Source organism: Peromyscus maniculatus, chromosome 5 (genome assembly GCF_049852395.1).
Source record: "Peromyscus maniculatus bairdii isolate BWxNUB_F1_BW_parent chromosome 5, HU_Pman_BW_mat_3.1, whole genome shotgun sequence".
NCBI lineage: Eukaryota > Metazoa > Chordata > Mammalia > Rodentia > Cricetidae > Peromyscus > Peromyscus maniculatus.
Window position 1 is genome coordinate 54,794,623 of NC_134856.1, and position 144,179 is coordinate 54,938,801.

The following is a 144,179-nucleotide window of genomic DNA, read 5'->3' on the forward strand; positions in this document are numbered from 1 at the left end:
TTGGGCTCACAGTTCCAGAGGGATTGCAGTCCATCGCACTGGGAAGACAAGGTAGCACTATCAGCCGGTTTCCATGGCAGCAGAGAGAGAGAGCTGGATCTGAACCAGGTGATGGGTACCTCTGTCAAAGGCACACTTCTAGGTAGGGACCTGCTTCCACCAGCCAGGGGCCATTTCCTAAAGGTACTGCAACCTTGAAGATGGTACCTCAAGCTGGAACCAAGTATTCAAAAGATGAGCCTGTGCGGGAACAGCATGAGGCTGTGTTGAACATTCCAGAAATCAAGCCATAGCCTCTTCCCAAACCCCTTCACAGGGAGCTGTGTTTGTTTATTTGGATTCTGACTGACAGAACTTGGGAGGATGGGGTCCACGCCAGGAGAATCTTCATTTTGCTTTTGATCTAGATGAAGGCAGAGGCCCAGAGGGAGAGCTTTCCGAAGGATGCCTCCATTGCTCCAGGGCAGAAGCAACAGGGCACTCAATGCACTGTCTGGAACCACCCCACAGGCAGAAGCAGTCCCACCTGGTACTCGCTGACCATCTGGGCGTTGCCATGACGATCAGCCAGGGGTAATTAGCTTGGCAAACATGTTCCCCAAGCTTACAAGAAAATTGACACTGGAGAAAAAAAAAAATGAGCTTTCTGGTAGACTGGATTGGAGTCACCTCAGCAGCCTCCCACCCCTTTCTTCCCGCTCCTCAAGCCAGAGTGCTGTCAAATACCAGCACATTATGTGCAGCTTGGGAAAGAAATCCTGCTGCAGAGAAGGAACGGCCAGGGCTTAGCATCCTTGAATTGGCTCTCACGGAGATGGCTGTCCCACCCCTTACCCTGGATGACTACAGATTGCGGTAGGGGCACCAGGCACTCAGCCTGCACTCAACTGATGGAATTGGAGTCTGAAGGCCAAGCCGGCTCTTCTCCAACAGTCCCCTGGGGATTCAGGTGTGAGATGGCTGGATGTGAGCCCACCCTGAGCATCCACCTCTCTCCCTGCTGTAGCGTATACCCTGGGAACAGGCTCCCCTTCCCCTTCACCCCAGAAGTGTCCTCACTGGGGAGCTTATCTCTCCACTAAGCCAATCTCCGCCATCACCCCCACACCTGTGACCTCCGGACTGAAACCTGTAAGGTGACAGAGCATGGTAGGGACTGTCACTGGAGTGTACATCCTCATGCAAGAACGTGGCTGCCGCCCTCCCCTAGGCAACTGCTGGCCTGTGCGATGCCCAACTTCAGCCGGATCTCTTGATAGACCAAGAAAAGCTGGTAAACCAGGTTTTAAAATAAAATACACACTCTTAAGTGTGGAAAGGCCATTAAAAAAACATGTCCGGAGGCTGATCCAGCTCCCAAGCCACGGCTGACGCTGTCTGTGTTGGAACGTGGACTTCCCAGGCAGCAGTGCCTTTGAACTGCAGGCCTGAGCCCCCAAGGCCAAAGATAAAGAAGCCACCCTCTGGCCGAAGTGACAGGTGACATCTTTTTGTTTAAACTCCATGCATCTTGATAACCACTCACCCGTTTTCATGCAAGCAGTAGGCCCCATTCTCAGCAGCTGGGCTTCAAGGCATGATGGGACAGCCGGCAGGGGCCTGCACAATGTCACTCTTCCGGTCCCGTTACCAGTGAGAGCCGGTTTACATAAGCTCCCAGGGCAATGAGCGCGTCTGAGGACCGTCACTGTAAATGCTCTGGCGAAGACACTATTTATTGGGCGGCCAGGTCTAGCCCATTCATCATGGATTATTAGAGTTTTCAAGCTGTTTTTAGACCCTTCTTTGAACTCCATCAGCCTCGAACTTCACACAGGTAACATCAGTAAGGAAGGGAGCTGAGGGTCACTTGATAGCTGATATTGATGGTTTTTTTACATGACGTTAACAAGGCTGGGGGACAGGGGAGGTTGGGAGCCCTGGTGAACGTACTCCATCCAACCTCCAGCCAGGTGAGGTTCCTGGGAGAACTCAGGTGTCTGCAAGCTGCAGAGCCATGTGCTGTAAGACAGAACACCAAGGTGGGGCTCCCAAGATATCTACCAGGTGGGGGCACTCGCGACTCCATGGGACTTTCCTGGTTTTCTCATGAAAATTCCCTGTCCCCCGCCTGCGCGGGGCCTGTTGTCCCAGTCCTCAGAGGCTGAGGTATGGAAACTTTAAGACCTGCTTGGGCTACAGAGTGAGTTCAAGAACAGCCTGGGAAATTCAGGCAGACTTTGTCTCAAAATGAAAGAGGGCCGTGGTGTGGGTCATTGCTAGAGTGTCTGCACCAGGCCCTGAGTTCAAGTCCCAGCACTATATTAACAAACAAACAAGCCCCTTGGTGGCAGGTCAGCAAGACCATTCAGCCGTCCTGCTTCCTGCCTGGGTTTTACTTGATTTTTACTATTTTTTCAATTATAAAAATGTATGTGGCACCATGGAATAACTCAGCACATGCTCTCGGCACCGAGCTGTCCAAGCCAGGGTGACTTAGGAGTGTAAATCTCTACCTCAGTCTCGTGCCTGGAGCCTCTGCGTTCCTCACTTTTGCTCCTCATCCAGTGTGTAACTGGCACCATCCAAGATCCACAAAGACAGAGCACGGAGACGGTGTGGACATGTCAGGTGGGGCCAGATCACGTGAGCACTGATGCGGTCTGCCCCATCTGTGGAGAACCTTCCAGATCAGAAAGAGCACTGGGTTGAGCCAGGGTTCATTATGGAGTCTTTTCACAAGGGAAGGCCAACAGACAGTGGCCTCTGCACAGTGATTAAAAACCTAAGCTGTGAAGTGGTGTAGGCAGTAGGGCAATGTGCAGTCAGCAAAGGTCTGGCCTGGCACCAGAACCTGGGTTTGATCCCCCAAAACTCACACACACATTCACACACACACACACACACACACACACACACACACACACACACACACACACAAAGATGAGCATTACAGCATTCGACTGGAATCTCAGTGCTGGGAAGGCAGAGACAGGAAGACTCCCGGGGCTCTCGGGCCAGGCAGGACAGCCTAATTGCTGAGTTCCAGGCCAGTGGGAGACCCTGTCTCAAAAAACAAGATGGATAGCACCTGAGGAATGGCACTCAATTACACACGTGTGTGTGTGTGCATGCACATACATAGGGAAGAGGAAGGAGGAGGAGAAGAGGGAGGGAGGGAGAGAGGGAGAGGAGGAAGGGAGAAAGGGAGAGCCATAACAGTCATTTTATAAGAAAAAAAACACCCACACAGAGGCTGGAAAGAAGACAGGTCGTCCTCCTTACAGGCCTACGGCGGAAGCGACAGGTGACATCTTTTGATGGTGGATTGAGTTCCCGGTCTTTATGTTTCATCTTGTATAAGCCTGTCAGACACCCAGGCCAGCTCTGCTGTCAGAATCCTGAGTTCAGATCCCAGCTCCTACACAGACTTGTGCTGGGGCCCAAGACGGATTCCAAGCCTGGGAGTGTTCCAGTTGTGCCAGCTGTCCGCCCAGGGTGAGAGGGATAAAGTCAGCAGTGTGCTCAGACCGTATCAAGAGCCTGATGAGGAGGAGCTGGGGGGCTTCACATATACCAGCCCTTGCCCCTGATCCAGCATGCATAAGCTCCTTTCTTTCCTTCGCCTCGGTGGCCTCCTGACTCTCCTGAGAGGTCCTAGGATGTCTTTTTGTTTTCTTTCTTGCCCGTTACCTGCTGAGAGAGTGAACTGGCACATGGGTCAGAAATTCCTTCTCGGGGCACTTGTGCCCTGGAGCAGGCTCCAAGTCACCCACTTGCTCTTGGAGGACCAGACTCAGAGTCCACAGAAAGGCGATGGCCACAGAAACACAGCCAGCTGGGGCTGGAAGGGATTGGCACCCCTGACTCCCCATGGATCTGGCCTAAGCCTCTCCTAAGCTTTACTCTGGGTAGTCTCGGGGTTGGGGGTGTGCTGGACCACAACCTCACACCAAGCTGCTGTACAAAACAGACGAGGGACGGGCAGAAGGCTTGGTATGTGCATGTACGCACGGGTCGAGGCTTTCTAAGCCACAGCACCTGTTAATGGCCGGGTTAGGTATGACCTATTAAACATTTACCGCCCATTTCCTGTACATGTCTGGTGAGGCCTGCAGGAAATTCAGAACAAATTAAACAGCAGCTGTGATCCCTCATGCTCCAGCGGTCCCTCCCCAGGCCCCGAGTGGGACTGTAAAATATGAGGGGCAGTTCTATTAGGGACAGGCCCGTTTCATCAAGGAAGCTCCCCCCCCCATCTCCTGCCAACCAGACCCCATAAAGTTAAATTGGCCAGTGTGTATCTCCCTCCCTGCTTCCACCCACACGGCCAGCTTCTTGAGGGAGACTTTTTCAGTCCCACACCCAGCTCACCCCTCAGCCCTGCCCCCTCCACTGTTCCCACACAATCTCACATGTGGTGGGAGAGGGGGCACTTCCTGCCGTTATAAAATGCAAAACCGAGACCCCAGCAAAAACAGCCTGCGTGCAGAACACCCAAGTTGACAGTGTGAGAGAGGAGGCCTAATCCGTTCCATATGACAAGCAGCAGTGGCCCGCAGGGGCAGGCCAGACCCCAAGGAGGGTTCAGAGCAGCTCCTCGGCCCCCTCCCTGCCCTGCCTTCCCGACCTCCCCCTCTCTCAAGTGGATCCTTCAAACCAGGAGAAAAATACTGGGAGGACCGTGGCCCCAAGTTAAACCAGCCTTGTTTGGGTTTGACAGCCTGCAAGGCATTGTTCTTCTTACACTTTGAAAATAAACTCTAGGAAGCATTAATGCAGATGCGGGATAAACGCGCTCCTCGCAGCCTCCACTCCCCCTGGGGTGCTGGTGTTCATGTCTCCAGGTTACGGCTTAGGCTGATGGAAGGACCAGATGGGTCTTTAAATGGGGAACTCTGCAGCCCTCACTGTGTAAACAGACAGCTGTCCAGATGATGGGGGTGAAGGAGCCCCAAGAAAGCAGCCTGTGGTAACCGTTCTCACCGTGGTTCTTGGAACATGGAATAAACTTCTCTCTGATTGCTCTGCGGCAAGAGGCCAGGCGTCACCTCAGTGAGAGGAAAAGACCCCATTGCCAAGGGTCAGACGCTGAGAATTAAGGGAAAGGAGACCCTTCTGTGGTGACCATACATTGTGCGACTTTTTCCAACTTCTGTGGCTAAACTTTGATGTTGAATGACCATTTACAATGACAAATGTCCTTTTGTGTGTTCCACCCCTACTGGTGGCCACTGACTAGAACAATCTCCTTTCCACAGATTCTCACCAAGGATACCAGCTTTATCGCGACCAAATCCAAAATAGAACCTTCCCACTTCCTGTTTCCTACTTCCTGTTTCCTGTTCCCTAGTTCCATAAACCATTCTCCTTGAGAGGTGCTAAAAATGGAAAGGAGAAGATGAAAGTCTGGTCAGAAGATTTATCCCAGCCCATAAAAGTCTCTCCGGCGCTCTGCAGACAGGATTGTCACTGCTGCTTCGACTTAACCTTTCCCTAAGCCAGCAATCTGAATTTTGTCCATAACTCCACTAAAACCAACTGGGATCACCACTGGTGGCTGGGCTGTTCTGGACGACTTGACAAATTAGTACAGTAAATTTCAAGTGTCTTAAGCACTAAATTAGGTCATTTGTTTAATGAGCCAATCCACTGCCCAGAGTTTGACCCCAGCCCACTAGGGTGAGTTCACATGGAGTTCCACAGCAGGGGTCTGGGCTCCCTCATCTGTCTTTTGCTTCTAGTAAAAAATGCCCTGAAGTCAGGACTGGAAATCTGATTGCAACCTGAGCGCTGGCTTGTTAGTGAACAAAGTCAACTCAATTGTCTCAGTTTCCTAACATCACCATCAGCACCTCTACCACCATCACCACTGTCACCATCACCATTACCATCATCACCACAATCATCACCATCCCTATCACAATCATCACCATCCCCACCATCATCATCACCATCCCCACCATCATCATCACCACTGTCACCATCATCATCACCACTGTCACCATCATCATCACCATCACTATCACAATCATCACCACCCCCACCATCATCATCACCATCCCCACCATCATCATCACTATCCCCACCACCATCATCACCATCCCCACCACCACCATCACCATCACCACCATCATCATCCCCACCATCATCATCACCATCATCACCATCACTATCACAATCATCACCATCACTGTCACCATCATAATAATCACCATCACCATCCCCACCATCGTCATCACCATCCCCACCATCACCATCATCATCACCATCCCCACCATCATCATCACCATTCCCACATCATCATCCCCACCATCACCATCACCATCCCCACCATCATCATCACCATCCCCACATCATCATCTCCACCATCACCATCATCATCACCATCCCCACCATCATCATCACTGCTATCATCACTATCATCACCATCACCATCATCACCCCCACCATCATCATCCAAACCATTCCTGAGCACCCACTGTGTGTCCCAGGAAGGTGCTTTTTGCTTCACTTGTGGCGTCTCATCTGGCCTCCACAGTAGCCCCATGTTCCAGATGAGGAAACAGATCCTTAGAATGCTGGTCTCCCTGAGAGCACACCCAGTCGTTCACACTCGCTCGCTCACTCGCTCTTTGTTAAGTCTTGCAACAAATCTTCACTAAGTGTCCATCAGGTGCCAGGTGCAGGAGATGCAAAGCCGTTCCAAAGGCGTTAGCCAGGTGCACAGGTCATACATATTAATAAGCGTAACAAAATTCCAGGATTGCCATAACCCAACAAAAGGACACCTGGGGCACAAAGGAATAAGAAATCAATTTCGCCTTTAAAACATTCCCTGAATTATGCATATGAATTCCAGCCTTCTCAAATGATCCTGGGCACTAAGAGTTTCCACTTGAGCCTGTGTGTGTGTGTGCATATGCGTGTGCATGTGCGTGTGCGTGTGCGTGTGCGTGTGCGTGTGCGTGTGCGTGTGCGTGTGCGTGTGCGTGTGTGTGTGTGTGTGTGTGTGTGTGTGTGTGAATGCTGCCTTCTAGCAAATACTGCCGAGTGCTCATGGCTCTTCTAGCAGCCACACAAAGAATGGAAGCTCATAGTCTCAAACTCAAAAGGGCCACCAAGTCCAGGCTGCTCTATGAGGAGTCTCCACTTCCACCTCTGTCGGGAGCATGATGTAATTAAAATAGAACAGGGTGAGTTCCTGACAGACACAACTGTCATCTTCACCCATGGCCAACAGTGCAAAGCACAAAGCCAGGGGCATGGCAGTTTCTCAGTAGATGCTTGTGGCTCTATTTGCTTTGACTTGGGTTCTTTGAAAACCATTCTCCATATTGGTTCTCCATGAGAAGGATAGATGAGCTCAGGGTAGACTCTTGAATAAAGACAGTCTTCAATTCAGAATTAGTCTTGGACAGAGGGAGACTCAGAACCTGGACATGAGTGGATATTTTATCAGCTATCTTGGCATCTCGTAGCTGTTACATCTTGTCTGCCTTGCTCTGAAAGATCATTTCGCCTCTGATGAGCAACCACTTCCCAGCTCACCCTGCTGCTGATGGCATTTCCTTCTGTCATTGCCCAAATGACTCTTGAGACCCAAGCTTCTTGAGGTGGCAGTCCTGGGAACCTGGGTTCTGGGCCCCTCCGAAGGCTCTCTCTGCATATCTATGTGGCCATTAACAGTTCTAATGTCAAAGTTGACGCCATCCTCAGCTGCGTTCCCAGGCTCCTGCCATGTGTTGGAGAGGCTCACCTTCCTGTACTCTTGTCTAAATTTGTGCAACATAGTCAGAGACCTAATAAGGACCTCGGTGCTTAGGAAAGACAGATGCCACTGGACAAAGCAACCTGGGGACTAAGACTTAATGGTACCAGTGAAATTCCTGTTCAACCCTTTTGTGTTAGGTGCCTGGATATAAAGCCTGAAATCCCACAGAGATGAGGGGGAAGACAGAGGGGCGTAGAATTGCTTGGTTGAAGCTTCAGTGGCACCTTCCTGCCATCTCCATCTCAACCGAAGTGACCCTCCCCTGAGCTCCCCAGAGTGTGTCCGACCCTTCGTGCGAGCTCCTGACTTAGGTGACAGTGACACCTGTATCGTGCTGTTTCCCTGACTTGAACTGGAAGATTGTAAATACACAGCAAAATGCATAGCTGCTAAGCAATCGGCTGAAATAATCCTTACCTATGTGTGCACAGGGGCTCTCGAGGACCAGAGAAGATTCCCTGATACTTCTTCCTTTCCACATCTCACCTCTTAGAGCAACCCCTTCCCCGTACCCCATCATTCTCCAACAGCATTCCCTGTTCTGGAACATCACGCAGACAGAAGCTTGCGCTGCACCCCGCTTCCTCGCTCATCGTCGTCGTCACTGTTGGGTATAACGGCACACATCTGCATTGGTTGATTTGTTGGTCATTTTGCTCCAAGGGGCCCAAGGTATTTTCCAGTCTGGTTTTATTATGAATAAAGCGTTCTTGTTCCCAATGTGCAGTCGCTGGATATATTCTTCTCTCATAGAACAGACAGGTGTTCGGCCTTCCACGGACACCACCACAAAGATTTCTGACCTGTGTCAACTTACATTTCTGCATTGCTGGGCAAGAGCTCCAATCCCTCTTCACCTTGCAGACCCTCAGTGACATTTGTCTGTCTCCGTTTCTTTGTTCTGACAAAATTGGCATTATTTGGAATCTTTGACTTCAACATCTGTTTTCCTAGTAGTGAATGCCCGTGCTCGGCCCCTTTTCCCCCACTGGCTACATGTGTCCTTATGCAGAGACCTTGCTCAAGCCTCGGACGTCCTGCAGATTGCCCACTGCTCTCTTGCCTCTGTTCCCTGTTGACAGTCTTTTGCAGGCATCACTCTGCTGAGTGTTGGAGGACCCCGCCTTGCCTCTGTGCTCTCTCTGTGGCTCTAAAAGCCCTGACATCTATGAGCACTGAGTAGTCAGAGCTACTTTCCCGTTAGAGTTCAGATCTGAAATGTCCCCATCCAGCCTCACTGGGAAGCAGGCTCCTGGGGGCAGGTCTTCGATGGTTGTGCCCTGGTTCCAGCCTGCTCTCCCTGCTTCCCAGCTGGCCATCATATGAAACAAGCCTCAGTTACAATTCCTACCATAGACTGAGCCCCAACATGCCTTCCCCACAATGATGGGCCAAAGCCCTCAAACTGTGAACCCTAATGACATCCTCACCTAAGTTGTCCCTGATAAGTGTTTTGTAACAGTGACACAAAAGTAGCTGATACTATATAAGAACAACTTGGCCCTTCCAAATGACAAGCCATGTCATTTGTGTGTGTGTGATGGTTACCTCCATGTGTCTGTTGGCCAGGACAAGGACCCCAGTTGTCCAGTCACATTCTCGTCCACACTGCTGTGAGAGGACCTCCTTGACTTTCAATGAAGGAGACTGTCCCAGAAAGCTCGGTGGCTTCATTCACGCCTGGGAAAGCCTTCTGAGCAGACCAGAGGCTTTTTGAGGGGGGCACGGGTATGTTCCATTTGTAGCAGCAGCTTCTAGCAACTTCCCCAGACCTGAACTCCAGCCTAGCTTCTTGTGATCGCTCAAGGACTCTGGGCTTCCCCAGTCCTCCATGCTAGGCCGACATCATGTGGTGACCCTGTGCCCCACACCTTATCCACGGTGTACTGATAAACCGCCAGATACAGCCTGAGCCAGGCCCAGGGGGCAGCAAGAAGTAAAACAGAAGGAAAAATGTGCTTCATCTTGGCTCTGGTATCTTAGTCCTTTAGCCCAGCGGGGAGAAGTCCAGAGGCTTCTCAGTGTCCATCGGCCAATCCAGCCAGCACCCCAGTGAGTGCCACATGAAGTGGCCTCCCCAAGATGCTGCCCCTGGTCCCCTTCCTCATAGTGTGGCATCTCTCCCATCTGTAAGAAGCTTCTTCTGTGACCCTGCTGACTCCAAACTTTCTTCCACATGGTGGGATGAAGTCATCCACATCCAGTGCCTCCTTTGGTACCCACTCACTCAACACATCAGCTTCAACCGGCTTTGCTACAGACTGCCCGTGAGGTGCCCAGGTCATGTCCCCAGTCATGGGATGGTGTATCACTGAGCCATCATTGTCACGGCCGATCATTTGCTTGCGAGGTCCCAAGGAACAATACGCCCTCCCGTGTTTCAAGAGCAGTCCCCTCAGTGGAAGAGAACGAGAGAAGGCTGGTGAGGGGCCTACGCCCTGGCCAGAGTGCCTGTCTGCTAACTGGAGCCCTCCGGGACTCTTCTTTTTCCTGGGTTTTGTGGGGGAAGCCCCGTCCCAGCCACCTCTTTCCACCCTCAAACAAAACTACCATTCTCCATGCTGAACTCTGCCCCGACACAGGGGAGGCCGGCTTCCTCCATGCCGGCAGCCTGTCGGGTTTCGATTAGGCCAGGGAAACACCACAGGAAATGAGTCCTGGAGAGGAAGGCTGCGATTTCTTTTTTAATTTTAAACACCAGATTTATTATTATTATTTTTAATGACAGTGTCGCGGCCGTGCCAGGCCAAGGAGGAACGTGAAGAATGCGCAGCTCCAAGCACAGAGGGCCAGCCAGGCCCTCCCATGATGTCTAATGAAAACCTGTGGGACGTTCCTCACTGTCCCCTTGGAAGATGAGGTGCAGCTGGTGCAGGACCAAAGGCATGGCACATTGAACGAGCTGTAGAATCCAGGGACCCTGAAGTCAAATTGTGCCACCTCGGCTGTGACTGGCGACCCCGGTATGCCCTACAGGAACTAACCACGCCCATCCCCAACTGATGGCATGGGCAGGATATAAGCCCCACTTACAGGGCAGGAAACTGAGGCCAGGTCATCCAGCTGTGTGCGCTGTGTCTACTCTGGGCTGAAAATCTGGTGGAAATACATAGCAACAGATTCATGGCTAGGGACTGGCCCCCATCTGCCAGGGTGCCAAGCAAGTCTGAATAGGCAAAGCAGCCCTTGAGGAGATGCAGCTACCGTCATGAGCAGGTTCCTCCTGCCTCAAAAGACTCAGCCCTGTTTCAAAGCTCCTGATTGATTAAATCCAGCCCACCCAGGTGAGTTACAGCCATCTCCCTCACCCAAAAGCAGCCAACCATGGATTCCTATCACATCTGCACAACCCTTCCACAGCCCCACCCAGGTAATGCCCTGAAGTAGTCAGGGACAGTCACCTCCAAGTTGATACAGAACTGGCCAGAACCAGCAGGATTTGACCTTGGGCAGCGTGGCTGCAGGGTCCAGCTTCTTTGTGTGAACAGTTTTATCTTTATCATTGAATGAATGGCTTTTGGGGAGCAGATTTTAGGCTTACTGGGAAGGTGAGAGGAAAGCACACTCAGGGCACACATTCCCCTTTCTCCCTTCTGAGCACACTCTGCCATTAGTGACAAACTTCGTGTGACACATGACGCTTACTGAGCCAGCTCTGACACCGTGCCCTGGCAGACTCCACTCCACAACCTCTCTGGATTCTATTCCTTCGGTGGCTTTGGATAGAGTAGCTTCTATGGTTTCCCTCCACAGTAGCCACGCACAACCCCTGACCTTCTTGACCCCACGGTTTTGTACTTTCCAGAATGTCCTAGAACTCAAATCACAAGTCACGTGACCCTTTCAGGCTGCCAGTCCAGGACCCCACATCTTCAGGCTGGCAGTGCCTCCCTTTTCAGGGCTGAATAATATCCCACCGCCGGGACAGGCCATAGCCCATGCACTGAAGTGACCGTGAACAGCTGGGCAGGTGACCATGTGAACACAAGTTGCTGCCCCCTCTGCGTGAACACCAGGACCGTGACTGTTGGCCCAATGGTGAGAGTGTTTATGTCTGTGAGAATTCATCAGACCGTCCTCTAAAGCAGTTGTCGCGTTTTGATTTCCTGTGCTCGTACTGCCGTTTAAAAACACCTCCTAATCCATCTGTGGCGTTAAATGGTATGAAACAATGCATGGAGCAGGTATACAGGTGGTGCTAAATGCAGGTGAGTGGGGATACAGTAGGTGCCTGGTGTGTTAGTCTCCCACACACCTTTCTCATCTTGAGGACCAGTGTGGGTGACGTCAACCAATCTGGTCTCTCTCTCTCTCTCTCTCTCTCTCTCTCTCTCTCTCTCTCTCTCTCACTCACTCCTCCCCTCCCCCCCCCAGGGTCTAATGTAGCCCAGTCTGGCCTCCTGCCTCCACCTCCCAAATGTTGGCTTTTCAAGCGTGTGCCACCATACCTGGCCCCACTCTCCCTGGGTTGGAGGCTTCACCAAGAAGCCTCCTGTGACCAGAACCATGCAGCATGCCCCTTCCTTTAAGTCCAGTCACAGCCAGTCCAGCTATTTGAACTCTGGCAGGCATCTGTGTGCCCCTGGCCACACCATGAGGTTGGGGGACACTGGAGACGAGACCACGCCGGGCACTCGCAGTCAGTATTCCTCATTTGTAAGTAAATATATTCGGTCATCCACGGTCAATAAACAGTGGAATGCAAGGAGCTGCCCCTCCCCCTGCTTAGATGCAATCTGCTGACCATGAACACTGGGTGTAAGCCACGCCATAGGCCCAGCTGTGAGGAGCATGTGCCATGCTCAGAGAGCAAGGGGGTGCTGCCCTCCAACTCACAGGGCACTTGGGTACTTGGGTTTCTCCAGGTGGTGTTTTGGGGAGGGGACAGAAATTTCCTTAGGGTCCTTCCTCCTCTGTTCCTCTCCACTGGGGTGCACTTGTATTATGCACTTACTGTATGCCTTTCCAAGCATGTCACCTGCAGCATCTTTATAGTCTTCCTAGCAGCCCAGGGCTGGGACATGGTGCACTTGGTATCTCATCCCTGGGCTCTGAGGCCTTGCCGAAGGCCATTTCCACGGCTAAGTGCCGGGAGGGGGCTCAGAGACTAGCTCTTTGGATTGGCTGGTGATGAACAGGAATCCCTGAACATCCAGTCGGCACCCACTGCATACTGAGCTCATACGCTGCTGGCTCTCAATGGAGAAGGTCACCGAGTTGGGTTTGTTGGCACATGTCGAGTGGAGAAGGTGCCAATGGCTGTGGAGACGGACTTGCTGATGAGCAGCCTAGGTTTCCACTGGGGGGCTCAGGATGTACATAGGTGTGCCCCCACCCTGGTCTTGCCCCATGAGGGTCTGGTCAGCAAAACCTGGCACAGCAGCAGCTTCAGATGCTTTGGAAACACTTGGCCCTGCAACATCAGGGGCTGTTGCTGCCTTCAGCCACCCCAGGCCCAGTCACCCTGGTCTCCTCGAACAGCAACTGGGATGATTCTCTAGCCTAGACCCTTCTCAACAGAAAGTGCCCTTTGGGGGAGTCACCTACCAGCCCCCTCTTCAGGCTTCATGTGCCTCTGGGTTTCAACATCCTGGAGCAGGTTCTCAGGCTGAGGAGGGGCAGAACTTGCCCACCAAACACACACACACACACACACACACACACACACACACACACACACACACACAAATGCTATTATTTTAAAACAATGCATGGGGTGTTCACACAAGTGTGGCCTGAGACAGGACTCACAGCACCATAAAAGAACTTCCAGTTGACTGGTAGGGACCCTTTGCTGGACCTCAGAGCTGGCCCAGCATCCTGGCCATAGCCAGCCATACCTCACAGCCTCCCTGGAAGCTTCCAGAACAGGCCAACCTCTCCTTTTAAGAGGTTCCAAATGGTCCCCATATTGTGTCTTTCTTTCCTGAGATGAAGGCAATTTGGGTGTCATGGGGTCTTTGTAGAGTTGTCAAAAGAACAGTTCACGGGGAGGAAAAAACCCTCCATTTATACCTCGATGCGGCTTCCACCACGGAGATAAAAGAGGCAGGAGGAGGGAGACTACAAGACAGATAATTCGCAAACTGTCAGAGCTGCTTGAATTTCATCCCCACGGGCAGAGCTGGGGTGAGCCCAGGGTCTTTCTCCAGGAGAGCTGCCCGTGTGCCCCCAAGTGCTGAAGCGATAATCCCGCTGTGGGGGCCCCCGGACAGGGTTGGACATTTTGTCCCCCACTGTCAGCGTCACAAGCTCTGGAGCAGATGGAGTGGTGTTGGCAGTCAGTCGTAAACCGCTCCCGCCCCACCGGGGACAAATAGGTTAGTGGGAGGAATTGGCGCCGCGCATGTCATAAAACCCTCCAGGCCTGTCATGTTCCGATAAATCTTGATTTTTCTAACGGAGCGGCGGAGAGGTTCCCAGCCTTGGGTTTCACAGGTGAGCCATGGACTGATGGATCGTTTGGGAGCCAAAGGGAGGGAATGCAGGGGGGGCAGTGAGGAGGACAGAGGAAACTTTACACGCCTCCCTGCCCCCACCAGGCTCCCTAGGCCCCCGGCGGAAACCCAGTCTGCAAGAGGATCCCAGGCATTCATGCCCTTTCTCTTATCTGTGTGGCAGGACGACCAGCCTCATCCCCAATCCCTGGACCCTCTCCAAAGCTGATAAACAGTAAGAGCTTAATAAATGCCAGCAGGATAGGGATTCTGGAAAGGGAGTGTGTCAACTGTCAGCCCAGGAAGCCCTGTGTACCTGCAGACAATTCACCTGGCCAGAGGGGGCGCCTTTGAGCCACTTGTTCGCCTGCATGGGTGCCCTTATCTCCCACAGGTGCCGTCTTGCTGGCAAGCCTGTGATAGACCACTAGAAATAAAGACACAAACTCACTCAGAGGTCCCCCAGGGGACATGAGAGCAGAAGCTACAGATGGCAGAAAGTGACCCTGACCACAGGAGAATGAACGCAGAGAGCCTGGAGACAAGTCAGGGAGAACACAGGCCAGGAGGGACTTGGGACCTGATGTGGTCAAGTCTCCGGGTGTCTAGAAGGATGAATGAGTGTGGGCGTGAGAAGTGGATTCTGTGCGGAAGTGAGCACCGAGAACATCCAGGGTCAGACAGAGAGCCAGCTAGCACGCCACCAGAGACCGCAGAGGGAGCAGCTGGTGTCCACAGGCCTGCTGCAGGTGGTGGATGGGATGGCAGCTTCTTCTCCACAGAAAGAGTAGAGTGTGGTTAGCCTGGCCTAGCCAGACCCCCACAAGGGGTAGAACGTGACTCCCTGTACCTCACTGTGGGTCCATTGTGCACACTTGGGCAGTCATTTTGAAATGTGTGGGGGGGGGGGTAAACGTATTCTCACAGAGAATGCCTTGGAGTCTCTGATATAGACACAAAACCCAAGTGGTGGCTTCTAAACTTTGGACTTTCTCTTGATGAAGCAGTAATGGCAGATGTCCTGTTTGCCCTTCACACCCATGAGCAGTTCCAATGGGCTGAGACTCCGAGGCTCAGAACCATGTGGTTTAGGGGTAGGGGAGAGGTCTCCCCAGTGTTCCATGTAGGGGAGTTCCAGGTAACTGTCTACCACCTGCCTAATCTCTGTGTCACCGTCTCCTCCTCCTCACTGCTCTCCCATGCTCCCAACCACTTATAAGTGAGGAGTACCAGCCAGTCATGGTGATATCCCAATACTCAGAAGGCTGAAGCAGGGGGATGGAGAGTTTGAAGCCAACCTAGGTGACTTCCCAAGGATTATGCTCACAATAGAAAGAGAGAAGTGAGGGTCTGTGGTTGATGTAGATCAGCAGGGAGAGCCACTTACCATGAGCCTGGGACCTAATTTCAATCCCTTGGAACCCACATGGTAGAAAGAGAAAACTGATGTTTGCAAGTTGTCCTCTGACCTCCACACATGAACCATGCCCTCCCTACACACATCCACCAATGAGCAAATGAGTGAGCAGCCTGGAGAAGGGGACCCCACCCCTGTCACAGACGACTGTGGAAGGCAGGTGCAGCCGGGCTCAGCTCTGACAGGAGCTTGCTGACCATGTGGTCTAGATCCTTCCGGCCTCCGTGCCACATTTCCTTTCCTGTAAAAGATTGACAAGCCATATGTGTCCCTTGAAGGTGTTGAGATGACTCACCGAGATGTAGAAGTCCATTTTCAATAACTACTGAGGAAGAATGGAGAAAGCATCGATCGCCGTGACTCCAGCGGGACGTGGGTACTCACTGCCCACTGGCACACTGCCATGTGCCCTTCCTGGAGGGGTCTGGGCATGTGCAGGCCCAGGGCTCTCAGGCAAGCTGGGGGTCCCCACATAGATAAGCAAAGGCCCCCATTCACTGTTAGTCCATGCTGCTGGAACTCAGACAGGCTCAGGTGCTCCAGCCTGTTAGAAGGAAGGAAGCCAGATTAATGAAGAAGGAAGTCCAAGCCCGTCTGTGTCTGTGAATCTGAGCAGCATAAATCTCCCTGGTTATCACGCAGAGACTGGAACGGGCCAGGGCATCTGAGACCTCCACAGAGCACACACCTAGGTTCACCCTCAGACAGGAACTAGGCATGGCTGCTACTCCTTTTAGGCTCAAAGGCAGGGCAAGGTGTCCTGTGTTGGGGGTCTGCTGGCTCTGTGGGGAAGCGACAGGCTGTGGGTGAGCTTCTTGGTTCCTTGCTGAGCAAGTGGGGGTGAGGGGTTTCCTGGCACAGCATGGCAGGATTTCCAGAGCTACTGTGGCCAATATCCTGGAAGCATGATGGCCAGGGACGTGGCCTCTCTTACAGCTGCCCTGTGTCCCCTCACACCACTGCAACTGCTCAGGCAGGGCGAACTCCCATTTCCCAGATGGGCCTGCAGAGGCCTGCATTTTGCCTGGCTCTCGTGGGCAGTCAGTCCACCTAGAGACATGCCTATTCCTCCTCCTGCTGGTCTGAACTGGAAGCTGGAGATCACCCAGACTGAATTTTGTTCCTGGGCCCCCACAGGACACATGTGTCGCCATTTGCTGGCATCGCCAGCATCCTTGGCGTCAAGAACAAATGTCACTTCCCACCTGCACGCCATCTGGGTGGCACCCCATGTCGGTGGTTCAGATCTCACCCTGATCAGAGAGGCCCTTTGTACTTGCCCTGGCTGTCTCTCCAGCCACTGTCCAGCTCATTGTGAAAAGCTCTTTAAGGCCCGTGTCTGCAGAGATACCAGCAGCTCAGAGGTTAGAAACCCGAGCTGGGTGCTAAAGAGACGCCAACCCTCCTGGGAGGAGAGGGGGCCCCTTAATGGCTTCAGCAGATGTGCAGACCAAGGAGCCCCCTGCCCACCTGCAGATAACCCCTGACCCTACCCCTCCCACTGGACAAGCCAGAGAGTCCAAGCCATGGGGAGGCCACTAAGTGCATGGTGCGCCCCCCTCCCAGGCCTCCCACTGTCAAACTTCTTAAAAAAAAAAACAAAAAAAAAAACCCTTAGCCTCACCAGGCAGAATGGTGCCTCTGCTCAGTGCTGACCAAGGCCATCCATCTCTGCCTGGGGCTTGGGAGTCTCTGTGCTGCAACCCCTCTGGACTGGTCTCTGTGGCCTGAGCAGCTCCCCCATGACAGGCATGTATGTTCTGTCCCCAGATCTGCCTATAAATGGGCCCCCAGGCCCCTCTGAGACACCCAGGAAAGTGCAGGAACAGAGGTCCGTTGTTATAAAACAGTAGGCTCCGGGGAACATATAAGCATGTGCACACACGTGCAGGATGCATGCATCCTGCCTAGGGGAGTTATCCATTTTTACCATTTCCTACTGCTCTCTTTTGACAATGACTTCATGTTGTCTATGAAGAGTACGGTATACTGTCCTTTTTCATGGCTGGATACTATCCCCAACATGGCTAGTTAATCATTTGGCTATCCTACTGTTCCACAAACCCATCCTTTACATGACTTTCTCTGTGGATTTGGATGGCAAGAAGCATCCCTTGTTGTGGTCATACAGGACTGGAGTCTGGTCCCTTTCCTGGAGTCTAATCCCAGCCGGGAGGACCTCAGGCTGCCTCTGCTGCCTGTCGTGTTCACGGACACACTCTCGTGTCTGTGGAGAGTGCTTGGCAGGTGTCCAGCGGTCCTCAGTGAATGCCAGAACAGCAAGGCAAGGGGCGGGCAGGAGAGGCCAGCGGTGAACACGGTGTCTGGAAGTGACCTGGCGTCTCCACCCGCTCTCTCTCAGCTGTGTAGCCATGAACTTTCTGCAGCCTGACAGAGCAGGTGCCGTGGCTTCAAGACACAGCGTCATTCAGAACGGTGGGGTTCGGCGAGTGACCCTGAGCTCTGAGGTCAGCCCCACCTCAGGTCCTGATGCTAACCCAGCTCTTTTTTTTTTTTTTTTTTTTTTTTGGTTTTTCGAGACAGGGTTTCTCTGCGTAGCTTTGCGCCTTTCCTGGAGCTCACTTGGTAGCCCAGGCTGGCCTCGAACTCACAGAGATCCGCCTGGCTCTGCCTCCCGAGTGCTGGGATTAAAGGCGTGCGCCACCACCGCCCGGCGCTAACCCAGCTCTTTACAGACAAGGCTCCTCGGGAGATGCTTTTCACTGAGCCCCAGGTCAGGGGTAACTCCAATAGGCCTGCACGGGGCCAGAGGGGAATTTAAAATTGTGTGTGTACACACACAAAGGGGTACGTGTGTGCACATATGGGCATCTGCATGTGCATACATGTGTGCACCTGTGGGTATGTGTATGTGTGTGTGTATATGTTTGTATGAATGCATGTGTGCATGTGTGTGCGTGTGTGTGGTATGCATGCATATGTGTGCATGTGGGTATTCATGTGGGTGGGTGGGTACATGTGCACGCATATGTGTGCATGTGTGTGTGTGTGTGTGTGTGTGTGTGTGTGTGCGTGTGTGTGTGTATGGATGTGGAGGAAGTTGCTACTCAAGGGACTTTTTTTTCTTATGTTGAGACAGGGCCTCTCACTGGCCTGGAACTCACCAAGTAGTCCAGTGAGCCTCAGGAACTGGTACGTCACCCTGAGCCATCTCCCCAGCCAGGTTATAGGTTTCTATCTATGATTAAATAATGTCTATGTAGCTATGGACATGGACACCTGGTGCTAGTACTCAGTTCCTCTTTACTCTGTCCTCTCACTGGCTGTGAAGATGGGACTCTCTGGACACCTTGTCCCTTCCTATGGGAACGTCCCCACCAAGCCACGGTCCTGCACACACCATCAGGTTTCAGAGACTGAAGGCAGCTGGCTGGTAGAGATACCAGCCAGTCTTCTCCTCTGGTCTCCAGCTGAGTCCTCAGCTGCTGGGTCACACACAGCTCCTGTATGCTGTGGGGCTTTTAACCCGGAGGCAGGAGGCTGGACCAAATAACCTTTCGACCCCTTTCCCAACTCCAGTTCCAAGATTCAGGATCAGCCAGCATGCCCATGGGCCAATGAAACTAGCTGCTCCAGAAACATAAGGCTGTACAGAGTCCCACAAGCCCGAGGCTGTCACAGATAAGGCTTGCTCGCTCTGGCTTTTTCCCGCAGGACTTGTGAAAATAGCTACGTCTGTTTGACATCAACTGGGTCCTCCCAGCGCCCCCCACCAGTGGCCTTCCAGTGACCTTTGGCTATGGCAGGGAACAAACGTCACTTTTCCCTAACCCATTAGACTCTCCGAAATGACAGTGACAGGGCCCAGTGTGACCTTCTCACAAAGGCCTCTGCGATTTAGGAAAGGACCCACACCCAGCTGAGGCCAAGAGCCCCCCCAGCAGCCGCTCCTCAGATAATGGCAAGGCCTCCCTGAGACTCCCAGGGAGTGAGGCGGTGGGCAAGCAGGAAGGCAGGGTGAGGCCCACAGGACACACGGAAGAGGAGGAAATGGCCAGCAGAGTCTAGACACGTTATCTCGGCCCTCGGGCACTGGCCCACACTCGTCCATCGGCCGGGAATGGACTTCCTGCCTCAGATTTACGCCAGTGACTTCACCCTCTTGCTATCTCGACAGCCTGCTGCCCGCTCAGCTCTCAGGAATTAGGGGCCTGATAACAAGTCTAGACAGCTTCGAGGTTGCAGATGGATCGCTCTCCAGAGCAGGGGGACAGCCAGCAGCAGGCTCTGCGGACTCGAAGGCCAAAGAGCTGGCCGGCACTCAAGGCTGGTGGGAGTCTGGGTGCTCTTTTCTTCCTTGGCCCCTCCACCCTGGGGTGGAAAGGAGGCACAAGGCACCAGTCCAGTGGGTGGGACACACTCCATCTCCTTACCACATGGTAAGGTGACACCTCGTTGCCTAGGCATGCAGAGGCCACAGCCTGTAAATGGAGGGGTGTCCAAGCTACTATAACCCACAGTCAGGGGACAGAGCTTAGGGCAGATGCACATGTCCACCTTGCCAAAGCCCTTCTGCCAATACCAAGTGTCACTGGAGACACTTTTCACTGGTGCCCTGTCTAGGGACCTTGCATTCACCCACCAGTCTGCCCTGGCTCTCATCCAGCCATCTCCTGGGTGACATGCCAGCCCCTCTGCCCCTTCCCATCCTGCTAGGGGATGAATTGTGTCCTCCAAATTCACGCTGCTGCTCCGCCTGCTAGGACCTCAGCCGTGACATCATTTGAAAACGGTCCTTAGGGAGGTAAATTGTTAAGCAGGGGTCCTGCTCGAGCAGGCAGCCAGCTACCAAGATAATGGGGCCCTGTGAGAAGCTCCACTCACAGAAGCACCCTAGGTGTCTCCAGTGGTTCAGACAGGACAGAGACAGTGAAGGGTGTAGCCCAGTGCCCCATGCTGTAAGCTGGAAAACTGTAGAGGGCACTGCGCAGCCTCCTTGGAAACTGCAGGGGCAGTGTGCAGTCTCACAGTGCTGCCCACCACGGCCATCTCAACGACAAGCCCTACACTGATGTCCTCGGTGACCTTTCCACCTGCTCCTCCATCTGACACCTCCTGAGCCACCCGCCTGTCCACAAACCCTGAATCTATCTGCATGTGTGTATGGGGCTGGGCGGGTGGGTTCCAAACTAGATTACATAGGGAGAAAAATGGGAGCTGCCCTGACTGTGCCGAATGAGGCCGACACACTCCGACCTCAGAGTGGTGGTGGGTGCCACACACCAACACTAGCCCTCAAGGCAAGCCCACTCACCCTGTCTGGGTGCACAAGTGCAGTCTGGGTGTGATTGTGAGGTCAGGGTAGAATGAATGATGTCTGAGGCAGTGTGATTACCACTCAGGGTGAGTGTGATGGGCTGTGTGAGATGTGGGTGCAAGAGGCATGGGTGTGAATGGGAAGAATGGTGGCTGGAATAAACATGGCCCCTACAAGTCCATAGGGGGGTGGCACTCTTAGGAGGTGTGGCACTGTTGGAGTGGGTGTGGCCTTGTTGGAGGAAGTGTGTCACTGGGGGTGGGCTCTGAGGGCTCAGATGCTCCAGCCAGGCCTGGTGTGGCAGTCTCTTCCTGCTGCCTGTGGTTCCGGATGTGGAACTCTCAGCTCCTTCTCCAGCACCATGTCTGCCTGCACGTTACCATGCTTCCTGCCATGAGGACAATGGACTGAACCTCTGAGCTGTAAGCCAGCCCAATTAAGTGTTTTCTTTTATAAGAGTTGCTGTGGTCATGGTGTCTCTTCACAGCAGTAGAAACCCTGAGGAAGACAGGAGACATGAGTGTGTGTGGATGGCATGGGCGTGTGACACTGTTAGAACCTCCCTGGACAGGAAACCAGAAGCAGTAAATTAAGTAGAAATAATTGAAAGAAAATAAAAATCAAAGTTTTCATAGATGATTTAGAAACTATACACTATTATTTCAGCTGCTGTGCTAGCTTGCTATCACTGCAACAAAATGCTTGAAACAATCAGATTACAAAGAGAAAAAGGTTATTTTGTCTCCAGTCAGTGACCAACATCCCACTGGTGGATCTAAGACACTAGCCTCACAACCAGGAAGCCCAACAGAGGGAATAAAAGGCCAGGACTGGAGAACCAGTTTCCCACCGACCCTCCATGGGAATGTAGCCAGTGACCTAGAGACCGCTCCTGGGCCCCAAGTGTCACCTCTAGGCAGAAAAGATGAAAAAAAGTAGGAAAGCAGAGTGGGTGTGGCCTTGGCTGAATGTCCATGATTTAAATAGACGAGGCTGAACATGGATCCACATACATGATGTAGTGTCCACTATCACTGGTTATCAGGAAAACGCAAATTATTAATGCCGCATCACCTCCTATTGGCTGCAGTGAGGAGCACCTACCAAGTGTGACTGAGGTGGGGAGATGGGGCCTCATGTGCCATTGTCAAGTATCTATTGGTGCTACCTACCACTTGGAAGAGTGGCTGGGGCATCTCAGCGGCACGTGCTCAGGGTCCCAGTCGGTGGCACCCAGCCCTTCACATACCCCACAGAGACCACAGAGACACCCCTAGACTGGTCAGGGCATGCCTTCGAAGGGGTCCGCAGCTGCACTTTGCATAATGACTGAACTTGGAATGCACTTGAGGCCCTGGGCAGCAGATCATATACGGGAGTGGGCATAGCCCCACAGCAAGGTCGAAAGACAGCATGATAAAGAGAGCATGTCCATAGGAAGCAGGGTGGATCCCTCTGCAGGGCAGGCTCAGAGGTCTCCTGCTGCCCACCCCTTCCTGGAGGGACCATGCCTTGGTCAAAAGATCTGAGAGAGGTCAGTGGTCACTTAGAGAGGCCTGGGCACCAGGGGTGACAGGGAAGTCAATGCTTTTTCTTCCTCTGGAACTGGGCTCTGGCGACCTGTTTATGCACTTTGGAGTTCTTCAAAGAGTGTCATTTTGCGGAGTTTCTTAAATATTAGTAAAACATTTACTTATAAAAATAAGAGTTTAGGTGGGTGTGGTGGTGTATGCCTTTAATTTCAGCACTTGAGAGGCAGAGGCAGGAGGGTCACTGTGAGTTCAAGGCCAGCCTGGTCTAAAGAGTGAGTTCCAGGCTGGTAAGGGCTAAGTAGAGAGAGACCCTGTCTCAACAACAACAACAACAACAAGAAGAAGAAAAAAAACAAAGAGTTTAAAAGTCTTGATGATGGGAAAGCGGCCTTCAGATTTGTCAGGGAGCTTGTTCTGTTTTATAATGCAAAGACTCAACTATGTCCCTCTAAGACACGCGTATTCAAGGCACAGGATGCAAAAGGACCAGCCTTTGTGCTGTGCACTCCTTGGGGTCAGCTCACAGAGCCCTCTTGCCCCAGCTCCTCCAACAGCATAGATCAAAGTCCTGCAGCCTGAGATGGAGCAAGGATCTGCCCTGTCACAGAGCTGGGCACATGGAGTCTGTGTGCAGAGCTCTGCCCTGGCTGGGAGGTGGGTGGTGGTCAGACCCAGGGCTCTGTCTGGGAAAGAGGAAGCTAGAAGAAAGCTGCTTCCAACTCCAGTGTGGGGGGAAGGGCGGGGGGAGTTCACAGGTCAGAGAGTGAGTTTGACCCAGAAGCCTGGGTCACAGTACAAGGACTCGGGGAAGTTCTGGTAGCTATCACGGGCTGATTTGTGTCACCAGGCTATCAGGCAGTGTCTAAAGTGAGGTGAGGAGGAAGTGGTGGCTTGAAGGGAACCTTGAAACAGAGATAGGAGAGGAAGCCCCTCAGCCCCATGAGGGTCTCAGTATCTGCACCAAGCCCACCCATTCCACTCCTGGACACTGGGCAAGACATCAGAGGGCATATCTAGTCCATCCACTCACACCCATTGCCCAGACGTGAGCCAATAAGAGAGGCAGGTACTGCCAGTCCCACGCTACCCAAGTGCCCCAGCTCCAGGGAGTCCCCTGCACCCCTCCACCCACAGAAAGGATTAAGGGTTGGCTCAGAAGTCAAGGAAGGCAATTGCCCAGCACTAAAATCGCAGGAAGTCACACGGAGCAGGACTTCCCCTTGGGCCTCCCTCCCCTCCCCTGTTTCAATCCTTTTTCCTGGTTCGTCATCCACACGCCACTCGACTCCCTTTCTCAGTACAGCTCAAGGATTTTCTTCTTTCTGTAGTCTGGCAGCCCTCACGGAGTATGGAAACACCAGTCCATGAAGGTTTCCACATCTGAAAGAAATCCGGCCTCCCCCAGTCCTCACCCTCCTCTGTCCTCTCAGACTTGTCTGCGTTGGATGTTTCACATAAACAGACTCAATGACACTGGGTTTTCTGGGTCTGGTCTCTCTCACTGGGCTCATCCATGTGGCACATGCATAGGTGTTTTGTTCCTTTTTATGACTGACTAATATTCCACAGTAAGGATAGACCCCACCCCTTCTGTTTATCACTGTCTGTGGATGGGTATCTGGACTTTTCCACTTGGGGCTGATGTGAGTTACTCTAGCACGTGGGCATGTTTGCTTTTCTCTTGTGTATTTGGCCTCGGCCGTGCACAGTGTGTGGCCCTCAGTGGAAGCCACCAAACCACACTGCAGCAGACCAGGAAATGGGCTGTCTTCTTACACAATCCCCAGTGTGTGCCATGCCCAAGGACCTTTAGGTGCTCGTGGCCATGTCAGATGCTTCCATTGTCTCAGAGGGATGGAGTCAGCTTGTGGAAATTCCCTGGGCTCCTGAGAGGAGCCCCGTGTGGGTCCAGACAGCCACATGCCCAAATCTGGAGCGTGTCTTATAGCCCATTTACAAAGGGCTTGCAGCAGGGAGGTGTGAGTAGAAGACTCCCCTCCCAGGTGGGCAGGTACCTGTGTGCTCAGAGCAGTCCCTGGGCCCTCACACGTGGTGGATTCCCCAGCTCCAGTGTACTCGAGGATGAACACATCACTGGCCTCCCCTCCGGGGGCAGCTCCCACTCCGCACAGTGGGCTATTGGTGCATCATCACATGTACAGCTCTTGAGACAGGCAAGCACAGTACCAGCATCTAGGTGCCAGGAGTGATGCAGGGCCAAGAGGCCCCAACGTGTGTGGAGACCTGGGCATGGTGGGCATGGGTAGACAAGCCAGGCAGTCTTCACTGCACACAGGGGATGGAGGTGATAGGGCCGCAGCTGGAACAGTGGGGATGGGCACCACCTTTCTTTAACTTTCCATAACCTCTTGGGTCTAAAGGGCTGATTGATCCAATGTATGGATACAACCTCTGGGAATTGACCTCATCCCCAGGAAAAGCCTGGAGTGCGGCAGAGCAAAGGGCACAGACTGTAGGCCAGGCTCTCTTAGGAAGCTTTACTCACACTCCATGGTGTGTGTGTGTGTGTGTGTGTGTGTGTGTGTGTGTGTGTGTGTGTGTGTGTGTGTGTTGCATGTGTGTGGAGGGGGTGGTTTGAGTGATACTGGGGAACCAGTTTGCTGGGAACCTAGAAGAGAACAGGTTGGAAATGGAACCACTGATATTTCTACATGGGGGTCTGAGCTGCCAGCAACATCAGCAGCAGACAGGGCTGCCCAACAGAGGGGTGAGGGCTAAGGCTCTGGGACTCTGGGTTGAGGAGACCACAGGGTCTTTCCCTGGAACCTGGTGGCTCCTATAAACCCAGGTGAGAGCTGTTCCCCAGCATCATAGGCGGCTGGCCAAGTCCTCACCCAGGATGCCCTGGAAGCAGAAAACAGACTGAGCTCACCTCCTTGTGCCCTTCGTGACACCCACACTGACCTTGGCCATGGCTCTCCTTCCACCAAAGCACACAGAGGCATCATGATGCACCGTGCTCCCCACCCAGAACCATCTAGGCTGATTCAGTGTGGAGGCGGAAGGCTCTGATTTCACTAATTCCCGAACACAGGTCAGGATTCCAGGAGACGCCGCCCGTCACAGCAGGCCAGGGTACGGGCAGTCGAGATCTTGTCACTTTGGGGACACGTGTAGTCGCTTATCGCTTGTGCCTTCAAAGCACCATATTTAGAGACAGATATTTTTCATAAATAAGCAAGGTCAAAGCTGATAAAACCCAGTCCATCTGAAACAACGCCGTGTTCCTGGCGCAGCATTCCAGCGGGTACCTTGTGGCCTGGCGGGCCTTTGAAATCATCACAACAACCAAAGGTTTGTTTTTCCATCCAGGGGAAGTAGAAAGACAACAGGGCAAACGCACATTCTGTCCCCAGCAGAGCCCCTCAGACAACCTGCATGGCCCCCACTCTCCAGAACGTTCTCAGCTCTGAGTGTCCACTGTCAGGAAGAAGGGCCCCAGGGATCGTGACAAGATGGGGACATTCCTGGGGCTGGAAAGGGGCCTAAGGAAGGACATGGCCGGAGAAAGAATGGTTTCTGGAGCCAGATCATCTGGGTGTAAATCTTGATTGCACCATTTGCCAGGATCCCTTTCCTCTCAGAGCCTCAGTTTGCCCATCTGCCAAATGGCGTAGTAGTTCTATTACTGGAGTAGTGAGAGACAAGGACTGGTGATGCGTGGCTCCGCACTAGCACAGCTCACTCTTGTTGCCGTTGCTACTTCCGTGTTAGAAATCAGTGGCGTGCTGGGCTGAGGAAATCAATAAGGTCTTACCATGCAAGCATGAGGGCCTGAGTTCAAATCCCCAGAATCCACATAAAAAGTCAGGTGCAGCAGTGCATACCTGTCATCCCAGTGCTGGTGAGGCAGAAAAGGATCCCAGGACTTGCTGTGCAGCCTAGACGAATCAGTGAGTGAGCTCTAGGTTCAGAGACAGCCTGCCTCAAATAAGGTGGAGTGCAATTGAGGAAGACTTCATACATTGACCTCTAGCCTGTGTGTGTATGTGTGTGTGTGTGTGTGTGTGTGTGTGTGTGTGTGTGTGTGTGTGTGTGTGTGTAAGGGTGGATTTGTGCTCAGATCCCCCCCCACACACACACACATACAATCAACAAAATAGAACCCTTGCATTAGTTTTCACTCCACTGTGGCTTCTGGCATTGTTCTCTTACCTTCATGCTGTTTGTGGTCACCTTCTGGGTGGGCAGATACTAACTGAATTAGTAGGCCCTGTGGGTGAGTCTTTTCTCTCCACCAAAGACTCCTCGGTACAGGGATGTGCCCATACGTTGTGCCCTTGAAGGAGTTTTACTCAAAGCAGCAAGTCATGCTTTCCACATCTGGCTGCCTTTCTCCTGTCCTGGGCCCTGTTCTAAGTGTTTCTCAGCCTCTCGTGTGGTCCCTAGTGTACTGTGATGGAGTCACCATAATAGCTCCATTTGCTAGATAGCACGGAGGCCAGAACGGCCAATGAAACTTCTCCACGGCTTGAAGGTGGCTGTACCGGGATCCGTCTGAGGCAGCTGGCCCTGTGTGTCCATTCCCGATGCGTTGGTAGGGGGCGGGGTCATGTGAGTCATCAGGGGAACTGAAGTCAACGTGAACTCAGAAGTGGGAGTGAGACACAAAGCAGCAGTTGTGCAAGGTACTTGGTGCTTCCTCAGAAGGTAACACCCAGAGTGGAGGTGTGACCCAGTGCCCCCACTTCCAGGTCCATACCCAAGAGGATGCAAAGCAGATATTCAACAAGGTCTACACCCACATGTTCCCAGCAGTGAAAGGGTGGCAACAACTCCAATGTCCCTAAGCAGAAGAATGAATGAGCACAGGATGTAGCCTATCTTTACAATGGAATATTACTCAATCATAAAAAGAAACGAAGCCTTTGAGATGGCTCAGCGGGCAAAGGCACTGGCTGCCAACTCTGATGACCTGAGTTTCCCCCCCAGGACTTGCATGGTGGGAGGACAGAACTGACTCCTGCAAATTGTCCTCTGACCTGCACATGTGTGTGCACACACAAGCACACACATCTAAAAATCCAAATAAATGTAATAAAAATTTAATTAAAAGAAATGAAGCTTTGATATGCTATGGAGAACCATATTGCAGTAGAAAGGCAAAGTTGTAGGTCATATATCGTATGCTTCTGTTTCTGTAAAATGTTCAGAACAGGTAAATCCACAGAAACAGAAAAATAGCTTGGTGGTTTCCAGGGGAGAGCAGAATAAGAGAATCTTGAGAGTATAGTGCTTCATTTTGGGCTGATGGAGATAATGTGTAACTAGATAGAGATAGTTCACAACCACCAGTAATTTCACTCCAGGAGACGGCCTTCTTCTGGCTTCTGAGGGCACTGCATGCATATGCACAAACAGAGACATTCACACATATACATAATTAAAAATAAAAATAAATATTTTTTCCAAAACATCCAGTCTATGGACTAAATTTCCAGTTCCTCAAAGGCACAGACAGCAGAAAGCAAGACATGGAATACAGAAAATCAAGGAGCCATAGCCCACCAAAGCTCACTACAGTCTCCCAGCAGCCTGCTCCAAAGCAATGGAGATCTCCAGACTACCTGACAAAGAATGCAAACTATCTTAGGAACTGTCAGCAAACTTTAAGAAAATACAAAGAAAGGTCAATGAAATCAGGAAAATGATACATTGTTAAAGTGTTTAGTGTCCTATTAGATTTTCTGTCAAAAAAAAATGAAGCAGAGTGTGTGTGTGGGGGGGGAGGAGGACTGGAATCCTCTATTGTTTGTAAAAGAAAGTCTTGGGCATGCAAATAAGGAAAGTGCATTTGAAGCCGAGGTGTGGATCCAGGCAGCCAGGTCATCTCAGGAGCAAAGCACGGTGTGCTTATGCTCACCAGATATCAACCTGGGCAAGAACCATAGGACTCACCCAAAGACAAGTGCAGCCTGGATGCCTGCAAGCCTTGCCAACAGTCACATTCATTCATTCACTCATTTATTCAGCCATCGTTAACTGATAAACAAAAACATGTGCTCAGTGATAAGGATAATCCCATTCTTGCCCTTTTGGCACATCTATTCTAGAGACACACAGATAGTGAACAAAGTATGGCCCGAGGATGAAATAGAAGACGCCAGGACAAGTGTCCAGGACCCTGGCCTTGCCAGATAGTCACCAGGGTGCTCACTCACCCTCATGGCTGTTCCAAGCCCAGAGTCACGGACCTGCCTGGAATCGGACACTACGAAAGCAGAGCAGGGTTGTACTGGGAATGAGCTTCAGAGTTGCCAACCAGCACACCTTACTGTAGGACCCAGGGAAAGTCTATCCACAGAGCTGGGAAGCATACAAGGACTGTGCCTTTTGCCCAGAGACCGTGGAGAAGGTATCATGGGTGGTGGGACTTATATTTGAGGTGTGAAAAACCTACATTCAGAGGGGATATGGGAGGTCAGAGCATGAGGAAGAGGAAGTCTCCAGCTCTGAGGGACACCCCTGCAGAGATGGGAACTGTGGTGGTCCTCAAAATGACCACCAGACACAACGTCCTGAGGCTGCTTCCTGCCATTTGACTGACTTCCTCCTACTCCAAGAATAGGGACTCATCCATGGGGGCTCTGGGAAGTGCCTCCCAGCCCTAGCTGTTGTTGAAGTCTCTAGAGAAGCTCTATAAGCAAGTTCACTGGGCCCGAGAGATGGCAACATCACAAGCCTTGGGTGAGCCTCCTAAAGATGTTGAAGGGCAGCCAGAGGTGAGAGGAACCCAAGTCTTCCGCTAGGCACTGTTCCTGCCGGGAGGCCCCAGGGAGGCTCCATAGGGTTAGAGAACGGACTCTTCCCTCAACCAAAGGAATTCAAGGTCTGGGAGGAAGGTCCGGGGCCTGCAGAGCCGTGGTGAGTGTTTGGCATGGGCCCTTCTGGAAATTCTTTTCATCTTCTGTACACCCCCCCATCATTTTCTGGAGGCAAAAATAAATACTGACATCTCCACTTGTGTCAGAGTGACGGGTGTGTACAATATTAGTGTGAAAAGTTACCCCCAAAGCCACGCTAGACAGCCAAACAGAGCCTTGCTGTCCATGGGTGGATGTGTTCAACATTTCGGGCAAAGCTGTTTCAAGCTATTTCTGTAACGTGACTCTAAGTGGATAATGTGTGGCTGCGGCTGGGTCCGGGCAGTGAATGCATTTTTTGTTTGCAGCCTGAAAATCAATAGCAGACTTGGGAATCCCGGACCATTCATGAGCAATGCAGCCTGTGTCACGGAAGGGAGGCAGTAGGCAGTCCTGCACTGGAGGTGGCCCAGAGGGTGGAGGTGTGGGATCAGTGTGGGACCAAATCTCCAGAAGGCAGGGGCCGGCCTCAAAGGAAAGGGCTGACTTTCACCTACCACTATTGATCCTACTTCCACGCACAGTGTCCAGGTTCTAGCTCTTTCTGTGTCTTAGTCTGTGTGAGGACAGTTGGTTCCCATGGAATGGAGCCTTTCCTATATCTACTGGGAAGCTGGGAGGCTCTTAAACTGGCCTCTGGATCCCAGCAAATGTCCTGGATATAAACTCCCCATTTCCCCTGGACACTTTTGCAGGAGAGATGGTAATATACCTGGAGATCTGGGCAGCCAAACATCCATCTGGGAAGACCTTAAATTATATGCTCTAAATTTCTACACAATTCTTCCAAGTTCAGGGAGCCTTGCCTTGGTCCCTACATTTGAGGTTTCTGGACCCGGGCACAAATCTGGGACTGCTGTGGCTTCTCACAGGAGCCCCTCATGCTGAAAGCTCAGCGCTCACCCCTAGATGTCCACATGCCCCACGTTCCAGTTGCCCAGTCACCCGGCTCCTTTGCCTTTGAAATACAAATGGGGCTTTCCTTCCTACAACAATGTATGCATGGCCCCATTGAGGATTATCCCTCACAAAACTCAATCTTGACAGTTCTGCCTCCCAGACCAGATCCCCAAAGCTGTCCCCCAAGTCCTCACAGTCGGCCCTAGGGATGACAGTCACTGTGGCAGAGGTTCAGTCATTCTGCCTGCAACATCCAGCCTCCATCTTCGTTTAGTGGTTGGATCCCCACTGCCCCCACATTCTGAGCCTTCCCACACCCTTCCTCTTGACTTGGGTGTTGCTCTGGTGTGCTCTTTCCATAGAGCATACTCTTGAGGGTCCAGAGCACATGGCCCTGTTGGGTCATGTGATCTGGGGACACTTGAGATGACAACCCCACCCCCTAAACATCCTCCAATCTACATGGTAAGATGTGCCCTCTGTCCTCTGTACCCCAGTTCTGGCTCCCTTGGACTTCACCCTTCTCTGGGGCAAGCCGAGGTGCCTAAAATTAATCAAACCCTCTCTCTCTCTCCCTATCTATCTATATCTCATTATTTATTTGTGGAGGTGGGTATGTACATGGCATGGCATGTCTGTAGAAGTCAGAGGATAACTTGCAGGAACCAGTTCTCTCCCTCTACCATATGAGTTCCAGAGATCAAACTCAGGTCATCGGGCTTGGCAAAGGCCTCTACCCTGAGCCCTCCCACCAGCCCCCAGCCTCACTCACACAGCACCAGGCACTGGGATCAAGAACAGCTCAGGGACCGGGTGGTGGTGGCACACACCTATAATCCCAGCACTGGGGGGGGGGGTGGCAGAGGCAGGCGGATCTCTGTGAGTTCAAAGCCAGCCTGGGCTACAGTGAGTTCTAGGAAAGGCGCAAAGCTACACAGAGAAACCCTGTCTTGGGGAGAGGGGAGCAGCTCAGTGAGAGTCCCATGACCAATGGGTGTCACCAGTTTGCTCCTTCTGTTGTCTAGATCTCACCTGTCGACATAAAGATGACAATCCACAGAACAAAATCTGAGCACAGCCCTCTCTTGCTCTGCACCCAGGCTGTTTGCAGGGTAACAGTGGTGAATGTGGCCATCTGTACTTACACACGGAGATGGGGCAGGAAGCACAGGAGGGGTTGAGAAAATGAGAAAAGTAAATGAGAAAATCCACCTGCGTCCACTCTGCACCTGGGAGGCTCAGGGGGTTGACCCCACCTGCACAGGGACCAACCCACTTTCAGCCCTAGAAGGTTAAATAAAGAAGCAGGTGCTCACAGAAGGAACCCATAAATTGGTTCCAGAATCTTCCATCAAAGGTTCAGGTGATTTGGGCAGGGGGGTGTTAGGAAGTGGCCAACTCTGCTTCTTCTGTCCTCCCATGTCACCCTGGCCACACTCATGATGCATGGACTACTGCAGCAGAATCCTATTCCATGAGGTGGAGAGACTCAGGGAGGCCCAAGAGTCTGCCTGTGGCTTCTGCGGGCGCTTCAAGGAGCATGTTTCAACTCCAGATGTTTGTCTGACAATAAATCACAGCCCCGACACACTGTGGGGGTCCCCAGAAGCAAGCCCCAAGAACAGAGTCTGGGGCCACCGTGTTTGGAGCCACCAGGAAGGTGGCAGCAGCAGCCGGGAAAGGGCTGTACCACAGCACCTGAAACCCTGCTGATGGGACCCATCCCAACATTTCAGGAAAAGCAATAACAACCTCTTTGATCAAAGTCCAGATCTACACAGGCGCAGGGTCAAAAACAACAAGAGGGGAAGCCCTTGGGTTCTGGGAAAGTGGGAGAACGGATCTGCTTTTCCTGAGGCCTCTCCAAGGTTTCCTGTCACCAGGACTGCGCAAGCATCCTCAGAGACCCAGCCGCACAATGGCCTCCAAGCAGGGTGGCACCGTGGGAGTGTGGCACACCTGTCGGGAGACCTTGCACAGAAATAATCTGAAATAACGCACCTGAGGGGGAAGGTGTGCATGCAAGTTATATCCCAGTGCATGCAAGTGTTGAAGTCACAGGCAAACTGGGAGGGAGCCCTTGCCCAGTGGGTGAGCTCAGAATCAGCAGTCAAAGATCGTCACAGACAAGGCAGTTCTGAGTCTGGTCTGGATGACAGACGTGACACCAAGTCCCTGGCTATAGGAAAGAAAGACAGCGATGCAGGAAAGCTAGATGTAGAGGAAGCTCCTGCAGGGAGTCGGCTTAACCTGGGCTATCCACTCAGCCCTCAGCAGGTCCATGAAGACCCACAAGAGTCAGCCACATTCCATCATACAGACCTCTGCAGCTTTATCAGAAAAGTGGGGACAGTGGTGATCGGCCCTGGCAGCTGATACTTCCTCTCAGTGGCCCCTGGCTGGAGACTGTTCTGTGTAGACTTAAGTGCTCTGCAAGCCCTGGTTAGGACCATGCAATGCGCAAAGAACCCAGCCCAGGAAATTTTAGGAAATGTCAATATCTGAGAGGAGAGAATGGGCTGTAAGCCTTCCACAGACCCTGAACTCCTTTAAATCTATAAATACTTCCAGATTCGTCCCAAGGTGTGTGTGTGTGTGTGTGTGTGTGTGTGTGTGTGTGTGTATACATATGGAGGTCAAAGGTCAACACTGGCTGCTGATCCTCAGGCTCTGTTTACCTTGTTATTGAGAGAAGACCTCTCAATAGTCTAGGCTGGCCAGTCAGTGAGCCCTGGGGGTCCTCTTGCCTCCGCTGCCTGCTCTGGGGTCATAATTTATGTCACTACGCCTGGCTTTTTTGATGTGAGTTCTGGGGATCAGACTCAGGTTCTCAAGCACTTTCTCAACTGAGCCATCCCACAGCCCCTTTCCTAGATGTTTACCATCCCGTGCTGTGGAACCAGCACTCCATATGATCACAGTCTCTACACTGAAGGAGGAGAACTTTGGTGCCGGTCAGGTCACATAAAGCTACTGGAGCCGTAAGACCCTGTGGGACTCTGAAAAGCCATGCTGGTGGGAGGGAAAGAACATGACAGCTGGTGACCGTGGGTGTGTAGGTGGTGACACCAAAAACATGTCCCCCACACTGTCAATAGAAGTATCGTGTGGATTCTAGTGCAGTGAAATGGGGGTGCACTGAAGATAACATTAAACATGTTCTGCTTGGTTTTGGAACAGGGCCTTGTTATATAGCCCAGGCTAGCCCTGAATTCATGGTCCTCCAGCCTTAGTTTTCTGAGTGCCAGGGCAACAGGTATGTGCCACAGGTGCTCATGGAATGTTTTGACAGGCTTCATTTGGATGATCAGTGTAGCATGAATTTCTAAAAGGTCTTATTAATAAAAACAAACCCGGAGCCAGGTATTGGGGTGAACGGTCAATCATCAGAGAAACAGAACAAGCCACATCCAACCTCACCTTGCCAATTTCTCAGATGACCTTGTTTCCTCAGACTGAAAGCCTCTGAGTCCTCATCTGAATGGATCTCAGCTGAACTAAAAGCTAAAAGCTTAAAAAAGGCTATAGTTCCTGGTCCTCATGCCTTATGTACCTTTCTGCTTCCTGCCATCACTTCCTGGGATTAAAGGCATGTGTCACCATGCCTGGCTGTTTCCAGTGTGGCTTTGGACTCACAGAGATCCAAACGGATCTCTGCCCCCTGAATGCTAGGATTAAAGGCATGTGCTACCACTGCCTAAACCTATGTTGAATATAGTGACTGTTCTGTTCTCTGACCCCCAGATAAGTTTATTGGGGTGCACAATATATCAACCACAGATTAGCACTTTCAACTGCAAGGATTTCTTCAAAAACTAGCATTTGTATTCTCTTAACTGTTTTATGGAAAGGAGCCAACAGAATTAACTAGTCACCAAGCCCCATGCATGCAGAAGCGTTCCAGCCCACTCATCACAAACATGATCACTATCTGTGTGCCCTGCCTGAGCACTGGGATGCCCTAACATAAAGCCGGTTGGTTCTCTATGAAGACGAGAGAAGCAGAGGCCAGGGGCCATGGCTCAGTGGGTAAAGTCCTTACCTTTTGAATATGAGGCCCTGAATTCAAAACCCAGGACCCTGGTAAAACAGCCGGGCGGGCATGGTGGTGGCACTCACTTGGAATCCCAGCACTGGGGAGGCAGAAGGATCCCTGGGCCTTGCTGGCCAGCTGGTCTAGCAAGTTACAGGCTAGTAAGAGGCCCTGTCTCAATAATAATAATAATAATAATAATAATAATAATAATAATAATAATAAATAATGTGAGGGTGACTGAGAACACCTGAGGTTGACCTCTGGCCTCTACATGGCCAATGTGCATGCGAGCACGCACGCACACACACACACACACACACACACACACACACACACACACACACACACACACACACACACACACAAAGAGGAGGCTTCAAATTTTCCTCATGCGGTTCAGGATGGGCCTGAGCATGGGTGAAGGGCCCTGGTCAGTGCCCTCGGGGTCAGACCCACCTCCTCAAACATGCCAACCCCTCTTTCCGCTGCCTCCCTGCCTCTTCCCTTCTGCTCTGGCACCTGGCGCGGTGTGCTGCAGCCCAGCTCTCCTGCTGTGGCTGATAGGACAATGGAACCCCTTCCAGGACCTGACCTGTCCTCCACAGCTCTGGGTGTCTTAGCTCCTCGATTCTCCAGCTGGGAGAACCAGCATCAGGGGCCCTTTCTGCCCTCCGCCTATCACCAGAGCCACGCCTTCCTCCCTCCAAGCACCCACAAGCTTCTCAGGATCCTTGAAAGGGGTTCCCTCAACATCCCTTCAGTGGATTTAGCATCCCATCATCCCCCAGTCTTCCAGTGGCTGTTTCATTTGTCTGTTGACAATGAGGGTGTCTCTGTAGACCGTGCCTCTGATCGCAGTTTGGGTCCTCCAGAGGGTAGGTAGCCTGGATAGATTTGTTAGCCTTAGAAAAATTCATGAGTATCAGGCCCCTGGCCACAGAGGACCACAGGTCCAGTGGGCCCTGGCTCACCCAGGGTCTGCCATTTCTGGAGCCCATAGAATGCGCCAGGTAATGATCTACAACATTTTTTTTTCAGCTCCTGGGGTTTCTATGAAATGATATTGTTGTCCTCACATGGGGAAACTGAGTCCTGGAGGGCACAAATACCTGGATTATAGATTCTAAGTGGTAGAGACAGCTTAGCCTCCAATGTCAGGGTCCCACTTCCTCCCTTGCTCAGGGCCCAAGAAGAGCAGGTTGTAGTCATGCCCCCTGAAGACAGGTAAGTGCACGTGACTCGGGTGGCAGGGAGTGCACGTGACTCGGGTGGCAGGGAGGGCTGCTTTCTGAAGGCTGAGCCATCTGGAAGGGGTGCAATGGGCATGGAGACCCAGTCACCAACTATGGAGCCCTGCTCTGGGTCCTCGAATCATACCATGGATTTTCTTCAACAAAAGAATCTTAGAACCTGAAGATGTTCCCAAGCCACATCTCCTCTCTGCTCTGCAGATGGGGAAACTGAGGCACTGAGTATCAGGTATAGTTTCTGTCCCAGATTACAGTCCCCAGAGCTGCTTCAGCCAGGCGCCATGTTCCCAGGGGTGACCAGCTCTGACTCTCCTCAAATGCAGCCAGAAGGCAGGCTACATAGGGAAACTGTCTCCGCACTTGAGCAGGATTTCACAGGAAGATGGACACGGACACACATACGGCGCACACACACGAGCTCGCTCCTCGTCTCCAGGGAGGCAGAGGGCCAGAGCTCATGATAATATGTTTCCTGAGAACTTTCCACTCTTCTGAAACGCTTCTAATTATGTCTGGAGTCCTTCCTTCCTACCCCACAGAGCGAGCAGAGCATGCGGCTCAGGAGTGCTCTGTCTCTGCATCAGCCTGGAGTCTGTCCAGGACTGATGGAGCCAGAGCTGGGGGAGTCCTGGTTCCCCGCTGGTGACCCCTGGCATATCCTGCCATCTCCCTGCCACCATGTGCAGGTGCTCCTGATGGATGCCCTATCAGGACAAAGGAGGCTGAAATCCTACATCCCAGTGTGCAGAACCTCCAAAGTAGGTCGTGTGTGGTGGTGACCACTGCCCAGTGGGTGCTTCTTGCTCTAGTTCTGAGTGACAGGTGAAGGGCAGCCTTGCACTGGCCCTCCTCACCCTGAGGCAGCCATTGTCTTTTAGAGCATTTCAAAAGCCTCTTTTAGGAGCAGCTGCTTTTTTCCCAGAGCCAAATGTTTCGTTAAAAACACCTAAATGTGGCCAGCATGGATTCACAGCTCACTCAGGTGTCCATAACCCCTCAGAACATTTTCTGAATTCAATCCACATAGCCCATGTGTGTCCTGTTGCTGTTTCCATTACATGCAACATGAATGTTGCACAGGATGCATGCATTACGAAACACATAATATGTTATATAACACTATATACTATATAGCATTTATCATATAGTGTCATTGAGAATGATAGCTGGGCTTGGGAGCAGTAGGTGACCACACAGGAAGGAGAGAAGGGAAGGTCCTAAGACTTGAACCCAGGCTCCAGAACCCTTGAGGCATCAGGCCCTACGATGTACCCCTGTCTCTCAAGCCTCTATTTCCAGATCTGTCCTGTGGGAGACAGGGCCTCCCTGCAGAGGCAGAGATGGTATGAACCTGTTCAGCGCAGTCACAGAGGGAAGCCTTGAGCATGGGTTGCCTAGGCCTTCTGTCTGCTAGCCAGGAGGGACCCATGACAGGGGTAGACAGAAGAACTGAAATAGGCAGATGCATTTCCAAAGTCACGGGACTGAGAGAAGGTTCTGGAATCTTGGTTCCCAAGGTCCATGTCACCTACATCAGTGTAGGCTGTCCCATGTCCTAGCTGCAAAAGTGAATTCCTAGCACTTACCTGGTTATGTCTTCCTCCCTCTTTCTTGCTTGTTCTTAGCCTGAAGTGATTTCCCAGACACGCTCTACAATTGGCAGAGTGACAAGGGGAACAGAGTGCCCTCTTCTATTACAGAAATGGCCCTGCCTGTCTCCTCAAGATCCCCATGATAAAGGTGCATGCTCTCAGCTCTCACACCGGCTGACCCTGAGTCCAGCACCCTCGCAGCTTTGAAAGCTCTGTAGAAGGGACTGTTCTTTCTAAGTCTCCAATCACTGCCCTGGGATGGAGCGTTCCAGGACTCCTCCTCTGCACGTCAGTGGTGATGGGATTACCAGGGTCCACTAGCGTGATCTAAGGCCACAGGACCAAATTAACATCACCATCTTCATCATCACCATCATGTTTATAACCATGATCATACCCATCATTCTCTCCAAAATCATCGCCATCACCATCATCGTGACCACCGCTATCACTGTCCTAATTATCATAACCTTCAGCAACACCATGATCATGTCACCATCACTATTATCACCACCATCTTCCCTAACACCAACATCAACATCATCATCACCACCTCTCTCTCTCTCTCTCTCTCTCTCTCTCTCTCTCTCTCTCTCTCCTCATTCCCTAGTTTATATAATTACTGGTTCCGGCAGGCCTCCACCCAGAGCCCCACTGTCCTGCTCTGCATCTCCACTCACTTGTAAGGCCACATCCCTATATTAAATCCTTCTATGTGAAGGACTAAGAGAAGTCTGGGTATGAGGAACAGACAGATGCTCAGACATTCCTTAGCTGCCAGCTCTCAGCAGGTATGAGGACTGGAGGCGGGCAACAGGGATCACCACGGCAAGTCTATACCGCCTCTGACACCATGTGGCACATCTGATACACACCTCATATACCAACATTCAACCTCCCCTGGGATGATTTTGCAGAGGGACACTCCAGCTTGGTTGGGCTGTGCATTTTGCTTCTCTGAGGGAGAAAGGGAACAGGGTGTTGGGCTATTGCATCCCTGGTCCTCAGGCTGTCTGGCTCCTGCTGGCAACCGTACCAGAGGGCATGACATATGTGTGCCCATGTACCTGACCAAAGCCAGGCAGGCTTAAATGTGGAAAATATGGCTCCTCGCAGCATTCTAGCCCATAGGATTCTGACCTCCACGGCCACGCGATGTGGACAGGGCTGGATGCCCTCAGCCAAGAGCTGCCGAGGCAGGCCCAGATTTATGGCTTTGTTATTACTGTGTTTTGGAGTTGTTACAGCCCCATTCTCCCTGGAGAATCCCAGTGCTGCTTTCTCTAGGACATATCAGTCAGACAGGGAGGAAATATGTGAAGCTGGGAACATCCTGTGTGGTGGTGTCTCCTCAGCCCCAGGTACCGGGCCCTTTGTTTGCAGCCAGAGAGAGGCGGAAACTGATAAAGGCCAGGGGCTGGGGGAGGGCCTGCGGCACCTTGGTGCCCTGGTTGTTCTCCACCAGGACACATGTCCCCAGCTTCCTGAGCAAAACAGCCACAGGCCATGAGCCTCTGATGCTGAGCCAGCCGCCCGAGGTAGCCCCTCTTAATGAGACCCGCCGCCCGGTGGATTGCTGACTCTGCACAGAGCCACCTCTGGCTCTCCAGCCAGAGGGAACAGCAGGCTGTGCCCACCTCCAACACAGGGCCCCATTGTCCTACTGCTGCCCCTCCCCCACCACTGCTCCCAGAATCCTCCTGGTTGTGGTTCTGTTAATGCAGAGGGGTTCTGAGAAGGAGGGGTAGAAAGGCCACAGAGACCAGCAACCCGGGGCTTAGGTAGTCTGAACCTCCTTTGAAAATACACATACATGCAAGTAATGACGTAAATAAAGGTGGACACATACAAAGGTCTGGAGAGATCGATGTTAGCTCATTAGTAGGTGGGACTGTGAGATCCACTCACTTTTTTTTCTTTAGACCATTCTGCAATGTCCAAAAAATTTTAATGAGCATGTATTCCCTTTCTTTAGGGAAAAATAGATGTCTTTAATCTGATTTATGTATTTATGGTGTGTGTGTGTGTGTGTGTGTGTGTGTGTGTGTGTGTGTGTGTGTATCATGTGAATGCAATACCCTTGGAGACCAGAAGAGGGAGGCCATTCCCCTAGAGCTACAGGCAATTGTGAACTGCCCAATGTGGGTGCTAAGGACTGAATACCAGTCATCTTGAAGATGGACAAGTGCTCTTAACTGTGGAGCCGTCTCTCCAGCCCCTAAAATGTCTTTGATCTCAAGGGAATAGCACACTTTCATAGAACCAGGTCCACGGAAGCACCTAGGAGGAGCAAGCACAGGTCAGATACCTGTCCTAGAGGCTTCCTTCTCCTTCCTTCCTACAGGGATTAACTGCAGTTACGGAACCCTCTTCAGGAATGTTCCTCCCCTGGAGGGCATGGGCTCAAAATGAACCCTCAAGGAGGGACCAAGCCCCACCTCTGGGAGGAGCAAAGAAGTGAGCAACCATGGGACCAGAAACAAGGTGATGCTAAGACACAGTTACCAGGCCTCAGGGAAAGGTGTGGCCCACTATCCTTACAGCCCATGGGCTCTGCAGCCTTAGGCTTAGCTCTATGGTGGGCAGCAGATAGATAGGGTCACCATGGTCTCACCAGCTCCCACCTACAGAGATGCCACTGGCAGCTGTATCTAAAACCATCCCCTGAGAAACAAATGTGGCCCATCCCTGTAAGCCTGGTCCCTCCAGCCACCCCATCCACCTATCACAGCAGCTTCGAGCCAATCTGACCTTTCAAGTTCAGTTACAGACTTCCTGGCAGGGCACCATTAATGACAAGTGACATGTGGAAGGCTCTATTTTGTGCCAAGAGGCTATCCAAAACTCTGGCATTGGGAGAGATACCCTTGGGCAATGGATGCCCCCATGTTCCGGTCCCAGCTTGACTGAGCCTGAGTCAGCACAGGGCACCTGCTGGGAAGAGATGCATACACCCTGGGCCTACCCATACCTGCTCAGGCTCATTTCTGGGTCTTTCATGGCGAGGGAGCCCTGGAGGTTCTGGCTGGAGCACGACCTGCATGTCACTATGTCCCCTAATTAGAATCACCCAGGGTGTGGGGCATAAGGAATTATCTAGCATTTCTTTTCCAGAGAGGGAGGCAGCTGCTCAGAGGCTTCATAGTTGCTGTTCTTTCTGCCCAGAAGATGTTCCCATGTGATCACCACACAATATGCCAGCATCAGTTACGCGAGGAACTTAACAGCCTTGAGCGATCACTGGGAAGAGCCCCGCCTTCCCAAAGCCACCACACAATGCCTGAGAAGCTAGCTGTGAGACCTATCCAGCCAGATGCTTAGGGGCATGTGGTGGCTTAAATGAAAGTGGCCCCCATAGGCTCACAGGGAGTGGCACTGTTAGGAGGTGTGGCCTTGTTGGAGTAGGTGTGGCCTTGTTGGAGGAAGCGTGTCACTGGGGCAGGCTTTGAGGTTTCAGATGCTCAAGCCGAACCCAGTGTCACTCGATTTTCCTGCTGCCTGCTGATCTGGATTGTAGAACTCTCAGCTACCTCTCCAGCACCATGCCTACCTGGCATGTCACCACCATGCTTCTCACCATGATGGCAACGGACTAAACCTCTGAACTGTAAGCCAGCTCCAATGAAATGCTTTCCTTTATAAGAATTGTGTGGTCATGGTGTCTCTTGACAGCAGTACAAACCCTAATGAAGACAGGGGACTTGCAGTGATCTCAGCCACAGCTCCCTTCCTCAGTAGCCAGAGAGAGGAGAGACTTTGACTAAATCTCTCACAGACCCAGGCAGGCTGGAGACTTGGAGACCAGCTCTGCTCCGCAGAATTGGCCCCCCATATCAGAGCCCTCAGCCTTGCTCTCCATGGAAACAGTGCAGCTTGCACCCACATCCTGTGAGTCCCTGCCCACAAGAACACAGTGGGCACCATGACTTCCCTTCAGCCACATTACAGGAAACATCAAGAGGCCAGGCCTTCAGGAAGGGTGACCACAAAGGAGAGAGGTGGTGACTGACTGGTCAAGGCAGTAGCAGCAGCCTTCTTTCCTGCTGGAACCACACAGACTTCTGGGAAAGAGAAGGGAGAAGCAGGGTAGAGAGGCAGGTAGACTGGGGGATTCTGCCTGCCCGCCCTACAGCTCCATGTGCTTCCCTCTTCCCCTGGAGCTCTAGTCAGGCATCATGATCATGAAGACTGCCCTCCTCCCTCTCTTCCTCATCCTCCTCCCTCTCCTCCTCACCCTCCTCCCTCTCCTCCTCCTCACCCTCCTCCTCCCTCTCCTCCTCCTCACCCTCCTCCCTCTCCTCCTCACCCTCCTCCCTCTCCTCCTCCTCACCCTCCTCCCTCTCCTCCTCCTCACCCTCCTTTTCCCTCTCCTCCTCCTCACCCTCCTCCCTCTCCTCCTCCTCACCCTCCCTCCCTCTCCTCCTCCTCTTCCTCCTCATCACAGAGGCTCCCCATCCACACACCAGGACTGTGATTCTAGCTGCAGTGCTCCACGGAAGGAAGGGGAGCAGAAGTGTCCTCAGAGTCGGTCCTATCCGCCCAAACCATGTCTGGCCACAGGCCACAGATGCTCTGTCCAGGAAAACATGCCCCAAAGCGACCATGGTCCAGCTGTATAGACACATGCTCCTATGTTCTGTGGAAACCAACCAGACCTGGATTAGCCCCGGCTCCCTCCTCAGTCCCCAGAGAGTACCTCAACTTCTGGGATACCATCTCCTCTTCTGAAAACTGGCCTGGTGCATAGTCCTGATGGTGGGGACCACAGACTCCTTCAAACCTGACACCTCAATTGATGATAATTGTCACATCAAACCCTGATTGAGTCTGGTCACCTGAAGGTTCACTTGTAAGGTTCCCTCTTCGAGCAGATGGGTGACAGATGTGAACTGAAGGTCCCAGCAGCCAGACTCACCTTCCACCCCTGCATCTAGACTGTGACTTTCCTTACTAATGTTAATGCCCCTTCCTTGTCCTGTCTTTCTTGTCCCCCTGTCCCCCAGAAGGGAGAACAGGTTGGCCCCTCCAAGGCTGCCTGGAACAGGGCGCTTGGTCTAACCGAAGGATGAACAGCCAACCTTCCATGCTGGGCTGGGGAGAAGGCTCAGTTGGTAGAGTGTTTGTTGGCTCAAGCAGAAGGACCTGAGTTCCATCCCCAGCAATCATGTTAAAAAAGAAAAAAAAAAAGTGAGGTGTGGTGCCGCGTGCTTATTATCAAGAGCACACCCACATGAACGTGTACATATACCACACATTACATGCACACTTACAAAATTAAAAATAAAAAAGTGGGCCTGGAGAGATGGCTCCACAGTTAAGAGCATTGCCTGCTCTTCCAGAGGACCCAGGTTCAGTTCCCGACACCTAGTCTTCTATAACTCCAGTTCCGGGGACTCCAATGCCACCTTCTGACTTCTGCAAGCACCAGCCATGCGCAGAATGCACACACATGCATGTAGGTAAAACAATCACACACATACAATAAATAAATCTAAATCATTTTTTAATTTAAAATTTCCTAGTCCAGGAAAGTAGCAAGTCACACACCCCTCCCCCAGGACTTCTGCGTAGCCCTTAGGGCAGTGGTCCTCAACCTTCCTAATGCTGAGGCCTTTTAACACAGTTCCTCATGCGGTGATCCCCAACCACAAAATCAGTTTCATTGCTACTTCATAACTGTAATTTTTCTACTGGTATGAATCATAGAGTAAATATCTGATATGCAGGATATCTGTTGTGCAACCCCTGTGAGGGGTCGCGACCCCTAGGTCGAGAACCAGCTCCCTAGCGCCTCTGAGCTGGATCACTCACCACCCTGGGCAGGTTTCCCCAGAACTTTGAAACACTTCCTGTGAGCATTCACCCAGCGTCTGTTCTCTGGTGCTCCACTCAGCACCTTAAAGACACAGTGCAGAGCTCACACTCCATTGACCACAGCCATTGTCTCTGCAGGGTCACTGGTGGCAGTACTGAGCCTGCCCAGGGCCCTGCTGTACACTCTGATCCCCAGGGGGCTCCGGGTCACCCCAGCCTGTGTGTTCTGTCCTTACACTCACATGTGGGTGTGCATACCATCACTCCTTGGCATGGAGTTCTGTAGACTCGCCACCCTCTGCTACCTCAGTCACCTGAGACCACTGCCCGCTGGCTGGCATAGCACATGCCAGCTACACTGCCCTGGAGCTCACACGAAGGGTGCCTGACCTGACTGCAATCGCTGTGAAATCGGAATGAGCACTTCCTGGGCCAAGAGGGGGGCGGCTGCCATGGGATGGATCGTGCTTCTTAGCTCAGAGTCTTCTGCTTCACAACACAGTTGCTTCTCACAGAACTCCGCAGTTACCACAGTGAATCATGACACTTCAGAGTTAGAGACTGTACAAGTGTGCATGCATGCATGTGTGCATGCATGCGTGCGTGCGTGTGTGCGAGTGTGTGTGTGTGTGTGTGTGTGTGTGTGTGTGTGTGTGTGTGTGTGTGTGTCTTCCTATGTGCAGGTACACATCTCCATAGTGCGCATGAGAAGGTCACAGGGAAGCCTCAAGGGTCTGTCCTCAGGTACCTTCTACCTTCTGCTTGAGACAGGGTTGCCCACTGGCCTGGTATTTTGCCGAGGAGGCCAGGCTAGCTGTCTTCCAGGGCTCTATCTAGCTGTCTCTCATCTCACCACCGACAGGGTTGCAGGCGTGTTCCACTGTAACTGGCTTTTCACGCGAGTTCTGCGGATCTGAAGCCTAGGGGTCCTCATTCTTGCAAAGCCAGCGCTTTACCTGAGGAGCCACCTTGGGTACCCCAAGGCAGAGAAATGGAGGCTCCTAGGGGACAAAAGACATGCCAGACCACCAAGGCCACTTGGAGTGGACCCTGGACTCAGCCCAGGCGGCCCCAGTGGCCCTGCCCATTCCCATCCTCCTAGCAAGGCTTAACACAGTGATCCAGCAGTGGGATCCTGTCCTAGAGTGTCGGGGGACACAGTGGGGCTTGACAGGCTTGGATGAGGATTCATGGCTGCACCCTCCCACAGTGGCCTGCAAAGCAGCTTCCCAGCCTCCCCAGCCTTTGTGGGAAGGCTTCAAGACAACTTTGCTCCCAGAAAAGCCCCCAGGAGCTATCCCAGCACCAAGGTAATTAGAGAGAATGACGAGGTGACGGGGGCCAGCTGCTGGACCTGTCCTGAAGACAGAGCCAAGCTGCCTGAGTGACACTCTTGGAAGTTTCGCCCGCGTTCCTCTCCCAGAATCACCGGGCGGTCAAACCCCAGGAATCTGCCTGCTTGGATGGATCAGGCCCACCATGTCACTGCCCACGCTCGCACCCCGAGGGCCCTTGGACCGAGGTTCACCAGGCAGCTTCTGGATTTGATTACAAGGAAATCTGCTCTCCGTAGTCCCCTCTCCACCCCCGCTGCCCTCCCTGCAGGAATGTGAGGCTGCCTGAGTTCTCAGCAACTCCCTCCGTCTCCGCAGACACCAGACTGATGGAGCCCACATCCTACCTAGTGCTGTGATCTGTAAATTACAGCAGAAGGGAGAGAAACACCCAGGAGCCCCTGGGAACCAAACACACGCAAGCTTCCTACAGCCATGGCTTTGTCACAGAAAGCTGTAGAGAGTCGCCAACATCAGAGCATCCGTAGGGCTGTGTTCCCGCCACAGGCTTCAGCTGGGGCTGCTTTCCTGCCTCCTCCTCCAGCTCCTGGGGACTCCAGGCACCCTTGGCTTATGGCTCCATTACTCTCACCTCTGCCTTATCTTCCCCTCCCCTCCCCTCTTTCTTACAAAGACACTTGTCACTGAGTTTAGAGCACAGCAGGATAATCTAAGATATCACATTGAGATTTCTTTCCCCAAGGGTAGGTGTTCAAGCTGTGGCCCATGGACCACCGATAGTACAGAAAAGCTATGAATATGGTCTAACACAGAATCATAAACTCAAAATACAATGCGATTGCTCGTGGTGTTCTGGTCACTCATTAGCCTGTTTCTCAAGCATGAGTTTTGTGGATGATGTCACATCACAATGTCATGCAAACACGTGCATGCTGTTGTAATGAGACCCATGAGCCACAGATTGGACATCCCTTAAATTTAATGTGTGGTCCAAGACAATGCTTTGTCTGCTGTGGCCCAGAGAAGACAACAGGTTGGGCACTCATGCTATACCTCCTCTTAATAGCAAAGACCCTTCTCCAATGAGAAGGGGGACTCTGGAAGCATGAAGATCCAGCAGCCACTTCCCCATATCCTACAGGAAACAGGGTGAGTTGCTACCCATAGTCCCCCTGAAGCAGAGTCATGCCTAGTGGAGAATCCGGGCCCTGAGGTAGGTGGTGAGGCTAGACTGCACGTGGCCCCTGTCCACTGGTTTCCCCACCCTGCTCTGCCTCGGGCAGCCTCAGGCTCTCTTCTACAAGTGAGAACCAGGGGTCCCTCCCTGGGCCGGAAGACAGGAGGGTCTATGCGCTCCAAGACACTTGCTGCCTGGAGCCTGAGAGGAATGGAATTCCAAGGGAGCCTACATAGCACTGAGGCGGACAACAGGTGGCCAAGGTCACCCCAAGCTAATCTTGCTCTGTCGATTTCTGGCCTGCAGGCCTCCACAAGGTATCTGACTTCTGGACTTCACATGACAAGGGCCTGGTGACAGGATGGCTGGGGTCACAGAGCACTCAGCACCCAGAGGAATGTTCTGGGTCCACAGCTGCACTGTTCGCTGTGTTCTCAGCCAGGCTAGCCAGGGTGCTCATCCCTGCTCTCCGGGCCTGTTCTCCAACCTGCACAGCCTCCTCTGTTTTCAGACAGTCTCTGAGGATGCCATGAGTCCTCTGCTGTCCCACAAGGCAGTCCGAGGGGATGGGGGCAAGGGAGCGGGAAATAAGAGGGCCATCGCTTTGCCAAGCAACCATCTGGGCACCTGGTGGGACTGTGGCACATCCACTGCCCGCGGGCCAGCTCTGATGGCCTGCCGGCTCCACAGCCAGACCTGCTGGCTCTGTCTTATTGGCATGTTTTGCACCAGCCTCGTGTTGCCCCTGCTCCCCTGGAAGGTCATCAGCTGGCAGGCGCTATGTGACCCCCCAGCCACCCTTTTCCCAACCACTGTCCACGGCCTTTCCCATGCAGTTCCCAGCTCTCACTCACCCCAAAACAGCAAACTCAGAAGCCTCCTTGACTTCTGAGGGTTGCTTGTTCCCCATAGCCTCCCAAAGCCCGTTTCAAAAAAAAAAGGGGGGGGGCAGATGAGATCACAGAAGTGTGCGTTCCAGTAGGCACAGCAAACCACCCAACCTGGAAAATAGCTCTTAAGGTCCCCTAGCCAGAATCCCAAGGTCCTGGTGTGGGCAGGTGAGGTCTCTGAGGATGCTAGGGGGTTCCTGTCAAGGATTTGGCCACTATCTGGGACCAGGGACAGGGTGGAATCTGCCTGCAGACCACAGGGACGACCTTGGGGATTGGGGTATCTGAGTTCGGACCCTGTAAGCATCAGTTTGGTTTTAGCCTCACACCCCGAGTGGCATGTGAACAGCCCCTCCCCTACCTTCCAGGAAGACCCCTTAGTACTCATGTGGCTAGGCTCCCTTGCTCCGGGGAGCATGAGCCAGGACTGGGTGAAGGGAAGGAAGAACTAATGGCCATGTCATGCCACAGGGAGGTCAGCATCTCTCTCAATAGTGTCAAGAACAGCCCCACTCACAGGGAGGCAGACCCATGCTGGACACCCAACTCTGCCACTGATTCATGATGTTCATGATGTAGCCTCCATTTCCTCATCTAAAACTCGTGCATGGAAATAGAACCTACTGGACTTCCGAGCGAACACAGCGGTTATGCAGTGTGCTAAGGCAGCACCCACCGAAGGCAGTAGTCACTCTGCAGAGTGTCAGGGGCCCCAGGCAGAGGTTCTGCTGCCTCAGCTATGATCCTCTGATTTATGTCCAAGGTGAGCCCCTGTCCCCAGCCCCACCCCAACTCCCGTGGACCATGACATCTTACTCCCAAGGCCTGTCAGAGCCCCCCAGCAATGCAATAAATCTCCTACCAGCCCCTGCCTGCCCTCCCTCGGCCCTCTCTGTGAAGACAGGGCTGTTAGGAGTGTGTCCAGCTGTGAAACTGAACCCCAAAGTGCCCCCAAGAAGTGGAGGCATCTGTGACTGCTACGACCTTATCTGATTGGAAACCAAGACCTGTACTTCCCTCTTTGTGCCCTAGGGAGCCTGCGGAGAGGAGAGGCTGCTGATTCTAATCTGGGGTACAGGGCAGGAGAGGTACCCCAGAGGGGTTCAGGTGCAAACCACAGCAACTGCTGATAGAGCAGAGTGGGGAGACCTAGACCCCACATCTAGACCACCAGCCTGGAGCTGATGTTTGGGATAATGATGCTTCCCCCTGAATTGTTTCCTCGTCAAAAGAAACTATTGACCTCTGGTGGGGTTCAGGTATGGCTTTCCCAGAGTTCACTGTCTCCAGAAACTGGCCTCCCTTTGTTCCAGACCTACTGGGCTCTGTCTTTGACCTCTTGTGGTCCTGGGGCTTCAGAGAGAAGCCACCGCTCAAAACCACCCCGGAACTGGCCTGGCTCAGACCTTTGGCCAGCCAGGGAGCATGCTTCTGCCAGGCTCGGGCATTTATCAAGGTCCATCAGGCCCCACATTCCTGAGTGTGAAGGGCTCTCATTGAAGTTCGGGGCCAGGACTGGGTGGGAAACCACCGCACTACAGCTGTTGCTTCTTACACACGTGCTGCCTTCTGGGACTTACCTGTGTCAGCTCACAACACCACACAGGAAGCTGGGGAGAAAACCATAGATGAAGCCATCACAAGGATCAGAGGGCAAAGGGGCTAGGGGCCAAAGTCAAACCGTGACCCCGGAGGTACCCTAAAGGCCAGGGCTGACCTGTGCCGGAAGCTTGGGCTGTACCAGCTCAGGAAGCTACATCCTGTGGCTGCTGCAGACAGATCCCAACCAAAATTTATCCTCACAATCCTTGAGCATGGAACCACTCTCTGTCTGGAGGCTTGAGGATGCTCCTGTCCCAGCTTCTAGGGACTCCACCGTCTCTTGTTTCCAGCTGCTGAGCTCCGGACTCCACCTGCGCTGTGTCTCTGATTGGCCTTGTCTGTGCCTGTGTCTTAAATCCCCTCTGTCCTTTGTCCGTTCTCTTACAGAGGCTCCTGCCAGGGACACGTAGGATGCTCTCACCCCAAGATGCTTGCATCATACCTACAAAGACCCTTGCTCTGATAAGGTCACACTGACAGTTTCTAAGGACTTGATGTGGGTTTTCAAGAGGGGCATTTTTCAACCCAGCATACCTGCAGATACAAGCTAAAAAGTGAAGTTGATGACCAAAATAAATAAATAAATGTAGAGGATTTGGCATTTCCATGTGGAAAACTTAGACAAATAGCTATAAGTTTGTGAGGTCCTTCTATTTTTGTTTTGCTCGTTTCTTTCTTTTTTTTTTTTAATTTTCAATATAAAAAGGGTCTGGTGTGGCCCAGATCGGTCTTGAACTCACCATGTAGACAAAGATGACTTGGAACTGATCCTCCCGCCTCCTCCTCTTCCCCCATGCTGGGGTTACATCACCACACCTGCCTCTCTGAAACTGAGACTCAGAGCTATTCAACCGGTCCAAGGGCAGAGTGAGGATGGAGCTGCCTTCATCCTTTGCCTCCACCCAGCAGTTCTCACGTAGGAAAATCCACCCTGGGAGCTGAGCTTTTTCTATGCTGTGCTTACACAAGCTTGAGCACTCACAGCCGCCAACTCTCACCGGACACTTTCAGACCTAGACCAATCCGACAACTATTTCAGGCATGTGTCTGTGGAGTCAGGCACTGTGGTCATGTGGAAAAACAAAGCCATTTTTCTCTAGAAACTTTGAACCAGGAAAGGCAACTCCTTCCATTCGTAGGGTCCCGAGGGGTTCTACAGAGTCAGAGTAATAACTATTGGACTTCAGGCAATGGAGACACTGAGCATCAGGGATGCCCTCAGCCTGTGAAGAGCAGAGTCACAGAAGCTAGTGTCAAATTCCTTGTCCTCCTTGGTGACTGGTGGCTGCATTGACACTGGAATGGCCAAGGAGAAGACAGGACTCTGACTGACTAGACATACGAACTTAGAGAACTTCCCTCATTTCTCTGCGTCTTTTCTTTTTCGCTGGGAGAAGAGTGCATCTGGGAAGAGGCCACTGCCAGTGACAGGAAACCAGCCTTGACTGGGCCTGTGAAATGCAGGCGTGGACCTGGACCACAAACTGAACTGCCAGGCTGAACGCCAACCCTGGTGGATGCCCAGCAGAAGTGTCTACTGGCTCATCTCTCACCAGCTTCAAAGCCCCCCTCTGGGAGCTGAGCCGGGATCTCAGCACATCTCACTCGACAGGCAGCAGCTCCTGAGCCACACATCCACTCAGACCCCCGTCCAGGAGGAGGAGGGCTGGGGCACCCTGCCGGGCCTTCAGGCGGGCAGCTCACCACCCTGGACCCCTCAAGATGGAGCTGGGGACCATGTGCTTCTTTATCTTGGCCCAAATCAAGATGTCACTCAAAAGTGGGGTGCATGTCAGGAGGGTTCTCTGACATTAGTCCCTGCAGAGCATGCTGAATGTGTGGACAGCTCTTCTCCTGATGCCCATCAAAGTCACTGGTGCAGACTAGGAGTGAGGACGTGTGGTATGCAAGAGGCCCTAGCATTCTACCCGAGGTCGTAAAAAGCCCCTTACATGGGGAACTATGGAAGGAAAGAAAGAAAGAAAGAAAGAAAGAAAGAAAGAAAGAAAGAAAGGAGGGAGGGAGGGAGGGAGGGAGGGAGGGAGGGAGGGAGGGAGGGAGGGAGGGAGGGAGGGAGGGAGGGAAGAAAGACTGAGCCCCCTAGGCTGTGTGTGTGTGTGTGTGTGTGTGTGTGTGTGTGTGTGTGTGTGTGTGTGTGTGTGTGTGGTGTGTGCAAATACCCCAGCTATCTGGAGTGGGGCATGCACTGTGGATGTTAATGACCCTCCCCCATCTTGGGTCCACAAGCAGCAGCATGGAGAATCACCCCACACATAGTCGGTTGAGTTTGTTTCTTTTTTGTTTAAGTGAATGGACTGAGCTACTGTAACACCACCAGACTGGAAGACTCGAATGACAGCTGTTTATTTTCCCACAGCCCGAAGTCTAGAAGCCCCCGTGGCTACCAGCACTGTCAGGCTCTGGTGAAGGCTCTTTCTGCCTTGAGAATGGCCACCATCTTGCTGAACCTTCATGCCTTCCTTTTAGCTCCCAGAGACAGACAGACTCCCCATTCCCTTTCTTATAAGGACACTAATCCCACCAAAGGGTTCACCCTTATGACTCTCTTAGACCTGGTCGTCCCTCGAAGGCAGCATGCCCTAGTATAGGACCCTGGGAAGTTAGGGCTTCAGGGTACAAACTGGTGCAGGGACCATACCACACATTCATAGGGAATGGGCTATGGAGTGTTATTAATATAAACCCATGGCTGTGTGAGGGGAAGAAGGGACTCGTCCTAGACAATCCCAGGCCAGAGATCTAGATATCACAGCAGAACATCCCTCTGTTCAAGTTGATAAAATAAAACCCACAATAACCATAGAAGGGACAGACCTGGGGTTGCACTACCTAAAGATGCCTTCCCCATCAACTGGGCTCTTTTAGATGTCCACCATGGTGCCTGCCAAGCAACTGACCCCTCACAAATGGCTTTCCCACTCACTTGATGGAGGGGGTGGCCAGATACGGTAAATTAACTCAGAACTATCACATGGCCCAACTGGAGTCTCCATTTGTGACCACACGGCTGCCTGGTGACTGACGGGCTGACACGTGGTCCAATCCATCATGAAGCCTGACATGTATCAGCCGTAGAGATAAAACAGATGTCGGCAGGAGTGTGATGAAGGACAAGAGTCCAGAGCCTGAGGTCTTGTCAAGGGTGGGTCTTCTAGAAAGCCACTTACCTCGGGGCTCTTTTCCTTAAAATATGCGATTAAATGTGTTCATATCTGAAGTAGTCTCAAGGTTGTAATGTATTCCAAATTTCACAGAAAAATTCTCTCGCCTCCTATCAGCTGGGGTCATAGTGTCATGGTGTCTCAGCTTCATCTTTGAAGAAAGATCTCAGCTTTAAAAAAAAAAAAAGCAATAACGGTGACCTATTGACAATACCTTAATGGTGTTAAGAAATGGATCTAATCTTTCCAGAAATTTCCACACCAAGGAATTAAAATTCAAAGAAGAAATTGAGCTTTGGGGGGGAAGCAGTTCATGTTGATCATTCCAGCCCAACACATTTACTGTGCATGGCTCCTGCTCAAACTGAAGCATCACCTCAAAGACTCAGTATTGGGTGCAGCGTTCACTGCTGCCATCCTGGGATCCCAACTGAGCAAGAGGAAACGTGCCACAGGATTCTAGCATGTCCATGCTCAGAGCCCACTAGAGAAAGGCCCCATGTGCTTTCCCTGCTGATGGCTACCTGGGGTGCTCTGGGGTCACTGGAAACTCACATTCTGTCAAGGTGTGATCGATCTGTACCCCACTATCTGACCCCAGAGATGTTTGAAGGCACTTCCTCAGTGACTTGGATGCACATCTGGGTGGTCGACAGAACCAGATCTGGATTTCTCATTGTAAGCACGAGTCTGTGAGCTGCTGCAAGTATCAGAGACAACTGAAGGTCAGCAATGTCCTCAGCACGCATTCTCCCTCAGGGACTGCCCAAGACAGTGGTGGCATGTTGAACAGAGTACCATGTGCCAGCCGCTGGCCTCTGTGATTGTAAATTCATCTGGAATAGGATTTCAACAGATACAAGGGGGTAAGAGTTCCAGTATGAGGTCACCCATGCTCAAGGTGACCCCTAACTCCAGCAGCAAATGTTCACGGGAGAAGACAGTGGGGTGGTCACAGCAACCCCAGAGAAGGTCCAGGGACAATGGAGGCAGAGGTCAGATGAGAGGCCACCACAAGCTGAGGAGGAAAGGACTCCCACTTAGGACAGGTTGCAGCCCTGCCATATCTGGACCTCACACTTCTGGCCCCAGACAGTGAGAGAACAGATTTCTGTGGTTCAAGTATTCCAGGATGTTGTCATTTGCTCTGATAGCCCAGGAAACTTTTCAGCTGACCCGAGGTTAGTTACTCTGAGACTCACATGATCTTGAGGACAGAGGACGTTTCAACCCTGGAAGATGTGAGTGTTCCTGGAGCCTTCTACATGCAATGGCAGTGTTCTTCCCCAGACACACAGAACCAGTGTTTCTCAGGGGCAGAACTTCTGGGGTGTACAGGCTCTCTGCCTGATCTTGCTCAGGTCTTGTTCAGAGGCACCATCTCCACAGGTCTGTGTGGAATGCTGCCCTCCCATATGGCCCCCTAAGCCTCAACCTTCTGTTTCCCACAAGAAGCCCATTGCCCATCCTGGGCACTGACCCTGAGACAGGACCTGCTTCTACTTAGCTAGGCACAAGCTGAGGGGACCTTAAGACCCTTTTGGAAGATTTCCACCTCTGGCCTCACCTGTTCCCTTGTCCACATTGTTCTATGGAAGAGTCCCATGCCCAGACACCATGGTCACAGAAAGGAAGCAGTCACTGGAGCCTGTACCCTAGGTCTTATTTGATGAACACAGACCAAACCCAAGTTCATGGTGGGCTTCATAAACCCACAGCTAAGTATAGAGGTCAGGTGGATCTGTCAGAGCAGAACTGCCACAGACTAGAGGGTGGGTTTAAGGGTGCTTTTAGCTTCCAGAGTTCAGTTTCTCCATCCTCAGGAGGGGAGAATGGCTGCCTCCCCACAAAGGGTATCTGGACAGAGTACCATTGTGCCTTCATGCTTAATGCACAGTAGTGAGTACTGAATGCAACATGGTCACTCTACTCTGGTCTTCCAGCTAAGGCCCAGATATTCAACCTTTGGGAGATTTGGAATGAGGACAAAGGGCTGTTGGAAGCCCAGTGGAAGCAGGAAACAGGAAGCAGATCTGTTGGAGAGGCCTTACGAGGGGGTCTGAGGCCTGTCCACAGAATAAGCAGGGCCATGTGGCAGGCACAGGCAGTGAGGCAGCAGCCTGAGTACAACATCTACTTCTAAAGACACTGCACGTATGGTGGCCGCAGTGGGACACACTGAGTGCTTCAGGAAACCACACGTGCAAGACCCACTCAGGGTGCCCCCACGAAGAACTTCCATAGCTCACCTGAGTCGAGTTTCCACTCACCAGCTCATCCTTCACTTTGCCAGGCCCTGCCCCTCCTCACACCCACACTCTGGTGCCCCAGAAGCAATCCAGCTCATAGCTTCCATCCCACCTACCTGCTTCTATGCCCGGCCTAGGGGGCTACCTCATCTCTCTGAGCTGCTGGCTCATCACTCTGACAGGTCCGGGGCTGTGTGCTCAGGACGCAGTGGGTGCTCAGCAAAGAAATGGGTGGGATGCAAATGGGTGCACTGAAGAACATATGATGGGTGGGTGGGTGGATGGGTGGACGAACAATAGATGGGTGGATGAATGATGGATGGACAGAATAGTCAATGGTGGGTGGATGATTGTTATATGGATGAATAGATGGTAGATGGTTGATGGATGGGTAGATGATGCATGGATGGATGGATGATGGTTAGATGGATGAAGAGATGATAATTGATGGATAAAAAGATGATAGTTGGGTGGGTGGGTGGACAGATAAATGCATGGATGAGTGAATATACGAACAGCCCCTTGACATACATAGACAATGGCTCAAGGACCTTTCCTTAGTCAGGATGAAAATTTCTTTACTGGAGATTTGACAAATATAGCTCCAAAGTTAAGCTGGTTTGATGCACATTGTTTTCGACTTCACCAAGCAATGGTGAACCCAGACATAGCCTCCTTCAATTGCTCCCAGCACAGTGACCAGCATGTGCAGGGGCTACCAGCATGTTGCGACCACACAGGCCCTGTGGTAGATGGCCGCATCTCCTATGGGAAGAAAGTGTCCTGAGCACAGGTCAGGAGTCTCAGAGCTACTGTGCAGTGATCTCCAATGCATTTTCCGCAGGAGATGCTGGCTCTTGAAGCATCTGGTCTGGAGGACCCAGAACCAAGCTCCAGGCAGTAGCTGACTCCCACCCCCACCTCCACACACTGACTTATCCAGGTCACACAACGACTACTGGCTGATCTGCCGTTCAACCCCAGGAGTTCTAAAGACCCATTTTCTTCTAGGAAAGGGCTGTGTCCTCAGAGGCTGACCCTGCACAGAAGAGGCCAGGGCTTTGAGATAGCGATCAAGGCTTTGGGGTAAGGCTGACCCAGGCCTCACCTTTCCACAGGGCCGCAGGTCTGTCCTGCTAGTGGGGTGGTTGAGAGTTCACTGTTTGCAGCTGCACTTGGACTTCCTGAGCCCAGCTGAGCCCCACGTGTTACAGGAGTGAACTGGGAAGTCGGGTGCTCCTGTGTAAACCCAGGACTAAGGTGAGAGGTGGCCAGGCCGCCAGAAGACTGAGGTCCATCATGGCCATGGGAGGCGGCTTCAGCCTGTCTTGCAGTCTTGTCCCTGACCTCCCTCCAGACACACCTGTGCTTTGTCACCAAAGAGACACAAGGATAGTCTTTGCACAGTGCTGCTCACTCCCACCGCCAACCAGAACCAGCCACACACACACACACACACACACACACACACACACACACACACACACACACAGCAGGGGCCGGGGAAATCCATCCTCACTGGAAGGGATTTCAAGGGAGGATAAAACCCTTTTTAACCAAGAGTTTTAACAAAGGACGTTGAGGGCAGAAAGTTGCCATGAAGTTTGAGGTGGGGGCTGTGGTGAAGGCTGAGCAGAAGCTGAGGCATGTGACATGGAGACTGAGGTAGGGGCTGAGGTGGGGGTAGAGGGCTGTGAACTCACAGGGCCCCAGATTTGACGGCACCCAGGCCTTTGTTTAAAGACGGCTTTACCCCATCTCCAGCATATGGTCTTCTGTAAATCAGTATATTGTTCTCCTCTCTTGGGAAGTAATGCGAATTTAATGAGCTATCTCATCCTATTATCAGTTCAAGTCCAAAGGGCTCACCTCAAGAGCCTCATCTCTACCCGAGATGACAATCAGCACCCTTTATTGGGCCGCCGTGTACAGACTCTCAAATGGCCCCATTCCTTTCATCAGATCCGGGACAGTGTGTAGACAGGTCTGAGGCCTGATTGGCTGCTCAGGTCACCACCTATTAGTATAACGTCTTCTATCTCCATCCTCATTTCACTGGCGGAGAAATCGAGGCAGAGAGCTAGCAAGTCACTTTCTCAGGCCACAAGGATGGCAAGGGGAGAGGCAGGGTCTGGCCAACAGTTGCCTTGAGCTGGCCACCATCTGTGGCCTTACAGTACCCACATGCACCCCGGGAACTTGGTCATAAAAGCGGGTCATGAATTATCTGGCGACAGACCGAAAGGGACATTACAGGGAGTGAAATCCATCTCTTTTACAACTGTCCTGACGTGTTTATAGATGTGTGGGTCTGCTGGGTGGGGGAGGGGAGGCAGCAGACTCTCCCAGCCCCCTCCCTGCCTCTGTATGGGATGGAATCCAGCCCTTCTGGAAGGGGTAAAACTACCCATTTAGAGTGATTTCTATGAAAATAGTTTCAAGTTGGTCTTTGCCACCCAGGTCTCCATCTTTCAGATCCTCTTCGGAGCATGGGGCAGTTCCAGGACAAATCGGATTTGCAGCTCCAGTGCGGGCCTCCCAGGACTCTGATCCCTTGGAGCATATTCGTCCCCACAGTAAAGGCCGGACACCCGGCCCGCTCCAGGCTTTTCCCAGCTGTGGAGGCAATACTGGAGATTCTGGGATTCTGGGAGCCAATGTTGAAAAATAAGAGAAAAGGACCGCAGTGGCTTGCATGTTCCAAGCCTACCCTGTCCTAAGTCTGTTCGGCCCAGTTCTGCAGAGTGTGGCCCTGCCTGCCTGCTGTTAGCCCAGGCTACAGGCCATTTAAGGGTCATATCTGGAACCAACCAGGAACCCAGGCATTAGAGCCTGGGTCTCCGCATTATGATCCTCTCCTGGGCTTGGCAGCTCCTTCAAATGCAACTAAGTTTTGACTGGAAAGCACTTTGTGAGATGGTGAGAGAGAGAGAGAGAGAGAGAGAGAGAGAGAGAGAGAGAGAGAGAGAGACTCGGGGTATGAAGAGGCAGGCCATTCAAGCTTCCAAACACTGCAGGTCAGCTAACAAGTCACCCACCACACAGGCCAAAACTCAGCAAACCATCCCAGGCAGAAAGAGACCCTTCGCAGCCAATGGGGCTGAACGGGAACACAGAGCCGCCTGCATGCTACGCCACCTGAAGAGCCCTCGCCGGCCGATTCTAGGCTATTACTCTATCACTGGGCCATGGCCCAGATCTCTTGACTTTCTGAGTCAAGGTCTCACCAAGTTGCTCCGGCTGGTCTTCACCCTAAAGCCCAGACAGCTCTCAAACTTTCCACTCTCCTGTCTCAGCCTCCCATGGAGGTGGGAGAACAGGCCTACAACCTTAGGCCCAAGTCTTAAGGCTTTCAAAAGGAGGATTTACATGTTTGTTTAATGTACGTGTGGCATGTGTGTGTGCATACCAGTGCACACACATATACAGATGTGCCTGCAAAGGTCAGAGGACAACGTGCAGAAGCCAGGTCCCTCTCCAGCATGTGGGTCTCAGGGATCAAACTCAGGTCATTAGGCTTGGTGGAAAGTGCCTTTGCCTGCTGGGCCATCCCGCCGGCCCTGATGAGTCTTCTGAAACTTTGAGAACGTGGTGGTGGAGAAGGCAGCAGCTGGCAGGATGCTCGGGCAACTCCAAAAGTGACCACAGAGTCAGAAGTACTTCCTTGAAGACAGGAAGAGCGGGGACTGGAGGAGCCCGGATTGTGTTCCCACATCCTGATCTCAGATGGCGCTCACACCACAAAACCTCTTCCAAGCTGCCCTACTCCTCGTGTCTGGGAATAGGAGCCTGTCATCCTGGGGTATGTTGCCTGCTCCGAGAGGGTGGAGGGCAGCCTGGGGACATGAGACACAGACCCACACACACACTCTCATCCCCAGCAGCATAGGAGCCATTCTGGGCAGAGACTGTTGCACTATAGAAACATCATTTTGTTGTTCTGTTTGGGGGATTTGTTCTTTTTTCCTACTTCTTGCTTTTGCTTGGAGATAGGGTCTCACGGTAGCCCAGGCTGGCTGAAACTTCCGATGTAATCCAAGCTGTCCTCACACTCACAGCAACCCTCTTGTCTTAGCCTTGTTGATGATGGTGGTGATGATGATGGTAATGATGATGATGATAGTGATGATGGTAAGATGGTGATGATGGTGGTGATGGTGGTGATGATGGTGATAGTGATGATGGTAAGATGATGATGATGATGATGGTGATGATGATGATGGTAGTTATGATATTGATGGTGATGGTGATAATGTTGATGATGATGGTGAAATGGTGAGAATGATGATGATGGTGAAATGACAATGATAACCACAAGCCATATCCTCAGGGCTCCAAAGCAGCTCATCTCTGAATGCCTAGGGGATTGTTACCTGTACCATTCCCAGGCTGAGATCATCTGCCTTTTGTGTGGCTGTCTCTCTTCCTCTGTTGTCCACAGATCCCAAACCCAGCTGCCAGGAACACACTGGGACAACCCTGGGCCCCTTCCTCAGTCCTGCCCCTCCTCCCATTCTGCCATGGCCTTGTCCACATTTTTCATCTGCAGACATCTTCAATACTCTCCTTAAGCAACCTGAAGAAGGCTACAGACCACTTCACCAGTGGACGTGCCCACTAGAAAAGGGGAGGAAATGTTAAGAGAGTTGATTCCGGGGCAACCCTGAACAGAGTCCCCGAGTTCACAGCCTCCTAGAACTTCAGAACAAGGCCTTGCTTGGAGGAAGGGTCTCTGCAGCAAAAGTGACTTCAGATGAATTCGTGATGGCCCTGAGTCAATGACTGGTGTCATTATAGGAAGGCTTCCTGAGGACAGAAACAGGTACGTCCCAGGAGCAGATGTGTGAAGCCAAAGCAGAGACTGGAGCCCTGAGCAGTAAGCCAAGGGCCCTCACACATATAACCTGGAGAAGCAAGAGAAGCCTTAGAGGGATCACATTCACACAGAGAGACGGAGACAGAGACACACACAGACTTAGAATTTCTGAGCTGTGGGCAGAGAGAGAGCAGAGCCCCACATGCAAGTCCACAGGGCTGGCCGTGAAGCAGAACAATGTCCTGAGGATGCCCACATGCAGAGGAGTCTTGGTCAGGGCCAGATCTCCTGTGCAATGTCAGTCAGCCCGATGTCCCCTCCACCTCTTAGCCAGAGGCCTGGGGGCACCTTCTTGCCAGTCCCATGTTATAGCATTGGCCTCTTGCACATAATTCCTCCCTCCGCAGGGGCAGAGGGGCTGCCTGACCCCCGTGCTCTAGGGAAAGCCTGAAAGGGTGTGTCCCCAGCAAGTAGAGCAGGGACAGATTTGCAGCTCCAACCTTTATCTGCCCGCTGTTTAGGGAGCAGGACCTTGCTCACCCCTCAAACCCAAATGCAGATGTGAGGGATCAGGGGCCTGCAGTAATTAGCTTAGGAAGGCCATGTACACTTGACCTGACTGCAGAGGTCACAGGGAAACCCCAAAGTGCTCTGTGCTATTTTTAGTCCTGAGAGTCATGTGATCTGATCAGACCATAGCACCAGCCTGGGGCAGCTGAGGGAGTCAGGAGTCCTGTAGAGCAGTGTGCAGATGACAGACAGGTCACTGAGCTAAGTGCACATCATGAGGTCCTCACCTGTCCTGCTGTTGGGAGTTGAGCCAGTGTAGGGAAACTGAGGCATGGGGTGATTCAACAACAAGAGTCCAAAGAGACCTTAAAGTTATGACCCTGGATTAGCCCTTTGAGAAGCTAGGCCACAGCCAACTGAGGCCCCTGAGCAAGGCAAGCACCTTGCGCCTCAGCTGCTGTGGCTGTGAAATGGGATGAAGTGAGACACAAGAGCACGTTATCCAGACAGCAACACCCTAGTCCACCGCTGGCAGGGGCCTATGGAGGAGACAGAGACCTGTGTGCAGCCAGTGGCCTCCTAGAGAAGTCCCAGAGGGAGGGTAGACCCAGGGCAGCCACAGGAGCTGAGGAGGAAGGGGAGGCTGAGGCCAGCCGAGGTCACCCCTGCCGCGTCAGGCTGGGCGGGTGCACCAGGAACTTGTTTAATGGAGCTCTGATTACAGAAGATAGGGCTTTCCGAAGGCTTCCAGAGGCTGCTTTAGTGAGATTAGTATTTATTACGCCTCGAATTAGCTGGCAAGAGGGCCTGCTTCTGTGAGACACTTAGCAGAGCCTGGAAGCACAGCCGTTCTTTTATTACCCCATAAACACAGCCGCGCTCTCTCCTCTTCCTCCTGCTCCGCCCTCGCTCTGTCTTTTTAAGCCATTTAAACCTTTAATCAGAGACTAATTGGGCAGAGCAATAACAAATCCCTCTCGCTCTTCCAGAGCCCCAGAGAAGGAGGGGGAGGCAGCAAGACCCAGGAAAACCCCGCAGGAGCCTCCCGCCTTCGCAGGCAGAACCAAAGGCTTGGTCCCCGAAGCACTGGATCGCGTTACCCTGGCTGAAATAGAGCTTCATGGGACAAGACTGTCCCACAGCATGTCACCGCTGCCTCCTCCACGTTGCACACACCACACACCCTTAGGGGGGCTATCTCACCATCACCTCTTTTCTCCCTGCTCGCCCCGCCCCCAAGTTAACTCTTCTAGGAAATACTCCCAGATCTGCCCAGAGACATGTCGTTTAGTTACTTCCAGAGCTGCTCAAGTAAGTAGACAGTCAAGATTAACTACCACACTTAGCTAGACCACGAGCCTCTTTCTGTTGATTTTTGTTGTTTTGGAACAACAAAACATATAGCTCAGGCTAGCCTCAAACTCTACATAGCAGAAGATGGCTTTGAACTCCTCCCTCATCCTGACAAGTCTTAGGACTGTGGCTGTGCCGCCATGCTGGGTGTCCAAGGGTCTTTTCGGCAGAATTGGAAGCATGGCCGTGAAGAAGGTTATAGGCAAAGGGGGTAAATAGGAGGGATGCAGAAGTCGTATCTGCCACCGCCCAGCTCATACCACTCAAGCCACATGGGTGCCTTCACAAAAGTCCACCCCACACAGACATCGAGTGTTCACACTGGCTCAGTCTCACCTCCAGAGAGGGCTGTGGGGCCTCTCAGCCCCAGGTAGTGCCCCAAGCCTATAGAGCCTCTTAAATGCCAGATGCCAATCCTGACCCAGGAGGTAAGGAGGCAGATGGATTCTTGCCCTGTCTTCTGGGTCAACAGTCCTAGAGCTCTTTAGATGGAGCCCACAAGGACCTCAGTGACCATGGTCTCTCTGCTCCAGGGACCGCTGCAAAGGTAACATCACTTCAGGCTGGGCTGAGCAGCAGTCTTGTGAGAAGAACTGTGGAGGGGCAGGTGACAGCCCTTCACCATAATCAGGAAGTAGAACACGTGATTCTGCTTCCAAGAGCAGCAATGGCCACAGCGACTGCCCCAGAGCCGGGCCTCATGAGTACCTGCCCCACAGTTCACCTCCGTTACAGTCTCTCCACGACTCCCTCCTGTCAGCCCCAGAATGTCGTGGAGGGGCATCACAGGACAGGGTAACTGCCACACATCAAACAAGAAGGAGTCAAATGAACCCAGGCTGGCATCCTCCAGGAAGGCTGGCATCCTCCAGGAAGGCTGGCATCCTCCGGGAAGGCTGGCATCCTCCAGGAGGGCTTGCAGGGTGGCGACGAGGGGAAATCCCGAGCACAGGGACATCTTCAGAATCTAGCATCAATATGAACTGTTATTATCATTGAGTACAACGAGGAAGCTCAGATTAGTCTCTAGTTAAATGCTGGGTCAAGGGTTTCTACTCAGACCGGGGAACTGTGACTTAAAGCCTGACCAAGGTGGAGACCATCACTGCCCAGCAGATAACCTCTAGACACGAAACAGAAAACAGACAGCCACTTGGACTCTGAGGTACTGGGGACAGTCACATGACACAGTTATATCCTTCTGTGGCCGTCTGCACAGAGCACTTTGATGCCTCTCTCCTATCATTCTACTGGAAAGCTCAGTGTCGTTTAAGCCATCGGGGAGGTGACAGGGTCCAGCAAGCGGAGCCTGGCATGCTTGTCTGCCCCAGACACACTCCCTGGGAGGCTTCATTGTCCTCAGGGCTAGGCTGTGTAGAGGAGGGAGGCAGCTCCTGTGGACCCGGCTGCATGTTAGGAGCCGACTCGGCCAAGCAGCCCACTGGTCCTTGCGGTACCGATTTACACTAAAGAATGGAGCGTCCACGTGCCTCTCACTCCCACGCAGAGTCATCATCTGTCAGTCCTTTCCCCGGCTTTTCCCACCCAACGCCCTACTTCACTGTCAAAGGAGGGAGAGAAAAAGAAAAGCCGGAGGCGAGGGCCGGGTTCGGCGAGGGACCACACTGTGTTGGGGGTGGGAGAGCTGGCTAGCTCTTTGAACTGCCCCCTTTGTTGTCACAGAGGCTGATAAGCCCACCCAGCACAAAGGTGTCCAGGGTGAGCATATGGACTCCATTACTGGCCGCTGCCTCTGTGCACATCACAGCCGCCACCCACCAGACACAAGCTCGCCGAGTGGAGGGGTTAATTTTCTTAAATGGATTTTAGTCGAGCAGGTCCAGGCCTCTCTGGAGTGAGGGAGGGTGACAGCTTTCTCCCTCTGACCTTGATCTGCCCTTGGGACAGCACCGTATACCCGCCCTGCACGGATGCTCACCTTGTTGGGAGCACAGTCCAGGGTCAAGGTGGGGAAAGCCAGATGACCTGCTGGTGACCAGCACCAAAGGGCCTGGGGGTGGGGGGGTCCAATGGGTTCAAACACCAACCTGAGTCATTCAGCCTACAGGTAAGAGAGCCTTACCTCTGGACTGCCCTGGGCATGCTCTTTGACAGTTCTGTGCCTCAGTTTCCCTGAAGCGTCATGGCTGACAAAGAAGAACAAGCAGCGAAGAAGATGGGGAGGAAAAGGGACTCTGACACACTAGCATCAGGATAAATGGATGATTCAGTGAACTGTGCCCAGCAATAAACTTGACTGTCATGGTTTTGATAAGGTGGCAAGATCATCAGTGGGGATGGACGTGTGACCTCCACAGACAAAGCAATCAAATTGACCCCCACCTCACCCCAGATACAGAAATGAACTCCAGTGGACTGAAGGCCCAGATGTAAGAGCAAAAGTTTTAAAACCCCGAAGACAGAGGAGTCCATTATTCTGACAGGCTGAAGTGTCGCTTGCACCAAACCAGCTGAGACTTGAGTGCAGCCCCACGGAGGAACACCAGTTCTGTGCATCCTGAATCGGGCAGCACCACGGGTTGGCTGGAAAAATCAGATCCTGAGAGCAAATCTGAAGGCAGCGTGGGTGGAGAGAGTTGGGCAGAAAGGAGGAGACTGCCACTGGACTTGAACCCACCACCCATCTCGGCCACACTAGCACAAAGGAAACACTGGCTGGGGTTCAATAAAACTTTATTAACAAAAGCAAGCCCTGGGTGGGATTGGGGCCCGAGCCACAGTGACCTCCCCCTGCTCTCCTACCCGTAGGAAACAGCCCTCAACCCTGAGTGGCTATCTCAGAAGGTGGCCCTAGAGAAAGCAGAGGACCTGATGGGAGGGAGCATGACCTCCAGGAGCCACCCTCACAGAAGAGGCTCCTAGTGTCTGAGCTCCACACCGTTCCCACTGACATCATCTTCTCCCCTGATCTGAGAAGAGAGGTTTTCTCCTGCATGCCTTCACCTGGGCAGGGAGGCCACTTTGATCTAGAGAGCGAATTCCTGGAAGGACCTCATGTGGTGGCTAATGCGGAGATGACAGGGTTGTCATAGAGTGGGCTTCCTCCTGGGGGCTTTTCTCCAAGCTGGCCCCATAGGGGATGTGCCTTTGACTAACCGTGTAGAAAGAATTCTGCGGAGCCACAGTCAGCCAACAGACACCGAGGGGAAGACACGCTGGCTAAGGAACGGGGGTGCCAGCGAGCCCAGACCTGCTTGGCCTCAAAACCTTCGGCACATCAGGCAGAATCACGGCTGACCCCTATGGCTTTCTCAGCAGAGTCACTAACCTTGAGGCGGCCCAAAGAGTCACTCACTTGCCACCCAGAGTGGCAAAGTGTCTGAGCTGCAGCATGAGGTTGGAACCCTACAGGCCTCACTGTGAATGAATGTCTTTGAAGCGGGTAGGACAAGGGAACCACAGAGAAGAGCCAGGGGGTGGCAGAGGCAGAGCTATGGTCCCATTTATGGAGCCCTTACAGGCCAGCTGACCAGGATTGGGCTGGGGTGGGCTGGGGTCCCTGTGGTGTTTTGAAGGAGAATGGCCCCCATAGGTTCATATGTTTGAGTACTTGGTCCCCAGTTGGTGGAACTGTTTGGGAAGGATTGGGAGGTGTGGCCTTGTTGGAAGAAGTGTGTCCTTGGAGTGGGCTTTGAGGTTTCAAGAGATTGCCATTCTGAGTTTCTCATTCTCTCTCTCTCTCTCTCTCTCTCTCTCTCTCTCTCTCTCTCTCTCTCTCTCATGCACGCACACATGCACGCACACACGCACGCATGCACACACATGCACATGCACACATCTGCATTGTGGTTATGTCTCAAGATGTGAGCTCTCACCTACTGCTCCATTGCCACACTTGGCTGCCTGCCATGCTCCCCACTGTGATGGTCATGGATTCTACCCATGTGAAACTGTAAGCCCATTAACTCTTTCTAAGTTGCCTTCATCATGGCGTCTTGTCACAGCAATAGAACTAAAACAGTCCCTTTCTGAGTTTGCTTAGGAGGAGTCAGAACCTTGGGAAGCCAGTGACCTTCCCAAGGCCATCTGACTCTCAGGGTCTGAGTAGAAGTAGGCCCCAGCTCTGACCCTGCGCTGAACAACTGCATAGGCATGGTGCTCCCCACCAGCGCAGGTATGGTGCTCCCCACCAGCGCAGGCATGGGCTCTGCCATTCACCCTGGACCCTTGAGCCATCCTAGCCAAGTTCCATGCCCACACTCACACTTTTTTTTTCTGTGTCTCTGCTTCCTGTGGTCCTTCCCATGAGGAAAGTGTACTGTCCATCCTGGCTTCTGTGTCCACCCACTGGGTGGCTGGAGAGGTTGACCAAACAGAAGCACACTGACCATCCGCTGCATCCCCCTCCCACTGCTCTGGAACTGAACTTATACACCTCTCTTTTGTGAACTGGGATAGGGGAAGTCAGCCCTGAAGAGTTGGTGCACATTTAGGAAACAAACTAGTCCACAGTTCTCTGCCTTTGGCTAGGTGTAGCACCCTCAGCCAGCCTCCCTGGCATTCAACCTAGGACCAGCTGGGTTCTTCTAGAGGGCCCTTGGTCAGCTATGACACTATGGAGTGGCCAGTTTCCAAGCACGTTCAGCCAGGACTCCCTGGAGGGCTAAGATGCACTGAAACCTTGGCCACTATTCAACACCAAAGAAAGGAAATGGACACTCCAAGGCTAAAAAGGGGGACACCCAGCTGCCATCGGCTGCAGTGGTGGCACCTTTCACTAAGGGGTTTGACACAGGTCCAACACCACTCTTACACCCCCACAGGACCCTGCACCTCAGAATGGAAGGGCCCCCTGTACACTGCAATACTGACCAGAGAACCCGCACCCCCAGCAGCTCAGGGCTGGGCTGAGGCAGGTCCCACCACCATGCACATAGGCTGGCCTCATGCTCTCATGAACCCTTTCCTCTCCCACGGGGAAGCAGGGTGCCCTAGGCTTCAGACACCTGGGCTCTGTGGCTCCTGGGAACCCAGGAGGGCGGCGACAGCTGCTGGGAGAAACTTTTCCCCTCAGCTACAATGGGCCCTGGGGAGGGTCACTGTTAATAAGACAAGAGCAGAATCAGACACAACTATATTCCAGCCCTTCCTTCCTTCCTTCCTGGTCAGCCAGGAACAGGGTGAGGACAGGGTCTCAGGAGGGTAACAGAGCTGTTGCTGTAGGCCCCCATGTAGAGAGGGGCCACCAGCTCAGCCGGGACAGACTGTGTCCCCTCAACCGTGAGCCAAAGCAACCCTCCTTCCCGAAGGTGCTTGATTAGGACTCTATTGGCTTATAGAGACAAGGAAAGCAGCTGCCACGGTAGAGCCGTGCTCGAGGGACAGGGTGGGTGGGAGAGCAGCTCTCCCATGAGAGTTAGCCTTGACCATCAACCTGGAGTCAAGCTGCTTCCAAGGAGCTTAGAGATGTCAGCCAATGGGACAGTGGAAAACGCTGGTACCTGGGCCATAGCTATGAGCCGCTTCCTGGAGCCAGGCAGGAATTGTGAGGAACACCTGGCCAGTCAGACCATCTGCCTGCCATCACCAGGTGACCTAACCGTGCTTGTGGCCCTGGGACCAATGAGGAATGACTCCAGCAAGCAAAGCAAACAATAGACTTGCATGGTACATACTTGTTCTGCAGATTCTCTGGCGGTGTCCCAGGAAATAAGGAAAGGAAGCAAGATAAGCCCTTCAGCTGGCAATTTCCATACGATCCCATCATGACCCTGCCTGGTGCTGTGAGCATTTCAGGAACCAGGGTTGAAAATACCACTGCAGGATAGTCCAAGTGAGATCAGAAACTGGCCTGAAGGTACTGTTAGCAAAACCCAACATCGGAGTCAAAACAGTCTGGGCCAGCAGACAGCGGCCTCTCATGGAGGGGAAGTGGGCACGGGACACACATGCAAGCTTGGATCTGTGGGAGGTTCCCCTGGTGACCTGCTGGCTAAGGAGCAAAGTGACAAGCATCCCGAGTCTGGACTCCTGGTTGAACAACAAAGCCCAGAGACCTTGGTGGAGGTGCTCATCCACTCTCTGCTTTTAGTTTAGCACAATACTGACAACTCTTGGGATGAAGGAACATCTCATCCAGTAAAGGTGTTTGCCCCCAAGCCTGATGACCTGAGTTCAATCCCCGGGACCCACGTGATAGAAGGAAAGAACTGATTCCCACAAGTTGGTCCCTGACATAGGTGCATACACACACACACACACACACACATACACACACACACTAAATGAAAAATTTTAAAAGACTAATAACTTGTAATTATTAAATATTTGTACTTCTTCAATGTCTAACGATATTTTATGGGGGATTTTCTTTTGGTGTAGTGTATCTTTCTTTGGATATTTTCCACCATAGAAAATTACAGCACCAGGCACAGGTTACTCTGAGGCACTCCTGAATTGGATGGTATTGTCCCAACATCAATGTGAAGAGGTAGGCAAAGCATTGGCTGTTTATCATCTGACCCTGCCACAGGGGATTGCGCTTATTTAAGTCACATCAAGTGCTGTGGAAGAATCAGAACAAGTTGTGATTTCAGGGATTCTCGGGATTTTGTTGTTGAATCTTAGTATGGGTCTCAGGAGTGGTAACGTGACTCAGTCAGTAGAATGCTCACAGAATGTTTGGTAGACTGCTTGTAGTTCCATGGGTAGAGTGCTTATCTAGCACAAACCACACAAACCAGGAGTGATGTTGCATGCCTTTAGTCCCAGGTAGAAACAAGATAGGGAGTCCAAGTTCACCCCTGGCTATACAGTGTGTTGTAAGGCCAGGCTGGCCTACATGAGGACTTGTCTCCAAAAATAAATGTAGAGTCTGCTGGGACTTTGGAAATGGGCAGAGGGAGCTGATATTGGCTGTGCTGGAATGGGTGGGAATACAGAGAGCCCATTCCCTGAAGATGGCGGTCAAGGCCAGCAGCCCAGCTTTCCAGTGCTGGCATGGGTGACTCATGAACAGAGGGTTTAAAACGGTGGTCCTCCACATGTGGGTCACATCCCCTTTGAGATGAATGATCCTTTCACAAGGGTCGCCTAAGACCATCGCAAAACACAGATATTACATTACAATTCATAACAGCCACAAAATTACAGTTAGAACGTAGCAATGAAAATAATTTCATGGTTGGGGGTCCCCACAACATGAGGAACAGCCTCAAAGGGTCACAGCATTAGGAAGGTTAAGAACCACTGGTTTAAAAGAAACTATCAGGACAGACACTGGGTTCTGGAGATCCACACTGCCCTTGCTGTAAGTTAATGGACCTTTAATGCAGGAACACCCGTGAGGCCTCAACAGTGTGCCCACCCTCTGCTACCCAGCCAAAGAGGAACAACACATCAAGCCACGCCGGTGGCCCAGCCTCTCCAGACAGAGTGCTTCCCCTGGCCCCACACACGCAGGCCACAGCAGGCTGGGTGGGAAATGGTGGGCCGGCTCTCAGCACCTCGATCCAACTTGGCCTTGGCTGGGCGGCAGCCGCCCAAGCTGCGTCTGCGGAGGCCTCGGAGCAGCTAGAAGTGAGGCCCTACACAAATACGCGCTGTTTTTCTTCGAGGCTTATGAGCGCTTATCCACGTCATAAATTGTCACCTACTTACACTGAGGGGAGCCAGGCTCCCTTCCCAGGGAGTACTCAGGCTCTCCTCACACACAGCAGAATGGGGCTTGGGGTACAAAAGAGTGACTCCACTATCAGTGATCCATGGGGAAAAGGTAAAGTCCAAGCCAGCCGCTCCAGGGAACCGCCCAGTTATTATTCACTTAATAAATTCTCACCATCCACTCACTTTACTCAACCAACAAAGCCTCATCAAGAACTTTCTCTGTGTCCGGAGGGAGACAGACATTCCGTATGCTCAAAAAATGTGATACAGCAGCGAAGCCAATGCGGACACACAGTGACAATGCGGACACACAGTGACATCGTTACAGATACAGCAAAGGTGGCTGGGACCACGTCAAGATCAAGTTCAAGGAAAGGAAGGGGCTAGGGGTGTGTGAGGAGCAGAAATAAGTATGGCAGAGGTTACCAAGGCTGAGGTCACTGGGTCGTGAGGGTCAGGAGCTTGTCATCTACCTCTTCTGGAAGAGGGTGACATTACTTTGCCTCCCCCATGGGGCCACAAAGCACAGAGGCAGAATTCTCGGGCTGCCTGGCTTATCGCCCGATTCTGCCATTTGCTGTCAGGTGTGACCTGAGTGCCTCCACTTCTCTCTGCCTCAGTTTCTCAATCTATAAGATGAGATTGGCGCTAGTGTCTGGCTTAGTGAGCTGGAGGAACTGAGTTGTCCTCTAGAGGGTGGGCGGGACCCCAGGCCCTCCCGACTTGGTACAGTCGTCTTCATTTCTAGATGACGACATCAAGGGTCCAAACGGCAGAGGCGTGCGCCAAAGCTGGGGCATAGCAGAGTCGGGATGGCAGCCTTACCCAGGACTCCAAAGCCAACTGTGGCCTGGAACTGGGCGAGAAAGAGACGCAGCAGAACCAAGAACTAGTGTCTACCTGGATGGGCACATGAGTTCCTCCACAGGTTCCTGCTCAGGCCTCCTCACCTGAGGACCTCTCCACCTTCCCTCTCAAATACTGTCTCAAAGTGGGAAGGGTCATTTTCCCAAATCTGAGGGCCGTGTTCCCTGGGTGGGAACGGCTTGAAGGTCGGCGACTGGCTTCGAGGCAATGCTTTTGACTCCCTTCTCCCTGCTCCAAGCACCATCTATCACTCTGCACCAGTGAGTAATTCAGTGGATGCTCTTTAGTTCTGACATAGATGTCACCTCACAGGGAGTTAGTTCCCTGGCCTCCACAGTGTGGCCTTACCTCCCAAAGGTGGGTAGAACAAGGGCGTAGGCCAGTAGCGCCACTGCTGGATGGACGCACAAACAAGGAAAGTGGGAACACAGACAAAAGTCATGCAGATTCTCCTATGACATGTCCTTCGCGGCCCCCCAAAAGGAATGGAGTCCACACTTTCTGCTGGGGGAACAGATGAGCAACCATCTGTAAGGATCCCGAGACTGATACCCTTGGTGCATGGCTGGCCCTTGCACATGCTGTATGGAGCCAGAGATGCCAGGAAGAAGGCTTCTCACGGCATGAAGCCACTTGGATGAAATGTATCAAGCAGGCAAACCACAGAGACAGGGGGATTGCCAGGAGCTGGGGCGGTGGGATGGGAACGACTGCTAAGTGAGTGTGGGATTTCCGTTGGCCATGACTGAGATATTGAGGGATTAGACATTTTCAACGACATGGGGACTACATTAGAAGTCAACGACCTTAAAGCAGCTAACATTATGTGACTTTCGCCTTAACAAAAATAGTAATAATAAAAGAGGACGAGGCGGCAAGCTGGAGTTGTAGCAACCCAAAGCCCTGGAAAGTCGATTATTCCGTCCTGGCATTATGTAAGTGCTAAGACAGGGGCAGGAGGGAGGTGGCTGGAGGCAGCTGTGCTGGCCAGGAGCACGGGGCGAGGCTGGAAATGTTTGGGGTTTAAAGTAACAGGAAGCCTGAGCAAGGTCGTAAATCAGCATTTTCTGACTGGGCTCCTTGTAGGGCTCAGAACAGAGTGTATTAAATGTCTGGGCATGTGTGAGACTCCTGCTGCCAGGCTGCCAGGTCCTACCATGGGGAGACTTCTCATTTGACACTGGTCTCAAACTGGAAATCACTCAGCCAGGAAAATGAGAATTCAACATCTTAGCAAAACCAAGACTGGGACCTGACAGCAGTCCACGGGGTACAAGGGACTGGATGGAGGGAAGGACAGGTGTGTTTCTTACGTGGCTGGAGTTGCCAGAGGGACATTTTCTCTTCAGGGCTGATATCAGAGCTCAGAGTCACCAACACAAGTGAGGAGCATGTACCCAGCCCATGTCATCTCTGAGAAGCCGGGGCATCATCCACTGTCCCTCAGACCACACACTGCCAGGGGCTCCACCCCAGCTTCCTGGGGTAAGAGGTGCTGGCCTGGGGTGCCTGCTCACCTTGAAGCAGGCACGTGAAGTTCTCAGGAGCATGCCTTCTTTTTCACAGCTCTGTGGGTGTATGCCAGCACTGGGCCTTGGGGAAGTTTCCACATTTGTCCAGTAGCAGACTTTTCCATCAGCCACTGAGTGAGGAGTCGGGAGTCACTCCCACAGACATCTGTTCAATTGAGACCAAGGCTCTCCCTGTGCCTCGATGCTGGCATGTTCCAGATCTTTCTGAGCCGTGGTTTCCTGGTCATAAAACAGGACAGCAAGACCACCTTGCTGGCTGGCATGAGAATATAAACGCCTTGCAAGTCTGATCCCCAGCCCAGCTACCCCCACCCCTCTCCTATAGCCCAGCTTTATCGCCCTGAGAGTCTCTCACAGAAGCCTATCTCTGAGGCTGCCTGGCTTGCCTCCCAGATCCGTTGACCCTTCATCACACCCTTTTCCTGTCTTCTCCAGGAGAAAAATCTGAAGTCTCTGTATGCGACCCATCTTCGTGGTTTGCACTTCCTCATTAGACCCTGGCTGCAATATAAAGTCAAAGACCATGTGAGAGTCAGTCTCCCCGACCCCCCACCGCCCTGAGGAAGGAACTCTTGTCTTTGGATCCAAGTCTCAGTTGAGTTTGTTAGGGTTCTGAGACCCTACTCTTCTCTCCCCACTCAGGGCTAGTTTGCCGCCCCCTTGGGCAGAGGAGGCATTTGGGCTGGCCAATGTCCACTGACTGGCTGCCCCTGTGACCAGAACTCGGTGTCCACCTGAGAATGAGAACAGATGCCTTGAAGTCGTCAACACCAGAATATGCCCAGAACACGTGTTGCGTGTGCATCCCTCCAACACTCCCTCCAGTATAGACGCATCTCTAGCTGACCCACTTTGTCCATAACGAGATGGGATGGGCAGCAGAAAGGAAAGGCAGACAGGCTGAGTCCCTGACCTCTAGCAACCGCAGTCCCAGGAAATAACAAAAGGAAAATGGAGCCTGGAGTACAGCCGTCCGATGTCAGGCCCGGAGAAGTCTCCACGCTTCAGAGTGCAAAGAAAATGCAGTGCAATGCAGCCTGGGTGCACTGAACAACCGTCACGACCTGGGTGTCTCTGTGTCCCTCTGTAAGGCTCAAGGCAGACACTCACCCTGTCCACAGCAAGGCTGCCCTCCACTCGGAATGTGACCTAGGGAGCGGCAGAGAAGGAAGAATAGGCTCGGGGCTGGCTCAGCTCTCTGCAGCAGTCGGTGGAGGGAGAGAGAGAATTGTCTCAGACACGAGATGCGAGCTAGCACGAGCTCCAGACAGTAAATGAGAAACGTTCAAAACCTTTTTAGTGGACACTAACAAGGACCTGAGACCAAGGAGTAGACACTAATAAAGCAAAGAACATCTACTGTATAAAGGGGGAGGGGAGACAGAGGATGAGAGACAGACACAGGATTGGATGAAACAGCCCCCTGCCCATGACAGCCCCCTACTCTAGGCCTCTTGTGGCTGGTGGTAATTTCAGTGTCCTATTTTGAGGTTATTACATGAGTAAAACTGTCTAGAATAAATTAAAAAATATGTAATATTATCAAGGCATCAACTCCAATTTCCATGACAACCAGAAATCCCAGCATGGAGGAAACCGTAAACCAGGGAAATGTGTAGATGAAGCCCTGCCTGTGTCAGAAACAAAGGAAAGTTTCTGCAGGGACTCACAGGCCACTCTTCAGGGAAAAAACCTGCAAACTGGGGCTGAGCTGCAGTCCCCAAGGTGGAGGCTGGGGTTTCGGAGCGCAGGGCTTAGGAAGGAAGCCTGAGCTTCGGACAGAAACGGAAGCTTGTGATCTGCTGAGGGCTGTGGCAGATGAGTCTGGAAGAGCAGGCTCCCAGAGGGACACCTTCCTTCCTGGGCTCAGAAAAGGGACCCTGCTGCAACAGGGTGTGACCCGAGTGGGCAGGACTTACTGACAATCAAGTCTGGGGGGTCACAATGCTGGGGTTTTTTTTATTATTATTATTTTTGTTTTAGCTTTAATGGTCAGCTTTGTGGGATTAAAGGGGATCAACCTGCTCACTTTTCACCTTGAATTATGTGTCAAAAAGAGAATCACTGAGCCTTGTTGCCCTGTGACCCATGATACCACGTGACAGAGATAGCAAGCGCATATTGGCTCACCCCTGCTAGATTTAGAACACCTGTGCTCGGCCGCCTCGTGCCAAGTAGGAGGGCATTGTACTTGGGAAATTCTTTAAGAAAAAATTTGGTGTCTTTTATTATGTTTTGTTTGGGAAGACAATTTTTTGTTTGTGTTTTGTTATGTTGTTGTTGTCGTTTGTTTGTTTGTTTGTTTGTTTAAGACAGGGTCTTATCCTGCAGCTGTGTGCACCCTGAATTGCTATGTATTCTAGGGTGGCCTCAAACTCTGCAATCCTCTTGCCCTGGCCTCCTAAGTTCTAGGGTTAGGGCTATACGTCACCACACCCAACTATACAATAATAACTTTGTATGTGCATGTTTTTGCGTGCTTGTGCATGTGTGTGCATGTGCACATGTATTTGTGCACACATGCAATCAGAGGCCAAAGGTCAACATCTCTCTCTCTCTCCTCTCTCTCTCTCTCTCTCTCTCTCTCTCTCTCTCTCTCTCTCTCTCTCTCTCCATAGAAGCTTTCACTGAACCTGCAGTTGGCCATATCAGTGATGCTTGCTGGCTAGAGAGGCAGATTTACCTGTCTCTGCTTCCCTAGCACGCACCTGCCACTACATACAGCTCTTCCCATGTGTGCTAGGGATCAGACTCAGGACCACATGCTTGTGCAGCAAGCCTTCTACTCCAACCCACAGTAAAATGTCAACACCAACCCCCCCATGTGTCCATGGAAACACACCTGCGCAAGCAGAAGCATTTGCCGTCACTTGGTCGAGGCTAATTACTATTCCTGGTGTCTCAGAAACAGAACTTTCAAATAACCCAAAAGGGAAGAAAAGCTCTCGCCTTAATCTGCAAGATCTTGCCTGGGCTCCATCGCAGGCACCCATTCGATATGAATTGCAAAGTTGGGTCTAACGCATGTGTTTCATTACCAGCCCATTTCGTTGCTGTTCATATCTATTTTGGGTTTAGGTCCTTGAGGCAACGAATACTCATTTTCAGGAAACGAACGTACGAAGATGATGCCAACTAGCAGGCTGCCTGCAGAGGGGCCACAGCAAGGCTTCCTGGCAGCCAAGGACGTGCTGGCTCTGAGGTGCCCAGCTGAACCCCCTGAGAACCGAGCCTACAGGAAAGAGCCCTGCCCTAATTAGATTTCACTCGGCTTATTAGTAAATCTCATTCACCGGCTTAATGAGAAACAAAAGTCGTGTGTTAAGAGAGTCCGGAGCAATAAAACATTGACTGAATTTATATAGCAGAAGGCTTGAAATTTTCCCTCCATATCAGCAAGATTGGACTCCGTACTGGAAACAGGAATTGTTATAAGTAGCTGCAGGATGCAGCTTGTTCCAGAGACAGCACATACTCTAAGGATATTTAAAGGACTAGGAGCCCGGGAGAAGTAGTAAGGGCCGTGGGCCAAGTGATGTTCCCAACTCAAAATAGCATTTCACTTTAGAGTAGACTCTTGTCGTCCCATTTTGTTGATGGGAAAACAGAGCCCAATGGGGGTGGGGAGGGACTTACCTAAGATGATTTAAAAATTGACTGTGAAAGGGTCTGACCTCTGGGTCAAATCCCAGACACCCTGGAGAGCTGAGGGAGGGTGAGTTCCAGAACAATCCCCAAGCTTGAGGAGATGAGAGCATCTCTCCAGGAGTGCCAAACACCTACAACCCAGTGCTCTTTCAGCCACCAGCTCAGCCTGGTTTCTGGTGGTGTTTTGGTCTGAGTTTCAGTTAATGTCAGAGGGCAACTAGGGTGCATGTGTCTCTCAAAGGGAGCTTGGAGCTTGTCCCCGAGATATTGAGTCCTAGGCAGAGTTCTGACACTTAGACGTGTACTCCTGACCCACACCTCAGTGCCCTGCTGTTGGAAGAGGAAGCACATTGGTGCTCAGCACAGCCAGGGTTTGCTGCTAATGGGTTGGTGGGGTTTTGTTTGGGGGTGGTTTTGTTTTGAGGGGTTCCCCATTTTTAAAGTCTCTATTGAACTATCACTCATCTCCATGGCTGTAAGTTTCTCAGTGTTCCCAAATCAGGTGCTTCACTAAGCCCATCTTTGAGAATCAGGTAAAATCCTTCCGTGAGGCTTGGTAAGGTCCAGGGACAGCCTAGATCCCTGCAGATATGTCATACATGCTTGGGAACCTTCGTCGGCTGGAACAGACCTGGCTCCCAATCACTGAGATCGATGGCTGACAATTAAGTGGAGCGAAGGGCCGGGCTGTGGCATCCCTGTTCTCCGGCTCTGGTTTGTTCTGGATAAGGAAGCCAGCCCTGGCCAAGGGAGTCAGAAATTCCATTGGAATGGGGCCTGGAGCTCCTGAGTCAAAGCCAGGACTGTCCTGGGACATTAGGCGACCACAGAGATCATTCTGTGACCCTCCTGACCCTTGAGTCCACCAAGGCTGTTTTCAGGCAGTGACGCCAGAAAGGAGGCAGTAGAGGTCACCCTGAGAAGGAGAGCAAGTATGAAAGAGGGCTGTGGGCGTGGGCGTGGGCGTGGGCGCGCCCACCCTACCCCTCCTCTGCCTTAGCAACCACAACAATTTTCAGAATAGACATAATCTCCAGCCTGCAAAGGTGCTGCTTTCTGAACTTCGGCTGGGGCCGGTTTCTAGGTGTGATGTCTCTCCAAGTCCTAGAGACAGACGCCCTGGGGAGGTGCTGTGCTGGGCGTATCTCACCTGCTAGGTGGCCAGAGGCTGAAGAGGCTGAGACATCTTTGGTGGCTTCTCCATGTCTCTCAATAAAATATGAAGCTAGGATATGAACAAAGACTGACCTAGCTAGCAAGGTCCCTGGTGATGGAAAAGGGCACAAGGCCACGGACGAAGCCCCACCCTCCCCACTCAAGACCCCCTCCCCCCAATCTGTGCCATACAGGTCAGAGGCAGGTGCCCTCTGCTCTAAGATCTGCAATTCCCCACTGCTCCCACAGCGGGCACTCCCTGCCCCATGGTCCCCTCTTACCTCTTCTTCCCTACTGTTAACTCACTCACAGGCTCTCAGCCTCTTCCCACCCTATCATCCCTCCACCAGACCAGTTGAAATACCTGGCGACTAGAGAGCGTCTCTGCTTCCAACTTGCACCCTGTGGTGAAGAGCACTGGCTGCTCTTGCAGAGGACCTGGGTTAAGTTCCCAGCACCCACACAGAGTCTCACAATCAGCTGTAACTCCAGCTCCACGGGATCTGATGCCCTCTTTTGGACCTTGCAGTCATCCAACGGCATTTGGCATTCACACATAACGTGCAGGCAGGCAGGCATGCACACGCACACACACCCCAATAAGTCTTAAATAATATAAACAAACAAACAAATAAATAAATACAGGAGACACCCGTGTCTACCCATGTGTGAGAGTCCTACAGAGTTCTGTGCATTTTCCAATGGGAACAGAGGGGCTTCAATTCCTCTGATGATGCTGACTCCCTTTCCATCCCACCCAGCTGCTCAGCTCACCATCTGTCAGGTGACCATCAACAAGAGGTCTGCCAAGCTGTGCTACCCCAAGAATGCAGTGGGGTTCCTGACCACCTGGAGCGGAGAGCCACCTTCCTCCTGAGAAGCTCACGTCCTGCTCTGACCAGGAGGAAAAACTGCTAACTGTAGAGGTCGGAGCTGGTTTAATTTTATACTTTCGTTAAGGACCTCTAAAAGAAAAAACAAAAATTCTGTCTTTTTCCAACTTTTCAAAAGTTAACTCATGTGGAGGAAAAAGAAAGATTAGGATAAAATTTCACATATTAAATTCAAATGTAGGACTTGTGACTTTGATTTGGAAGCCTGGGAGGTTGTCTGGAATTCAGGATGTTTTGGGGACATAGGTAACAGACGGGACCAAGTCACCATCTTGAAAGCCTAGATCCACGTCCCACTGTGTAAAACACGACCCCTCTTTCTCCAATCCTTCCTCCAGGGTGGCCACAGAGCCAGCAACTTGAGATAAAGAGTCCACACTTGTGTGTGCATGTACATGTTTGTGTGTTCTTGTAGGCGGGGGAGGGGGGGTACAAGTGTGCACATATACAAGAGTGTGGAAGGCCAGGGTCCCAAAACCACTCTCCAGCCTGTTTTTTGAGGCAGGGCATGCACACGCACACTCATTTGGCTAGACCGGCTGGCAAGTGAGCCCCAGGAATCCCCCTGCCTCTGCCTCCCCTTTGCTGAGATTTCAGCTATGCATTGTCACATCCGACTTCTTACATGGGTTCTGGGGATCTGGACTCAGGTCCTCACGATTATGCGATGATTACTGTACCAGCTGAGCCATCGCCCCAGCCCAAGAATCAATACACTGTGAGTGAGAGGCGCTAAAACATGGACCTTTACTAAGATGCCTCACACACACACACACATACACACACACATACACACACACACACACACACACACACACACACACACACACACACACACACAAAGACAAATTTAAGAGAAGCAAAGATGTTCTCAGAGGACCAATTGGAGAAAGGGAAGACTTCTTGGTAGTGCAGGATTGCCCCAGGGCTCTGTTCTGAGCAGTCCCACTTGGGCTACATCCACGTCATTTTTCCAGCCCAGTGTGGTTAGAATTCTTGAGGGAAAATTCTGGAATGAAGTCTAAGCAATCCTCCCTATCCTCAAACGCAGCTCAGTATCTCTGGACAAAGACATCCACACAATGAAAAGAACACAGCAAGGGGAGGTGCTGATGTGGAAAGCCCTGTGTCTAGGTTCTATGTACCATGGACCTTCAGTCTAAAAAATATTCCAAGACATGTCAGCAAATCATAGCCTTCAGTGTAAATTTGGCCCAGCACTTGATTTTATAAATAAAGTTTTATTGAGACATAACCATGCTCTTTCGTCCTGTAAAGCTCACAAGGCACTTTCTGTCCTGGGAGCAGGAAGATAACCCAGGCAGGTTCTCCCTGCCATCAACCCCAGTGGTCTGGGCAGCCAGCCCAGTGGGATGACGCACTCTGGGGCCTGAGCTGAGCTGGCTGGGGGCAGGACGTGTCAGCCTGGGCCTCCTCTCTGGGAGCATGTTCCCACAGAGCTGCTGGCAGCCTAGCCAGAGTAATGGGCTGGAGAGAGTGGAAAGGAAGGCCTGCAACATGTCCTATGTTCCCACTGCCTCAGGGTCACTAGAGCTGACACTGACTGTCGGACTGTAGCCACAAGCATTCAATCTGTCATGAGAGCCCAGGAAGAGGCCTAGCCTAGATACTGTTCTCCATCCCTATTATGACCCAATGAGACTTAACCTGGAAGCACTCTTGGCTCTGAATGGCAAAATGAAGCCAGCAGAGCCCTGGGACACAGTGTGCTGGGCTGGCCAGGGGCCACTTTGAGAACCAAGGTCACTGAGGCTTAGGCTTGGCAGAAGAGTGGACAGGGGCCAGCCTGGAGCCATGCCCTCCCTGACAGCTTTATAGCCCTGACTCAGTCCTGGAAAGGTGCCAGGGTAATGACATCATGGGCCTCCCTTGCATGGCATGTCACTGTGATGGGCGTGGCTGCTACATGCTCTGGAACCCAGAGCCAGGAGGTCCCCTGTTTCAAGCTGTGGCAGGTGACCAGCACTCAGGCTGGAGTCCAAGGCTGTCTAGAGCCAGGTCTTCCCGCATGGGGTCTTGCTCAGTGCCATAAGGGACATTCTGAACACCATCACACACGGGTACCAGGTGAAATGCAAATGTGCCTAGGATGGAACAAGTGACCCTGACTGGATAATGTCAGCTCCTGAGGAGCTCGGCCACCTGGCAGGGCAAGCCTATGAAGGTCACCTGAGATTCTGGTTCAGGTTCACAGCTGGCCTCCCACACGTGGGACATAGATCTAAGTCCCTGAACAGGACCCTGCTCTCAGCTAACATTGCACTGGTTCCATTGCAGTCCTGTCCCTCCCATTCCGAGGAGGAAGCCGCCAGCTCGCCCAGCCCTGACTCCTTGATGTCCCATCCACCCTGAGCCAGCTGCTTCCAGCTGAGCCTCAGGAGATTCCCAAAGCGCCCGCATGTGTGCAGGTGCCATGCACATGTGGATGCATGTGTGTGGAGATCGACTTTGGGTCTTGGTTTTCAGGTACTATCTACCCTGTTTTTTGAAACGAGGTCTTGTCATTAGCCTGGAGATCACCAGTTTAGTAGGCTGGCTAGCTGGCCAAGGAGCCCCCTATCTCCACCTCCCCTGTACTGAGATTGCAAGTATGTTTCCCAGTCCTGTGGCCAATGACTGGCTTCCCAGCTTCATAGGCTGGCTCTTCTTGGTTACAGGTGGCATTTTGGCCGTATTCTTACACTGTCCCCCTTCTGTGTACCTTAATCCCCTCTTCTTAGGACTCCCCTCAGATTGGATCAAGGCTCTTCTGAAGGACCTTCTGTTAACTTTTCCACCCCTTTGAAGACCCTGCCTGCAGGTAAGATAACACCTTGAGGTCTTCAGGGTTGAGACTTCAGTACATGGCTTCATGGGGGATAAAAGTCATGGTATCGGGTGTGCAGAGGGCTTGTTGGAAGCCTCCCCAGGGCTGGGACTCCTTAGGAAGCCAGGGAGGCAGGGCTGTCCTAGGTAGCAACAGGCCCTCCAAGTCAAGTCCCTTTCCCTCCACGCCTGCTGTCCTCTCCCCTCGTGGCCTCACAAGGGTTAACACAAGGCTCCCATGCTGGATGGATTTACTGCCCCCCAAGCTCTATCGGGCGCCCTGGCTGGAGGGTTCTCATTTCTCCCTTAATCACTTGCCCTGCAATCAGAAGAGATAGCCAGGCCTGCGCTGGGCGGCTGCAGCTGCGCACTATTTATTTACTTTTGCTCAGCCGGGGAACGGCTGCAATTTAAAGGTTCAGGTCTCAGCTACCCTGCCCGATGCAAACCCGCTTAAACACTTCCATATTGCTCCAGTGAGCTGTCACTGGAAGCTGCCCCTGCTCCCACTCCCTCTCCCTAGATGGGGAGCTGAGAAAGCAGGTGTTCCAGCTCACCGGGCTGGCCCGCCAAAGGGAGAGTCAGTCATCCTTCAAGCCCAAGCTGCCACTGCCTGGGAGAGCAAGGCAGAAGGCCTTCAGGCCATGAGCGGTGAGGGGCCCACACCGGGAGGGGGCCAGGTCGCCCCCAACCACTCACCCAAATGGGAAACCCATCTTCTCTGCGGCTAGCCCAGCTCACCCTAATTCCTGTGCCAAATGGTGTAATTACCACTTGAGTTGTCAAATGGCCTCCAGACGGCCTGACCGTTCACATCAGAGATTTAATAAGCTTTTAGGCGTTGACCCCTGCCGCTGGCCCCCACCTGCACACCCTATTGGTGAAATCTGAGCGCACAATTAGATCTGATAATGAGAGCCGGGCGCTCAGCCTTGAACTCTGCAGCCGCCTCCAGAGGTGCCCATCGAGTAACCTCATGCCCTGACAAATGGCATGCACCCACCACAGAGGCCTCCTGCGTGGCCCCAGGAGGACACCTGGGAGCTCACAGGGAAGTTTTAAGGCCTGGGAATTCCAGAGGCCAGAGCTTTGCAAGCTCCAGCAGCTTGGCTACAGGCACAGGTTTCCAGTCAGTTCCACCTGGTTAGAAGCATTTCTCTTAGTCACCTTGTCAACACGAAGAGCGAACAGTGGCAGCCAGCGTGTTGACTGACCCACCCCTCTGTGTTACGAGCTACCAGCTCCACAGTAAAGCCTTCCTAGATAGCCATGGCAGCCAGTAGTCCCATTTCATTGTCCTGTTTGAAATATCAAATTATTCTAACCTGGGACGGGGCAGACACTTCTAATAGTTACAGAATTACCACTTCCAGGATGTACATGCTCATTCAATACAATAATACAAGTGCCGTCTCCAGCCCAATCTGTAGATTGGAAAAACACTTCACAGAGAGGTTAAGCAACTTGCCCAAGATCACACAGCTGGAGAGCATCGGAAACGAGACTTGAAGTCATGTGAGGCATCAAAACAAATGTACACGGCAGCCAGGCTCCCATCTGGGTAAAATATAATTTGATTTAAAATGTGCTGATGCAAAGGTAGGCTGCGTGCCGTATGTATTAAACAAAGTTTATGGTTCGTGTGAGGACCTGGAGATGTGGACTTTTTCCAGAAAGACTCCACGTGCTGGTCTTTGTGCTCCGACTTGCCGATGGAGAAGGGCAGGTATGAAGAAGTGGACCAGAGGCTTCTGCTCGAGGGTGAGGGGAGCCACGGGTGAGGGGAGATGGGGTTCCTGGCCAGGGTCAGAAATGTCTACGGGGAATCTCATCTCTGGTGCTTGCTTGCCAGGAAGCATTCCGCTTGGGCAGCCCCAGAGGCCAAGGCCATCTGGAGACTCCATTGGGGAATGTGTGTGTGTGTTAGACCCTTCCCCGTCAGTGTCTCTTCCCGGGGTCAGTTCTCCATCCTCACAAGGACTCTGGGTGCCATGACTGTGAAGATTATGTCATCATTCCTGATGAGTCAAATGGCTGATACTTGGGGAGAGGTGATCATACCTCGTGTTGTAATGCTCAGGTCATAAAGGATCCGTGCGGGCGACCCAGCTCAAACAGGCTGCAGGCAGTGTGGCAGTTTTTAACCAAACAGTGGCATGGAGGGCAACAGCTTTAAACATAACACAAGATGCGAGGCAACGCTCTGTGGAGGTCCCAGCCGAGCTATCACCCAGGCAGACAAGCGGGTAAGGGAGGGGGAGGGGAGGGGGAGGGGAGGGTGGGAGCATGGTCTCAGCTCTGCAGGGAGGAGGAGTGAACCCTCTGACAGAAAGTCTTAAGAAATCTATTTATGGGAGGTGGGACACAGGTGGGCACCTGTGTTCAAAGACCCACGAAGAGTCAGCTTCATCTGGCGCCTCCAGATGTGCTCCAGCGCACGCCAAGAAGTGGACCAAGGGCTGCCTGTCTTGCATCAGGGCTCTGTTGTCAAGCAAGAGTCCCCATGCCCCCATGCTTGGACAGCCTCTGCTCCACCTGCCCCTGACCCCCATCCACTTGGAGAACCTCTGCTCAGATCCAGGCTGCCTTCCCCTCATCCCAGTGTGGCCCACAGCATCTCCCACTCCATGTCCCTGCTTCCCTAACTCAGCTCCACCCTACACCTGACAGGCACTCGGCTCTGGTCCTGGCTGGTGGCTGGGAATGCCTGTCCATTCACGGGTGTCCACCTGGTGTTTTCATCCTCCACTCTGCACACAACCTGCAGAGCCCCAGGCAGTGAGATGAGATGAGCAAGTGTACCAGGCAGAGAACCAGGCATGTCACAGGCAGAGACCCGAGGGTCAGGGATGCCCGGCACCATGGCCAGGATCTCACGTAGAGGCAGAACCCCACTTCAGCAGGCTCGGAAGCAGCACCTTCCCAGGAGGAGGCAGGGAGCAGAGGGCAGACTGCCTTCCCAATTCCAAGGTCTGTCTCCAAGCTGGGGGTGTAGTCAAGAAGCAGAGTGCCCAGTACTAGAAACCCCGGGTTCACCCCATATCACACAAAACAGAAAGTCTCCATGTGGTCATGTGCGCACATAAATGAATGTGCATGTGTGGGCATGTGCATGTCAAGAAATGGATTTGGGCCGGGCGGTGGTGGCGCACGCCTTTAATCCCAGCACTCGGGAGGCAGAGCCAGGCGGATCTCTGTGAGTTCGAGGCCAGCCTGGGCTACCAAGTGAGTTCCAGGAAAGGCGCAAAGCTACACAAGAGAAACCCTGTCTCGAAAAACCAAAAAAAAAAAAAAAAAGAAATGGATTTGGGGCTTGAGTAATGGCTCAGTGGTTAAAAGCACTGGTTTCTCTTGCAGAGGACTCAGGTTCATTTCCTAGCACACACATGGTGACTCACAACCATCCAAAACTCCAGTTCCAGGGGCTCCAGCACACTCTCTGGCCTCTGCAGGCAGCAGGCACCACGTGCTACACATACATGCAGGAAAATACCCATACACATAAAATTAAAATAAATAAGTATAAAAAAGAAAACAGGTGCATGCGTGTGCCTGTGTGTGTGTCCCAGAAACAAGAACCCCAAAGTCTCAGGAAGACAGTGTGAAGCCACTGGGCCAGGCTGCCACGTTCATGTTTTCCTATGACCCTGCTTTGGGAAAACATAAGCCAATAAACAGAGCCAGCACTGAGCCTGTGGCTTCTGGCCTTAGCCAAGAGCACTTCCAGAGTGAAGGGGAATTTGGGGGTTCTCTATGGCTAAGTACAAAACCCATAGAAGACAAGGACCCCCAGAACTAAGAAGAGCCCCCACTTCCACCTCAGGCTGACTTTCAGAAACAGAGGAGCCAGGGCAAGCCAGTGGGTTCATCCCTCCCTGTCGGAGGACCTGCTGGAGTCTGTCAGAGGTGATGCACCATGCATGTCTCCCTGCAGAACACAGTGCATTGCTCAGGTGGGTCCGACCCCACCGAGTACTGCAGGCAGGACTTACCACTCTCTGCAGTGAGGCCTGTACCTCCTGGGCTCCCTCCACACCTTCTCCTGTCTCCTAGCTGAAGGGAACAGCACCCCCAGCACCAGCCACACATCCTCCTATATCCCTAGACACCCAAGTCCCACAGCCAAAGGATTGATCTCTAGTGTTGTCAGTGTTGGCCATGTTACCATGGAAACGGTGCTGACAATGCTCACTGAAGCCCCTGCTATAGACTATTGTCCCATCGCCTCAGGGCAGTCTTCCTGGGTTTCGGGGTGCTCAGGGTGTGGCCTTAGCTTACCACTATAGACAATAAGAATTTAGCCTCTCCTACATCCAATTTAGACCTGGCTGTGGACTCTGGAATTTCTTCCAACCACTGCTTTAAGGAGATGATGCCAGACCTGGTCAACAGAAACAGACGAAAAATTTGAGAGGTCCCAAGAGGTAGAGCAGAGCTGGCAAGATGGCTCAGCAGGTCAGAACTCTTGCCACTGAGACTGACAACCTGAGCTTGATCCCCAAAACCTACATGGTGGAAAAAAGGAGAACTGGCTCTTACAAATTGTCATCTGTCCTCCACACATGTGCGGTGGTACATGAGCGAGCGCACGCACCTGCACACACACACACACACACACACACACACACACACACACATTTTTTAAGAGAGAGATGGAGCAATGGAGAACATACTTATGAAGCTGAAGATAGCCTCATTTCCAGAGTTTGGCCCAAGCCCCCATATCCTCAAGATCAGAGCGCTTGATGCAAATGATGGACCCTGAATGGCCCTTCCAAGTTTTAATGTGTGACTTTGAAGCCAGGGACCTGAGACGCCGTGTTTTAAACAAGCAGTCCTGGGAGTAAAGTTGCAATCATTCCCCACACCCCCACACCCCCGACTCCAGACTGATGGGAGCGTCTTCAGAAGTTCTTACTGAAGGTGGATGAGAGTGGGCCTCCTGCACAGCGCCCCTGCAGGCCACATAGTGCACTGCACCCCACCGCCCCTCCTGGCTGATGATCACCCTCCACCCAACACAAAGAATGGGAGGAAACCAGAATACACACACACACACACACACACACACACACACACACACACACACACACACACACAATCATACATCGCTCTCTGCAGGGGCATCTCGCACGGGTAGAAGGCTGGGGCCCGGGGCAGAGGAGTGGTAGCTGGAGCTGGGCCATGGTACGGAGGGGCCTGGGAAACACCCCTACCCCCACCCCCGACAGCTGGCCAGGGCCATCACAGCCAGAATCTGCAAGCTCATCACTGCTGGCTTGGAAACCTCACCAGAGACAGAGTACAGGACACATCCTGCTGGGCAGAGATAAGAGAGAACCCCAGGTTCTCACCACTTAGCCGCCCCTGGGGAGCAGAGAGCTGACCCTGGCCTGGCTGACTGTGAGGAAGGTGCCCAAAACAAACACATGGGGAAGTGCTGCCCTCCCTCTTCACCCTTCACCCACTTTGGGAAAGGACTTCTTGGGGAGATGAGAGGGATCTGCGACCACATGGGACAGACTCTATTAACCTGGGACTGAGCTCAAACTATGAGTTGCAGGGCCCTGGGCAAGTGGTTATGCCTGTTTCCCTACCTGAAAAAAAAATAATAAAATAAAACGGTGCTGCAGATTGAGTGTCCAAGAGTCACATGGGTCCTTGTTTCAGGAGTCAAAAATGATAGCTAGGAGACTGGACCTCAGATCCCTGCCCAGTTTCCAGGACGATCACCAGGGTCTCCTCCCCAGCTCTTCTACTCCAACTCTGAGAACTCTGCGTACCAGGGAGGGAGGACTTTCCAGCCAGGGGAAAGGCAAGCTCCATGATGCCCAGACTCCTGAGACCTCACTCAGGACTGGTGAGCATTAAACCTGCGGGAGGCTGGAGTTCATCCACATTCCACAGGGCTATGCCATCTCTACAATTGAAACAAATGGGAATATTTGAGCTGCTTGCGTACATTCAAAAATAATAACAAAGAGTTGAGTCTTCCAGAGTGTGCACCATATGTGGGGTCCCTTCCATGCCCTTCCCAGTCCCAATGACCTGTACTCCATAGTGAGGGAAACCGAATGTAAAGCCAAAAGTCTGGGGTCCCCTGGTGCTAATCTGGAGCAGGTGGAGGCGATAATCTCCCTTTGCATCTGTCCTGGCTCTGTGCCTTCCCACCTATGAGCCTCTCTAGACAGTGCCTCTCCTTGTCTTTCTAAATGTCCCTACAGGATGTGGGACAGTGATGAGCAGATGAACGTCTAAAGAGTCTAAATCTAATTCAATTGGTTTTATTTCCCTGATTTGACTTGAGCCTGTCTGGTCTACCAGGTGTGCCCTGCAATTTAGAACCATCTGGAGGGTTCTCGGGAGCTTTGAGGGTCCCAGCTGCCAAGGATTTGATTCTTTAACCCCAGGAAAGTGGGATGTATTAAGACCAAGCCAGTGTTTGGGGTGTATGTGTGCGTGGTGTGTGTGTGGTGTGTGTGGTGTGTGTGTGTGTGGCGTTGGGGTAACACCAAATAACCTGCTAGGAGCTTGTCTGGTTGTTGATGTACTATCCCCCCATCCCCATAGAGGCCCTGCCCTATATAAACACAGCCTGTATGGTAGGGAAGACTGACATTAAAATGGGAGCCTCCAGGGAGAAGGGGAACAGCCTCTCTGTTGCCATAGAGATTCCAAAGCAGCACTTTCAGGGCCCTATACAAGCACCTGAACTACCCCTGCGCACCTAGTCACCTCTGCCCTAGGTCACACCACGGCCTTGAGTGCAACCAGGCATGTCACCAGGCTTTCCACACTGGAATATGTAATTCCATAAAGGAAGCATCAGCAGGTCTAGAAGGAGAGATGGACTCCAATGCAGACATGGAGGGGAACTTCAACATGCCCCCCACCACCACCACCACCTTCATCAATGGCCAAACCAAAAACATAGCAAAGACTCTGAGCTAAACAAATCATACTACAGAGCTAGCGGACACAACAGGTGTCGACAGGCATGCCGTCCTGAAGCTGCAGAATACAGCAGACTATAACCTCTGACCCCCATGGAATAAAACCTGGGCAACTATGAAATCCATGGAGAGAAAGTGTGCCAAACCAGCAGGAGTGGACGAAGAACTCAAAAGGGAAAATGTGAATTTTCTTAAAACCGAGGAACACAGCATAAGACACCTGCGGGGGGGGGGGGGGGGGGGGGGGCGATGTGGCTAAGGAAGGGAGTCAGAGGAAAACCCAGACATCTGACCAGTTAGAGATTCCAAATGATCCAACGACAGAACTCGGGAAACTGGAAAAGAAAAATAAAACAAACTCGGATTAGCAGAAGGAAAGAAATAACAAAGACATACAATTGAGATAAAAAAAAAATACAAAATACCAATGAATAAAGAGTTAATGGTTTAGGCTTTTGTTTTGTTTTATCTTTAAACAAAACACAAAGTCTTAGCTGAACTAATCAAGAAAAAAGCAGCACAGGTCAACAGAAGTAAAATTAGAGATGAGAATGGGATGTTATAAGCAGCAGCAGGGAAACGCAAAGGCCCCTCAGGGACTGTTACAAATACCCAATGTGCCAATAAGTTGGAAAACCTAGAAGAAACAAATGGACACGTCCTGAATACATAAAACCTGCTAAAATGGAACCGTGAGAGCACAACACACACACAAACCAGTAACAAGTGACAACCATCAAAAGCTCCCCAAGGAAGAAAGGACCAGGCACAGAGGACTTTGGGGCGGAACACCCCCAAACCTCTCAAGACCTAAGGTAACTTCCTTTCAAATTGAAGGTAGTTCAATTCCTGTCAAGCTCATTCTACAATGCCAGCATTTCCTGGCGGCTAAGATCAGACCAGGCTATAAAGAAAGAGGGAGGGGAGAAGTGGTGACCGAGTCCAGTGAACGGAGATGTAAGAATTCTCAACAAATATTAGCAAACTGAGCCTAACACACATCAAAACCACTACATGTGTCCTGAGAGGTGGCTCAGCAGGAAAGATGTGAGCCGCACAACCCAATGACCCGAACGCATCATCTGAGTGGCCATCACGCCTATGAAGACACACTCAGCTTCACTGGCCATTGGTACCACGATGAGATGCCACCTGCAGTTAGCGCAGCTTTTATCAAAACAGACAAAAGCAGGGGCAAAAGGGCTCACGGAGTAAAAATGCTCACCGTGCATGCGTGAGGACCTGAGTGCAAACACACAGAACCCACGGAGAAGCTGGATGCACCACCGCCCACCTGTAATCCTAGCACTCCTGTGGGGAGAAGGAAAGCGGAGGCAGGAGGATCCCTGGAATGTCATACTCCACCCCATGAATACGGGTGATTACTGTGTTCCAATTAAAAACAAAATGCATTTGTAAAAATACATGAAGTACAATATTATATAGATTCGATATAGATGCGGTTTTAAACTGCGTTTATCGTAAGCAAGGAGCTCAATCGCGTAGGTGTAGCAGCCACTCTGTGGCCCCTGGCACTCAGGTGTGCTCCCTGAGTAAGGCCTGTCTCAAGTCTGAGAGGCTATGGGGTGCATCCTTATGTCTTGCTCTGTGAGGGGCTGCTTGTCTCACTGGCACTTGGTCTGCTAAGGACCACTTTCTGGGCCCACTCTTTCTACACTACATTTTCCCGATCTCTTTTAGCCTTTATCCCAGGAATGGGCTATGGTGGATGTTGGGACTATCTTAGATTATTCATGACAGACAAGTGGTCCATTGAGGGTCTCTGTCCTACCTGTTGGGCAGTTGCTGGAGAGGATCTTGGCATGCAGTATACCCACTATTCAGTTGTGTCTGCTGCCCAGTTACATACAAAAGATGATTCTGGACAATGGGCTAAGAACTCACAAATGGTTGGTGCTTGACACCTGTTAACACTGCAGCCTCAGAATGCTCCTGACAACCACCCCGTGAGGGGACTCAGGGGATCCTTCCTACATTATAGATTGAGGCCATGCAGCATAGCATGAGGAAGAAGTCTACCTATAGGGATATTCTTGATACCCAAGAGTCAGCTGTGGTTGGTTGTTGTTTGGTTTTGCTTTTTTTTTTGGGGGGGGGGGGCGCCCACCCAGCTCTCAAGTAAGTCATACACGGAGGCTTATTCTTAATTATAAATGCCCGGCCTTAGCTTGGCTTAGTTTCTTGCCAGCTTTCTAACATAACTTATCCTGTCTACCTAACTTTTGCCTCTGGGCTTTTCCTTTTCTATTCCTGTATACCTTTCTTTGTTTCTTACTCCATGGCTTGCTGTGTAGCTGAGTGGCTAGCCCCCAGGGTTTGGGAGACATAGCCCTCCTCCTTCTCTGGCTGCTCACTCTCCCTTTCCATATTTCTCCTTCTATTGTACTCTCTGCCTGCCAGCCCTGCCTATCCTTTCTCCTGCCTTGCTATTGGCCGTTCAGTTCTTTATTAGACCATCAGGTGTTTCAGACAGGCACAGTAACACAGCTTCACAGAGTTAAACAAATGCAACATAAACAAAAGTAACACACCTTAAAATATTCTACTACAGTCAGAAAGCTGTGAGGTAGGAGAGGCTGTGAGTCTTGCCTATGAATCTGTGATATTCAGAGAAGAAGGCAAACATGGGTAGTCCACTGCCCTTTTGGGCTATCATCTGTGACCAACCTCTGCCAAACATGCCTTCTGCCCCAAAGATTCTATGCCTCCCAAAACTGCACCACCATCTGAGGACTGAGTATTCAAACCTGAGGGGGAGGCATAATAGGGTTCTCTTGGGTGTCCTCGGAGCTCAGGGAAGCAACTTTTACCAAAGGAATTCAAGACAAGTAAGGGTGGGAGGGGGAGGGAAGGCTGGGAAGCCCTGGATGCCCACCTCCTGCTTACCACAAGTCCCCTTGCCCCCTCCCTGGAGACATGTCCTCGGTTTCCCACAGCACTATTACAGCCTCAACTGGGAGAGGGCTGTGCCCAGGCTCTGCAGCCCCCACGGGGGGGGGGTAGCACAAACATAGCTCTCAGCCAAGCCACCAGCCACCCTGTGCCTCAATTTCCTTCTCATAGGAGAAGCTACATGTTCGCTGGGGAGTGATGGATCATGGTGCTGACTCCTAGGTTTCTCTCAGTTGTAAACACCCTCCTAATGAAGCCAAGACTGTAATATTCAAAAGTACCAAACCTCTTGTCAGAAAGTCTGAGGTTTTGATGTTTCCTCATCGTCTAATCAGAGAAAGGACAGAATGACCTTCTGGTCTGTCCCACAGGCTCCAGGGCCTGGCTAGTTACCCACACATCACTCCCTGTGCCTCCTGCTTGTGGGAGCCCACAGAGGCTTCCTGGTGAGAAATTACTCAGGGTCAGAGAATCTGAGCTTGCTTTACCCAGCAGGGCTGCATAATGAGGTGATTTGGTCACAGGCATGGTTACCAGGTTGTGTGGAAAGGCCTACACTTAGCTGTATAGTCTGCTTTGATCTTTGCCTCTCACCTTAGCATATTATAAAAAGTCCTTTTCAATAAAGGATGAGGCTGTTGGGTATTGACCCAGGCCCTCCCGAAGCTTTCCTATGTTTCTTTCTTCTCATTGTCTAGGTCTCTCTTTCTATCTGATATTTCCTCATTCCTCTCTCCTCCACCTAAAAACCCTTCAAAAGGTGGGAGCAGGCTCCCACACTTGGATGTATAGGTTTATATTGTTGTGACCAAACACCCAACAGAAGTACTGGAGGGAGATTCAGGCTCACAGATCAGAGGGAGCAGTCCATCAGGGCAAAGGAGGGCAGAGGGTAACTGGAGGGGTGGTTTCAGCCAATGGCTGTGGGAGACAGGAGGCAAAGGCCTCAGAACAGAAGCAGGGTGGGGCTGCGGCCCTCAAAGCTGCCCCTGGCAGAGACCCACCTCTCCCAGGCATGCCTCTTGCCCTAAAGATTTTTGCTATTTCCCAAACTCTACCACCTGGCAGAGGACTGAGTATTCAAATGTAGGAGCCTGTGGGGGAGGTTTCCTCTGTTTGGGGATGGAAGAAGACTCGTGGTGTGACATTCAACCTGTCACCAATGAGGCACAGAGACCGAAGCTGAGCATTAGGACTCCCCACCTGGGCTACACCCTCCTCCAGCTCCCTGCCTGAGACAGCTCAGTTCCCTGCAGCCCCGTGCGTTCTTCCCTGGGTCACCATGCCTGTCCTCGGCAGACATCTTTGGAAGGACAAACACAGAGCCAGTTGGCCAGCTGTCTCCATGTTCTCCAGCAGCTTCTGCCCAGTTCTCAGGCCTCCTCCCTCTTGCCTCTTGGAGATGATTGACAGGGAGCCATTCAATGGTTGGTTTTATTTTTATTGGTGAAACGTGTCCTACCAGTTATCTCAAGGCTCAGCACAGGACCCTAGAAGCACAACCATTTCCCTCTGTGATAGAGGCTGGGGTGCCTCAGAAGAGTTCTGGGAAGCCACGACCAAGGGTCCAGCCAGCTCAGGTGCTCCCACATTACCTGCCCCCCTCTGCGTGTGCATGAGAGCCTCCTTTTTTTTTTTTTTTTTTTTTTTTTGTCTTCATCTATGTAGTGGCAATAATCAGACCAGCCATGTGACCTCATGGAGAGTGGTACTTGGGCATTCCTCCTGCTTCACTGGCTCTCACCCTGACCACACTGCCCCCATTATGACCCACAACCAGTCTTCCATGCCTCGCTCCCCGCATCAGCTTCCAAGCCCTGGCCCTCCTCCTGGACCCAGGGATGTAAGGATGGAGTGAGCAGTGAGCCCAGACTACCAGACTACCTGGGCAGAGGGAGAGGAGAGCGTTCTCTTTCTTCTAGCTCTGGATGATCCTGCAGTGTCTCCCCAGGACTGGCGGCACCAGACGAAGCTCCCAGAGGACAGCTGATGCTGGCACCTGCGTCTGTCTCGGCCACTGTGTCCCAGAGGGTCCAGATGAAGAAAGAACTCACAAGATTCAGGTTATGGGGCAGCTATCTAATTGGAGACGCCCGGCTTTGTTTTCCATAGAAGTAGCTTCCTGCTGGCCTTCATCTCCTGTGAGTGAGGGAATGTTCCCAGAAGTCCTCAAATCCTGTAAAGATATTCTGCATCTGGGATGGGGTCTAAGACCCCCGCATGCCTAACCTGAGCTGGTGGCAGCCCCTCAGGTACAAGAACACACCTCCTAGTCTCTAGCATATTAGAGCTGGCAGTTCCCTGTGGACATTTGTTTCGTGTTTACTGTTTGCTTGGCTCACCCTCCTCCTACAGGCGAGAGAAAAGCAGGATCCAGCAAGTCTGGAGAAATGCCCCCAGGGACCCCCAGCTAGGTGACATCAGCAAGGTGGAGCTGGCAGTTCTCTGCTTATTTCTGAGTTGGGGGACAAATGGGGTTGGTAGTGACAGCCATAACAGACCATTACTGCCAACCAGGCCCTTCCCTCCCAAGTGCAAATCCCCACACCTGGAAAGCAAGATGTAAACTCCAGTTTATGCAGAAGAAAACAGCCAAAGAGCTGAAAAATGTAAGAAACTCACTGAAAGGGCCCTCAAAACAAGAGGCAGAACCCTGCAAGACCCCAAAGCTGCCCTCTCTGGTTGCTTCCTGCCTCCCCAATTCATCTGCTCATCTAGTCACCCTACAAAGGGCTACTTAGCAAAACACTATGTGGCCTTTTAAGAATGTGGGGGTTGGGGGGTCTAGCTCAGCTGGTAGGGTGCTTGCCTAACATGTAGGAATCCCTGGTTTCCGTCCCCATGGTGGCACATGTCTGTCATCCCCACCCTTAGGAGATAGAGGCATGAGGATCAGAATTTCAAGGTCATTCTCAGCTACATAGAAAGCTCATGGCCAGCCTGAGCTGCATGAGACCCTGTCTCGGGGCGGGGGGTGGGGGCGGTTAAAGTATTAAAAAGTGTGGTCGCTAACTCAACAGCTTGAACTCAAGTCTCCAGTTTTCCCTGGCTCAGCCCTCAGGGAGAGCTTTCTTCAACTGTCCAGAGAGGCTACCGACATTCTCCACCTGCTTAACTTGTTGGGAAACACCAGCAAGTGAGTTTGAAAACGCCACCAGTTTGCCTTCGGCGCGTTGGAGTATCCCAGAGTGGCTGGAAGCATGTCTGGGAAGTTTCAGAAAGCTGGGGCACTTACACACCATAGGCTTGGGTTCCAGTTAAAGGTGAGTCAACTAGTGAGTTAAAAACCAACGTTGTACAAGCACCAGATTGAGGTCCAGGACACTGGGTGGCCAAGGGTTGGGGGGAGAGCAGTGCCACTGAACAGCAGCGTGGTGCCACCCAAGCCTTCCACACCTCCGAGCTGGGCGATCAGGAAGATTCTTCTGCGATGTCCGACCACTGCCCCTGCTGGCCAAGTTACATCCCCAGACAGAGAAGCCAGGAGCGAGATCTGGGATTCACCTTCCCTGCAGCTAGCTGGGAAGGGCTTTGCCTCCCAAAGTGCAGATTTGTACAAGAAGCCTTCTTTCTGAGAGCCCGGTGGGTTTGATCTGTGAGGCTTGTTTGCACAAAGGAGCGTGAGTTCTTCCTCCTCACACCCAGTTCAGACATGCTAGCTGATCCCTAAACACCAATCTGCATGAGGGTATGCAAGGGGCCAAGATCAAACTCCTGGGATCCTTCAGGACCAGCCCCCCCTGAAGTGACAGAGGAGGGGGGGTCCTGGGGTGAAGGCTGCATACCTCAGGAGGCTCCTGGTCTGTTGCGGGGTCTGCATTTCTTTTTACCTTTTAACTAAAACACGCCACCAAAGATTGGCCCTGATTGTCTTCAGCTGTCGAGAGGAACGGACTGTGTCTCCCCACCTTTATTCCTAGAGATCAATCGTGACTTTCTCAGAAAACAGAAATTGAAAAGTTTACAAATATGAGACGACGCAGGCTCTGAACCAGCACGCTGTTGTCGACACGGTTGGTGACAGATGCAGCCGGCGCCTGCCAGGGATCCGGCCTCCCAAGCCGTTCTTGTACTCCCACATGCAGAGGGGGCACCAAGTCTGATTTCTCCCCCTCCACGGAAGGGGGGAAAAAAGTCTCCAAAGGGGCTGGGATCCCTGCACCAGTGGGAAAACCCACCAGCTTGCCAGGCAGCGGGAAGTCTGTGGACATGGCCAGGCAGGCTGGGGAGTTCTCAATTTAAGTACTCTCCCAACAGTCCCACACATGGACTCGGAAAGTCCTGACATGCTCGGTTCCTGAAAGCTGAAATATTTTCAGTTAGATGAAATAAAAAAAAAAAAAAAGTTTGCTCTTGAATGGCCTATTACAGCTGTCACCATCCTGATTTCTAGAAATAAACAAGGCTGCGAGAAGGCTAGCCTCGGCAGAAATGCAAGCTAACACTAATTGGTGGGGTAATTAAATTATCCCTTAAGCCAACGTGCCAGGTGACGCGGCTTTCTCCACGCGGTCGTTCTGAGAGTAACCCTCCGTGCAACTGTGGAAATGTGAATGGCTCTCGCCAGGGTCCCTCCTTTCGTTTTCTAGAGGTTTCTACGTATCAAATAGCTAAGAAACCAAGGCACTAGGGAGTTAGTTCACATTTTCTCCGGATCATCTTACAGAAGCTCGCTCGACACAAACACAGCCCAACACACAAAGTTTATTTTTTAATGTGTTAGTATCTTGCACAAGAAAAATAGCACTAAGTTACAGGAAGATTTATTTACATGGTAACTGTTCACTGGTGTCTGCCGCTCAGTTCTGAATGACTTTTTCCCAAAGGGCAGAATCTTTAAACCAGAACAGAATTTATTTAAACAGCTGGGTTTTTTTTTCCACAATCATTTTATTAATACACAGGCCCTTGCTGTGAACGGTGGGTAACTAACTTGTACAATTTGTAAATACATACAAGCATAAAAGCCAGTGTGTCATTCAATTAAAAATTTTAAAAAAACGATACAAGATTAATTACTACCAGACCAGATGAAGTCACGTTTCTCCCCCACAGTTCTGTCTTTAACTAGTACTTCAAGTGTGGAATCAGAGGCAACCCCCTCACACTCATCCCCAAGAAGAAATAGCACCATTCTTAGAAAAGGAAATAAATCTTTTTGCTGCTTTTGTTGAATTCCAGATTGTTTGAGATATTTTTGCCGACATGCAGACTGCCTTTTAAATTAAAAATGATATGGCTAACAGTTGGCTAAAAGAAATTAATGAGTCACGTGTTCGTCAGGGTCATCTGCAAATGTCTTTAAATTGTTTTAATTTAAACGTTCATGCATTGAACAACGTGACCACGATTCTTAGGGAGAAGGGTAGAAAAAAAATGTTCATTTGAGGAATAAAGTGAAAACTCTTCCCAACCGGGAGACAGTGACAGAAGAGAAAGCCATCAGCCAGGTGCTCAGACACACAGCGGATAAGGCTCAGACTCTCTCCACCATCCAGAGAGACTGGGTCCCCATCATGATTGACACCTGTCAATTCACCTTCATCACAATTCCACTGATAGCCGGTCTCCATGATAATAGTGGAAGAAGAGCAAAGGTGTCATCCTCTTCTACATGGTCAGTCACCTTATGAAATAAAGTGGCCCCTAAGCTTCTCACACCTTTATCCGCCCCTTGCTGGAAGCATCTCTCCCAGGCCCTTTCCTAGGGATCAGACATTTGGTGACAGACATTTGGCTTAACTACTTTAAATACTCTTTGAAAGCTGGCACCTTGCAGAGGCCTCACAGAAGTGTCTCATCTTTCTGCAGAGCACTAGCTTGCTAGAAGAGAGGCAGGGACAGGCTTGCAGCAGACCTCACTGTCCTGCCTTTCCCACCCCCATCCTTCCCTCATGTCTCTAGAAGTCACAGCACCATCTGCTGGACAGTCGCCAGACGGCCAGAGACAGGCGCTTTCTGCTAAGGCGTCTGAGTGAAGAAAAGGAATGCAGACTGATTGAAAAGCATAGAGAAATGGCAGCCTGCATCTCTGTGTGAGCCTTGGGTATCTGGCCCGTTGCCTACCATTTTTCTTTTCTTTCTCTTTTTTTAATTAAGAAAATTGCTGTTTTTAACTATTTAAGAGTTTTGTGTTAAGCAGTGAATTTCTAGGGTAAAAAATATCTTCCTTTCCATTTTTCCCTCGGTATACCTCCTAGAGTTAGGGCTGCTAGACATACACACAAACACACCAAACACACATACACACACACACTCAATGTATACATGCACCCATCCCTACACACATGTGCACTGCACACATACATGCATCTAAACATATGCACATCCACAAACACACAATACACACACCTTGCTGATTGGGGTAAAGTGCTTTAAAAACAAATACCATGTGTGTGTGTGTGTGTGTGTGTGTGTGTGTGTGTGTGTACATGTGTGGGTGCCCGTGGAGGTAGACTCATTGAATCACGTGGAGCTGGAGTTACAGAAAGTTGCAAGCCACCTGATGTGGATGCTGGGACTCAAACAGGGATCCTCTGAAAGAGCAGCAAGAGCTCTTCTTAAAGGCTGAGCCATTGCTCCAGCCCCTGGCCGAGTTCTTTAATCCTTCCCGGACCCCATGGGCTTCCAGAACACAAAGCACAAGACGGGAGTAACCCAAATATTATTTCAATTTTTTTTTCAGGCACTTAAGCAAAATAACTTTCTTTTTTTACATTTATGTAACTTTTGTTATAAATATAATCACACTCCAATTCCACATCTGCCTAATGTCGGTTTCTGGATTTTCCTATGCAAATAACCGCCCTGCCTTCCTCACCGTCGTCCGCTTCTAGTGCGGCTGGCTTTGTCTTGCGGTTCAGATATTGCTTTCTCTTTGTAATTAAAGTCAAGGTATTCTTGTCACCAGAGAAGCTGATTTACATGTGTGTTTCTATATATAAAGATAGAATTTCCCGTGGCCTGTAACAGTCGTTTTTGTTTTCTTTACAGTTCCTTCAGTGTTTTGGGACATTTGGAAGATTTTTTTTTTTAATTGGCAACTTAGGTTTACAAATTAAAATTGCAATCAAATTTATTTTGTATCGCAGTTCACCAATTCTAAAAGAGGAACATTTTTACCGGGTCTTGTTTCTCTTTATTATACATCATAAAAAAAAATAATAAGTGATCTCGGAACCCAAAGCTGGGCTTGCTATCATATTACAGTCACAGACTGTCTCGTTTCGGGTGTGTGCAGAGACCAGAGTATTTACTTTCTGTAACTTAATTTCTCACTCAATAGAGTTTGAAAGCTCTGGATATTATAAAGGCAAACTCATTTTCTGCTGGGATAAAATGAGAAAATGAAAATTTTGAAATTCATTTTATTTGGTAAATTCAATAGGGACTCACTGTGAACCCCTGAGATAAAGCAGCCTGCCTTGTTTACTCTCTCCATCTTTTAGAGCCTTAAAATGAAAATAGAAGTCCCTCCCTGCCTTCCTATGTGATGTTTGTGTAGAAATTCTAGAATCTCCTTCCTAAAAGCGGAGAACAGAGCTAAGGCTGACTGCGCTGGCCCTCAAGAGCCAGGAGTCTACGGAGAGTCACCCCAAGCTGGAGCAGAGCTCAGGGATGAAGCGGTTGGGGACACTCACGGTTCTGAGTCCACTTCCCCGCCTGATCTTGATTCCAAAAGGAAACGAGGCTGTTTTGTGCAGAACCAGAAATGAGTATCCAGGAAGCTGGCAAAGTCACTAACCAAACAATCGACTGTAGAAACACAACAAAAATTTTTTTAAAAACCAAATTCAGACTTTTTCCATAATGGAAAAGTGAGTGAGGAGTGGAGAGGGAACAGAGCATGTTTTAACTTTTTCCAGTGGCCTGTGCTGGCCCCAGGTTAATCTAAGTTCGAGTTTGGAATATTAGCCTCTGTATCCGTATTATACGAAGGCTGGTTTGACTGGCTGCCATGGATGCAGGCTGATCGCAACCCCCAAAGTCTCTGTATAGACAGCCAGTTTCTCCTGCAGATCTGCAGCCCATGCCTTAAATTCAGCAGCCAGTGCCCCTAGCAAACTCCCTGACGACAGGAAATGGGGACATGTTAAGGACATTTCAGCAGCATTTGCTTCGAAGCTGGGGTGGGAGGGATAAACATTTAATGACCGGTCCGACCATGAAGACATAGATGGAGGGAGATTGGGTGTTCCAAGCATGTGGTCGGCATCCTGTGGTGGCCTTGCAGCCAGAGAGACTTCACCCCGAATTCCCATGAATTGGGGGAAAAAAATAAAAAGAGTTTGCATCCTGCAGTGGGGCCATGTTTTAAATTCTCTGTTGTTGATAAATTAAAGGGCAGTCCTCCACGGCTGGAATTTCTTGGGGAAGAATGACCATTGTTTTGTGTTTGTGGTGTCAAGATGTGCATGAATGTCTGTGTCTGTGTGCATGCATGTATGTGACTGTGTGTGTGTGTGCATTTACACACAGCGTACGTAAGTGTGTGTACAGTAGGGGGATGTGTGCATGTATGTGTCTGTTGTAGATGTATGTATGCATATATATGTGTCTGTGTATATGTGTCATGAGTGTGCGCACATGCATATGTTGTATGTGTATGTGTGTGCCTCTGTATGCATATATATATATATATATATGCGCCTGTGTGCATGTGTGCGTGCATGTGTGTGTGTGCGCGCGCACGCGCGTGTTTTCTTCCTGGGATCAAAAGGATAAAGAACATGTTCCCCCAATCAACTAAACACTGGCGCACAGAAATGCACAGCCTGTGTATAACAGTGTCCTGCAGGAACCCGTCTTGAATTTTTTTAAGTCCTCTCTTTGATCAAAAGCCGGCAGAAAATTCCATTTCTTCTCGTTCTGTTGCGTTTAACATGGACTAACACAGGGTGAGTTTAAACAAACAGCTGGCTGGGGCATGAATGCGCCTTTCAGTCTGGGGAGCTTGAGGTGGGCTGGATCCGTGGGAGGGGTGGCAGTCCGGGGATTAGCTGGAGGGGAGAAAAGCTCGGGTTTAGGTGGCAGCAGCTAAGACTGTCCTAAGCCCATGAGAAAGGCCCAAAGCTGCTTCCACACCCTGAGCCCGTGTGGAGCGGCCAAACTGTTGAAATTCTTCTGCCTGGAAGATAAATGGCCTACTTTACTCTAAAGTGTCAAGTAGAGAAAACAAAACAAAACAAAAATCCCTTCGAAGTGGATTTGCGAAGGATAAGCTGCATGTACTCAGCGCACAGCGAGAGGGTGCGTGGGGGGGTCGGGGAACCAGAGGAGCTTCTGACTCCAGCACCCAAGAGTGGAATGAAGGGAACTGGAAGAGGCCTGGGCCAGGCTCGGGTCCCTTCGAGGTTCGGCCTGAGGCTGGTTGCTCCTGCCAACCCCCATCCAAGGCACCACTGTCAGCTTCCCAGGTCCACACTCCAAGCCGCCTAAACGTGCTGCAGGGTGTCGAAACTGGCCTGTACTGGGGCACACGGTTACCTGGAGGCCACTGTGGAGATTGAGGGTGGGATTTGGGGTGTTCCTGGGTCCAGCTACCCCAGAAAGGAATTGGCCGGCCCCAGAAGGACCAATGATCTCAGCTGCTGAGACTTCTGATGTCGCTGTCTGTGCTGCGGGCCACCACCATTCACACTGGTGTTTTCATTTGAAGAAGGCCATTGTCAGCCCAGGCCATGACAACCTTCCTTGACTGCTGAGGTCTGGAATCTTCCTCAATTGTCACACCCTGCAGAAAACAGTTGTCCTCTCAGATGCCATCAAAAGAACTCCCCCGGGCCCCAGCCCAGGCAGGAATCCAATGGTCAGATGGGTCATAGCTAAAAATCGTACAGGAGTCCTATCCAGCTCCATGTTTTTATCTTTCCCCTGACTGTGGGTGCAACCCTCAGAGCTCAGGATGGGCACTGGAGAGAGAGAGAGAGAGAGAGAGAGAGAGAAGAAGAAGAAGAAGAAGAAGAAGAAGAAGAAGAAGAAGAAGAAGAAGAAGAAGAAGAAGAAGAAGAAGAAGAAGAAGAAGGAAGCAGCAGCCGCCATTCCGGGTGGCTAGCGGCTGGAGTAATTTATTAGCAACTTTGTATGCCCCCAGGGAAGGCAGTTAATAAAGGAGGGACGTTTTGTGAAGATTTGAGCCAGAGAAGAGGACAGGGCAGTGATTACAAACTGACAAGACTGGACTGCCGTGTGGAGGAGGCTGACAAACATCTGGCTGGTGAATGTCCCGTTAGCCCTTGGCGGCTTGTGTTCTAGTACAGTCTAGTTTTCAAGCATGCTGGCGCAGACACCGTTGAAGCCTGGAGCCAGCTGGGGATTGATGGCTGCATTAAGGTGAGGAAGGAAAAGATGTGCCAGAAGGGGACAGAGCCGTTGCCACGTCTGGAAGGCCACGGACACACACTGTTCCTCCTTTAATGGTCTTTTTCTGAAGCACCCGAAAAATAAAAAATAAACCATCAATGTCGCAAACGTATGGACCAAAGAATTTAGAGATCGAATGTTCATGGGTGTGTGCACACTAACACGTTTTATTTTAAATTTATTTATTTTAAGCGGCAGCTTGGTTCTTCTGGCCAAAAACCCCCTTTCAAACTATCACCCCGACTCCCACAGAGCTGCCCTCATGAATGTAAACACAAGCATTTCCCACCAACCCCCTTGTTGGAATGTTCTGAAACACTAGCATCCACACTTTTGTTTTACCACAGCCGTGGCTTGGTGGCTCAGTACGTGGGTGTGGAACAAGTGGGCAGAGGAGCCTCGTGGTGTGGAGCACCATATAAATCCTGAGTGCCGGTGGGCCAGGAGGAGAGCGGGCCGCACAGCAGGCAAGCCCAAGGTACGAGCCAGAGGCCTCGCCTTTATAAGGCCCAGTGAGCCGGGGACCAAAGCTGGGACCTTGGGAGCTTCATCGGGCACTTGATGAATTGGATGAGGGGTCGATTGCCCTCCTGGGGCACCAAGCACTAGAAAACCAAGTTTTATTAGCCTAATAAAATGGAAGGGGGGAACAGTCAGGAGCATTTCAGCTGGAAGAGTAAATGCTGAGGACTGAAGAGAGGCAACTGACTTTGAGAATATTAAAAGAATGTGTCGCAGGAGCTGCATGCACTCCAGTGTCTGAGCCTCTCTGAGGCACAGAGAGGACTCCTTCCATTCCGCTCAGCACCAATGCCAGGAAGGCAAGTCAGGCAAAGGTCTGTGTGTGCAGCCCTAGGGAGCCCAGGAGAATGAGCCTGCCCCGTCCCGGACATGGGAAGTGCCACACAGGAGTCTCTTCAAAGCAGGGCAAGGAGAGCATTAAAGCAAACCCATCCTAGGCAGATGGACATGACGAGACTGTTTTACACACTGCAGCCTACGGACGGCCTCAGGTGCAGCGACACCCCAGTTTTGCCAGGCTCTGACATGAGGTCAGTTCTCCGGTGTGTGTTAATCCACTGTGTGCTTCCTGGGTTATTTAGCCCTGAGAGTTGGGGGAGACTAGTTGTTTCAAAAAAGCACAAATTAAAATTTCACAGGGAATTTTGAGGACACCCAAAGGACACCTCTTGTTACAGTGACGGCTCAGACTCAGCACCGAGGGCAGGGCTGGCTCAGCTTGTGCCTGTAATTCCAGTACTCAGGAGGCAGAGGCAGGAGGATTGCTGTGTGTTCAAGACCAGTTTGGTCTGCACAGTGAGTTCCAGGCCAGTCAGGGCCACACAGCAAACTTGAAAGAGAGAGAGGGGGAGGGGGGATAAAAGAAGGAAGACCAGCAAGAGGGTTGAGTGTGTAAAGTCACTTATAGCCCAAGCCTGACAACCTGGGACCAACAGGCAAGTTGTCCTCTGACCTGCACATGAGTCGTATAGCACTTATGAACCCACACACATGTAATAAAACTTTTAAAGGTTTCTTTTTAAATGTGACTTCATGTTAAAAATAAATATTTATCACATGTAACAACTGCCCCACACAGGGGCTGTTCATGACAGGGAAACATGAGATGACTGGTGGGAATTCTCTCTTTCTCTCTCTCTCCCTCGTGTGTGTGTGTGTGTGTGTGTGTGTGTGTGTGTGTCTGTCTGTCTGTCTGTCTGTCTGTCTGTCTGTCTGTGTCTGCCATCTTGAATTGATCTCACTGCTTGGGTTGCAGGATGCAGCTTCATCTTCAAGGCTAACAACATCCTCAGGCAGATGTGGAACTTCTGGACATCACCTTGGATGATAGTGACTCACTTGGAGACCCTCCTACCTCAGAGCCCTCCCTACTGGACTTTGCCAGAAGATGGACCTTATGTCACATTAGGGAGAGAGACAGGGACAGAACTAGAAATGGAAACATAAAGAGAAGTGGGGACAGACTCAGGAAACAGGGAGAGGAGCCTGCCACCAGTACAGCTACCACCCTAGTGTCCTCTCAACCAGCAGACATCTGCAGATACTGCCCCCTGCCTGGACATTGCAAATACACCGAGTCACGTGCTTGTGTCTCAGCCCAGGCCTGGGATACAGCCAGTGCTGTTTCCATTTTACAGCAAAGAGAACTCTACCAAGTGGTGGTGGGATGACCAGGTACCCACATTCTGATCCTACGAAGGGGTCTGTATTCGGGTTTCAAATATCATTTCAGATATGATACACAATGAGGTATGCACAGACAACTTCCAAGGCCACCTCAGCCCTACACGATACAAGCCATGTGCAGTGAGATCTGCATGCAGGACTCCTGGGACCAGGCCAGCAGCCACATGAGGAGGGGCTACAATACAGGAATGTCGTCCTGGTCAGTTTCCTCATGCAGATGGTCAGCACAAAAGTGAGTAGGCATAAGCAACCTTGACCTGGCTTTTGGAGGCCCAGACCCCTTAACGCACACAGAAGCCCCTCTTCTGCTGTGAGTGAGAACCTCTCTGCAGCTCTGACCTTGCTCAGCCCTAGAGTTAAAATCGGAGGGCTTGCATGGGGTTGTGACAACTAGAGGCAGTTGGTTGTCTGCACTGAACAATCCAGAGTCTACAAACAGGTATTGGTTATATTCGATAAAGGTCATGGAGGTCTCAGGGAAGCACAGGGAGATGTGCAGCCTGCTAAGGAGGTCTAGCCGAAGGTGATCTTCCTGTGATCTTTCCTCACAGTTAATTTCTGAATGGAGGCCATGTCTCTATGGCACTGTGGGTAAGGAGCCTGGGCCCCACGGGGAAGACCTGATCCTTCCCTCATTTGTTGGCACAGTGACCTACATGAATGGCTAGATTAACAACTCCAGCTAGTTCACACATGATCAGCAACAGATATGATAGCTGGCAGCCCGCAGCCCAGGACCTCAGCTCTAAAATGCTCCCCACCCCCATGCTGCCGCACCCAAGTGCTCTCTCGGAGCCCCCACCTCATGGGTTAAAAAGCCAAAGTGAGTGAAGGGTCTACCATCAGTTGCTCAGCCACCAGTTGCTCAGCTGAGATTTGCACCCACAGCCAGGCCCCTGCACTGTACCTGTTTGGTATAAAGCAGGGAATCATGAGAGTCCACCTCTTGGTAAGCCAATGAGGAAAACTGTGGGGGCCCACAGAGGCTCCCTAGTAAGACCTTACTCAAGGTCAGAGAATCTGAGCTTGCTTTACCCAGCAGGGCTGCAAAATAGGTCGATTTGGCCAGGGCTGTGAGTACCAAGTGTTTGGAAGGGTCTACACTTGGCTGTACACTGTGCTTTGATCTTGAAAGGGGGGGTGCCTTTCCCCTTAGTATTGTATAGAAAGCTCATTAGACTAAATCTCAGGCAACTGGGTATTGACCTAGGGCCCTCCGGAAGTTATCCTGTCTCTCTGTCTTTCTCTGTCTACGTCTATATTTTTATCTAATACTTCCTCATTCCTCTCTCCTCACTGCAAGAACCCTTCCCCAGGTTGGAGCTGGACTCTCACAGAGAACCCAGGGACTAAAGGCCATTCAGGCCTCACCACCACCGATTCGGCGAGAGACATGCTTCCCTGCACCAAGAACCCTCTGCTGCTCCAGTTGCAGATGCTCAGTTTGGAAGCCTCTGTGGGAAAACCGGAAGCTCCCCAAGACACTGTAGCACAGGGCTAAACCTGAGGACCGCAAAAGCAGCCGGTCTGAGCTTTCTCACTTCTTTTGGAGTGAATCTGTTGACTCAGGAAGACTTTGCTTTTTGTTTGTTTGTTTGTTTGTTTGTTTTTGGTTTTGTTTTTCGAGAGAGTTTCTCTGGACTTTGCTTTTTGAGACCACAAAATGGGGGGGGGGGGTGTCTTAAAGCCTTGTTTGTAGGGTTCTTGCGTGGCAATGAATTAAAAGCCTTGGCTGGTTCTGAGTAGAGCAGAAAAGCTGGGTGCAGTCAACTGGATGCACCCCCATCTGCATTTCCTCCCCAAGATCCAGGGCATTCAGTCCTGCCTGCCCACCACAGGTGATTTCCACAAGAGAGGGAGGTGGGGCCAAAAAGAGGAAAATTCTAGAGAGAATCTTCAGTCACATGTGAACTTCATTGCTTTGAAACACCCACCACAGGGCAAAGGCAAGTTCCTTATTTTTAGGAATACCAGGAAACAAAAGAAAAAAAAAAGGGAAGGGAAGGGAAGGGAAGGGAAGGGAAGGGAAGGGAAGGGAAGGGAAGGGAAGGGAAGGGAAGGGAAGGGAAGGGAAGGGAAGGGAAGAGAAGAGAAGAGAAGAGAAGAGAAGAGAAGAGAAGAGAAGAGAAGAGAAGAGAAGAGAAGAGAAGAGAAGAGGAAAAAGAAAAGAAAAGAAAGAAGAGAGAAGAAAAGAAAAGAAAAAAAGAAAAGAAAAGAAAAGAAAAGAAAAGAAAAGAAAAGAAAAGAAAAGAAAAGAAAAGAAAAGAAAAGAAAAGAAAAGAGCAAGACCTCTAGCTGTATGAAAGGCCACTGCCTCATGTCCCCGAAAGGAGAGCTTGTCCACAGCCTCTGGAAAGCCTCAGTGGGTGAGGGAAGGGCTGGAGAGAACAAGTGATCAGAAGCAAGAAGCCTGCAGCTGGGAAGTAAGGGCAGGTTCCCTCCCGGTCGGCACAGTGACGCAGCCTCCTGGCTCTTCTGGGAGGTTTCTGGCTCTGGGAGCTTCGCTTCATGCACAAGGCAACTGTCCAGAGTCACCTGTTAAAAAGCCACTGGCTAGGAGTCCTAGCTGGGGTCACCAACATAGATTCCTGAGAGTTTCTGTTGCACTAGTTTTCTAGCTCGTCTCCGAAATGACCCCCAATTCCAGCTGTCTCTCCCAGTACTCCCAGAGCAGGGGCTGCCTCTGACTCTTGTTGGGTTTTGGGATCCTTATCCTCATACTCGATTGCCTCAGCTTGATATGCCATGTTTGGTTGATATTCCTGGGAGGCCTGCCCTCCTCTGAACAGAAATGGAGGAGTGGATGGGGGTGCAGAGGGGAGGTGGGGGGGGCACTTGGAGGAGAGGAAGGAGGGGAAACAGTGGTTGGATTGTAAAATAAATAAATATTATTTTTTTTAAAAGGAAAAAAATTTTAAAGCCATTGGCTCCACAGATCAAAGAAGCTGAGCAAGACGCATATGGAAAAGAGAAGTTATAAAAACCAGCACAGAACAGCTCTGATGAGGAGAGGCCAAGAGATGGAGAGATCAGAGCAGAGGTCCTGGGGCCAGCAGAGGCTGAGAACTCGGCATGGACTGAAAACCACATCCGTGCAGAAGCAGCGGTACCTGGACTATAGCTGGACCCTTCCCAGAGCTGCAACTGCTGTCCTGACCCCTCCTTCCCCCCACACACACCCCTCCCTGCACCCCTTCCCCAGTCCCCACAGCAGCAGCAGAGCTCGGTGCACAGAGCACAGAGGGCAAGGGGCACATTAAAGGTAGATGTTTCCTGTGTCAGGAGAGACCCTGCCAAACACAAAGAAAGTGGAGGACAAGCATCAAGGACAAGCAGATCCCACACTGTGAGATGCCCACACACCACTTAGAAAGCCCACTAGGGGCCAACGAAATGGCACGATGGGTGAAAGCACCTGCTGCCAAGCCTGATGGCCTGAGTTCAATCCCTGGAACCCACATGGTGAAGGAGAGAGTAGATGTCACCAAGCTACCCTCTGACCTTCATAAACATACCGTGACACATACACTAAGTAAATGACATAATTAAATAATGGTGAGGAACACTAAGGTACATTAGAAATAAAAGCCATCAGGAAAGCAGGCAAAATTAAAAATACAAAAAAAAAAAAAAAAAAAAAAAAAAAAAAAAAAAAACAACAACAACAACCAAGAAAAAGACCCACTCACCTACCAACTGGCACGGCATCCTGAATACGTGAACAATGTGTTCAGATCCGAAGAAGATTGTGCGGCTAAGAATAGTTGAATACCTTTTCAAAGCCCATCCCAGCCAGTGATCAAAGCAGATCCCACACACGCCTGTCTCTTCGTCCTTCAGCCTGGAGCAGGCAGAGCTTGGTGTCACTGTGTCACACAGAAAGGACGACTTCGGCTCCCACTGCAGCCCCACAATGTGTCCCACCCCTCTCGCAGGTGTCTGCACGCTCTGCTTCCCTGCAGAAAGAACCACAAACGAGCGTCTCCAGTGAGCAGTTTTTACAACTTACAGGGAGGATGTGAGTGAGGGCTGGGTGATAAATCTGCATGACAGGCAGGACACAGCGGCTCCCCAGAGCCTGCATCTGAGGACCTGAGGACCCAGAACCAGCCAATGCTCACAGAAGCTCCCAGAGTAAGTCCCGACCTTGCACAGTGCCCAATGCACAGAAACAGGACCAGAAAGCTGTGACCAAAACCGAACTGGGAGCTGCTGTCCCGGTTCAGTTTTTACCTGCAGCTTTTCCTGTTTTTTCCACACTGCCTGAGTTACTTTTATAATGTCACTTTTATCTTTGAGATATATGTGTATACATTTTGTGTCAGAGATTCTCCTAGGAGAAATGACAATAGACATGCACTGAATTACATAAAAATGTATTATAAATAACATTTATGAAAATTATTGGTAGCATTAACCAATACTAGTCAAAATTACACTAATAAACACCCCTGACGGCAGCTCTTTTGAGAATTAACACATAAAAAAGTATATTTTTGCCCACTGCATATGATAATATGTATTTAAATTAGATCCTAAATGCATTGTAGATGGTCTTTATAAGTATTCTAACTAGCCAAATATTTACCATTAATTTTAACATTAATCGTGTTATATTATTTGATAGTATTGATAATATTAACCAATACTAACCACAATTGCATTACTAACCATTCCACAATGGAAAAATCTTCTGCAGATTAATTTTTAGAAGTGATAATATTTACTTAAATTATGAACTTGACTTATTAATTATATTACAAATGTATGTATGTTTATATGTATGAATCTTATCTTAATCTCAAATTTAAAAAAAGCAAAGTACATAAAAATGTCTGTTCATTTATAATAAAACATCTAAAGTGGGTTGTTCCTGAGCAGCCTAAGAAAGGAGAGCTAGGATTGGCTGAGCAAGGAAGGCAGCTTGTGCTTAGCAGGGCAGATCTCCTGCGCCCTGGAAGGCAGCTTGTGCCGCTACCACCCTCCAGCAGGACAATGCTGACCTCAGAGAGCTGTGCAAAGTTCCATGAGCTAACCCAGAGCTTCAGCCAAGGCAGACAAGGACACCGTCCTCCACAAGCCCCTGCAAATCTTCTTCAGTCCGTGATGTTTAGTGGTTTAATGACTTTGATGATAAGTAGAGGAAATTTAGAAAAGACCAGGAAACATAAACCAGAAGGTGAATATTGTGGCTCCTGCATGTTGCTGATTTCCCACACTCAGGAGACAGGTCCAGCCCCCAGGGCTCTCCAGCTCCCAGGAGGGCCCCACACCTATCCGTCCTCCGTAGCTCCAGAGACCAGAGTGCCGAGTTTGTGCAGATGCCCCCAGAGGAGTCTGGGAAACTGCCAGCAGTTCAGCCCATCACTCAGGACCAGGACAGGGGCTTGACTGGAGCATCTTTGCACAGAGAACTGTGGGTGCATCAGGGCCTTTCTTTTCTCTTCCCTCTATTGTCCCCAATTCTAAAGAACGATGTCGTGTTCCAGGTGAACACATGGAGTTAGACCCAAGCTGGTGGCAGGCAGACAGGACAGAGCTATCCTAGTGACTGCCTGTAAGTTGCTTGCCCTGTAATGAAAGACAGCAGCCCAGCCGACACCAGTGGGCGTACAAGACCTCACACAGGTCGTCTCTTTCAGTCACATGTCAGGGTCCCTGTTAGAGGTGCAGCACAGAACTAACCGTGACAAACAAAAACAGTCCCCCACACAGAATGAATAAATAAATAAAAAACAACAGCATGCAGGAAATTTTATCTTTAGATAAGGTCTCACTCTATATGTAACCCAGCCTGGCCTGGAACACTCGGAAATCCTCCTGTCTCAGCCTCCTGAGCACTAGGATCATAGGAGTGAGCTGCTATACCCTACATGGTATTTACAAATGGAAATTCTGGCTCAGAAAGAGACCCTACCACTGAAGCATGTGACATTACTAATTTCTGTAAGCCAGGAACTTCTGACTCTGGCTAGGTGTGGATATTGCCTCTGAGATGAACAAGCCAAGATGCCAGCCCTTCGCTATACCGTGCAAGAAGGGTCCAGGAGAGACACTCTGCCCCCTGGAGGCTGTGAGTGGAACACAATTCCAGGGCCTCATGTTGGAAGAATAAAGGGGCCCATGGATAGCGGGTTTAATGTTCTCTTTACCCAACCAGCCCTTTCTCCCTGACACTGCCAGCCAGATTAATGTGATGGACAGTTAGGGGCCTTTCCGGGGGCTGTGCCCTGGAATGTCTCTCCATAGGCGTGTGTCCTTGCCCCTCCCTAGGATCTGGTGACTTTGTTTGTGCCTGCTGTCCCTTAGGCTGAGCTCTGCTGGTCTGGCTTCCAGGTCCCCTACCTTCCCGGGGGTGTGCCAACACAGCTGTAGATCATAACTTAATTGTTCTCAAAGCCACTCAACAGCAAGCCATGCTTTGTGCCTTCAGCAAAACCCCAGTACGTGCTGTGCCAGCCCAAGAAGTGCTAATGTGTCCTACAGACAGCAGTGACCACCCACGGATGTCACATAATCCAACTTGCTCCCCAGTGATGGGGACCCAAGCCCTTCCCCATTACTTGAACCATAATAAACACCTTCCTTGACAGGATTCTGCTGTTCGTGCATTTTACCTTCCTCTGAGTTAGAGCAGGGGGCGGGGGGGGGGGGGGGGATTCTGTCACCCATGAGCCTGTTGTAAAGGACCACAAGTATATCACCAGCAGCATCCACACATACCAGCTGGTGTAGGCATAACTAATCCTTTTGTGTTACTCAGCTTCCTGCTGGTCTCAGGTAGACCAGTAGGAAATATCAGACCCCACCCTCAAGTGACCTCAGCCCTGGTCTCCTCCAAGCAGCATGCTGAGGATCCTAGTGGCTGACTGGGCTCCTGGCTCCCATATGATGCCACCAGCAAAGGCTCAGTTGTGTGTGTTCCCCTCATCTTATTCCAACTGAGGCAGGCACACGGATCTCCCTGAGCCTTTCATCTGCCTCCAAACGAAGGACTCAGCTGGACCTCAGGACACTGGTCACAGGTGGAAAAGGGCCTGCTGGTCAGGACAGTGTAGTAGTTATAGCAACCGATACTCTACAGTGAGGGCACACGTAGTCCTGGTATCCATAATCCGGGGGTGTCTGCTCTGCGAGCTTGGCTGCTGGCAGCCTGTAATCACTCACCCTGTCCTCACTGTAACTGTGGACGGCTGCTGACATTGTCAATAGCGTCCCATCTTACAGACAAGACCACTGAGCCACAGAGGTGAGCCACAGGCCCTGGGCCACAAGCAGACAAGTTGACAAGTTGACCCATCCGGTTCCAACCCCCAGGTAGCGTGACACAGCATGGCTCGGAGCCGGCAGATCCTCACAAGCCCTAGACTACTGTGGCCTCGTGACACTGCAGCCTTCTAGACACCCCAGTGCGGCTGTGATTGACCTAAACACATCCTCTGTGATGTTCACCTGCACTGCAGAAGACAGGAATATAAGGAGGGAAACACACACGCATGCACATGCATGTGTGTAATGAAGGCATTCTGTGTGTGTAGATATGCAGCTGTGTGTGTATGTGCACATACAGCCATGTGCAGATTCATGGCAGAGTATTGTTGCTGGAGGTTTTTGCTCTTTTTGAGGGAGACTACCACCCAGCTCCCAAATAAATCACACACGGGGGCTTATTATTACTTGTGAATGCCCGGCCTTAGCTTGGCTTAGTTTCTAGCCAGCTTTCCTTAAATTAACCCATCTACCTTTTGCCTCTGGGCTTTTCCCGTTCTCTAACTTCTGTAAATCTTACTCTTTCTCCATGGCTTGCTGGTTGTGTAGCTGGGTAGCTGACCCCTGGAGTCCTCCTGCTGCTGCTGTTAGCTCTTAGATCTCTCCTCCCAGTTTTCTCCTATATATCCTCTCTGCCTGCCAGCCTCTTCTGTCCTTTCTCCTGCCTTGCTATTGGCCAGTTCTTTATTAGACCATGAGGTGTTTTACACAGGCACAGTAATACAGAGTTAAGCAAATGCAATATAAACAAAAGTAACACACCTTAAAATATTCTGCTACAGAGTATGTCATAATCAGTGCATCATTGGAGCCAGGTATGGAAGTTCACACTTCCATACCTGAGGCTGAGGCAGGAGGATCTAGACTTCAAGGCCAGCCTGTGCTACACGCCAGCTTCAAAGTCAGCATCAACTACATAGCTGACCATTTCAGAAACAGACAGAAATGCACTCTGGGAAACCTGCCTCTGCAAGAGGTCATGACTCCTGCAAACTTGGGTGGGGTGGGTCACTGTCATTACTCAGCCTGCTTCTAGATGCAGTCCTCTTTTATTTAGTGGATAAGAATATGCTAGAATGGTGACAAACAGCTGGCTGACTGTGGTTAACAGGAAACCCGCACCATAGCCGCATGCTGTCATTACCAAGTATCCATCATGTACTGTCCGTGACTTCCTATGTGTACTAGGCTACTGGGTGACTGACAGGAAGTACAGCAAGTGGGGTCAAGTCAGTGTCCCGCAAACTGAAGTAATTTGTCCCCAGAGATAGCTTCATATTATAAGACCATCATTACATGAGAGCTGCCGTTGACTGGATGCTCTGTGGGGCATGAATGTACACACATGCACATACTTATATATGTACACACAAACGTGTGTATGTACACACACACACACACACACACACACACACACACACAGGAGTAGATGGGAAAGCCATGAACATATTTGCAGAAGAAAAATAATAAGCCATGTAATCAGCAATTCCAAAACCAAATTTTCCCTCCCTACCCAAAATGTTCTGTGGGGCTGGAGAGATGGCTCAGTAGTTAAGAGTGTTTACTGCTCTTGCCAAGGACCTGAGTTCATAACCACCTCCATAATTCAATCTCCAGGAGATCCAATGCCCTCTGCTGCACTTATATGTACATACACATACATACATGCATACATACATACATACACACACATAATTTTAAAAATAAAATTTCTATAAAGTTCTGTGATCAGGTAGATTGGGAAGCGCAGCCTCTTCCAACCGTTTCCTGATGCCTCACAAGAGACCCAGGCACTGCAGTAAATGCTCCTCTTCAGCCGGCTGGACATCAGTTCTCAAGAACATCATACGGGCACTCACATTTTCATATTCTTCTTCAGCTTGCTGATGGACATCTGTCACGTGCTGTGTGCTAGACAAATGGCCTCCCACCTCACCAAGGCTGCTGTCCAGATGCCAATAAAGCCGATCTGTGGAGGCAGAGTGCAACAGCGCCATGTATCCGTCCAGGAACATCCAGACGCCTACGGTCACTACAGCTGAGCTCACAAGGGACGGAGGGATCGATAAGGAGGCACAGTGTGGGGAATGATGGTGACAGGCAGAGGCAGAGGCCCTGGTCGTGTGCAGTTAAGCCCAAGATATGTCCAGATACCTACGGATACCCAGTTTCTGGTGACAAAGGTGATTAAAGAGCCAGTGGGAGGCGGTGGCATCCAAGGTGGGTGTAGATGCTTCTGAGGGACCCTGCTTCATAGCCGACAGGCACTGTCGCAACGCCTGGGTATCTGGACTCGTGTCTGGCTTCTCTTAATGTGGGAGAAATAGTTGTGTTTATGTGTCTTTCACAAAAGCCAGTGGTTCCGCGGGGTTGGCAGTCCACATCTTGATTTGATCGTGGTCTGGTTTTGAGTGCCGTGACACAGATTCACAGAACAGGCCGTCAGCTCCCACTCATTCCCGATTCACCCCTTGAGGGGGCCTGGCTCTTGTTGTCGTGTATATTTTACTTTTACACATGGAGTAAACACACTGCACATTGTAAACATCTCTGCCTTAGGCTGTCATGTATTTTTAGCGAAGTTAAGCATAAGAAAAACAAACCCTATTTATCTTCATTTTTACCACATTCAGCACTTTTCTCTCCATTTCTTTCTGTGCATCCAAGATCCTGCCTCTCCATTCACTTCCTCCCTAATAAGCTCAATTTGTCCAGTAGGGCAAGCCCTCCCCCCACCCCGCCCCTGGCAGAAAGTTCCCTCATTTTCATTTGCCTGGGAAAAATACATTTGTCTTCCTTTTTTTGAAAGGTGGTTTTCACTGGGGATAGGATTCTTGGCTGAAAGGGATTTATTCTGTCTGTCAGCACCATGAAGAGACCATTTCAGTGTGTCAGGGCTCACATAGTTTCTGGGGAGAAGTCCTCTGTAGTACTGGTCTTAGAGCCTCTTCAGGTACTGAGCCCTTACCTGGCTGCCTTGAAGAATTTCATCTTTACTTTCTGCTTTCAGATTTAACGATTTTGTGTGTGGAACACAAACTGTTTATTCTCCTTAGTGTTAACTGATCTTGTATGCTTTTCTTCTTAGATTTTCAATTTCATATATTGGTGTGTGTGTGTGTGTGTGTGCGTGTGTGTGTTCTCATATGTGCATGAGCATACAGAGTTATGGACGGCATCTTCTACAATCACTTTCTACCGTATGTATTGAGACAGGGTCTTTCCCTGAACCCATAACTTGATAACTCCAGGTAGTCTGGCTTTCCAGCTTGTTCTAGGGAATCCCATTTCTACCTCCCACACACTGGGACTACAGGTCGGCTGCCATGCCCACCCTGCTTTTTTGTGGGTTCCAGAGATCTGAACTCTGGTAGTCACATTTACACACAAGCACTTTACCCATGAGTCATCTTCCTAGCTGCTCGATCATAATTTTTTATGTCTTTGTCATTATCTCATTAACTGTTTTTCTGCCTCATTTGTCTATCTATCTATCTATCATCTATCTATCTATCTATCTATCTATCTATCTATCTATCTATCTATCTCTGTCTATCTATCTATCTATCTCTGTCTATCTATCTATCTATCTATCTATCTATCTATCTATCTATCTATCTATCTACCTATCTATCTTCATTTTTCTCTTCCTCTGCCCCCTCCCTCTCTTCTGGGATCCCAGTGTCTTGAATGTTAGACTTTAGTATCATCCCTTGGTTCCCAGATGCTCTGTTCCATTTGCTGTGGCCCTGGCTGTTCCCCCTTGGGGATTTCAGCGGATCTGTTCTCAACACACTGATTCTGAAGGCAATCCTCATCCCCACTAAGACTTGAACTTTCTTCTGGCATTTCCATTTGCCCTGTGGTTAGTGAATGCCTCTCACTATTTCTAATCAAGCTTTAACATAGGACTCCTTTTAAATTCCTTCTCTGATAATGCCAACATCTGGGGAGCCTGGCTCTGTGACTTTTCTTGTCTCTCCACAGAGAGTTGTTTTCAACTGAAAGCCATGAATGAGTGAGGTGGTCCAGAAGGTAAAAACTGGGCCCCTCTAACAATCTGGGTCCATGACGGCTCTGCTCTGTGCAGAATGTTCTTTGCCTATTTTCTTCTCCAGGCCATGATGGGTTTACAAGGCCAGTGACCCTTCCCTGAGGTTTTGTTCCTGGTGAGAGAACATCTTAGCAGGGCCTTGTGCTTTTTCATCATGGAGGCTTCCCCTCCCCAGGACACCCCTGCAAAGGTCCTCGCCTGTCCTCTACTCTCTTGCTAGAGTTTCTTATGAGCACCCAGCATGGTTAGGAAGAAGTGAGCATGAGTGTGAACTCCATGAGCCCAGTCTCTAAGGAGTTCATAGCAACTGATTATCATAGCAACACCTGCCCAACACCCCCCTGTCTGATCATGTTAGTTCGTGTGCCCTGCACACCTGTGCACCCCTTGCTTCCTCCTGAGCGGGGGAGGTGACCCAGGGCTTTAAGGCATCCATCTTTTTGTAAAGTGGAGAGGGCTGTCTGCTCTGTGACCTCTCTTCACATTCTGGAAGGTCATCTAACTTCTCATCATTAGGATGCATCCAACTTTCTTTCCTACTCTCCACATCCTGAGTGGAACCAAGGGACTTCCATGTTTAACATGACAAGAAAGCTGTCATTAGGAAAGTGTGGGACAGAAGAAACGTCAAGGTTCCTGAGGGCATGAGAAGGTGAGATGACAGCCATCAGGAGAGGCCACTGTCCAGCTCTGGCACAGGGAAGGGTGTGTCCCTGCCTGTCTCCATTAGCCCTTTTGTGGGATGATCAGATCAGCGTAACAAACGCTGGGAACTTCTCAGTGAAGGAGCTGGGGCTTGGCTCCACAGGGCTGTTTTGGGGTCTAGCCCTCTGTTCCTGATCCCAGCTCTTCTCAGTGTTGGAGGGAGGGGCTACAGTAGCGGAGTGGAACCTCACGTTGACTGTGAGCCTCTTCCTGGAACTCTGTCCTGTCACTTCTGCTTTCTTCCTTTATTCAAAGCAGAGCAGGAGACCGAGACCAGAGTTACTGGATGGGCATGCAGGTGCCAGGTGAGGCACACGGAGATAGACTACGATGTATGGGGAACAATGGTACGGCCGGCTAGAGTGTCACCAAGAGCACAGGCTGAGGGACATCTATTCTGATGGCATCAATTTCCATGGTGAAGTAGGAAACAAATCAGCTCTTGCTTCAAAGGGAGGGAAGTAGTCAGGTGTGTGTGCATGGGTGTGTGCACATGTGTGTGCATTTGTGCATAGGTATGTGTGTGCACATGTGTGTGCATTTGTGCATAGGTATGTGTGTGCACATGTGTGTGCAATGTGTGCATGGGTGTGTGTGTGTGTGCACATGTGTATGCATGTGGAGGCCAGAGTCAAGCTCAGGTGTCATTTCTTAGGAGACATCCACCTTATATTTTCAGACAGGATGTCACACTGGGATCTGAGACTCACCTATTTGACTATAGTCACTGACCAAGGCTCCCCACCCCCTGCCTCAGCACTGGAACTATAAACTGGCATCACCACCCTGACTCTTTTTCTTTTCTTTTCTTTTTTTTAGGGGCGGGGGGAATGGGGTTTGAGACAGTTTCTCTGTGTAACAGTACTAGCTGTCCTGAAATTCACTTTGTAGACCAGGTTGGCCTCAAACTCACAGAGATGCAACTGCCTCTGCCTCCCTGAATGCTGGGATTAAAGGCCTGCACCACCATGCCCAGCTCACCCCGTCTCTTAACATGGGTGCTGGGGATTGAATTCGGGTCCCTAAGGCTATGTGGCCAGCACTTTACTGACTGATTCAGCTCCCCAGCCCTGCAGTCAGGTGTTGAGAGTATGGAGTATAGGAAGGGGCGGGGGCTTTGAAGCTGTAAGAAGGCATGGGGCTCCTGGCTCCAGACTGGATACAAACTGGGGCCTCCTGCCCCTGATGTGTGCCTCTCGAGCAGCCACACTCCACCTCCGTGGGGATGTTTCCATTAGCTTCCCTGCTCGGTCTCAGAAGGATAGAGAGGGTAAAATCATGTTTTCATAATTACCCATTGGCAGCAGCCCCTGCTAGTCGCTGTGTTATAATGGGAGGTACTTGGCCAGGGCACTAGGAGTGAGTGACAGCTAGAAGTCCAGGTGGTGGGGACCCTGTCCAGAGGTGTGCTTGACAGGCCTAAATTCTGGTTTTGCTAGAACATTCCAAAGGACATTTCAGATTCTTTTCATTGTAGTCAAATGCACCCTGGTGTTTGCTCCGTCTGATTCAATTTTCAGGTCCATGGCAGCCAAAAGAAATCGAAGTTAAGTCCAAGCTGTCCTGCTTCTGGTGCCCACACGCTGGTTTCTGGGCACTTGCAAATTTTACCAAGTCCTTCCCTTGGCCTAGCAACTGTTCTATGCCAGCATCAAGGGGATTCCAGACCTAGTCCACATTCCAGTGGATAGACTTTGCCAGAGCCCTAGAGCCTGGCCAGGCCCTAATGGTCAAGAAGCTGACAAGGGTATGGAGGCCACTTCCAGGGCTGTCCCCCATACCTTCCTCTCAGGTCCAGCTCCCCAGTGCCACTGCCTTGTCTTGCTTTAATCTGGATCAGAGAAAAGTCCCGATTCCTCAGATAGAGCCAATGTCATTTCAAGGGCAGTGGAGGTCTGTGTAACTCTTCAATGACCAATCTCACAGGCCCACCATGGCTATACCAAGCCAGCAGGGGGAGGCCAGGCCAAGGCTCTAAAGTCAGAGTGAAGCTACATGTGCACGCACAAGAGCTTCTTCCCCACAGACATCTGACCTTGGGCATGACCTTGCTGTGACCTCATCAGCTGGCAGAACTCAGCTATAATGAAGTCAACACAGACCAGACACAGAGCCCACGTCCAGCACTGAATACACAGACTCCCCTGGCCCAGGCCCTCTTTCCTGGGGTTGGGAAGGAAAAGAGTGGGGAGCTGGCCAGTCTCTCCACCCATCACCCCAGGCATTGTTGGAACCAGAAGCCAGCCAAGGCATCGTCTCAAAATTCCCATCTCCAGACAGTTGTGAACAGGTCATTTCCCAGAGCTACTGCCCTGCTGGGGTACAGAAGCAAACACAGCCCCCTAAGCAGGACATTCATTTGGCTACAGGGGGAGTCAGTTACAGAGTGTCACAACCATAGGCCATTGGGTAACCCTGTCCTTTATCAAGTGTTTGCAGGGCTATAACACAGGCCAGGGCACAACTGGAGACCTTTGAGCTCCTGTGAGGGCAGGTAATTCCAAGCAGGCAGGAGGGGACGAGAGGTAGACTTAAAGAAAGACCCCTGAGTGGCTGGAGCAGGAACAGGGCAGGCTGGCATGGAGCTGGGGAGCGAGATAGAGCCAGAGGCTGCTGGGAGAAATGATCATGGCTTAGAGAGAACAGGAGTGGGATTCTGTGGGGGCACCTGCATTACAGAGGGAGCTAGGCCTGCGTTCTAACCCCAGGCCCTAAAGTCCACACTGATGGCTAGGAGGAATGGACCAGTGTGTATGCTAAGCAGAAGGACTGACAGCCGGCACAGACCCCTGGGCTGTAAGTGACCAGGGAAACTACACAGATGTCAGAGGGCTGGAATCCAAGGCTATGTGGCTAGAAAACTAATTCGTTAAGCAGGCCTCAGACTATGGGGGTTTGGGTAAGGTCCCTCAACCCCACGTAGTTTCGCTATTTAAAAATGAAAGAAATCCAAGAGACCTATCTTCCCTGAATGACCTCTCTACAGAGTCTGGAGAGAACATTACCATGATGCTCATGGAGACTCAGTCCCCCAAACACACCCAAAGGAGGCAGCCTGGTAGTTTGCAAGCACCCCAGTGCAAAGCCATGGTGTGACCCCCTCTTCCTCATCCCATGCTGGGGAACCACTTCTCCCCTCACCTGCAGAAGGCTTCGCCCCTGCCAGTGAGAGCCAAGAGCCTTGCGAGTGCCTCCAGACATTTCCTTCCTCCTGCTGCAGAGACTGCCAGGCCCTTGGGTCCAGCCTAAAGTCCCTGTGCCTCGACAGAGTTGATGGAAGCTTCTACTGTCCTGGCCCACAGCCACCCAAATGGCTCGTCTCCCAGGCCTTTTGAATGTGGCTGTAGTTGGGGACCAGGTATTTAGAGGCAGTTCAATGGCTGCAGCCAATGCCTTATCCACATGTCCCAGGGAGCACAGTCCAAAATTAGTCCCTCCCCTACCCCAAGCTGGTGCAGATGGCCTTCAAGTCACATAGGCTTGAGTTCACATCTGCCAGTTTCCAGCTGTGCAACCCTGACGACCTACCTGTCCTCCTCTAATGCTACAAGCGATGCTGCACAAGTGTCTTGAGGCTTAGGGAGAAGGCTCAGCTGCCAAGGGCTTCTGCCCAGGCGTGAGGAAGTGAGGTGAAACCCCAGAATACACCCTGAGAAGAAAAAAAAGCAAGAGCAGAAGGTATAACAAGATGGTAACATGCTTGCCAAGCATGCATAAGGCCTCAGGTTCCATCCCCAGCACATACACCACCACCCACCACCACCACCACCACCACCACCACCACCACCACCACCCCTTATTTAAAAAAAAAAAAAAAGGCAAGCCCATCTGTGTACACTAGCATCTTAGTTAGGGTTTTCTATTGCCTTGAAGAGATATCATGACCACAGCAACTCTTAAAAAAAAAATTTAATTGGGGCTTGCTTACCATTTCAGAGGTTCAGTCCATTATCATCATGACAAAGAGCATGGTGGCGTGCAGTCAGATGTGGTGCTGGAGGAGCTGAGAGTCCTACATCTTGCAGGCAATAGGAAGTTGCCTGAGCAGAGGCAACCTCAAAGCCCGCCCCCACAGTGACACACTTCCTCCAACAAGGCCACACCCACTCCAGCAAAGCCACACCTCCTAACGGTGCCACTCCCTATGGGATTATGGGGGCCAACTATATTCAAACTACCACAACCTGTAACCCCAGTGTTGGGGAAGCAGAAGCAGGGGGAAGGGCTCACTGACCAATCAATCTAGCAGAATCAATCAGTAACCTCCAAGTTCAGTGAGAGATCCTGTCTCAAAAAATAACGTGATGAGTGACTGAGGAAGATGCCTAACATCAACCTCCGGCTGCCACACACACGAGTGCACACCCATAAGAACACACACAGGTGCACACCCACACCCATAGGAACACACACATGCACATACACAGGTGCACACCCACACCCATAGGAACACACACATGCACATACACAGGTGCACACCCACACCCATAGGAACACACACATGCACACACACACAGGTGCACACTCACACGCATAGGAACACACACACACAGGTGCACACCCACACCTATAGGAACACACACGTGCACACACACAGGTGCACACCCACACCCATAGGAACACACACATGCACACACACAGGTGCACACCCACACCCATAGGAACACACACATGCACACACACAGGTGCACACCCATAGGAACACACACATGCACACACACACAGGTGCACACTCACACCCATAGGAACACACACATACTTATGCATGCACACACACATTTGTTGGGAAGATGAAACAAGATAACCACAAGAAAAGAGATTTTTAGAATAACTAACGTGCAGTAAGTCCTCAAGTCCTCAACAAGTGACAACCAAGGTAACCGCTGTCATAGGTAGGGGTGGGTGGGGCTTGTGCCGAACAAGAACTGCTAAGCATTGCATAAATACGGTATATACAATTGCATAATTATGTCCGAGGCCTTACAGTGTTTGCTGTGTTCAGATACGCATTGGGTTACTGCAGCTGTGGCTGCCTCCAGACTCTCCCATCAGTCAAGAAATGCACCTCACCCCCATTTCACGGCGGAGGAAGTGGAGTGTCCCAGGACCCCTTTCCAAGGCTAGTCTGTGTGCCCCTGGGGCCCTGTAAGCCAGAACGTTTCAATTCCATTCCTCCTAAAACGAACCAGCAAAAATCTGCTGGACGATGCATTCAGCAAACTGTGACAGAAACAGTTCTCTTCAAAGAAGCCGTGCTCTGTGGAGAATTTGTGGCACCATGTCACCCTCTTGGACACGTGGACTAAAAACCAAACAAGCACAAAGGTGGGCAGAGAGGTGACATTGGCAAATGGGGGAACTCTGGACTCTGTTCGACGCCAAGTCCTCCAACTGGGGTAATGACTAATTTGAAAAGGAATTACAAATTAGGTAAAATTACAGGAAAATCTTAAAAAACAAGACCTTTGCTGACAAAGTAGAGTGTGACAAGCCAACTTGTGACTCTTGTTCTAATGGAAGGGGGCGTGGCTCCGCAGTACCCACCTCCCCCGGTCATTTAAAACCTTCGTTGGGACCCAAAATGGAAGAAAAAAAATGTTTCAAGTAAAGCAAGCATATTGGATGACCATGCTTTTTACTTCTGTTTCGCTTTTCGTTTTGAGCAAAGCTTAAGTTGACAAAGGCATGCGCATTAACGCTCTCCTGAGTCCTCACGGGGGGGTGGGGGGGATGGGGGGGTTGGTTTGTAGTGCTAGGAGAGCGCTCTCTGATGGCCTTCAGCAATGTTTATTTTCAGAATACACATTTTGTACTCCTTCCCCCCGCCCAAATAAAAGGAGGGTCTTATCCCATAGCCACTCAGGCTGGCCCAGAACTCACTATAAAATTCAGACCGGCCTTAAATTGGCTGCAATCCTCCTGCCTCAGCCTCCTGAGTACTGGGATCTCAGTGAAGTGATCACACTGGCCCCTGTATCTCTTAAGTTAACTATTTGTGCTAAGTAGTCTGTACTTTTAGGTATTGTTATGGAATTTTCTTATTAGGCTCATTTGACAGGTCATTGCATATTGTAATGTAATTGATTTTTTTTTAATGTATGGACCTTGTAATTAGTGTAGTCAACTGATAAAAAATCTAGGATTACCAGGGGACTGGAGAGATGGCTCGGTGTTTAAGAGTGCCAGCTGCCCTTCCGGAGGACCAGGATTTGAGTCCCGGCACCCACATGTGGCTCGCAACCATCTATAATTGCAGTCCCAGGGGATCCGATGCCCTCTTCTGACTTCCTTGGGGACTGCGTTCATGTGGTACACAGACATGCAGGCAAAACATGCATATTCATAACAAATAAATAAACTAGAGTCACCTAGGAGGCAAGCCCCTGTGAGGGATTATCCTGATTCTTTTAACTGAGGCAAGGAAGACCTGTTTTAATTGTTGCTAGGACCATTCTCCTGGTAGAGCACCCCAGTCTGTATAATATGGAGGAAGCCAACTGAACACCGGGTGTGCATTCATCGCTCTCTGCCTCCTGACTGTGGATGCCATGTGACAAGCTGCCTCAAGCTCCTGCTGCCTTGGCCTCCTGACCATGACAAATTGTCCTCTTGGACTGTAAGCTGAATAAACTCTTTCACCCTCGGGTTGATTTTTCAGGGTATTTTATCAAAGCAACAGGGAAACTAAGAAACTAAGACAGACCTTGTAACACTACGTCTGATCCCAGGAGGAAAGGGAGCCACTCTCCTGGGTTACCCGGAGAAACACCTGTCAAGCATCCATCGTCGTGTGTGTGTGTGTGTGTGTGTGTGTGTGTGTGTGTGTGTGTGTGTGTGTGTGTGTGTGCAAGACGTCAACTCCAGGCACATCTGGTGCAATGCCTGCAGTTTACCCACATGGCAGCTTACCATCTCCACACTGAATGCAACTTGCCTTCCTGGTCACTTCGACCTCAATCAGAAGCCCTTCTGTGTTCTCCTGCCTGCTTTCTTCTAAGCCCCGTTACACATGGCGTCTTGGGCTCCCATCTCTCTGCATTTTCCACAATCGCTAGGTCTTGTCTGGCTTTCTCAACATTGTCTTCCCAGGGGGGGAAGTCGTCTGAGTCACTCATAGGCTGTCTCTCTTCTCCCACAGCATTGCCATCATCTGTCAGTGGCCTGTTAGGACATAGTACATGTTGAAGGCCTGTGAGGGTTTCATAGCCTGAGATTCTCCATTTAGGCTAGGCTGGCTATCCAGTGAGCCCCAGAAATCTGCCTGTCTCCACCTCCCCAGCCCTGGGATTACAGGAGTATACCAGCAGGCCTGGCTTGAGTTCTATCCATCTATCTATCTGTCTATCTGTCTGTCTGTCTGTCTCTCTGTGTGTGTCTCTCTGTCTCTCTCTTTATTGTGAATTCTGGAGATCAAACTCAGGTCCTTATACTTGCAAGGTCAGCACTTTATGCACAGAGCCATCTTGTCCCCCCAGCCTATTTGAAGTAGAGGAACAGACACTCACACTCAGAGGGTGCCCCTGCAACCTGTACAGGCTGCCAGTCCAAGACTATGTCACCTGCAAAAGCATCTTCGAGGGTGAGCACAAAAATGTAATGTCGAGGGCCTCTGTGTGTCTCTTGCTCTCGCCACTCCCGTCTCCAGTGCCGTGTTCCCCCAGTTTATGGAAGTATTTCCTTGCAACAAGATATGCCTGAAAGCTTGGGCCTGGATCAAGGAAAAACAGGGCATGCTAATTTCAAGGCAAATTAATTAAAATGCAACCCTGGCTCCCTGGAAATCACAGAGCAACAGCCTTCAACGGTTGGTGGCCAGCCAGCAGAAACTGTCTCCACCGTGCCCAGCCTCCAGTACCTTGTTTCCATCTCCATCTTGTGATGTTGTCCCTCACAGAGCTCGGCTCTGGGTACCAGCAGCATTTCCAACCCCAGCATTCAATGCAGAAGCTGCTGAATCAGTGGGTGTTTCAGTCAGGGTTCAGTCAGGGTTGGCAGATGAGGCGATTAAGGCAGATGAGGGCACAGTGCACAACTGTGACCCCAGCACACGGAAGGCTGAGGCAGGAGGATCAAGAGTTTGAGGTCAGCCTGGGCTGTACAGCAAGACCCTCTTTTAGGAAGGAAGAAATCAGGAAATGATGCCGGAGGGAGAAGCGAGTGTGATGTGCCCGGAAACAGGCCGTCTACAACTGTGAGCCACAGCGGGTACAGCAGGCACCTTCTCCTGGGTGCTGTGTTGGCGAGGGGTTTAAGTCATAGAGAAGACGAAAATAAACAGATGCACACACACTTTAAAGATGGGGAAACTGAGGCTCAGGGGCCCAAGAGGGCTCCTGAGAACACTCTAGATGTGATAAGAACAAAAAGAGGGAAAGAGATGAAATCAGGAGAGAGGCGGGAGAAGGAGAAGCTTGCCTCCAGGGTTTTAACAAGGATGGTTCTTTTTTTCCTTTTTTTCTCTTTAAAGAGTGAGGGCGTAGTCGCTGAAGAGCGACAGCCTGGAGTCCAAAGAGAACTGTACCACGCATCTGAGCTGCCTGTCCTCTGTGTCACAGAAATGGGGTCCTTACGCTGCAACATAAAAAAAAAAAAAAAAAAAAAAAACGTTGCCATGGAGCTGGGCACTGGCCATCATCCCAGCACTCAGAGGCTGAGGCAGGAGGATCAGTTTAAGGCCATCTTGGGCTACAGATGAGACCCTGTCTCCAAAAGAAAAAAGAACATTTTTCAAAGCCGCTACGGGATCATCTTGGGAGGGCGGCCACCTAGGAACCGCCCCTGTTTTCCTAAGATAGCGGCTTTACGTTTCCTCTTTCTACATGGTAATGAGACCCAAAGGGCGCTGCTTGCCCGTCCAGCCAGCGATCTATTAAAATTCATTCTCCCCTTCATCTTTGTACTGTTTATTTTATAAACAGAGACACTGTGTCTGAGAAGTCCGGTAGCTCAAAGCCACACTTTTCTGGTGAAATCTAACCACTTTCCACTTTTATATCTAAAAACGAAGCAAAGCTTTCAGAAGGTATTTCCACCCAAATGGGTCCGTTTTCCGGGGCGGGGGTGGGGTGGAGGGTAGGGGGGTGGAAACCTCATCCAGCCATCAGAGGCCCATAAACGCAGGGCTCTCTGCAAGAACTCATAATGCAAGTTATCCTCTATGGAAGTCATATTGCTGAGGACCCATGACTAAGTGACCTTAGTCTTCCTATGGGCGATGGAGCACCCCTCAATAAGACACGGAAACTTTTGGGACCATTGCCTTATAGATCGATGGGCAGGGCTGGCGAGACAGCTCAGTCAATCATGTGCTTGTGTGGATACATGAGGGCCTGGCCTCTATCCCCAGAACCCACATAAGCAGCTGGGCATGGCGACACGTACTGTAATCCCTGTGCTGAGGAGTGACCGATATAAGGGGCTCACTGTTCTGACTTGGGACAGTGACAGATATGTCCAATCCAGAGGACTCATCAAAGACTTGTTACAAGGTTAAGACGAAAGAAGCATCCTTGCTGGCCAAGGGCAAAGCCTCTGACTGACAGTCACCAGTAGTCCTCTGAGATAAAGAGCCTTCCCACACACAGGGCCCCGAAGAACACAGGGTCACACCCAGGGGAGAAGCACCTAGGAAAGCAAGAGCGACATAAGCCCGCAGGCGTCAGCACACGCCCTACCTGCTCCCCAAGATTGGAGTCAAGTGTGAAAGGGAAAGGAAGGGGAAGGGACATGAGTTCTGAGCTGCACCACCCTGGGGCTTCATCATCCATGAGCCAGTTAACCCCTCAGGTGCTGCAACCATTTCCAGATGCCTCCCACAGACAGCTTCTGCCCCCAAACCCGCCAGCCTTCAATGCCACCCCTCTAAAGACCCACACCCTGCCAGCCTCAATGCCCCCAATCCACCAGGACAACCCCCCACCTTGAATGTGAACAATGCCACATCATGGACTGAGGTCCAAAACTAATAAAGAGGAAAAAGCCAGCCAAACACCAGCTGTCACCTCTGTTTCCTGCCTGAAGCGCCTGCCACCGTGGTGGACTGTCCCTCAGACAGTGAGCCAAATAAACCCTTCCTCCCTTAAGCTGTCCTTGTCCCGTACTTGGTCACAAGGGGAGAAGCAACTAAGACAGTCAGTCCTTAGTGAAGAACGGGGTGGGGTGTAGAATCACGGGAGCTTCCAAAGCCCTGGGTGGAAGAACACAGGTGTGCTACACAGTGGCCCTGTCGCGGAATATTTGATCGTACTGTGAAACTCTGAGACTGTAATAAAATTAACCTTGGATCAGGGAGCGGAGCCAGCGACTAGTTGACAAGAATTAGCCATAGAGAATACAAAGGACCCAGGGAGATGGATAGAGAAGAAACACAGGACGGAATCAGGAGGGACTAGCTGGGTCTTAGATAGATAGATAGATAGATAGATAGATAGATAGATAGATAGATAGATAGATAGATAGATGGATGGATGGATGGATGGATGGATGGATGGATGGATGGATGGATGGATGGATGGATGGATGGATGGATGGATAAGTAAATAAATAAATAAAAAATAAATTTTAAAAAAGGAAGGTCACTTCCTCTGCTTCTTTGATCTATCAGGTTTCACCCCAATATCTGACTCCCAAGTCTTTATTAGTAATAGAACAACTTAGATAAAAAATAACGGTGACCACGCTGCTCTCTGCTCACAGGTGGCCTGCTCACCAGCACGCTAGGTGGCCTTTGTCCCCTCTCTCTTTTCCTACTTCTTCTTGACTTCCCGGATGGCCCTGAAGAAGACATCCTGCATCCATGCCCTTGCCTCAGCCGCTGCCCCTATGGGACCCATGGAAAGTCACCATGCATGGAATGGGCGGCAGAGTTGGAGCAGACAGACTGAAATGCTGCATGTGTAAGCTGGACCAAAGTCCTTGAACTCTGTGTCTTCACCTGCAAAGTAGGGAGAGCATTGGGACCAACCAACAATACTGCAAAGGACGAAATGAGCTGGTTCCCACATGGCACCTTCCAGAACATTCTGTACGTGGGAAACACTCATTCTGTTATGCAGCTCTGTCCTCCAGACCTGTTGTGGTCATGGACACCATGAAACCACAGCGGCTGTGAACACCCACAGCAGATCCTCAAAAGCCTGGGCCGGATAACTCCCCTCTAGAAAGGTGTTGGGGAGGGTCCTCAGACCCACAACCTGAGAGTCTAGCCAGTCACGAACACCCGCCCTCCCCCAGCAGCACATGGTCTCTGGAGACACTGGCGTGCACAGGAGAAGGAAGGCTGACTGGGGGGCGCTCCGTCTGTGTGCCTTGGGGGAGTTATCACCCACACTGCTGTCAGTGACGCTGTTGGTTCACCACGCTGGACTCATGGATCTCGTTAGCCTTCACTGCCCTTGCTGTCTGAGGTGAACAGACTCAGACAGCCCAGGAAAAATCTCCAAACACACCACCCCTGCCAACACTGGGGGTGCATCTATGGTGCAAACAGATGAGTTACACCTGACCAGCTATGATGTCTTTGTGGATTGGACTGCTCTTTGGTTCCTAAAAAATTGTTTCTAATTCTTCAATGTTTCTGCTTTAAAGTGAGGATTCCAGGTGATCGATCACCTGGAGGCTGTTCTTGCTGAAACCAATACTGAGACAGAGAACTTCAATGTTGTTATGCTTCCAAACTTCTTTAGAAGCAGTGTATTTCCACTCGCTAAACTGTTAGTTTTATAATTGGTATAAAATGTTCTCTATGAGCGCACAGGGCTGGAAAGAGGACTGTGGGTGAGAGTTATCGACACAAGCAGGAGGGCCTGAGTTCCAATCCTGGCACCCGCACATTCGGGGAAGAGGTAGAAAGATATTGGGGCCTGCTGACTGCCAGCCTAACCCAGGTTCAATGAGAGAGCCCATCTCAGGGGAATAAGGTGGAGAGTGATAGGGCAGGACTCGAGTCCTCCTCTGGCCTGTGCACAGGCACACACACCCACACGTACACACTTCCAAATACAACACACAATTTTAAAATGTTAACTAAAAGGACATTTATTTTATTTATATTTATGTCGCTATATGTGTACCTGTGTGTGTGTACCTGTGTGTGTGTGTGTGTGTGTGTGTGTGTGTGTGTGTGTGTGTGTGTGTGTGTGTACATGTGTGAGGGAATCCAGAGAAGCCAAAAGAGGACACTGAATCCCCTGGAGCTGGAGTTACAGGTAGTCGTGAGCCACCCAGCACAGGGGCTAAGAACTGAACCTGGGTCCTCTGCAGGAGCAGCCACGCTCTTAACCCTTGAGCCACCTCTCCAGCCTCTCCTCTTTTAAATGTAAACTCATTTTTGACACAGAACCTTAGTCTCTCTGAGGCCTAAGCTGGCCTTGGACTCACAGTGTTCCTCCTGCCTCAGCTTCCTGGGTGCTGAGATTACAGGGGTTAGACACTATGCCCAACAACACACCATATTACTAAATCCAATCACGTTAAGTAACTTGTCACATAGAGTATCTTGAAGTGTATAGAGACAGCCAGATGCATGTTTTGCACAAATACAATAAGTAGGTTAAGATAGTGATAAGGAAACTTTATTATAAATAGATAGTAAAACTGTCCAGTGTAAGTTTCTAATTACATATGCATTACACATCACATGTAGAGTTTCTGGCAGAAATGCCTCATTCCTGCCCTAGCAGGGCCCCAGGGCACTGTTAATAGTATACAGCATAAGCATTGATTTACTGTTCTCAGATCTGACAGATTCCAAATTGTGAAACTGATCCGGCCCCAGGGCCTCAGATCTGGGCCTCAGATAAGGGACCCTAGTTTTGGACACTAGAAATTACTAAGGCTGGCTAAATACCCGTGGGACTCCGCCAGGGCTCTGTGTAAATTATCTCATCAGTCCCCACAGGAATCTGAGGCCCTCAAAGCTCTGGGTGGGTGCAGATGCTGTTTCACACTGGCTGTGTTCAGCTGTCAGATGCTCTGGTCAGAAGGCTGCCTGCCCCCACGGCCCCATGAACCTCCCAGCTTGCCGTAGGAAGGTTCCTGAGGCCAGCACACCCCCACTCACCACAGCAGTGAACACAACACTCAACACACTCCAAGCTGTTTGTCAAGGGCTTACAGAGGATTTCTTAACAACCCCCAGAGACACTCTCCATATCCACAGGACACGGGGCACAGCTGTCAGAACTCCCAGTGGCCACAAGTGCACAGCTGGGGCAGGGGACAGAGTGGGTGGCAAGTGTGGAAGCCCCTTGCAAACAATGTGGGTATTGTCTGCCAAGAAGAGAAGAAGAAAGAGAGAGACCCTGTTGCAGACAAATCTCCTGTGCCTAACTCCCAAGGGCTTCTACATCTGTAGCTCCTGCCAGGATGGGACACTTCAGGCACTGTTAGGCACCCAGAGCTTGCGTCTGAGTCAACAAGTCTGGTTTGACCCCCAACCCTACTCCTAGCTCTGGAACTTAAGATAAGGCATGGACAGTTTCTGAGCCTATGGTTCCTCATCAATGAAGTGGGACTATAACAACTGTGACCACTTCAGGGAGCCAGTCCCATGCTGTGACAGGTGTGAAGAGCCCAGCCACTGGAAGCCATGGTCTAAGCAAACTGCAGCAGCTTCATGCCAAATCCAAAACATGAAACAATTCAGGCATGCCTTAACAGGGGGATGTGTATGCTGGTTAAGATGTGTGGCCATAATGGAATTCACATAGCAACAAGAAAGAGCAAAACTCAACAGATAATTTCACATACACTGTGACAAACAAAAGAAGACCCAATCAGAAGATGATTGGTTGCCTCCATAACAGGCAAGCCACTATTACATCAGTGGGCACATCTTGCTGCTTGGTCAGTATTGTGGCTTGTAGGGCTCACAGCCAAATGAGACCGGTTTTCTCCTCTACTGACCCACATCTTCTGGCACTATGAAAACTAACCAGAGGGAGGAAGTTCAGTTCTAGCTTAATGTCCGTGTCAATCAAAGTGTATGGTGCTTCTAACAATCAGACCTTAATGCCTAGTTTTGGTGGGCAACCAAGATCAATGACATCACTTAAATTGTTTGGGGGCTCTAACCAGCATGAGCTGTGGCATTTGGGAACAAAATTATTTATCTGCAGAGTGCCTCCCTTCAAATTCTTTTAAATTAAATTTTTTATTAGCTTACAAAATAATAAATTTCCATACAGCTTTTTCCTTAGTTTGGGTTAACCCTTTCTCCACCCCCATGCCCACTCTCAGGAGGTCCAGGTACTGGTGGCCTGGTCAAAGCCCCTGGCTAGGGCAGTCAGGAGCCCTAGCAGAGATCTTACTCAGCACTGTTGTTATCCTAAATGGGATACATCATCAAACTGCCCTCCAAACACTTACACTTCTATCCATAGATCACTGCTACTCAGCCTTGGTCACAAGAAGCTTCTGTTTGCCTGTGGGTGATGATTAAGGCAGAGACTCAAAACTGGCCAAAGGCCTGAAAAGTGGCTATCAGCCCCAAATGGGTTGACCCCTCCAAGACTTAGGGAGCATCACTGAAGAGGGGCGGAAAGAATGTAAGAGCTGGAGGGAGGGCTGTGAATGCTGTCTCGAGGATGTGACATGGCCATGACCCTAATGAACTCACAGCAGCTGTGCTGTGGATATCGCTCTGTATAAATAAAACGCTGATTGGCCAGTAGCCAGGCAGGAAGTATAGGCGGGACAAGCAGAGAAGAGAATTCTGGGAACAGGAAGGCTGAGTCAGGAGATGCTGACAGCCACTACCATGAGTACCAACATGTAAGATACTGGTAAGCCACGAGCCATGTGACAAGGTATAGATTTATAGAAATGGGTTAATTTAAGATGTAAGAACTAGATAGCTAGAAGCCTGAGCCATTAGGCCAAACAGTTTAAATAATATAAGCCTCTGTGTGTTTATTTTATAAGTGGGCTACGGGACTGGCGGGAATTGACAGGATCCAGAGAGAAAAACTCAGGCTACACAGCTGTGGTTACTGCACAAAACTGAACCTATCAATATTCCATCATGGATGAAGGAAGAGTTGGTGAGGCCCAGCCCTCCTTGGAGATCTGTAGGCAGTTAGTGGATGCTGAAGCAGGGGGGTTATATTCCTCAGGGGTGTGGCCACTGGTAAATTTCTCTTGCTCAAGTGAGTAAACTCCACTTGTTCATACAGGCCACCCAAATTAAATAAATGGCTATGAAAGAAAAAAAAGACATGAAGGGGGGGGCCTTACAAGAGGGAGAAGAGACGTGGTGGAAGAGAGGAAGGGATAAGTAGATAGTGGGCAGATGTGATCAAAGTACATTTTATAGATAGGAAGTTCTGAAAGGATAAATAATTTTGCATTTTACAATTAAATGAGAGAGGATGACTCAAAGAGACAGGTAACAGGTGTACTGGCTAATTTTATGTCAACTTGACACAAGCTATAGTCATTGAAGAGGAGGGAACCTCAACTGAGAAAATGCCTCCATAAGATCAGGCTGTAGGCAAGCCTGTAGGGCATCTTCTTAATTAGTGATGGATAGGAGAGGGCCCGGCCCACTGTGAGTAGTGCCATCCCTGGGCTGGTGATCCTGGATTTTATAAGAAGGCAGGCTGAGATGGGTGGCGGTGGTGCACGCTTTTAATCCCAGTACTCGGGAGGCAGAGGAAGGTGGATCTCTGTGAGATCGAGGCCAGCCTGGACTACAGAGCGAGATCCAGAAAAGGTGCAAAGCTGTACAAAGAAACCCTGTCTCGAAAAACTCAAAAAGGAGGAGGAAGAGGAGGAGGAGGAGTTGGAGGCAGGCTGAACAAGCCATAAGGAGCAAGCCAGTAAGCAGCATGGCCTCTGCATTGACTCCTGCCTCCAGGTTCAAGCCCTGCTTAAATTCCAGCCCTGACTTCCTTCAGTGATAAACAGTGATGTGGAAGTGTAAGTCAAACTTTTTCTCCCCAACTTGCTTTTGGTCCTGGTGCTTTGTCACAGCAAACCAGGACACAGTGACCCAAGGCACAGCAGCCCACTGCAGGAGAGGTCACTGATGCAGAGGGAGGTGAATGGAAATCCCCGGGAGGCAGGTGATCTCCATCTTGACCTATGTCATCACACAAGGGTCCAGATGTAAAACAGTGGATCAGCTTCACCCTACATTAACCTTCAAGGGAAAAGAATGGAGAAGATGCCGTTAGCATCTGACGGGCGAGATTTGAGGCAGCGGCCCCCCACTCCGGGCCTGTTAGAACCAGCAAACAGAGGGTGTCTATGAACCACTTCTTCGGCTTCACTCAGCCGTGACTTTGAGCTTCCCTCTGATTAGGGCATTTTTTTTCTTTTGGAAGAAAGAGGGAAGTTGGGGGTAGAGGGCAATGCAAAGTGGAGAGCAAGAGCTGGGCCAGGGCCAAAGTAACCAGCTGCCTTCCAAGACCAGGCTGACAGGAGTGCACCCTGGAATTCCCTCTGCATGCCCAGAGCCTCGGCTTCCCCACCAAGCCCCACATTCCTGCAGGGGACCAGGCGGCCTCCGCTCGAGTGCAGCTCATGGTCAAGGTTAGGCCCTGGTGAGAGGCTCTGATCCATTCTGGCTAGGGGGCAGAGAGATGCAGAGCACCACTCCCTCCCAGCCAGACCGCCCGCCTCCCTGCCATTCTCTAAACACTTCTGTGTTTGTCTAGAGCACACAGGCAGCGGCTGTCCTGGGGTGCTGGGCCCAGTGAATTCACTTCTCGCTAACCCCAAAGGGGAGGCAGGGTCCCAGCACTCTGGCCACCTAAGCCACTCGGCCCCTCTGATGTCCAACAAGACGCAGGGCCAGGCTCTCTCTACTCATGAGGTCCTGCCTCTTGTGTCCTGTGTGTGGCTTTTCCTAGATCATGTGAGGCCCTTCCTTTCATAAATTCAGGAATATTCTTCCCAAGTGACTTCTGGCTGCCCCGGCGTCTTCAACATTGGAAGGGGTCTACACGCCATTTTGTGCATGTGTATCAAGTGTGCACATGACATGCTAAAGGATAATATCTATCCAGAAAAGTGCAGGGTGACTGGGTTGTCCCAGCCTGAATGTGGCCAGTGCTGGGTAAGGATGGAAGGAACTAGATCCTGGGAGCTGCACACAGCCCCAGTGTCAGCTTCCAGGTCAAAGACAGTGACTCTGTTTCTCTTCTGTTGTGATTAAAATACTCTGACCAAAGCAACTTAAGTCAAGAGGTCTTTTTAGCTCACATTTCAAGGTACAGTCCTTCGGGGTGAAGTCACAGCTGACAGGAGTTCTCGATCCCCACCAGCCTCACCCTGGCCATCTGTGCCCTGCAGGCATCCACCACCCAAGCAGATGACTTGCCCTCCTCATCAGATGCTCCACCTGCTGGCTTATGGTGATAGACTGGGAGGAGCTGGGTACCAAGGACCCATACATAGACCCTGCAATTTAGGAACAGAGTGCCCAGTTCATAGATGAAGAAACTAAGGCCAAAGGGCTCCCCATAAGACATGGCAAGGTACAGACTCCCTAGGAGGATGTGCTCACATCTGGAACCACACAAAGAGCTGCTAGATAAGGAGAGACAGGTGGTGTGAGTGTGTAAAACAAGAAGAAAGCAGAGAAGCCATCAGATCAGCTGACTCTGAGGAAAAGGCTGAGACCCCATACCTCCAACTCCCTCCTGAATAGCCTGGGGAACTAGGAAAGGATACCCCTACATGGATACTAGGAGATGCAGCCAGCCCAGGCTGAGGGAGCCTGGAAATCTATTCCTTAGCTCACACGTTATCTGGCTGAGCAGTCAGGCAGGGGACTTCATAACTGAAAGTTCTCTAAGCTGGGAAGAGTGACCTACACCTGTAATCCCTGCATTTAAGAGACTGAAGCAGGAGGATCCCAAGTTCAAGGCCATCCTGAGCTACATATCAAGACCTTTTCTCAAAACAAATCAAAAGAGTGGACATGCAAGTAGCCACCTATAATTGCAGCACTCGGGAGGCTGAGGCAGGAGGATTGCCACAAGTTTACTGTGGTCTACAGAGTGAGTTCCAGACCAGCCAGAACTCCATAGCAAGACCTGTCTCAAAAATGAATAAATAGGTAATTAAATAAAATGTAGAGGCAGGGGAAGACGGTTCAAAGGGTAACTCGCTCTCCACACAAGTGTGAGCTCAGGGTTTGGCTCCTCAGACCCACGTGAAAGCCAGGTGGGCACGGCAGCTGCCTGTAATGGGGGTGGGTGCTCAGAGGCAGAAACAGGGGGTTCCCCAGGGCAAACTACACTAGCCAGGACCACCAAGGTGCAGGTTCAGTGAGGGAACCTGCCTCAAAAGAGTAGAGAGTGACCCAGGAAGAGCCCCTCCCTCCTCCCTTTGCTGTGTACTCGCTCGACATTTGGCTCCCAAGCACATGAAGCTGAGACTGGCCTTGTGTCACAGCCGCTGTCCCTAAGTGGGAGCCTGGCACTTGCCCTGACCTCACTGGGGTCTGACCGATGGAGACTCCACCCCTGCCCTGGCGGGAAGCAGCCTCCAGGAAGGGACTATCGTATGGCGGCCCACCTTGTGAGTCCAGCCTGATAAAGTTACCTCGCCCTTGAGTCTCTCCCCTGTCCATACCAGCCCAGGCCACCAGCTAGCTACCTTCTGGGACACTCCTGGTGGGGAACTGGCTGGTGTGTGGTGCAGGCCAGAGAGGGCCCACCCTGGATGTTCTGTCCCATTCAGCAATCTGTTTCTAATTCCCTGACCCAGGGAGCGACTAACCCACCTCCCTGGCCGCCCGCAGGCTCCGCATGCCTTGAAGATTACACGCTGAGCTGAGCGCTGAGCAAGTTCTGTCCACCCAGCAAGACAGCGGAGAGCGAGGACAACGCGTTCTATTGTTCCCCCGCCGCCTTCCCAACACCGACAGGCAAGAGACTGTCTCAGAGAGATGGATGGAAGAAAAACATTCCCAGCAAGGGCTCCCGTGGACCTGCCCACCACACCTCACCCTTCAGCCTCCATGTGCCTGCGACCAGCAGCTCTTCTCTTACCAAACAAAACGTCCTTCGCCCTCCTGGGTCTCTATACCTGAGAAAATGAGCCTGAAAAGTGGTACTTGGTACTTGGTGCCTTTTTGAAGCAGATGTTGCGCATCTGTTTTGAAGGTCTTTACCGTGAACACTGATCTTCACAGCAGCCCAGTGGAAGGCTTTTTCTTCATTACAGTTTGTAGAGAAATGAAAACAGTAACAGAGCAGTCGAGTGACTGGTCGGTCCATGGTCGCACAGCCCCACACAGGCATGGGCTTCAGAAGCTGAACTCAAGGCCATCGATCTGCATCTGCATCTGCCCTCAGGCCTGCCAACTGCCATGCTTAGAGTTTTGACAGGGAGACGGAGGACACTCACATTCTAGCATCCAGAAGAAGAGACCATCATGGGATGAAATCAGCTGTTGTTTTCTTTACCATTGGAATCACAAAGCCTGTGTCTAGAACATTCCACCGTATTTAGGGATTCGCCCCTCACAGCCTGTTTATTGCTCTCGCCAAATCCGTGTCAAATACTGCAGGATACAGGAAGGCACTGATTTGAAAACTTCCTGAAGAAAATCTTACCCTTCCCTGCAGCTTGCTTCCTCCCAGATCCTCTGATGTTGCCTGGGAGACACTACAATCCAGAATAAGAAGAGCAAGAGCATAGTTGGGTCATTTTTGGGATCAGTCACATTTGGCTGTTCTAGAACATTCTGTGATATGCACAGCCACCAGTAGCCAGTAAGTGGCTGCTATAGGACCAGCACAGGGCTGAATCTGGATGTCGGGTGCCTCACTCTGTGGGCCAAATGGTGCCCAAGGCTAAGTGAAGACTGAAGAGACATAGCCAGGGCCAGGGAGGAAACAGAACTGAAGCCAAACAGGGAAGTGGATTTCTAGGAAGAACAGAGCTGGGGGCTGGGTAGGAGGTGGAAGAAGGGAAGAGACTAGCAGTCGCTTGAAAAGAGAAAGCTGTTGAAGTACCAAAGCAAGAAAATGCGATATAAAGTAACCCTTGTCAGCCATGCCCAGCATCCAAGTGACTCTCCAGGTTCCAGAAGAGGTAGTCCTCGTGTTGGACCTTCCTTTCGGGACTATGAGTCCTTGCCATCCAGAACCCCCTCTTCTTTGCTCCCATCAGACATCACTAATTGATCACAGAACACCTACTAGTTAATGGTATTTTCAAACCTGGTGTTGTTTTCAGCACTAAAGCTAGTGTCAAACATTGCTGTGGCAACTATAGTAAACAAACCACACAATGCTTCCTGTGAGCACGGCCTAGACAACTCCTCTGCTTCTCATTGCAGCTATGTGTAATACTAGTACTGTCCCCACTTTATGAATGAGAAAGCTGAGACACAGGGGGGTGACACTGATGCCCGGGTTCCACAGCCAGTGAGTGACAGAGCAAGAAGCAGGGTCCAGGGAGGTGACCCGGGAGACCAAGCTGATGCTCACAGAGTAGCTACAGGCGTCAGATGAAGTGACAGGTCAGCATGCTCAGCTCAAGGTATGGAGGCCAAGGATGGCTTGATCCTGCTTAAGCACTAGTTGTTTCCCTCTGCTGGGATGATCCATCTGCTCTTGACCTTGGGCCGGGTATCCGTGGGTGGGCTGAGAAGACTGGCTTGGCTGCATGTGGGTAGTAATGTTGACACAGAAAGGCGGTCGTGGCAGAAGCCCGGGCACACACCAGTCCATGGCCTCAGCACATGCAGACCTCCTGGAAAGGCATTTCCTCCCCTCTCAGCCCACCAAGGCATCATAAGAACCCTCCTGCTCCTCCATACCTGGGGACTACCGACCCACACCCCTATCCAGCAGCAGGGAGGCAGCGATCTCTCCTCATTCCTTTCCTCTGTCCCCATGTTTAATAAGGGCAGGGTAACATGTGGATGTGAGACAGATCTTCTCCTGAGCCAGTCGCCCCAGGAGGCAGGCATAGGGCCATGAAACCCAGCTGTGGACTCTAAAGGAGAGGCAGGTAGCCATGGAAAACAGCCGCGCCCGGCTCCCCCTGAGTCCCGACAGCCCAGTGTCCTCCACCCACCACCTTGCGCCCTGGGACCCTGGCGCCGGGAACAAGAAAGGGCTTGGAGAAGAAGGTGGTAAGTGGGGCTCTGCTGAGGACTCTGGAGTTCTCAAAAACAAAAGAAAAACAGGCCATTGGTGACTCGGGAAACAAAAGATCTCTCTCTCTCTCTCTCTCTCTCTCTCTCTCTCTCTCTCTCTCCATTGTTCTTAACTCTCTGGGGACTTTGGCTCCTTTGGAAGCTGTGGGGAGCCCAAAGACCCTCCTTGGAATGTCTCAACACGTATAAAATTCATGGGGTGTAGAAGAAATTGCAAGGAATAGCCATCCAAACGGCTTCAAGTGGGAGGACAGACGCACTGCTGGGGAGCACGGATCTCACAGCTTCCTGACCTCAGACACCCTGAGCTCAGATTGTAGTCTCAAAAAGCTAACACTTCTGTGCTGGGAGGAGAAACCAGCCACGGCCAGCTGGTGACAAAGTGACAGGATTTGTTAATGGCGCTGCTGGCTCATGGCCTGTGTCCATAATGGGAGGAAAGGCTGGGTTCCAATCCGAGCTTCGGGAAGACAAAGAAGTGGAATTTCCCATCCATCCTCACCAATCCCTGAATTCCATCCACAGATACTGTAGTTAGGGCACCAAGGTTAGTCCTGAGACCCCAACGTGCTATTCCGACCTCCTCAGATCAGCGAAGGGGAAACCTCAGAGGCACGCCATACCCTTGGGACCTTTCAGGCCAGCCCACAAAGTAAAGACCATTCCAAAATGCTTGTTTCGGGGCTTGGGGTAAGCTCAAGGGTAAGCGTGCCTACTGCACGCTTGTGCCTTTACCCCTAGTGGCATGGCAGGCAGACAGGAGGATCACTGGGATTTGCTGGCCTCCAGCTGAGCTCCAGGTTCAATGACGGACCTTAGCTTAACAGAATAAGGTGAGAAGTGATAGAGCAGACACCTAATGTCCTTCGTCCTATGTCCCCCATGTTAAGTGTAAGTGTCCATCACTCAGGCTCCGCCATGCCCCAGGGAGGCCAGAGTCTACAGCTTCTAAAAACAAGGCTGTTCCATGCCTGCTGTGGCCCAGCATGAAGGTTGGGCTGAGTCTTCACGCATGTGTTCCCCTCAGCTTGCCAAGGGCTGGGCCCAGGGTGTGCACAGGAGCCCCCACGGGCCAGGTCAGGGAGTGTGTGAGTGAAGCGGCTTCCTCTGGCTGGCCCATGGATGTCCCCCCCACCCCACCCCCCACAGCCTTTGGGCCTCACCCTGCTCCCCTACCACCGTGCACGCGCTCATTCTGCCAGCAATTCTCAGGGTGGAGCCTGGAAAACTGCAAAGTCATGAACCCTGGTGCAAGCCAGAATGGACAAATGCTTCAGGGTGGTCACTGGCAGGTGACCAGGCATGGCCCAGACCGTCATGTGTAAGATGGGGAGAAAACCATGCTTGGTGTTCCCAGCCACCTGATGGAGCAGTTGCTAGGTGGCAGTTAAGACTGCCCCCATTCCCACCCCTAGGTCTACCCATCTGCACAGGAGGAATAGGGGCTCTGGGTGGTCAGCTCTGCTCTCCCCAATACACATAGATCCCCAGAAATAAGTGTGTTCTTTAGGTGGAATGACGCCAGCAAAGACAGCGGTCACCAGAGTGGCATGAGGCTGGGGGATGACTGTCGGGTCTGTCATAAGGCAACACCCCAAATACCACTACACATATAAAGGCGCTTCTCTTTGTTCTAAGTCAACCCCTTCCAGAAGCCATGCCATCGTCCCTGCAGCCTGCTGGCTGCTCTCCTAACTCCACTTTTCTAAAGAAGCTTAAAGGACCACATTACCACCACCACCCTCCCCGCCGGGGCAGGGGTGCTGGAAACAAACCAGCCTGACCCTTGAAAGACTTCCCGAAGGTCCTCCAGTGGAGGGTGGATCTTTCTGGAGAGGAGCCACAGGCTCAGCGTTCTCAGACACACTGTCTTGGGGACAGACCCCAGTGATGGCCACTGGCCCAACCTGCAATTTAGGCTCAGCCCAGAGATGAGGGCGGGCGGCACCGGCTTAAGGCCAGACTCCAGGGCAACCTCAGTAATGAAAGGACGGGAAGCCAGCATGTCACGGCGAACTCTCTTCTTCGGAAAGCTCCCCCCCCCCCCAACCCTGCAGCATCAAGTCTCTGCAGCCCTTTGGGGAAAACTGAGGCACTGGATCTCCGTGACAGGCCTGGAGGTAGGCGCTCAGCTTCTGAGTACCGCTGTGGAGGGCCCCAAGCAAGCTGGATGGAGCAGACTAAAGGGACAATACCCACACAGCCCTTGTGCCTTTGGAAAGCTCAGCCCGAAGCAAAGGGCCCGGGCCACCTCGCCATGTCCTACAGGAACTGAGGTTCCTAGTGGTTGGCAGTCAATGACCCTGGGTAGCTTTGGTCCCCACCCAGAATCTGTGTTCCAAGAAGCCTGTGGTGAGCAGGAATTAATGACCCATGTGGTCTTGGTGGCCCCTCGTTGCTAGGACTGGCTATGTGTGCTCAGCAAACTGTTTCTAGAAGATTCTATCCTACTCAAGGAAGTATTTTGAGAAAGAGTTTCTTTACATTCACTAACTTCCTGTGCCCATGTTCAGCAACTAGCCAGAGACAGGTCCACAATGTTACACAACATTTAGCCACCCATGAAGATAAGGGTGTCCTGCCAAGTGCTGCTACAGGGAAGAGCCTCAAACACAGCTCTCAGTGCCAGAAGCTAGGCACAAGAGACCACATCTGTTATTCCCTTTCTGTGAAGTGTCCAGGACGGGCAAACCTGTGGCATTTAGGAGATCATATTTGCCTGGGATGGGAAGGAGAACTGAGTGACAGCTGCCTAGTTCAAGTTTTCTGAAAACACTCTAGGGCTGTGAAGGCCACACAGCTTTGAAGAGAGAAAACCCAGAATCCCACATGGCAAATGAGAAACTTCCACAGTGTGTGAGTTATACCTTTAAAATTCAGAATAAGAGAAAAGGGGACTGGAGAGACAACTCGGTGGTCAAGAGCACTGGCAGCTCTTCCAGAAGACCCAGGTTCAATTCCCAGCACCCACATGGCAGCTCACAACCAGTTCCCGGGGATCCCATGCCCTCTTCTGGCCTCCCAGGGCACCAGCATGCACATGGTACGCAGACTTTCATGCAAGCAAAAAACATCCATACATATAAAATGACAAAATGAGAGAGACAGAGACAGAGAGAGAGAACCCAACATTGACATTCCCTAGCTGTGTGACTGACCTCCACACCTTGGTTTTTTCACACCAAGAGAATGGTCATAGTCTTACTACTAACATCCATGTCATCAAGACCAATCAGGCACTTGGGTATGGGACTAACATGGATCCTACTGTCCCTGCACAACTGTGCTTCCTCCCACCCCAGGCCATGCAACGGTCAGAGTGAAGCCAGGCGTATGAGATGAAGCCCATTGAGAGTTCCACGTGATTTGCGCATCGGCCAGCGCTGCTCCCAGACACACACTTCCCTAGGACAGGACAGGGGCTGCTGCTGTGCAGCTCAAGACTTGCGGGGACAAGGAACCAGGACAAGCTGACCCCTCCTGGGAATGCAAGTTGACCCAGCTGTTTGTGATTGTGGCAGACAAGGAGCGACGCCATCCCCCTAGCAGGTGTCAGGTACCCAGCGACTTCTGTTAATGCGTCAACACAATCCTGCATTTCTATGCATGTTGGCACCAAAATGTCGCACTGTGTGGGGTCGGGGCGGGTTTCTGTTTCCTTCTTCCAGATTCTCTATTTCCCAGGCTTTTTTTCTAGTGGACATGTATTTTTATGATCTTTTTAGAGAATGCTGCTTTCTGGATTTTGAGCTAAAATGCCCCCCCCCAAACCTCTATTTAGGGAAAAGATGCTTTGTGGGGGGACTAACCGGAAGAAGAAGAAAGGGAGCTAGGGGGAGCAGGCAGGGGCACAGGGAGACTGTGATGGAAGGAAATAAATGTGTGTATGTGTGTGTGCGTGTGCGTGTGCGTGTGCGTGTGCGTGTGCGTGTGCGTGTGCGTGTGCGTGTGTGTGTGTGTGTGTGTGTGTGTATGCCATGAAGCAAGCACCAACAGCTTTTACACACAAGGCTGGGACAGCAAACTGGAAGTGGGACTCAGAATGGAGTCCTTGAAGCTGGGTTGCTTCCTGGAGGGTGGGACAGTCACATGCATGCCAGATGACAAAGGTTCTCTTCAGGAGGACTGACTGCATGTTCTCACACTGCTACGATTTTGGTAAGGCCATGAAAAGCCTGGCCCCCAGAACAGCTCCCCTGGGACACAGTGGGACCTTCAGGCACTTATGCTCAGAGCCAGAGTTGCAGGAGACTCAGCACCCATTTTTTTATGGTAGCAGCCAGAAGCCTGGAAATGCATTTCCCAGAATCCTCTGCCATCTAGAGCAGTCTAGATTAGACTCCATCAGTGAGAGCTATTCACACAATATCTAGGAAGGGCAATGGACATCCCCACCCCTCTCCAGCCCTCGGGAACAGACCTGTTGACTCCAGCATTGTCCCACCTGCCTCCGAGCTATAGGCTGGTACTACCATTGGCACAGTCCCCAAAGCACCTGATACACCAAACTTCTGGACACTCGAAGCACCCCCAAGCCTCGTCCTTCAGCTCTCCAGCAGATTGGAAACACTCAATCCCCTGTGTTAATGTTCTTCTTGGCATGTAGGAACATTTCCCTCGGTGTCCTGAGAACAGGTTTCAACACAGACCAAATGCCTTCAGCTTCTAGGACAATGGTACACACCACCAAAACACAAGTGACTGTGGTTCTCATCTGTCTAGCTCTATCATCTCCAAGTCCACAGAGAGTCTGATGGGCCCAGCTGGACCAGGGCCAGGTCTACCACTCTCCCCAGCCAATGTCCTGATACCTGTCCTACTTCCTCCGGGGAACCGTCATAGGCCAGTGTCCCCTGCTCTCAGCTTTCTGTCACAAAGCCCCGCCTTAAAGGAATCCTGGGTCTCCCTCAGGGCAGAGCATCAGCAGTGGGTCCCAAGTACCTGAGCAAAGATGACTTGGTTATTAAAGGACATCACCTTTGCACCCTGGAGATGCAGAGAAATGTCTGTCAGCCATGTGTGGAGTACAGCTTCCTCTGGGTGGAGATGAGTCAGGGTCAGAAGCTACTGCACAGAGAAGTCCTTGTTGTGTGGAGAACTTGGTAATGACTGGGCTGGAGAAGTGTTTGGCCTCTTGGTGAGACTATGATCCCCATTTACTGGATGGACTATTTCCTGGATCCCTGAACTCTCTGCCTCAGGCTCTAGGCTGAAACCCCCGTGGACCCGGAGATTCCTGGAACACATTGGTCGCTCACACTGCTGCAGATGAAGCAGAACCTTGATTAGGAGCCCAGGGCTCCTGAGCCAAGTGAGGAGCAGTGGGGAGCCTGCTTGGCCACCTCTGCCTGCTGCCTCCACCTGCTCTGCCACAGGCAGGAAGTGACAGACTCGAGACACAAGAAGTCATTTGCGGCTCAGGGTTATTATTTTGCATGTGGTGGAATATATGTATATATTTATTTTGGGTCCGTCCAAGCTTTGAAACTTCAGTGTCTAAATTGCCAGGATTATATGAATTCCTTTTGAAAATCGCTGTCATGGTTTGGATCGGTCTCCCCGCTGTGTAAGACAACACCACCACTTGCTCCCTGAAGCCTTTCTTCTCGGGCCACATGGACGGACGGACGGACGCACCATCCAGTTGTACTGGCTTGGAGAGGACTGGGGAAGACCATCCCTGCGGGCCTGGCACCTCTGCAGACTGTGAGTCACAGCCCCAGGGCCAGCTCAGGACACCCTGGGCGTGGAAATGGCTGGGGCAGGCTGGGACCGCACAATTTATTATGCTACATGTTTCCCCTTGGTAATAATAATAATAATAATAATAATAATAATAATAATAATAATAATAATAATAATAAATTGTGGTGGAGAAAGTTTCGAGTGCCAAGCAGGTTGTTGTGAGCAGGGAGCGCTTGTATCCCAGGGCTGGTGGGGGAGGTGCCGAGCGGCCCTCGTTTCTCCAACATGAGAACATGGCAAAATAAGTTCCCAGAATAGGCCGAAGATGACCGGATGAGTCAGAATTGCAAGGTCCTTAGCAATATCCACAAGTGGCACCCCAGACCTCTAGAACGTCTGCCCTGGGTTCACAGGCAGGGAATCGGGTACGGTCAGAGCTCTGTTCCCTCTGTCTGCACCTTGAGTCAGAATTCCCACTCGCTCCCTTTGCCTTTGCTTCTTTAGAGAGCTCCAGTTGAGAACATTATTGAGACTTAGAACTCATCTCCAGCCTTCATTGTGTGTGTGTGCATTTACCATACCTATGACAGAGGTCGGCCTTCAGTGCTGTTCCCCAGACACTCACCTTGTTTTGTACTGAAAGATTTTATTTTGGGTTATGTGTATATGTGTGTGGGGGTGGGGGGAGATGTGCTATGCTTACCCTTGGAGCCCCAAAGAGGGTGTCTGATCTCCCTAGATCTGGAGTAGTTACAGGCATTTGTGAGCTGCCCAACATGGGTGCTGGGAACTGAACTTAGGTCCTCTGCAAGAGAAGCAAATGTTCTTTAACCTCTGAGCCACAGCTGAGCCATCTCCAGTTCTACCTTGTGTTTTGAGAGGGGGCCTCCATTGACCTGGCCCTCAAGCCCCAAGGGATCATCTGCCTATTCCCACCTCCCCCACTCTGGGATTACAAGCATTCACCACCACATACAGCTATTTTTCAGCTCTGGGGACTAGACTCTAGAGGATCTACCCTAAGACAGGTCTACCGTCCCGTGAGAGCTGGCCAGCCTGACCTGATGAGCAAGGAGCCTGTCTTCACATACACCTGCTAGGAGGGCAGGGACTCACGCTTTACTCTGACCCCTCCTAACAAGGAGGAACAACGTGAGGGCAGCACGCTGGCACTGTGGCCAAGTGTTATCAGAGTGAGCTGCCCCAGCCCGGAAACATGCAAACAGCTTTGTGGGCCACATCTCTCCTCCACCCCCACCCTGCTCTGTGGCACTGAGCCCTGACCCCAGCAGCCACCCTCCCCCCACACCTCTAGTGCCTCCCGGTACCCACACCCAGCCAGGCTGAGAAAAGCAGGAGCTCAAACCCTGTTTCCCCTCCCCTGCGGGACACTTCAGCAAGCCTGCCTGGGCTGCCTGGGCTTCAGGGAGGCCACCGGCCCGACCTGTGGGTCTAGTGCAGCCTGCCCAGACTAAACATCCCTGATTAAGTCCTGCAAAGGTTAAATGGGCAATTAGGCAGGTTGCGAAAAGCTGGACTGGCCCTTTGCCCCACAGGGCCACGCCTGGACGCCAACCCCAGCAAAGGGACCCCTCCCACCTCGAAGGGCTGGCCTCCCACCTCTGCACCATCTCTGGCTCCACACTGCAGGCCTGACCCCCAGTTTTTAAACCAGCAGTGGACGGCAGTAATCACAGCAGCATGTGCTAGCCTGGGGGAGGGGAGCACAGTGCTGCGCTGCAGCGGACCTGAGGTCACAAGACAGAGCCTCCCTCCCCTTCACCCCTTGACCCAACCCTTCCGAGTCCTGTCAGCACTTCCTTAAGAACACACCCCAAGCCCAGACATCTTGGTCACCCATTGCTACCCTGGACCAACCCTTGACTATCAACACCCTAGTCCTGTCACAGCTACGGAGGGGACCTGCCTCGGTGTCCCATACCAGAAGGCCTCCCCGCACTGCGAGGCAGACTCACGCGCTGGCCCGTCCCTTGGACATAAGCCAAAAGGTCCTCAGGTTTGGCTGCTCCTCTCATCTGCCCACCATGTTAACTGGCCCTGCCACTCCTGCCCGCCTCTGACCGTCACCATCAGGTCCCAGTGCAGAACGCCCTTCTCCAAGTCATCAGCAGGACTGGGACTCTCTCTTCCTGGCCACATGCTGTCACATCAGAGGCATCCAGGGTCAACTTCCTCCACAGTGAGATGCCTCCTGCTGGGACCTGAGGCGCTGTGCTGACCATATCTGCCTCTGCTTTTGTACCAGGAACACAGGGGGCTTTGGCTTTTGTGTCCACAGGAGTGTCCCACACCTAGCACCGAGACTCCCAAGAGGTGCCATGTGCTGCTGTGGCCTGACAGCACCAACACGGAACTGATACGTCTTGTACAGGTGGGGAAACTGAGGCTCAGGCTGTTAGATGCCTTGCCCACAGAGACCCAGCTTCCAAACCCCGTTTCTTAGATTTTGCTGTTGCTCCGTGGGGCTGGAATGAAGCCCAGGGTCTCACCCATAGTAAGTATGAGCTAAACTACCCCCAGCCCAGGCCAGGCTCTTAACCACTGCAAAGCTGGAGAGGGCCAAGGAAGGGAGCTTACCCAGGAGGACAGCAGAGGGTCATCTGCTCCCGTGCCCACCTCCACATCAGTCAGATGACAGGATAAGTCCTGTGTTCACATTCCTGGCTGTCTGTCCTAGACATAGCCCTGAAGAAAAGCAGAAGCCTCCCCGGCCGGGCCTGAACCTTCCAGACGCAGGCTTCTCCCAATAATGGTGTCTCATTACAGCAAAGGGCAGGAGCTGGCCTTGTGTGTAGACAGGCATTGGGGCAGTGATAGTTTCACTATGGGCACATCCTGACGGGCCATCAAACCAAAACCAGGGCAGGTCGTCACTGCCACTGCCTGGCCTTCCAATGCCCACCATTTCATTGCCTTTTGACATACACAGTTGACCACAAATGTGAAGCCCCAAGGGAAAACAGAGGCATTTGTAGGTATTTGTGTAGGAACTGACCAAAAAAAAAAAAAGTGTGCCAAGGGTTGAACCCAGGGTCTAGATTTACTTGGTAAGCACTCTTCCAAACCGGGATGGGGCCTGCCAATCCTGGTCTGGATAAACCCGCAATGGGATTGGCAGTAGCCTGCCTGCCTAACCATGGAGAGCACGGGTTCCCTTTTCAGCCCTCTTTTTGTTTTGTTTTATTTATTTTAAAACAGGGTCCCGCTAAACTGCTCAGACTGAACTTGTGTTTACAATCCTCCTGCCTCAGCCTACTGAATGCTAGGATTGGCACTCACCACTATATATATGTGTATGTGTGTATATGTGTATGTGTATGTGTATTAGTATGATTATAAGGTGGAATGTAAATCTGGGGAATAATGTTTAAATAAAAAAGAGCAGCAGAGCAGCTGGGCGGTGGTGGCGCACGCCTTTAATCCCAGCACTAGGGAGGCAGAGCCAGGCGGATCTCTGTGAGTTCGAGGCCAGCCTGGGCTACCAAGTGAGTTCCAGGAAAGGCGCAAAGCTACACAGAGAAACCCTGTCTCGAAAAACCAAAAAAAAAAAAAAAAAAAAGAGCATAAAAATTCCCAAATAATACATTTAAGACAAAACAGTAAAGTTCTTGATCTTGATTCTGTGAATAGAGTTTTCAGAGTCAGCTTTCCAGTGAGGTAGCCAGTGCCAGCCTGGACTCTCCTGGCTTGGGCTCCTCTCCAGGAGGTCCAGGAGCTGGGTGGCTCCAGGAAGCCCCTCTGGGAAAACAGGAGACTGAGACAAAGAGAGAAGACAGATCAACAGAACGCAAAGACGGGGAATTCGCTCAAGTTCTTGACAATTTGCAGAGAGACGAGTGGGCATACTGAAAAATAAAACCATTTTCCAAACAGCTAAAGATTTATAAAAACAGAAATTTTTAAGGATGACCAGAGAGCTTCCTTTTATTTCCCCGACAAATATAACATCAAAAGGTCTCAGGCTTGGGGTCAATGAGACAGCTCCTCAGGTAAAGGCACTGGCTATGCATGCCCGACAACCTGAGTTCGCTCCTCAGGACCCACATCGAACTGGAAGGAGACAACCAAGTCCACAAAGTTGCCCTCTGATCTCCACGTGTGCACCTTGGCACATGCCCCCCCCCCCACACACACACACATGCACATCATACAAGCAAAAAATAATTTTAAAATGTTTTAATAAGGCCTTGGCCTTCAAATTCAATTTAATTTTTCTATATCAGGTATCTATCTAAAAATAAATAGATGGTCTTCTGCAGAAATGTAATATGGAGTCTTTGCATGGAGATCATGTCTCCATCTGATTTCTTGTCACAGGTTTTTCAAGATTATTTTAAGTCTTTATTTCCTATTATTATGTGTGTATGGTGTGTG